The sequence below is a fragment of the Lactuca virosa genome, chromosome 4 (assembly GCF_052849685.1).
Source record: "Lactuca virosa cultivar CGN04683 chromosome 4, Lactuca_virosa_CGN04683_v6, whole genome shotgun sequence".
NCBI lineage: Eukaryota > Viridiplantae > Streptophyta > Magnoliopsida > Asterales > Asteraceae > Lactuca > Lactuca virosa.
In genome coordinates, this window is record NC_136429.1 from 488,018,095 (window position 1) to 488,162,273 (window position 144,179).

The 144,179-nt window shown below is 38.1% G+C and overlaps 5 protein-coding genes, 1 long non-coding RNA gene and 1 pseudogene across 18 annotated transcripts; 4 read left to right on the top strand and 3 right to left on the bottom strand.

Moving 5' to 3' along the window:
- Positions 1-31,598: 31,598 nt before the first annotated feature.
- Positions 31,599-38,774, top strand: LOC145109264 (hyperosmolality-gated Ca2+ permeable channel 2.3-like). Of its 4 annotated transcripts, XR_013708854.1 has the most exons (13): positions 31,599-31,813; positions 32,456-32,812; positions 32,895-33,047; positions 33,137-33,200; positions 33,535-33,744; positions 33,820-34,008; positions 34,832-35,130; positions 35,212-35,488; positions 35,572-35,847; positions 37,156-37,389; positions 38,192-38,366; positions 38,495-38,538; positions 38,628-38,774. XR_013708854.1 is itself a non-coding variant. In XM_079046405.1 (12 exons), exons 2-11 carry the CDS (start codon positions 32,532-32,534, stop codon positions 38,348-38,350), a joined length of 2,142 nt encoding a protein of 713 aa, XP_078902531.1. In that variant the 5' UTR covers positions 31,599-31,813; positions 32,456-32,531; the 3' UTR covers positions 38,351-38,366; positions 38,442-38,461. The 4 variants fall into 4 exon arrangements, 3 of the variants coding, with proteins under 3 accessions (XP_078902531.1, XP_078902530.1, XP_078902532.1); XM_079046405.1 differs by lacking the exons at positions 38,495-38,538; positions 38,628-38,774 and adding an exon at positions 38,442-38,461; XM_079046404.1 differs by lacking the exons at positions 38,495-38,538; positions 38,628-38,774 and having other exon boundaries at positions 38,192-38,427.
- A 1,893-nt stretch (positions 38,775-40,667) lies between these two features.
- On the top strand, positions 40,668-42,010 carry LOC145109265 (ethylene-responsive transcription factor ERN1-like). The gene has a single exon (XM_079046407.1). It carries the CDS (start codon positions 40,760-40,762, stop codon positions 41,759-41,761), a length of 1,002 nt encoding a protein of 333 aa, XP_078902533.1. The 5' UTR covers positions 40,668-40,759; the 3' UTR covers positions 41,762-42,010.
- Positions 42,011-65,548: 23,538 nt separating this feature from the next.
- Positions 65,549-66,742, top strand: LOC145109266 (ethylene-responsive transcription factor ERN1-like; annotated as a pseudogene).
- Positions 66,743-67,446: 704 nt separating this feature from the next.
- LOC145169359 (uncharacterized) lies at positions 67,447-69,475 on the bottom strand. 2 transcript variants are annotated; one of them, XR_013742449.1, is made up of 3 exons: positions 69,043-69,475; positions 68,762-68,964; positions 67,447-67,699 (listed from the first exon to the last, which is right to left on the bottom strand). It is a non-coding gene; the product is annotated as an uncharacterized LOC145169359 (long non-coding RNA). The 2 variants fall into 2 exon arrangements; XR_013742448.1 differs by having other exon boundaries at positions 68,762-69,475.
- Positions 69,476-84,614: 15,139 nt separating this feature from the next.
- LOC145109268 (uncharacterized) lies at positions 84,615-90,347 on the top strand. 8 transcript variants are annotated; one of them, XM_079046417.1, is made up of 10 exons: positions 84,615-85,037; positions 85,881-85,946; positions 86,569-86,902; positions 87,163-87,249; positions 88,361-88,768; positions 88,853-88,988; positions 89,079-89,241; positions 89,319-89,447; positions 89,532-89,849; positions 89,938-90,347. In XM_079046417.1, exons 3-10 carry the CDS (start codon positions 86,659-86,661, stop codon positions 90,061-90,063), a joined length of 1,611 nt encoding a protein of 536 aa, XP_078902543.1. In that variant the 5' UTR covers positions 84,615-85,037; positions 85,881-85,946; positions 86,569-86,658; the 3' UTR covers positions 90,064-90,347. The 8 variants fall into 8 exon arrangements, with proteins under 8 accessions (XP_078902543.1, XP_078902539.1, XP_078902536.1 ...); XM_079046413.1 differs by having other exon boundaries at positions 84,616-85,037; positions 86,552-86,902; positions 87,160-87,249; XM_079046410.1 differs by having other exon boundaries at positions 84,616-85,037; positions 87,160-87,249.
- LOC145109267 (cyclin-dependent kinase C-2 C-like) lies at positions 89,810-93,497 on the bottom strand. Of its 2 annotated transcripts, none has more exons than XM_079046408.1 (8): positions 92,752-93,497; positions 92,280-92,564; positions 91,856-92,173; positions 91,244-91,471; positions 91,053-91,150; positions 90,536-90,977; positions 90,384-90,458; positions 89,810-90,116 (listed from the first exon to the last, which is right to left on the bottom strand). In XM_079046408.1, the coding sequence occupies exons 1-7, from the start codon at positions 93,148-93,150 to the stop codon at positions 90,423-90,425; spliced, it is 1,806 nt and encodes a 601-aa protein (XP_078902534.1). In that variant the 5' UTR covers positions 93,151-93,497; the 3' UTR covers positions 89,810-90,116; positions 90,384-90,422. The 2 variants fall into 2 exon arrangements, with proteins under 2 accessions (XP_078902534.1, XP_078902535.1); XM_079046409.1 differs by having other exon boundaries at positions 92,280-92,580; positions 92,752-92,777.
- A 7,515-nt stretch (positions 93,498-101,012) lies between these two features.
- Positions 101,013-104,200, bottom strand: LOC145109270 (putative WRKY transcription factor 3). The gene is made up of 4 exons (XM_079046418.1): positions 103,472-104,200; positions 102,478-103,061; positions 102,216-102,389; positions 101,013-101,560 (listed from the first exon to the last, which is right to left on the bottom strand). Exons 1-4 carry the CDS (start codon positions 103,904-103,906, stop codon positions 101,308-101,310), a joined length of 1,446 nt encoding a protein of 481 aa, XP_078902544.1. The 5' UTR covers positions 103,907-104,200; the 3' UTR covers positions 101,013-101,307.
- Positions 104,201-144,179: the final 39,979 nt, after the last annotated feature.

The window sequence follows — 144,179 nt, forward strand, 5'->3', positions numbered from 1 at the left end:
GTATACCTGTGATCATTACCTCCGACCGGGTTAGCTAGTTCACTTAGAGAACTTAGCAACATACATCCTGTCTTTCACGTGTCGAACCTAGATAAGTGCCTGTCCGATGAGACACTTGTGATTCCCCTCAACAATATCGATTTAAACGAGAGTCTACACTTCGTGTAGGAATCATTTGAACTCATGGGCCAGAAACTACAAGCGCACGAACCGAACGTCGTATCCGGATAGTGAAGGTTCACTGGGATACCAAACGAGAACTTGAATTCAATTGGGAGCACGAGAATCCAAGGAAATAGAAGTACCCCCATCTCTTTTAGGTCCACGAGTCGTATCATTATTCTTGAATTTCGGGACGAAATTCCATCTAACGGGGGGATGATGTGACAACCCGAAAATTTTTGCCTTGTAACGCCAGTACAATCAACCTTAAGTCAGACTCACTCCTGCTATCATTCAACACTGTTTAGAGTCTGTTTGGGTGTTTTAAGCCTAGTTCATTCAAGGAAGGAGTGTTAGGATATAACTGCTGAAGTTCAAACCATCAAACAAAGCCATAAACTCCATCATGTGGAGTTTACGGCCGTAAACATGGAGTTTACGGCCGTAAACTCAACCATGGCCGTAAACCCCTCCTATATATATGAGAGCACTTCATTCTTCTCATTCTTTTCCTTCCTTGGCTGAAATCTCCCCATTCTCTCTCTCAAGTATCATCGAGACTTCACTCCCGATCTTCATCAAAGGGCCTCCAAAGTGTGAGTACTCTTCCTCTAACTAAGTTGTATGCTAGAAACACTTGATCTACACTTTGAAATCATCCAATTCTCAAGAACAAAAGGAGTTTACGGCCAAGAGCATCTCCCTTGGCCGTAAACCCCAATAAAGGTGCCATTTGAGCCTTAAACTCTTCCTAAGGCTTGGATTTAAGGCTAGAACACTCCCTTGTGCTTTGTAAGACCTTGAATCACCACCAAACTCATCATTAAATAGAGTTTACGGCCAGGAGTTTACACCTTGGCTGTAAACCCTTGTAGTTGTCATGATTTGCACCTTAAACACATCTAGACCTTTACTAACGATTGGAACACTTGAGCCTTTGAAACTCCTTGCCTTTAAGACCCAATAAGACACCATTTGGTGAGTTTACGGCCATAGGGTTTATGGTGTGGCCGTAAACACCTCAACACCCTCCATTAAGTTGGTCTTTCTCATTCTTGTGTAGAGCAATGGTCCCTCAAGATTCCCTAGCCTTCAAACACCCACTTATGGATGTTTGACCATGAGTTTACGGTCGTAAACTCCCTTGGCTGTAAACACATGGCCATAAACACCAAACCATGGCCTTAAACACCTTTTAGATGAATCACATGTGATTCCAACACTTGGTCAAAGTGTTTCCTAGTCCCGGAAGGTGTTTCCTTTCATTTGGTTGCTTCTAGACACTATATTTATGTCAATATATGCCATTATATGTCATTTAGGACTCGTTAAGTCTCGGGACTTCATTCGTGGAACTTCTCATCCTTACGCGCATATTCGTTGAATCACCCACATCAAGTGAGTTCATACCCCTACGTTTTTCCGAGTTTTTTTTTGTTTTCAGGGGGAATACAAGCAAAAGTACAAGGAAACTTGTGCTTAAAATATATATAATTTTGTTTAAGATAATTATATTTCTAGTATGCTTTTAACATGGAAAACAGTTTTTACCAAACGAATAAGAAATCAACTCGTAGAAACAGTTTTCAAAACTAGGGTAACGAACTTGTGAATCATGTCGTAAAATGTATCATTTTATAAAGGATTCCTGCAAATCATAAAAAGGATTTTCCATATTATTACTTGTAAATTTGTTAGTCTAGTTGGAGACACGTCCTTGGTAACACTCACCACAAGAAACAGAGTGTGGGACTAGTACTTGTGACCAGAATCTCTTGTAGGGATAGCGTGACTGTTGTGTATAGATCTATACAGGACTGACTATCCCGCACCTCGCTGCTAGCTACAGTGGGACCGGCATGTCTACGGGTGACAAAGTCATAAAGGATATTGGCTTCAGTACTTGCCATATCAAGTTAATGTATGGTCATGACCCTCACAACATAGATAACAGAGATTTACTTTTGTAATAATGAATCAAGTGAACTAACCTCAAAGTAATAACCGATTTAATTACTGGAGGGTATTAATAATAATATCTTCAGGACTTAGTTCATCACGGTTTTCTTTTATTTAGTTTTTAAAGCTAATGTACCTCTCTGCGTGTAACCAGGGTTTTTAAAAGAAAACTGCTTTTATTAATACGAGTATGGTAGATACTTGCATACCTCATTTTAAAACGAATAATCAACCATCAACCTTTAGGGAAAATATAGGATTTTCCCGGGATAAACCGACTATTCAAAACGGATATGTTTATCATGTAATCAACGGATATTCATATTCATTCCACGACACCTTGGATTGTACGTATCTTGGTACGAATCTGGAAGTCATGGAAGGAATGGGTTTTCAAACAGGCTTTTATTAAGAAAATATAGGATTTTCTTGAGGAACACTTTTCAAAAGGATCAAAGAACATTTTCCACCAAAAAACTAAGCGCTTATGAACTCACCAGCTTTATGCTGATATTGTTTCAAAACTGCTTGTATTCTCAGGGAATTAGTAGACAGGTACTTCCAGGCTTTTGGAGAAGTCGGCGCGTTAGAGTCACGTCTTTCGATTTTACTTTTGTTATGAATAAAACCTTGTATTAAAACAATGTAAACCTTTTTCATATATGTATTCAATGTTTGGTTGTGTTTACTATGCTTGCTATGATACAACTGTTGTGATACTACGCATGACGTCAACCACCCCCGAACGTTTCCGTCGTTCCGGTTTGGGGGTGTGACAAAACACATCATGTTTTACAAAGAACAAAGAACCTGTTTTTCTAAAACCAAACGCTTATGAACTCACCAACTTTAATGTTGACACGCTTTCAAAAACTACTTGTATTCTCAGGACACTAGTAGACAGGTACACGCCCCAGGTTTCTAGAAGACGGAGCATAGTAGCTTCAAGTGTTTGCTTTACTATTTACTTTTGGAGTAAATCATATATGATTCGAATACAATGCAAACATTTTAATATCAATACAATGGTTGTTGTTGCGTTTATTACTATTATTCAATTGCTGTGATATTGTACATGACGTCCTCCACCCTCGAACGTTTCCGTTGTTCCGGTTTGGGGGTGTGACAAACCAAGTCCTCATTTTGAGTCCAGACACACCCGAGAGTGTGCCCGGATCCCTCAAACCAAGGCTCTGATACCAACTTGTAACATCCCAAAATTCAAGACCAAAAATTTCATTTTTATATAATAGAAAAACACTTAACAACTTTGTTCCGAACATTGAAAACGTTTCATTTAAAATAAATATCAGAGTCTAATCCCAAAGATCACATAATGCGGAATAATATGGGTGAATGCGATGCGATCGTCCCGAGCTCCTTTTCTGAAAACTGAAGGTACCTGAAACCAAAACTGTATACCGAAAGCACGAAGCTCAGTGAGCTCCCCAATTACCACACACCATACATATCAACTGGGCTATACATGCATACATACTGTGAGCCATACATATCAATCATATATCAAATAAGGTGCTATGTGCCGCACATAATCTTGTCGTTATGCCACGAGCCGCCACGTGGTATTTCTTGCCAAGCCGGGGGCCACCCCCTAGGTCTTACAGACAAGTGCCAATAGCCGCCTCCTGGTCTTCCGTGCAAGTATCACAAAGACAACTAGCATACATACTACTCTACTTAGCTAATGAGCATACAGTATGCCAGGAGCCACCTCCTGGTCTTTCATGCATATTGCCTAGGGCTAACACCCGGGTCTCCCTATCATACATAATAGCATACTGTGTGCTAGGAGCCACCCCCTGGTCTTTCATACATAATGCCTACGGCTAACCCCCGGGTCTTCCTATCATACATAAACTAAATGGGCCGGCATTGTGGCCGTAGACCCATACACATAGTGAGGAGACTCACCTCGCACTGCTGAAGACTTGCAGATAATCCTCAGGCTGCTAACTGGCAATTCTCGAACTGCTAATTCTTTGGCTCCCCGAGCTATTAATACCAAATAACACTTAGTCCAAAACCAATAATCCTTCTTAGGGTAAAATGACCATTTTAACCCTTCTTCTAATTTGGACCATATCCAAGACCCAATTCGATCTAATCTTTCTAAATCCACTAATGGCCCACTAAAGGCCCACTAATGGGCCTTACCCTAAGCCCAAACATATTCTTGGCCCAAATTATCTGACTTCTGATGGCCCACTACGGCCCAAAGACCCAAAGTCCAAAGCATAGCCCAACCCGAGGCCCAAAACACGCCAAGCCCATATATGTTGAGTATGTGGGGCGTGCTCCTCTGTACGCTAAGTGTACTGGCTGAATGGTGTGTATACTGCGCGTATATGCATTTACGCACAGCGTACTTCACTGTTAAGTAACTTTTCCCGTTAAGTGCTTAATACTCTAGTCCAGAAGCTACAATCACAGATCCTAGTCCTTTTCAACGTCTTAATCCATAAATTCGATTACTTGGTGGCTTGCAACCCACCAAATGAGCCCAAACTTGAAATGTGACAACAAACTTCCATGGAAATGGCTAGATCTCATGCATGGTCACAAATGGACCTTCAAGATTGAAACTTTACTATTTATGGGACTCATATGGCACTAAAGGTGGCAAACCTAGACCTAGAAAACGAGTTGATTCATAAAGATCCATTCTTAGGACCTAAAAGGTCCAAAAACTCCATTAACATAGATCTAAGCATACTTGAGGAAAGTTTCAGGCTTTATATCTCAAGGTGATCTGAAATTGAACCACAATCTTGGATCTACTGCTTCTCCTTTGATCCCCCACCTTGTTATGCTCTTCATTTGCTTGGAAAATGGCTTCACAACTCCAAAATGCTTTCTAATGGCCTCCAAAGCTCCAAGGACACTCAAAGGAGGTTTAGGGTTTCGTGGTGGCTGTCTAAAGATGAGAGGGAGGCTGATATCTAGGGCATAATGTTCTTTATATAGTGACATGCCCTAAAAATTAGGGTTTAGTGACTCTGAGCGTACGTTGGGCATACGCCTCTCCGCACCCGCGACCAAACGACCTTATACGTTGGGCGTATCCAGCCGGACACGTGCATGCATCCCTTGCATGCATGGTACTTACTTGCCAAACATTTCCATTAGGGGTCAATATTGTCAATAACTTCAAAGTGATATAACTTCTTCGTTCTTAGTCCGTTTCCGATGAACTTTATATCCACGAAAAGGTGACGAGTAGCCCTACGCTCCTAGCTACACCCTCAAGCCTAAAACCTTCCAAATAGAACCCGATACCCATAAAAGACAGAATCATCAGATTACGTTTATGCCCTTGTCCTCCGAAGCCACAACCGGACATTTTCAAAACCAGGTGTTACAAAATGGGTAATGATTCGGAACAGGGCGTTACAACTCTCCCCCACTTAAATTAGATTTTTTCCTCGAAATCACCATTTATCATTCCAGCACACCATAGAGCTTGAACAACACAATCACAACCCCTATATATAGCATAACCTTCCCAAAAGCAACCAAACCCAACCCTAGCAGAACTCTTCAGCCCGAAGAAGAACAAATCCTTAAACCCATGCAGAAAGCCACTTCTATCTTTCTAAAACCTGAAATCTCAAATTGGTTTGACTCCCCGATAGACCGCCCACACTGAACCACTACCATGCCAATTCCACATTGAACACCAGACTAAACGAAGCACTTCCAACCGTGATTATCTTGATGCTTCCATTGGGAACAAAATCACTAACCATATACAATTGTAGAACACTTATACTTGACAGAAGGCTCAGATAATCCTTCGAGTAGAAGATTCATCCCTACAACGGTTAGACTCAAACGAGAGTTGCATAACAGGGCCAAATCGATTACTCTTAGATTATTTAATCCCAACTGCAAGTGACTTAGTATTTTCCCGAATAACAAACGACTCCACACACGAATCCCAAATCACTAATATTGCCCGAATCATCGTGTTGTTCCCTAGCTGCTTTCCAAAAGCAGTCGAGACCTCCCTGGTCCCAACTTGTCTGCCAATTATCTGAAACACCATATTCCTGCCCCGGTTGCTGAGTCAAAAGACACACACATAGTCGCCCCACGCGACTTTTGAAAGAAAACCTCCACTGGAAATAATTTCCCAAACCATCTCACCACTAATTCCAGTGCCAAAAGTGAATGCTACACGACCAACTGTAGTCTTATATCATTCCCGGCCTCTAACAACCTACCCTTTCCTGATTCCAAGCATGTTGTGGCCCTCTTACAGCCTTACGAACTGAACCACCTTGGTCTAATCCTTTTGAAGAAACCCATGACCCTACCCCTCGTGGCATCTAACTACCCTCTCAGTAGATTACTTAAAAGCACATCTAGGTATCTCTCCTAGATTACTCCACTACTCAAAGCTCTCTCTAAAAGATTCCTGCTAGATACTCTTACTCAGCACATACTCAAGGCACATAACTGATAGCAAGAACTCCTAGGCTAAGGCATCACAAATCAGACAACTCTAGCTCTATAATATGAAATACCTAGCCTATCCTCTAGCATGCATCACTAATATCTCAATAATAAATCATAACACAAATAAGTAAGGTTATTTTGGGAAATCACCGTTCGGGCTCTGGCTGATTGTACACACTGCTCCAACTCGTTTTCTCTTAAAGCTCTTTCTCATTTTAGAAAAATCATTTCTTTTGAAATTTTTTTTTCGAATCCCCAGTTTGAGTCCAAACACACCCGAAGGTACATCCGAATCCCTCAAACCAAGGCGCTGATACCAACTTGTAACACCGTAAATTTTCAAATAGATTTTTCATTTTGAAAACACATAATTCTCATTATCACATTCCAAAACCACAAGTGTCAAATTGTCAAAACACAATTATCACAAATCGTCTGATAAAAATCCAGGATCCACAAAACATAAACTCCATCTCAAGTGTGTGTACAATCAAGTCGGCGCCTTCCCGCGATCCTGAGAAGTACCTGAAACACATATCACATAACACGGTAAGCACGAAGCTTAGTGAGTTCCCCAAAATACCACACATATCTCATTAGCCTCTCATGGCTATACTCAGATAAGACCCTCCGGTCAATGTGTCTCAGTGGGACCCTCCGGTCCCACAACTCGGGTGGACCCTCCGGTCCTAACTCAGCAAGCTCAGAATAATACACATCATAAATCACATAGACATAATGCAGGATATCACAATACTCAATATAAGCACATAAGACCCTCTGGTCACATAAAGGTTACCACTCTAGTTAATTATAGTGGGAAGACTCACCTCGGATGAACATCTCCTATAGATGCTGCTGCTGCACACCGGCCTCTAACACTAAACCAAAACCCACAATTAACCCAATTAAGATCTAAGACCAAACCTCACTCATTAGGTCTAAAGATAGTCCACTACCCGGCCCACAAATAATTCAAGCTCATTAGGCCCACCAAGGCCCAATACTAAATGGGCTCTCCCAAGGCCCAAATCTTAAACTTAGGTCCAAATGGCAAGCCCAACACAAGGGCCTAATACAATTACATATATTTCTCTGATCAAAAACCCTAGCACAACAAGCCCAAATCCAGGCCCAACACTTAAGGCCCAAAATGGGATTTAGCCCAAAAGTCCACAAATGGATTACGCGGGGCGTACCTCCCATGGTACGCTCAACGTACACACGAATCCAGATTGGGCCATCAGGGACATTTGTTCAGTATGCGGGGCGTACTAGAATTACGTCAGGTGTACGTCCAGTCTTGCTTTTCCCACTCTCTTGGTCATAACCCGTTAAGACCATAGCTATACTCTCATATCTGGACTCCCTAAAGGCTAATACTCCATAAAGTTCGTGACTTTAAGCCTTTGCATGGCTGATAAAGTCCCAAACCCAATTACTCTTACTCTTTCCTCCCAAAAATGCTTATATCTCATGCATGGGGTGTTTTAACGTCCAAGACCTCATTTATATGAATCCTCTCCACTAGAAATTTTAAAAGGACATATATGATGGGTTTTGAGCATTCTAACACTTCCTAAGTGTACATGCAACCCTAATAACCTTGGATCTATGTTTTTCTAATTATCATGTGAAGTTGAATTTCAAGGTTATATTCCTATCTAGCATACATGGGGAACAAATTTTAACTTGCATGAAAGATAGAATAACTTACCTTGTTGTTGCTTATGATCCTTGAAACCTTGTGAGCCTAGCACCCCAAGTGTGATGCCTCAAATGCTTCACACAACACCAAATGCTTTTGGAATGACTTTAGAGAGAATACACACTTCTAAAATCGGCCTAGCCCTCTTGTTTCTTATGTGTCGCCGATTTTGGTGGAGAACATGTTGCTTATATAGTGTGTCACATCTAGGGTTACACCATGTAAACCCTAATGTGGCATGACTCTTCATTTCCATGACCCATGGGTTTGTAACTCCCATGGAGCCTCCATGGAGCATCCTATGGGTGGAACCCAACTTGATAATCCATGGAGCCTCTTAGCCCACTATATAAGATATGGAAGATTTACATAATCTACCCATATATTTAATTAGTTATCTTTTGATCACTTAATTAATTCTAAATTAATTCTTGATCAAACTAATTAAATAATATTATTAATATATTAGAACTTATAATATATTAATAAACCATAAGTGTTATTTCTCTCATTTTAGTTTATCCAATTGCATGGTGCCATGCAACCCAAATGGACCATGCCGGGTCGGGTCAAGTACATACCAGAAATAGTTATGGACTTAGACACCTTATCCAACAGTCTCCCACTTGGATAAGTCTAATAACTATAACTGCAATACTTCAGGAACCGATCGGCAATCGTAGATCTTTCAAGGTCTCTCGGAACTGAGAAGATGATGATACGCCATTTAAGATAAGTGATCATATAATCCTCTGTTCTAGATATCAGCCGGACAAATACATGGAACAATGTCTTACTTATTGTCCAGCAGTTTGTTTCCCGATTTCCGATTTGTTTGACAAAGAACTTAATTGAACACATCAACTTAGTTCTGACCGGGCCCGGTACATAGGTCAAAACAAAATCATCGCGGGGCCCAGATATCAGCTTCTAATCCAAGAAGGAACAGATAAACTTCGACTCATATGTTTGTTCTACCACTCATTGAATTATACACAAAAGCGCGTTTTATAACATCGAGTTACCAATGCGTTAACGTACAATCAATGCATAACCAACTCATAAGTAACAAATCATATCTCTAGGTTTGAAGACTTATATGATATTACCGTCTCACGATCACTCGAGATAAATTCCATGAAGTGATTCCAGTGAGCGTGGGTTGAGTCCAATGCTCAGAACTTATGAGCACTCATGAGTGTTGTAGCCATGTCCAACAACTTAGACCTCTGCAACCAATCATGACAGTCTTGATTCATACCTACTTCCGACATATGACCGACTGTGGAGGTTCGAATAATATGATATACCAAACATAATTATTCTGGAAGTCAAAACATGCAAAAGAAATATAGTAAACGATCGACAAGAGATAGCAACACTTTACTCATAAATAAAACACCTTTTATTCATCATCTAATGTCAATTACACTTTACAAATTTCAAGGTTATCTAACTACTAAATCTAATATCATCCTTCAGCCCTATGCTCCGAGCATGTTGGAGATGCTTAACCCGAGTCAGTCCCTTCGTGAGGGGATCTGCTGGATTCTCATCCGATGATACCCTCTTTGCCACGAGGAGTCCTTCTTCTATTCGATGTCTGATGAAATGGTATTTTCTGTCGATGTGTCTGGATCTCCCGTGATCCCTTGGTTCCTTGGCTAAGGCAACTGCACTTTCACTATCACAGAAAATTTCCATTGGCTCTTTAATAGCTGGTACAACTCCAAGGTCTCCAATAAAGTTCTTCAGCCATATCGCCTCCTTTGCTGCCTCGCTAGCTGCTATATACTCTGATTCGCAAGTTGAATCAGCCACTGTCTCTTGCTTGGAACTCTTCCAAGAAATTGCTCCTCCATTTAAGGTAAAGACCCAGCCTGACTGAGAGCGGAAATTATCCCTATCAGTCTGAAAGCTAGCATCACTATACCCTACAACTCTCAAGTCTTCACTCCCACCGAGGGTAAGGACCCAGTCCTTAGTCCTCCGTAGGTACTTGAGGATATTCTTTACCACAGTCCAGTGTGCCTTGCCAGGGTTCCCCTGATACCTGCTAACCATGCTCAAAGCAAAGGCTACATCAGGTCGAGTACACGTCATAGCATACATGATCGATCCTACAGCCGAAGCATAAGGTATTCGACTCATTTCTGCTATCTCAGCCTCAGTACTAGGGCTTTGTGTCTTACTCAATCTGGCATTACTCTAGATGGGTAACTCTCCTTTCTTGGAGTCCTGCATGCCGAATCTCTTCAACACCTTATCCAAGTAAGTACTCTGACTAAGTCCAATAAGTCTTTTACTCCGGTCTCTTAAGATCCTTATCCCTAGAATATAGGCAGCTTCTCCTAGGTCCTTCATAGAGAAACACTTCCCAAGCTAAGACTTAACTTCCTGCAGAGTTGGGATGTCATTTCCAATGAGTAGTATGTCATCCACATACAATACCAAAAAGCTAACTATACTCCCACTAGCCTTGACATATACACAAGATTCATCTTCACTCCTAGAAAAGCCAAATTCCTTGACTTTCTCATCAAAGCAAAGATTCCATCTGCGAGGTGCTTGCTTTAACCCATAAATGGATTTCTCAAGCTTACACACTCTATTAGGGTACTTTGTGTTGACAAAACCCTCTGGCTGACTCATGTAAACATCCTCAGCCAACTTTCCATTAAGGAAAGCGGTTTTGAAATCCATTTGCCATATTTCATAGTCATGAAATGCGGCTATGGCTAACAGAACCCTAATAGACTTAATCTTGGCCACTGGAGAAAAGGTCTCATCATAATCAACTCCCGGAGTTTGTGAGAAACCCTTTGCAACCAGTCGTGCCTTATAAGTGTGTACATTACCATCCATGTCGGTCTTCTTCTTGAAGATCCATTTGCACCCTAGAGTCTTACGACCTTGTACATTCTCAACCAAGTTCCAAACTTGATTGTCATACATGGACTGTATCTCGCTGTCCATTGCCTCTTTCCACTTGGCTGACTCATGGCCTGCCATGGCTTCCGCATAACTGTTAGGTTCATCCAGACCTATCAGTGTCTCATCACTGATAAGTGTATCACCTTCCGCAGTAATATGGAATCCATAGTAATGCTCAGGTGCATTCCTAACCCTTGTGGAACGCCTCAGAGGTACAGACTTGTCAATTGGCTCAACAGAAGTTTCCTCCTCAAGTTGAGTGCTAGGGTTTGAAGTTCCTTCACCACTTGACTCTTGAATTTCTTCAAGGTCAACTTGCCTCCCACTGTCTCCTTGGCTTATGAACTCTCTCTCTCTCTCGAAAGAAAGCCCTCCTAGCTACAAAGACCACATTCTCACTAGGTCTGTAGAAGAGGTAACCGAAGGATTTCTGTGGGTAGCCGATGAAAATACACCTCTCACTTCGAGGTTCGAGCTTATCATGAGTCTCGCGTCTCACGAAAGCCTCGCAACCCCAAATCTTAATGTGGTCTAGTTTGGGTACTTTACCAGTCCACATCTCATGAGGAGTTTTGGCAACTTTCTTTGTGGGAACTAGATTAAGGATATGGGCGGCAGTCTCTAAGGCATACCCCCAAAATGAGATTGGTAGCGAAGCTCGACTCATCATGGAACGAACCATATCCAACAAGGTTCGATTACACCTCTCAGCTACACCATTCAACTGCGGTGTCCTGGGAGGTGTCAATTGTGAGACAATCCCACATTCCCTAAGATAGTCGAGGAACTCTGAACTAAGATACTCACCACCTCGATCGGATCGAAGCATCTTAATGTTCCTACCCAATTGATTCTCGACTTCCTGTTTAAACTCTTTAAACCTCTCAAAAGTCTCTGACTTATGCTTGATTTAGTAGACATATCCATATCTACTGTAATCATCAGTAAAAGTCAAATAATAACGATTAGCATCCCTTGTGGCATGTTTGAAGGGCCCACACACATCCGTGTGTATAAGATCCAACAAACCTTCACCTCTCTCACAAGAACCTGTGAAGGGTGACTTTGTCATTTTTCCAAGTAAGCATGATTCGCAACTATCATCTGACTTTAGGTCAAATGACTCCAATACTCCATCCTTTTGGAGTTGGCCTATGCGTTTCTTGCTTATATGTCCAAGACGACAATGCCATAATGATGCTTTATCTAAGTTATTATCATTAACAGAATCAATACACAATACATTATTTCCTAAGTTATCAACCACATATACAGTTTCATACACACCATCACAAGGTAATGCTTTAAAATAAAGAACATTATTAAAGAAAGCATTAATCGAACCAACTTCATTATCAAATGAAAATGTGAAACCTTGTTTATACAATGCATGAAAGGAAATAATATTTCTTGCCATTTCTGGCGAATAACAACATTTATTCAAATCTAAACTAAACCCACTACTTAGCGATAAAGTATAAACTCCAATCTTGGTGACAGGTAAAGCTTTCCTATTCCCTATGATTAAGTTTATTCTTCCATGCTCCACATTCTCACTTCTTCTTAGTCCCTGCAAATCAGAACAGATATGAATACCACAACCGGTATCAAGGACCCAAGAGTTAGAATGGGGTGAGTTATTAGATAAGATAGTGTAAATACCTACATGGTTCGGTTTAACTTTCCCATCCTTCACATCTTGCTGGTACTTTGGGCAGTTCCGCTTCCAATGTGACTTTTCATGGCAATAGAAGCATTCAGCCTCTTTAGGGTCAGAAGAAGGAGTGACAAAACCTTTCTTGGTTCCACTTGAAGAAGAGCCATCAAGGGTCCTAGCCTTGGTACCCTTCGAAGAGCTCTTCCTCTTCTTCCCTCTACCTTTCCCGATTGCCAAAACCGGGGCGGAGTTTGGAGTAGGAGTGTTAACAACCGACTTACCCTTAAGACCTGTTTCTGCGGTCTTGAGGAGTCCCTGAAGTTTTCTGAGTGTGACCTCTTCCTTATTCATGTGATATGTCATGCGGAATTGATCATAGCACGATGGTAAGGAGTGAAAAATGATATCTATTGCAAGCTCCTCAGGGAAGTTCACATTAAGCTTCAGCAACCGATCCACATACCTTTGCATTTTCTGCATGTGGCTCGTGACGGATTCCCCGTCCTTCATCATGGTTGTTATGATAGAGCATATGATTTCATACCTCTCTTGTCGTGCACTTTGATGGTATCTTTCCATCAGATCTTGGTGCATTTCAAAATGGTAGAAGTCCTCATAGGACTTTTGGAGTTCCCCTGTCATGGTGGCCAACATGATGCATGCCACTTTTGTAGCATCCCTTTCATGTGCCCGGAAGTCAGCGATCTCCTGGGGAGTTGCAGTGGTCTCATCAATCTCCTTAAGCTCCTTGTCAAGGACATATTCTTTGTCCTCGTAGCGGGTAATCATCCTGATGTTTCTGATCCATTCATTGAAGTTGGATCCATCAAAAGTGACTTTCCCACACAAGTTCATAAGGGTAAAGGAGCCATTAGGATTAGAGCCAGAAGCAGCATTGTTTGAAGACATCTGAAAGAAGAGAACAAGATTAGTTTAGATATTAAGAGAGTCCTTAATAAAACACCCAAATGTAATATTAAGGCTAGAATCCAATCACAATATATTATAACTTAGAAGAGGTATGCCGTAATCCAAGCTATAACATATTTGAAAGGTAGGTGAATGACGATTCACCAATTTCCACCATGAAAAACGAAATATAAATATTAGGTTTTTAATTGGTTCTTAGAAATTCCTAGATTCTTTTGAGATTCAATGAACTTTTCAAAGGCATGTTTCAATCTCGAGTGTGCCCTCCAAGTTTTGTGACTGGGATACCGAGGATCACAAAACGAGGTGTGAAGTAACCATGCAAATCACTTGGTACCCTCAAGGTTTATCACTCAATCGATGTGCCGGTAAACCACACGCTCCACCGATGCTATGGTAAACCTTAAGTCACCCTTTACCTACCTTGTTATGTCCAAGTTAGTGTGCTGGTTAACCACACACGCTCCACCAACGACTTAAACAAAGTGTAAAGTGTAATTTCATGGATTAGCACCTTATTCACATTTTCCTAAAGTAACTAAGATTGGGAATTTAATAAAAGCATTTAGTTACTTTATAATATTCATCATACTTTTAATGAGAAATTATAAGTCCTTGCCTTACCCGTTCGGCTAACGACCCTCCACCGATCAAGGAAGCGGTGGGTGAGAGTGGACACCCATTAAGTTGCCATTTTATAGGCAACAACCTTATACCCCCCTTATAGACTGGCTTCGTGAATGAGGCGTACTAGCGGTAAGACGACTTGTCGTTATACATATATATATTAGTAACTTATAATATTATAAAGTATAAGGGTTGAATTTTAACTTTTAAAATTCTAAGGGTTGGAACTAAAGTTTTAATCAAGACTTTACATGTTCCAAAACTTGAGGGCAAGTTTTGTAAACTTTCAAAACTTTTCATTTCTTATAACTTATGAATTAATTGAGTAATAAAAATGAAGACTCTTCATTTTTATAACTCTTGTGTTCTTTTAATGGCTTTAATAAAAGTGAGACTTTTGGTTTTTCATAACTTGAGGACAAGTTATGGAATCCATTAAAACACATTATGATCATGAATTAAACTACCATGAAGGTTACAAACAATTCCTATGATCATCTAATCTTCATAAGTTCAAGAACATGAATATGAACACTTTCAAGAATCAAAAATTACACTTAAAAAAAAACTTGTAATTTTAATAATTGCCATTGTAAATGGATTAGCATAAACATTACACCATCTAAAACAAGCTTTAAAACATCAAAACAGTTTAGGGTAATGTTTCTAGTCCATTTCCAGCAACAAATGTGCAAACTTTTATACAAGCAGAAAACAGAAAAACGATTTTTTTTTCAAGCTGTTTGCACACACAAAAAAAAACAACAACAAACGAACCATTCTCTGATACCACTGATGGGTTTTGAGCATTCTAACACTTCCTAAGTGTACATGCAACCCTAATAACCTTGGATCTATGTTTGTCTAATTATCATGCAAAGTTGAATTCCAAGGTTATAGCATACATGGGGAACAAATTTTAACTTGCATGAAAGATAGAATAACTTACCTTGTTGTTGCTTATGATCCTTGAAACCTTGTGAGCCTAGCACCCCAAGTGTGATGCCTCAAATGCTTCACACAACACCAAATGCTTTTGGAATGACTTTAGAGAGAATACACACTTCTAAAATCGGCCTAGCCCTCTTGTTTCTTATGTGTCGCCGATTTTGGTGGAGAACATGTTGCTTATATAGTGTGTCACATCTAGGGTTACACCATGTAAACCCTAATGTGGCATGACTCTTCATTTCCATGACCCATGGGATTGTAACTCCCATGGAGCCTCCATGGAGCATCCTATGGGTGGAACCCAACTTGATAATTCATGGAGCCTCTTAGCCCACTATATAAGATATGGAAGATTTACATAATCTACCCATATATTTAATTAGTTATCTTTTGATCACTTAATTAACTCTTGATCAAACTAATTAAATAATATTATTAATATATTAGAACTTATAATATATTAATAAACCATAAGTGTTATTTCTCTCATTTTAGTTTATCCAATTGCATGGTGCCATGCAACCCAAATGGACCATGCCGGGTCGGGTCAAGTACATACCAGAAATAGTTATGGACTTAGACACCTTATCCAACAAGATATTAGGCTCTGGAGTTCAACAACTCATAAAGATTCAATCTTTGGGACCAAAAACCCTAAAATGTACCATAATATGCTCAAATCAAAAAGGATCAGAAAGCTCTAAGCTTTATACCTTTAAATGATGCTCCAACCACAGAAAAGCTCATATCCAAAGCCTGGACTCCAACTCCTTTCTCTTCAATGCTCCTTCTTCACTCCAAGGATACCACAAGAACACTTAGAAGCTCACAAATGGACACTCAAGCTCAAGGGATGGAGATTAGGGTTTTGAGAGGGTTGAAGGCTGGAAATGGTGGCCAGAAATGAGGCCATCATGTTCTTTAAATAAGGACACATCCCTCATTTAGGGTTTCCACTCTGTTCCTAGTACGCCCAGCGTACTAGGTGGCTCCGCTTCAAAATCACGCACATGAGTACGCTAAGCGTACACACACGTACGCCCCACGTACTCAACTGCCACCTTTTCTCAATAAAGGACTAAACTTTCCAAAACTTCAAACTATCACAGCTCCTTCACTATAAGTTTGTTTCCAGTGAACCTCATACTCACAGAAAGGTAGAAAGAAGCCCTACGCTTCTAATAACTCGTCGCAGCCTCAAGGCTTCCTCATGCCCGAGTTGTAGCCCACAAACCCTAAATCACAGACGATCCGAAACAGGATGTTACAATTCTCCCCGACTTGAGTTAGATTTCACCCTCGAAATCGCTCCTTATCATTACTCAGATCCCATCAATTAGCCCGAGAAGCACGACCGATTATTCGAAACATAATCGATCTCGCCAAGACAACCGAAACCACACCGAACCCTCAAACTCGAAGAAGAACGAACCCTTCGCTGCTGCAGAACCACTCTACCTCTCCAAAACTTGGAATCTGTAGTGGTATGTCTCCCTGACTGACCGCCCATTCGGTATATTCCCATGTCATTCGCTCATCGAATAACAGACTCGATAAAACATCTCCAACTGACTACTCATCGCGATTGATGGAACAAGTAGTTAACCATAATTAGCTGCTGCACACTCCTGCCCAGCACATCAGTCGACTCCGATCTAAACCCAAAGAAACGGGGTCATCTCACATCAATGACCAACCTCCGATAATGCTATCAGAACCCATCTGAACAGTGAACCTGAATACTCGGTCCTCAACACTAAATGAAAACCTGCCAATCCACATGGGAATCGAAACTCCACTCTAGGTTCGAAACTCTACTCTAGGTCCGACCTCCCGTCAGACAGAACATTTCACTGTCGACCCCAGGATGATTCAGCTCCGGCCCCACACTCAACGTCCATGCCTGGCCGAACTATCCACTGATAGCCAAAAACATAACTCCAGCTACCTCTCAATGCTAGATACCAAATCATATTGAGTAAGGCTACGGCTCCCCGCAGTTATACAACACTCTCTCACTGACTAATAAGTGATACTGCTCCCTATAGTCCTATGACACTCTCTCATTGCCTCGCGAATGCTACGACTCCCCGCAGTCTTACGATGCTCTCTCTCTCTCTGAATCACGTATGTTACGGCTCCCCGTAATCATACGATACTCTCTCTCTGACCCATGTATGTTACGGCTCCCCGAAATCATACGATACTCCCTCTCTGACTCATGTATGTTACGGCTCCCCGTAATCATACGAATCTCTCTCTGACTTATGTATGTTACGGCTCCCCGTAATCATACGATACTCTCACTCTGACTCATGTATGTTACGGCTCCCCGTAATCATACGATACTCTCTCTTACTCTCCATACGCTCTCTCCATGGTCTCCCCTGACAGTCCTAGGTGATTACTCGCACTCAGATTTGTTCACTCTCTTATCACCTCACATTCTCATCCTCAGGTCGTCACCACACTGAGTCCACTAGCTCATGCTCCGTGGTCCAACCATAGATAGGTACACACACCCACCCAGATTAAGCATCTCTACTCCTGATGACAATTGCCGCAACAAGACACTTTCTCCTGCTACAATTCACATTTGGATAGTCCCGTCCGATGACAATTAGTTGAAGGGTCCCCACTGGAACAATAGCCACTCGGTACTCCACTTGTCATCTCACAAACTCAAGTCTCAAAATAATCCCAAAAGTTTAGGGCGTCATACTCAGATACCCCGGTACACCATCACAGAACCTCACGATGTCTTGTCTCATCCACTGATCTTCCACTCACGGCATCATACTCGAATACCACAATACACCCTCTTAGAATCTCATAATGTCTTACCTCGACCACTGATCTTGCACCCGCACAACTCGCAACCTCGAAATACTCCAACTCACAACTTGAAACACGGAGGAATCGTCAATGACCAAGAACACGTTGATGACAATCCGAAACCCCATCCTCTTCTGCTCAAAACCCATGCGAGAATACTCATACCGATTCTGGATTTGGTTTCCAAACAACTACTGCCCTTCCTGGAGTGCATATAACAGCCCCTACATCGAACTAGAAATTCTCAATAGTCGAAACTGGTCCTCAACGAGCCAACCGCCTCGAACTCAACCACTACAAACTCGAAGGGTTCCTAATCACAATAAGGTCTCTGACCAATGGCTACTCGCTATGGATACACTCATCCTTTCCTGAACACGCATAGCATGCATCATCTCGCTCTGCACCTTGCCTCATCCACCAATAGCGCAAGTCTCATGTGTCCGCACTGTAGATCTCCATAACCAGTTCTCTAACCGCTCTTGAACAGATCGCTGATCCTCTCAATAGAATACCCAGTTCTTCCCCACTTAAGGTTCAAACCATCACCAATTGGCATACCAACAGTCTACTCCATGGACTGTTTCACCAGGTACATCACACTTGACTCTTGGAATCGTATAACGTAGCACTAGATGATCTTCCCGATAGAGACCCAGCAACTCCAAATATCCTGAATCTCAGATGTAATCCTCAGAACCCTCCCAACATGACTGCCTCTAGTCATCCCTAAAATCTCATACCGACACACCGTCGGATACCCCAACTGTACTGAACTAGTCACGAATCTTAATCTGGAAGTAATGCACTATCACACACCGTGTCTCCGACCCCTCGACCAACACTCCATCGCATGGATCATCATAAAAACAGATACCTCACTCTCACAGTCGATATACATTGTGGACAAAGAGGGTCGTCGCCCCAGTATACTCCTCATGATCACCTGAAACTGCTGCTAAAAAGTATGCTTGACTCGACTAAGGCATCTCCTTGTCCTTGTCCATCTCAGTCCCCACTAATAACTCTTTCACGGTATAAGAAATACCTCGCAGCAAACATACCACAATTACTCTGGTGAAAATATCGCAACTATATGTGCTACCCCTCGGGTTACCTCCAAAATCTGGAACTGGAAATTCGTTATCTCATTCGCTCCACACGAGAAGCGGAAATAACGTAATTCTCGTCATAGGATGCGACATCTTCAACCTTCGGTCGATCACTCAACCCAGACCACAATCCTCCTCCGTGTATCACCTCCACTTTTCCTCCAGTCCCGCGACTCCAACTGGGAGCCCATCAGTCAATTCCTCGGGATCTAAACTCAATTCCCTCACAAGGTACACTCTATCGAAGCTCAATCGACATGGCCCTCTGGCCCCATAATTTTCCATATCATTTCTCAATCTGAACACCCATCGTCAGATAACTAGTAAAGATGAAAATACACTCTACTACGAATCATGGTACTCGAACCATGTTAGCTCCCCCTTAACCTGCTATTTAGAACCTCTAGGATTCTCCCTGCTTCGAGTATGGGTCCTCTGCTTTCAGTAGTACGGGCCCATACTACCTGCCCATACTTTCCACACGGATCGTCCCAGATTTCCACACGGATAGTCCCATATTGATCACCAATCCCGTTACACATGGTCGCTCTCCAGTGAATACTCTCCTCTATCAGCGTACTCATCTGACTAAGGTATCTCCCTAGGCTCTTCCTAGGTTCTCACACTTCTCTGCCATCAGCTGCTGAAGAACTCCTTATGATGCCAGCCATCTACGTCCTGAATGTCGTCACATTCACTCAGTAGCCGACTCCCATCATCAAGAGTTCCACAAAGCACGAAGAAAGCAACATTCGAGTATCGAATAACCTCCACCAGCATGTAAAACCACTCTGGCATATAACTCCTCTCGCTCTATCCACAACTCAAAAGGCATCGCCGACCCAGGCAACCCTACCCCTCGTGACATCTAACTACCCTCTCAGTAGATTCCTTAAAAGCACATCTAGGTATCTCTCCTAGATTACTCCACTACTCAAAGCTCTCTCTAAAAGATTCCTGCTAGATACTCTTACTCAGCACATACTCAAGGCACATAACTGATAGCAAGAACTCCTAGGCTAAGGCATCACAAATCAGACAACTCTAGCTCTATAATATGAAATACCTAGCCTATCCTCTAGCATGCATAACTAATATCTCAATAATAAATCATAACACAAATAAGTAAGGTTATTTTGGGAAATCACCGTTCGGGCTCTGGCTGATTGTACACACTGCTCCAACTCGTTTTCTCTTAAAGCTCTTTCTCATTTTAGAAAAATTATTTCTTTTGAAATTTTTTTTCGAATCCCCAGTTTGAGTCCAGACACACCCGAAGGTACATCCGAATCCCTCAAACCAAGACTCTGATACCAACTTGTAACACCGTAAATTTTCAAATAGATTTTTCATTTTGAAAACACATAATTCTCATTATCACATTCCAAAACCACAAGTGTCAAATTGTCAAAACATAATTATCACAAATCGTCTGATAAAAATCCAAGATCCACAAAACATAAACTCCATCTCAAGTGTGTGTACAATCAAGTCGGCACCTTCCCGCGATCTTGAGAAGTACCTGAAACACATATCACATAACACGGTAAGCACGAAGCTTAGTGAGTTCCCCACGAACCCTAAATCACAGACGATCCGAAACAGGATGTTATACCAATCATGGAGTTGCCACACCCTCACCGTTGCACAGGGATCGAGGAATGCTACGAGCCACCCTGCAGTTTTACAACACTCCCACGGTAACTGCCAACTAGTGTATGCTACGGGCCACCCCACAGTCTTACAGCACTCCCAAACTAACTGCTAACTAGTGAATTCTATGGGCCACCCTTCGGTCTTACAACACTTCTATTTTGCCATAGCCACCGCCCATGGTCTTACCGTTCATCTATCAATCCATCCCTACTCAACCAGAGTCGAACATGCACCCGACCAAGCGCCCAAGCTGGATTCGAGTCATGCTTGGAACCCCAACTTGGGTCCATTTAAAAGCCTGCTATCCATTACCGAGAAGGAGCTAAACAAGTGTTGGGAAGTTTCCTGAACTCCCGACTCACACAATCCTCAATCCAGACGGTCACTCGGGCCGCCCTTCCCCCCTACGGGGATGTGAAACTCATCCTAGTTTCACACCTGATTTCGCTCCTTGAAATCTGAACAATTCTCCCCTACTTTGATACGACTAAGCTCTATCAGCACACAAGGTTTGAAGGATTCCCAAACCATCTTACCCCCTTATTATTGAACCACTGATAACCTGCACTTACTAATGCTAGTTTTCCATTACTAACCAATCCAAATACTGCACAACCCTGAAGACCATATGAACACTCCCCGACGTCCCAACAAGACTGATAACCCTAGACGCTTTTAATGATACAACACCCAAATCTTGAAGCCCTCTGAACTCATGCCCAGACCAAAACCTCAGCAATAGACCACTTCCCTTGACACCCCCCAAAGGGCCAACCAAACTCAATTGCTAAAACTACTGAACTCGGATGATAGTGGAGAACTAACCCTCTGAATCCTGACCATAGATCCTCCACACAATACCCCTTGAACCGATCTCGATAAGGAACCAAAATAACAGCCGAACACATTGAAACCCACCCAACATGATGCAACCCCTTCTGACCCACTAATGATTCATGGCATGCAAATGGCATATAACAATTCTTAATGAGACAACTTAATTAATAATAGAGAACTAAACCAAAGATAACGCTTACCCAAATTGATGCAAGATTCCAAACAACATAATTACCGATAACAATCGAAAAGAAAAGAAAAGAGCACATACTTGAAACATCACCCGCTGGAGTCCCGGCCTCCCCTGTCTGACACTGTAATGCCCGACTCCTCTCTGTTGGGGCTCCTGTCCTCCCCTCATGACCATCAGTAATCCTCAAAGTAACCGGAGCAGGTGCACTCACTGCCCCTCCCCTCAACATCGGACAGTCGGCCTTCTTGTGGCCCACTTGGTTGTAGTGAAAACATAACGGACTTGCCCCCTGAGGATAATCCCTACTGACATGACCAACCCTGCCACACTTGTAGCAGCCCCAACCCCTGGAACAACAAACCCCATCGTGCAGTTTGTCGCACGTGCTACACTGACCCCGGCCCTGCTGGCCTCTCAATTGCTGATCTGAAGTCTTGGGTCTCTTCCCAAAAACCACCACTAACTGCACCTGATCTGCCCCCTCTTCCCCAGGTGCTCCAACTCAATATCCCGCTCTCAGGCTCTAGAAATCATATCATTCAGGGTCTTGCACCCTGAAATGCTCACAAATTCCCTGATGTCATCCCACAGCATATCATGATACCTTACCTTCTTCATCTCCTCATCCGCTGCATACTGCGGTACCAATAAGGCCCTCTCCCGGAACTTGGCAGTGATCTCTGCCACAGTCACAGTAGTCTGGCGGAGATCCTGAAACTCTCGCGCCAACTGCTTCACCTCAATCATCGGTGCAAACTCAGCTCGGAACTTGGTCGAAAAATCATCCCATGACATAGCATCAACAACATCATCATCGACCTTACGTCCTACCTCCTCCCACCAATCTCGTGCCCTGTCCTTCAAAAGGCAGGAAGCAAATCTAACCTTCACCTCCTCGGGGCAGAAACTCATCCTGAACACGTTAGACATTTTCGCTAACCATCCCCTACTGGCAATGGGGTCCCTCTCTCCATTGAACGCAGGGGCTCCACACGCATGAAACTCACGGAAAGAAAGAGTGTGAGCTCCAACGATAGCCATAATCTCAGCACAGAACGCGCCCAAGAGCTCATCAAAGATCTCTAAAATCCCCTCCTTGACTGAATCAAAGATCACAGGAGTCTTCTCCAAAATACTGCGAGTAATCTCCGACGAGATGAACTCCCGCATCTGCTCGCTAATCGGCTCAGTACCTGAACCTGAGCCGAAACCAGAACCTGAACCTCCTCCCTGAGTGCTCATCACCAAATTGAAATACAACATGCCAATGATCAGAACATACCCAAGAATCCTCCTCCCATAAGCTTCTTAGATTCTGCAAGACTCTCCCTGATTCAAGTATGGATCATGTGCTTTCAGTAGTACTGGCCAAATACTACCTTCCACACCTATCCATACTTTCCTCAGGAATCATCCCGAATCCTCTAAGTCACCTTCTCAAACTGATGCACCAAAAACTCACTAAACAGCGCCGCTAAACCCACTGAAGCATATCCTAGGCTCTCCTAGGTTCCTGACCTCAACCTACCCTCAGCTACTGAAAGGCTCCCACCAATGTCAACCAACTACCTCATGAACACAGTCACATGCAACATAGATCAAGTAATCCTTCGAGTAAAAGACTCAACCCTAGAGCGGTTGGACTTAAACAAGAGTTGTGCAATAGGGTCAGATCCACCTGAAAGAACCTCTTTCTAAACTTTTGTATTTCTGAAAGACCCAAACTTTCATACTTCACAATATTGTTACTCCAAAACATGCTACATGCATATTTATAAATAATATTTTACATTGATAGTGTGATTACAAAATACTGGATACAAACCGACTAAGTTTTAGTATATTACATAACTACCCAGAATATTAAAATTTTTATACAACATAAACCCAAGTACAAAAGTAATAGTATAAACTATTCTAAATCTTCCAACAGTATATGACTATACTGGATTCTCATTACCTGCAATTGTTAAACACTGAGAGGGGTAAGCGGTGACGCTTAGTGAGTTCAATAATAGATACAATATAACGTTATGCCATATATATACTTTAATATGGCAGAAGCAAAGGGGTACAAGGAACAACAAAGGCATATGTGACATGTGACAAGCTTTCCATATCAATTGATGATTTGATTCAAGGATATACAATCAATGAGATACAATAATTTCAACTTGATAGACATCAATAAGACTTCAGCCCAAGTGGCATAGAAGACATACAATTTCTGATTTAAACATTTTGGTAGATTTCAGGCTTTTAGCCCTATCTAACCTTCTGCCAATGCCATAGGGGTAGAAGTCATTCTCTTGCGAGACATGCTCTACACGGCCAGATGCTACATACCAATACCACTGTGAATCTAAGTCCTTTCACTGATCACATGGCCAAAGGTACAACTTTGCTATCAAAATAACAGAAATAATAACACAAGATGATAACACGAAAAAGCACATAGCACATATAACACTTAACATACAATTGTTCCTATATATTGAACTCACCGTGAAATAATCGGGGGTTAAAATAGTAATTTGGGAAGCACTTCGTTCTAATAAATAGCTTTCTTTGATGAAAACTGGGAGCTTTATTGAAAACCGGGCCTTACGAGGGTTGAGCTTCAAAACCGAAAAAGATAAATTGTTCGGGGTCTTCGGGCACTTCGGAACGTATTTCAGATGTTTGGTATGATCCCGGGGCTTCGGGGAAAGTTGAAATGAAAGAAATATTGATTTAGGGGTGAAAATGGGAAATTTTCTAAAATATATCCGGGAGGGTTCGCACCCTCCTTTATATAGGGTGCGAGTCTGAAGATCGACGGCCGAGAAGGAGACACGCGACAGCAGATGCGAGGCCTGGCGTCGGATGCGAGGCGAGGGCAGGTGGCGGTCTCGGATTGGACCGCACCTTCGGGTGCGAGGTTCGGCGACACGCGTCGGCAGCTGCTTCGGATGACTCATCGGCATCGGACACGGGGCAGGCTCGCATGCGAGGTGACGTGGCCGAACTTTGACCATGTGATTTTTCTCGGATTTCGCATTTTTCTCGATTTTTGTGTCCCTAACTTCTAAAATCCATAACTTTCGCATACGAGCTCCATTTTTAACGTTCTTTATATGCACGCGTACGCGAGAATATACTCTACAACTTTTGTTTAGACTTCGTCGGCTAATTTTGACTTTATTTTTAATATTATTATTTTTAACAGACCGGGACAGGAAAATCCGTTAAAAATTCATAACTTCTTCATCTGATGTCCGTTTTCGTCTGTCTTTTTACCGTTGTACTACTATTGACGAGACCTTCGATTCTCGTTTAGGTTGTGTCGGCTAAAAATCACTCGATCTTTATTTCGAGTTTTTAGCTGTCTACTACTATTCCGAAACTTAGAAAAATCATAACTTCCTCATACGAAGTCAGATTTGGACGTTCTTTTTATGAAAATTCTCGGTTTAACGAATACTACGACTTTCGTTTAGATCACTAAAGCTAAAAAGTAGTTTATCGAAAACTCACTTTTTACGCGAAATAGTGTTTGCCGTTTTGTTGCGGATCTGCGATTGGTCATAACTTCTTCGTTATAACTCGGATTTCGATGAGGTTTTCGCCTAAATGTTTCTAACGAGATTCTTTACAACTTTAAATAATATAATTTTACTTTTTTCAAATTTTATATTTTCGTTAAATTTCACTATGTGACTTTTGATTGGAATCTCATAAGACTTCCAATATTTTCCGAGCGATTCTAAACATAGTTTTACTTCATTTCTAGTAAAAACTATCTGTTAGAACTCAACGCTCAAATTACATAATATTTCATTATATTATTCACTTTTAAAATTACATAACACGATAACTAAACGTGTATGTTACACCACCACTCTGAGATTATTTAACCTGTGCGACATGTGACTCACCATATTCACTCAGTAGTTAATCCACATTGCTAAGAGCCCCACAAAGCACAAAGCAAGCAACATTCATGCAACATAAAATCTAACCAACATACACTAATCAAGCCATTCTATCCACTTATCTGAAATCCAAACTAGCATGCAATTCTAAAACTCATACAATCAGGCATATAAAGGCATCTCTCCTATCATAGAATCCTGAGCAGATCCTTAGCCCTAATCTAGCATGCAATTCTTATAATCATATCATATATCGTAATAAGCATGTATTGGTATTTTGGGAACCACTTACTTGAGCTCGGTTGATTGCACGCATCACACCCCTTTCTTTGATTAAAACCTTTTTAATAAAAAATTTATTTTATGGAAAATTTTCACCACACCCTCAGTTTGAGTCTAGGCATACCCAAGAGTATGCCCGAATCCTTCAAACTAAGGCTTTGATACCAACTTCTAACATCCAAAAAACTAGGGTGAAAGTTTCATTTTTAATATAATCAAAACACTCATTTATCCTTTATTCAAACATTTAGAAGTATTTCAAAATACAAACAATTATCAGAGTTCATTCCCAAAATTACGAGTTGCTGAAAACACGGGTGTATGCGCTGCAATCAAGCCGGACCCTTCCATTTCGATCCGGAAGTACCTGAAACCATGAATCACAAACTGTAAGCACAAAGCTTAGTGAGTTCCCCAAATATAACATACCATACATAACATACAAGCCATACACATCAAGCATACAATAGGAGGTGCTATGTGCCAACCATAGTCTTGCCATTATGCCACGAGCCGTATCATGGTCTTTCCTTGCCAGGACGGGGGCCAAAACCGTGGGTCTTAGACTGCCCCCATAGGGGCCATTTGGACGAGCCGCTTGTCATTTTTCAATTAAAAGAAAATAGAAACTAAAACATTTTTGGTGACCTGGGCCGGAGACACAGCCCAAGTTCACCAAAGCTCGACAATTTTTAATCCCAAACAAACCCACGTGTCCAATAATTATTAGTGGAGCCAAATAAACTTTTCTAAATAAATTTAATTTTGTTAATAACTCTATTTTATTTTGAGTAAAAATCTAAATAAAATATACCAAAATACATGATTGATTTTTCTCTACAAAATGATACCAATATTGATATTTTTTTTTAAATGTTTTTTTAATATAAATTGGATTGGGTTGGATTGCTAATGGGAGTAGAAGATTAGGTTTAGTTGAATTATGAATATAGAAAAGAGAGAAATTTGTTTTTAAATAGATTATTAGGTTGGATTGGGTTGTGAATGAGGATAGTCTTATAGACAAGTGTTAGGAGCCGCCTCCTGGCCTTCCATGCAAACTCAAAAAGACAACTAGCATAAAATCTACAATTACTTATCTAATTAACTGCCAGAGTTCAGACTCTGGTCTAGCATGCAGGTTGCCAAGAGCCACCTCCTGGTCTTTCATACAAATGCCAAGGGGTTACCCCCTGGTCTTTCTATAATACATAAACCAAAATGGGCCGGCATTGATGCCTTCGACCCATAGTACAGTGAGGAGACTCACCTCGACAGCTGAACCCACGAATAAATCTCTGACTGCTGATCTGCTAGAATCCCCGCGATATCAAACAAATAACACCCAATTAACAATTGGGTTCCAAACCAAATCCAAATATCCAAATATGGGGTAAAAATACCATTTACCCCTCACCTAGTTTGGTCCAAGACTAAGGCCCAAACTCCCAATCATAAAGGCCCACAAACCAATAACCATCCAAAGCCCACTTATGGCCCAATTTTCCAAATTGGGCCCAAACCCTTACATGGGCCTTACCCTAAAGCCCATTAACTCTTCCCTAATCCAAAACACTTGTTCTCAGATGGCCCGACAAAGCCCCAAGCAACCCAAGCCCAAAAGATAGCCCAAACCGAAGCCCTAAAATGAAAGGCCCAACAGACCGAGTACGTGGGGCGTACTCAGCATGTACGCGCAGCGTACTCGCTTGGAGGCTTGTACGCTAAGCGTACCTGCTTATACGGCCAACGTACTCACCCTATACCTCAAAAGTCACCAAAAGGTGGAACTAAATCTTGACATACAATGATAAAGGTTGGGACTTTATACCTCAAAGGTCACCAAAAGGTGGAACTAAATCTGGATCTCTAAGCTTCCGTCCAGTGAATGAGTCCACCAAATTCTTCTTCTTTCACTTCAAGGAGCATAAGCCACCAAAATCAAGACTAAGGCTCAAGAACACACAAAGAGGCTATTAGGGTTTGAGATTAGGGTTTTAGGGTAATGTAGGCTGGTAAAGAGGATAGCCCTAGGGGCTTAAGGGCCTTATATAGGGTGCAACACCCCAAAAATAAGGTTTTCATTAACCCCTCGTACGCCCAGCGTACGAGGCCTCGCATCCGCGATCATCTCTCCCCTTAGCACGCTAAGCGTACCATGTGGTACGCCCCGCGTATTAGCTTCTCAGCTAGTACGCTAAGTGTACCCAATAGTACGCCCCACATACTACTCCAAGGACCAAAATGCAAAATCAATTACAAAGGGGGTTCAAAAGGAACATTCTCAAATTCAAGTGTTATAGGTTGTTAGGCTGCAAAAAATCAGATTATTAGTTTAACATGAAAAAACATTGGAATTTGTAACTATATATAATTATAATATAAAAAAAGCATACCACAGACACATTGATTATTCGAAAACATTGAACCCAAGATAATGATCTTTTTCTTCTCCACGACCTCATTCGTGGCAGTTCTGTCGGCATGTGAACATAATACTGTGTTGCCTCTGGGAACGTCTCCAAAATGCATATCTATGGGAAAAAGGGAAGTATGATGCTATTATAGTATAAAAATGAAGTACAACGGTATTATATAGTACAAACGGAAGTACAATGCTATTATGGTATAAAAACGAAAGTATGATAACTATTTAAATACATTAGAAACTAACCTCAAACGGAAGCATAAAACCGACAACGGTATACTTGTGTATTTTCTTCGATTCGGGATTGGCCTGCTTAAATATTTTAAAATTTTCTATTTTCTCAAACATTCCATGCATCAACCCCGAAGTATAGGTCCAAAAATATGTACGCCATGCAAACCTGAAATTTTCAATTTGTTTATTATAATTATTATTGTATTTATACACAACTTTTAATTGTAATACATGTTCCAATCATATATATTATCAGTAAGCTTGTATATTGCCGCAGGAATGCACGTTTTAACGTCTTGTCCGTGGAGACCTTTCAACATAAAAACAAGTTGGATAAGCATTACCGCATCTTCATCCTGAAGTGCCAAATAATTCGGAGACATAATGTACACTTCTAAATCTTTGAGCCGCAAACGTGCATCTGTTATGTCTGGGAACAACCGAGCCCAAAGATTTGAATTTGACCGACCACTTTCGTCATGGAGTAATTCCATATAAGGACTAACTCTTAACCCACTAATCAAAATATACACCGTTTCACCAAAATCCAACTGCACCCCCTGTATCTCAAACATAAACCTCTCCAATTCAAACACTTCTTGAGATCGTACTTCATGCAACATCATCAAATGCACAAGTAAGGGGTCACTGTTAGGGACATGCATTCCTAAGAATCTTCCAAATGGTGAAGCTTCAAATAATGCTCGTTGTGATTGACTTAGCCTCGGAAAATAGTCTTTAATTATCGTACCGACCATCCATTTTAAAGTTAAATCAACTTTTTGTTAGAGATCATCGTGCTACAAAACATATACATTTAATTTAATATAAAACGTTAGTAACTGAAAATAAAAAACAAGGTTTTAAAATTACATTGTAAATTCAGTTAAGGAAATAAATAGCAACGTACTTTCAATTTACATTATAAAATTAAAAAAATACCATATTATACCATTCACATCATATTACAATAAAAATTAAACAGCAACGTACTTTCAAATTAATTGCTATAAAAGGTTCATTTTGAAATTAATTGATATAAAATGGCAGAAAAAAGGGGAAAATTGGAATTTTAGGTCATTCCACGGAGGGTATAGGTAACTCCGCGGAGACCCCTATGCGGAGTGACCTATCCCCTCCGCGGAATGAATCTTCACCATTTCAAATCCATTTCAGTTCCATTTGCGCCTATTTGCAGGTTATGAATTGCATATTCATACCATTTTCATCCAAATCTAAACAATACGAAAAAGGGGAAACATTAATCTAAAGAATGTGAAAACGGATTACCCGGGAGCCGTATCCATCAGCAAAAATGTTGGGGAAATGCCGATCCATCTGCTGTAGCCGAAAAATATCGTCCGAAGGGCGGTTGCTGTCGATGTCGGAAGAAAGGGATGCTGACGAGGGTTGCTGTCGGAAGAAAGGGATGATTATTTATAAATTATGTAGTTTTCCAAACACATTTTACATGAGTACTCAATCAATATGTTTGGAAAACTACATAATTTATAAATAATCATTAAATATTAAATAAATTCTTACATCTATTATTATTATTATTATTATTATTATTATTATTATTATTATTTTTTGCAACAAAAGCAAATCATACAGACGAAAAAGGTTAACAAAATCACAAAAAAACCCAATAATTAATTTTTGATATATTATAGGGACCAATTATGTAATTTAGTCGACCTGGTGTGGCAGTTGGTCACACAAGATTATCAACCACACACTTGTGTTTTCATAAGGACACTGTCTCATTAAAGTCTATTCAATGAGGTAATATAATTACAAAATTATATATAAGTATATTGTTTAAATATATAATAATAGTCAAGTTTCATAAAAGCCTTTGTATCTTAGTTTTCGTTCTTTTCTTTTTAGCTTTCACTATTTAAATATTTTCTTTCTGTTTAAACGTTACTGTTGCGTACATACAACGTTTTTTTTAGATAAAAAACAAATTCTTAATGATTAAACCGGAAAACTATAAATTCTATAAAAATCAATATAGCTTGAAATCTATTGAATTTTCTTTTTAATAATATTATCATTAAAAGTTTGATAAAAAACCAACTTTAACTTGAAAAAAATATTTTCCATTTGTTTTCTTGCAATTCTTTCCGTAAAAAAAAAAAAAAAAAAAAAAAAAAAAAAAAAAAAAAAAAAAAACTCACAACAGCTTTTGTAAGAAAAGGAAACTGTGATTTGGTTTAAATAAAAGCATAAATAACAAGATATAGTAGTTTTTATGAAATTTATAATTTGAAAATACAAATTTTTTTGTCTCTATATATTGATAGGACAAATTAAACGAATAAAAGGGAAAAGGTATTATAAATCAGCTTTACAAATTCTATAAGGCTGATCCCATTCTGATTCATTTTTGGCTAATTTTTATCTCTACCTATTAAATTATTATTTTTTATTGTATTATGAATGATGAATTGATAAATATGTTTATCTCCAAATGATTATACATAAAAGCTATAAAAATATTATATAAAAGTCTTAGAAAAGTATGTTCAATGGTACTCTTTTATACACACTCGATTATTAAAAACCTTAAAAATAAAGTTTAAAAGTACGTAAATCTAGATATTTTAATAGATATCTAAAATGTTAATTAAATTGAATTGGCATTATAAAAGGCGCGGATATCGGGTTACAAACTTATATGTCGATCTTTACTAACGAAATCAGTTTAAGTGGCAAAGGATAATTGACGGCAGTTAACGGCGAACAAACGGAGTATTTCTTAATCTGGCAGCGGCACGTACTCCCATTCCCATTCAAAGTCGGTTAAAATACATTCTGTCGAAGAAGCTTAAACTCCGGTTCAGCTAAAGATTCCTTCTTCGATTTCTCTACCCGTATCTATCGCTGGAAACTTATCATTAATTCAGGTAATAATTTCATGAACTTTCACTTCTTCAATCGTTCTTGCTGTATTAGGATATGCATTTTGTGATCTAATTGCTAAAATTTTGTTTTGAAGTTCCAAGTAGCCGTAGTTACACGTTTGATTGTTTCTATTTCGCGTTTAGATATACAGTTATCATTACTAGCTCAACATTCCTTTTTGATTCCTCTATCCGTAATCCGTATCTATTGCAGTAGAATAATCGTTGATTCTGGTAATAGTCTCATAAACTTGGATGATATTTAGTAGTTTAATCGTCGTTGTTGTATTCGGGTTAACATTTTATGATCTAATTGATGTACTTTCTTCTCAAGTTCTTACTAGCCTCAGTTCTATATGTATATATTTTTTGGATTAGGTATACAGTTATCATTATTTTATTTAATCTATGGTACTTATGGTTTAGGGTTTAAGTTGATTTGTTATTCAGTTTTGGATTTTATGTTTAGGATTATGCATCTTTACAGATAAAAAAGTATACTTGCTTTAGGATTCAGCTTTACTTTAGATTATTAATTGCTCTTATACTTTCAGTGATTGTATTCGTTTGAGTTGACTACTTGATTATTCCTCTTAATGGACTATGATTGATATTTAGAGACTGATTTTTGATGTTTCATGGAAGTTGACTTTTTAGGGACTATTAAGAACCAGAGAAAGCTGGAGTAACTGCAATTTTCACTTTTTCAGCATTCTGAAGGATGATTCTTTCTGCTCTTTTGACTTCTGTTGGCATAAATTTTGGTTTATGTTTAATATACATCACTCTATACTCCATATTGAGGAAGCAACCAGTGAATGCTGAAGTTTATGCACCACGGATAGTTGCTGAAGGAAAGTATGATCAGAGAAGTGATTTTAACTTGGAAAGGTTACTTCCTTCTACCAGTTGGGTGATGAGGGCATGGCATCCCCCTGAAGAAGAACTCCTCATGCGTGCAGGTTTAGATGGTGTTGTCTTTATGCGCATTTTTATCTTCAGGTTACTATTTTTTATTCACAAACAAAGTAGGGTTGTTATATCTTTTAAGTATAAGCTGTCTAATCTTTTTTCTTCATTACAGTTTGAAAATGTTCTGTTTTGCTGGGGTAGTTGGTCTTTGTGTTCTTCTGCCAATTAATTATATGGGAAGTCAGATATTTATTGATTTTTCAGACTTCACAAACAAGTCCTTGGAATCATTCAGTATTTCAAATGTCAATGATGGATCCAAAAGGTGATTTTTACTACTTTACCTTTTTGATTCTTCAACAGTTAACTGTTACATTTAGTTAACTCTGATCACAGTATTTGGAACTTTTGAAGGTTATGGATTCACTTTGGTGCAGTGTATGCCTTCACTGCATTTGTCTGCTATCTTCTTTATGATGTAAGCATTCTTCTGACCAATAGATAATCATGGTTTGTTTGGTTGTATGGAATGGAATAAACAGGGTAATGGAATAAGTCATTACATTCCATGATCATGTTTGGTTGTTCTGTAGGAATGGAATGATTTTTCATATGATTTTTTTTATACATTGTTTAACTCTACAATATACATTATGTAATTATAACTAATAAATTGTTTATTCCATCTAGCAAAACGATCAAATTTCTTTCATTTCAATGGAATGAACAATTCCATTCCATTCCTGATTCCCGCATACCAAACACTACATCAATTTCCTTTCATCCAATGAATTATTTATTATGATGTGCAGGAGTATAATTATATCTCTTTGAAAAGGCTTGCATTCTACTCCTCATCCGAGCCTAAACCCAATGAATTTACAGTATTGGTTAGAGGTATTCCAAAGTCACCTACAGACACCTTAAGTGAAACTGTTGAGAAATTTTTCTCAGAGTTTTATCCTTCAACATATCTATCACACTATATGGTGTTTCACACTTCGAAGATTTGGAAGTTAATTGTAAGTCAACTTTTAAAGCTTTACATGATGCATTTAATTCATCTGATTCCTATTCATGTTGTAATGTCATTCTAGCATGAAGGTGATAAGCTATATAAAAGGATTGCTTATTTGAAGTCCACAAAGCAGAGTTCTCAAAGGTTTGGGCGTGTTGGCTTTTTTTGGCTTTGTAGGCCCAAGGTTGATCTTGTTGAGTATTATGAGAAGAAGTTAGATGATATAGAAGAAAAAACAAGAACGCAACAATCTTTGCTTCATGGAAAGGTAAGCTTATTATATATGTTCCCTCATGTTAAAAGTTAGTATTTTCCTTCTCCTTTGTGCTAGTATTTGAAACCTGTTTTATTGCTAGTATCTGCTTTCTGCTTTATTGCTAGTATCTGCTTTCTGCTTTATTGTTAGTATCTGCTTTCTACTTTATTGCTAGTATCTGCTTTCTGCTTTATTGTTAGTATCTGCTTTTTGCTTTGCTTTAGAGCATCTCCAATGGTTAAGTTATGTTATGACTTAAAAAAAATTGCCAACTCATCATTCCATTAACTTTAACCTCTAATTAAATGATTTTTCCAATGGTTAACCTTTTCCAGTAGTTTTTTTATTTTTTTGAAATTCAACTAATCTATCCTCATCTATCTAAAATGTTCTAAAAAATCTCTTTATTTAATTAGTCAGTTTTTAAACATATATTATATCTAAAATGTCACAAACAAACAAAAATACGAATACAATCATAGTTATAAAAATAAAAAAAAAGGATTGAAAATGTTATGTACTCGATATAAAATTTATATTTCACAAATGAATTGTCACTAATAGAAATAATTACTTAGTAAAGAATTCACAAATAGTTAAAACTAAAATATAATTAAGAATGTAAAATGAAATATTACTAATGAATAAGGGGTTAGATATACCAATCATAAAAGTATATTGACCACTCAATATATAAGCAAATAAGCTATATGTACTCCAATGGTTTTAAGTCTTCAATAAAAAAAGCAAATAGTAATAAGCTACAAAAAATCTAGTATTTGTATGTTTGGCTAAATTTCTAATTGGTTGATAATTTTTTTTTTTCAATTTGTAGGAACTTCCTGCTGCATTTGTATCTTTCAAATCACGAATTGGTGCTGCAGTAGTTTTACAAATCCAACAAGGACAAAAGCCTACAGAGTGGCTTACTGAGCGGGCCCCAGAGCCCCGTGACACATACTGGCCTTTCTTTTCTGCATCTTTCTTAAGCAGATGGATTGGAAATGTGGTTGTGGTTATCGCCTGTGTTGTTCTTACCATTTTGTTCTTCATTCCTGTTCTCATAGTCCAGGGTCTCACAAATTTGAATCAGTTGGAGACTTGGTTCCCTTTTCTCACAAGCATTTTAAACATGTAAATATAATCTACTCATTTCACTATATTATGAAATTACATATCTAACTTATCTATGGTGTTTAACCTGTTTGCATGCAGAACGTTTGTAAGTCAAGTCATCACAGGGTATCTTCCTAGTTTGATACTCAAGACGTTTTTACAGTATGTGCCACCTGTCATGATAATATTATCCTCTATTCAAGGCTATGTTGCAAGAAGTCAAATAGAGAAAAGTGCATGTAATAAAGTGCTCTGGTTTACCATATGGAATGTATTTTTTGCAAATGCTTTATCAGGATCGGTTTTATATCGGGTTAATATCTTTCTTGAACCTAAGGAAATACCAAATATATTAGCTGTTGCTGTTCCAGTACAGGTAAAAAAAAACAACAACAAAAATGTTTTAGCTATTTATTTATTGAAAGAGGTGATACTAATATTTGAACATGTTTATTACAGGCTACATTCTTCATAACATATGTAGTGACATCTGGGTGGACTAATACATCTTCAGAACTTTTACGGTTGATGCCCCTGATTTACAGTTACACAAGAAGAATATTTTCAACTAAAAGTGGTGAAGAATTTGAAGTGCCTTCACTTTCTTACAGCAGTGTGATCCCAAGTATTCTGTTATTTGGACTTTTTGGCATTACATACTTTGTCCTCTCACCCTTGATTCTGCCTTTTCTACTGGTTTACTTCTGTCAGGGATACATAGTTTATCGTCACCAGGTTAGATGGATTCATATATTTTGTTATTACTATCTTTTAATTGTCAGGAAATGAGTAAATTACATTTTTGGTCTACTTTTAGTGAATTACACTTTTGGTCCCTCTAGTTTTTAATCATTTGCAGTAGATGAGTAAATTGTATTTTTGGTCCATGTAGTTTTTAGTTTGAGTTAATTACACTTTTGGTCTCTGTAGCTTTTAGTTATTTGCAGGAAATGAGTAAATTACATTTTTGGTCACTGTAGTTCTTAATTATATGCAGTAGATGAGTAAATTGTATTTTTGGTCCCTGTAGTTTTTAGTTTAATTTAATTACACTTTTGGTCCCTGTAGCTTTTAATTATTTGCAGGAAATGAGTAAATTCATTTTTGGTCCCTGTAGTTTTTAATTATTTGCAGTAGATGAGTAAATTGTATTTTTGGTCCCTATAGTTTTTAGTTTGATTTAATTACACTTTTGGTCCCTGGAGCTTTTAATTTTTTGCAGGAAATGAGTAAATTACATTTTTGGTCCCTGTAGTTTTTCACCTTTGGTCCATGTAGCTTTTAATTATTTGCAGGAAATGAGTAAATTACATTTTTGGTCCTTGTAGTGGTTAATTATTTGCAATAGATGAGTAAATTGTATTTTTGGTCCCTGTATTTTTTAGTTTGAGTTAATTACGCTTTTGCTCCCTGTAGCTTTTAATTGTTTTGCAGGAAATGAGTAAATTACATTTTTGGTCCCTATAATTTTTAACTATTTGCAAGAAATGAATAAATTACATTTTTAGTTCACGTATTTTTGAATTTGAGTGAATTATGCTTTTGGTCCTTGTAGTTTTTAATTTGCTAGAAATGAGTCAATAACTTTTGGCCCCTGTAGTTGGTGATATCTTGCACTTTAGTCCAAGTTTTAAATTTTTACAAGAAGAGTAAGTTATAGTTTTTATCCTTGTGGTTTCCACTATTTTGAAGTCTGCACTTTACGTCCAAGTTTTAAAATTTTTACAAGCAGACTAAATTACAGTTTTGGTCCCTATGGTTCACCAACAAAGACAAGTAATTTTCTAAGAATAATGAAAAAAGTATGCAACCTTTCATGAATATCACACAGACGATCTTGATTCACAAAAGGTCACGCCACATGTCTACTTGCCATTGGGTGTCTTTTTCATTTTTTTAACCAAACTTTATAAACTATAAATTAGACTTCATTTTTTTTACATGTCTAATTACATTAATGTTGAATATGTTGCAGATCGTTTAGACAAATAATAGACACGATACTGATTCTTTTTTTGTTTTTTTTTTTTTTTTTTTTGATAGTTGCTGAATGTTTATTCACCAAAATTTGAGACTGGTGGGGAGTTTTGGCCAATTGTGCACAATTCTACAATCTTTTCATTAGTATTGATGCAATTGATTGTTGTGGGAATATTCGGTCTCAAAAAGCTTCCATTGGCTTCCAGTTTGACTATTCCACTTCCAATCATCACTCTTCTCTTCAACAGCTACTGCAGAAAGCGGTTTCTACCTGTTTTCAAGGGCTATCCTGCTGAGGTATGTCAAAAAAAAAAAAATGAAAAACAAAAACCTTAATATACCTCCACAATAGCAAAGTCTTTTCGCTAGGATTTTTAAGACTTTTTGTGCCACATCAGCTCCAACCTAATAAATTTAAATGATGACTAAATAATAATATATAGTGGAAAAATATAACAATAATATACAGTAAATATTAATAAATTCATATTTATATAATTAACATGAAATTTGTAAGTTAGAAAATTATATATTTCTAAGTGTTACTGTATTTTTAATTTTACATATTTTCATTTTTATAAAATTTAAACATAATGTTTTATATTTTAATGTTAAGCAGTTTCTAATTTTTATATATCTATTTTACATTAAATTATAAAAAAAAATTACTTGTTCGGTCGTAAATTTATATTTTTTATTTTTAAATGTATAAATTTTATTTTCATATGCGATTACATTTTTTTAAGTAACTAATAAAATACAAAAAAAGAAAAACGAAAAACGAATGAAAAAAGTTGGCAATTTTTATTTTCTTATCAACACATTATACTTTAACAAATCTACCAAATTATGGCAGTGAAATTTGCTTTGTATTTAGATGACATTGTCATAACCGATAGATTTTTCAAAGTATAATGCTGTAATAGAAAGAAATGAAATAATAAAATAATAAAAAAAAAAATCAAAGAAAGCACGTTGCTACTTCTGACATGTAACCCTAGTTACATAATTTCCCTTCACTAAGATTCTATGAACATCAACAACCATCCATCATATATCAAATTCTAAATGTGTAGCTAAAATATTACTCGTGCTACAGTTGATGATAAAGAAAGACAGACGTGACGAAAATGCCCCTGGAAAGTCTGATTTCCATGAGAAACTAATCACTGCATATAAAGATCCAGCATTGCAGCCAATCCAATTTTCTAGAAGAACAGACAGCCACAATGCCCCACTTCTTGCTTCTGAATCATGAGTGTGATGATTGAACAGTGTGTAGATTTTGTGCACCTTAATTCATTTGTTTAATAATAATTTATTTCTTTTTGAAAATTCATTTTCAACAGCTTTTGTGATTGCATGAAAATATATATGATCAAGTGAGTTGTACGTTGTGCAGTGAAAGTTATGCCTTACATTGGACTTGTTTCAGATCTTCAAAAGGTAAGTGAAAATTCTCTCATGGACCTAAATCTTGTATATATAAATCTGTCGTTTCACATTATGAATAATCAAATATAACTAAATGGCAGGTACATTTAGGGAGTCGTGCATATTTTCACAATTGGTCCCTGCTTTATTGTAAAGTTTCTGAAATGATCCTTATGTTTCACGAAATTCCATAAATTGTCCCTGTTCCGATAGAGAATTTTTAGAATTGGTCCCTGCATTTCTACAAAATTACAAGAAATGGTCTCTATGTAAGCAAATTTATAGAATTGGAACTGGTGTTTTACAAAATTACAAAAATGGTTCCTCCTTTATAATAACATTAGATAAATAGTCCCTACGTTTCAAAAAAATTACGTAATAGAGAATTTATAAATGGTACATGTGTTTTTAGAAAATTACATAAATGATCCCCGCTTAGCAAAAATTATAGAAATGGTCCCTATGTTTTACAAAATTACATAAATAGTCCCTGTCTCATTGAGATTTTTCAGAGTTGGTCCCTGTGTAAGCAAATTTATAGAATTGGAACCTGTGTTTTACAAAATTACAAAATGGTCCCTCCTTTATAGCAGTCCCTACATTTCACAAAATTACCGACACAGATGGTCCCTTCATAATAGCAAATTTATAAATGGTCTCTGTGTTTTTACAAAACTAACTACATAAATGGTCCCCACTTAGGCAAAATTATAGAAGTGGTCCCTTTGTTCTACAAAATTACATAAATAGTCCATGTCTAATAGCATTTTTTTACAAACAAATTTAGGAGTGCGTGCAAATTTACAGAAATGGGCCTGCTATTTTTTTTTACAAAATTGGTCTTTTTGTTTCTTAAACTCATAGAAATGGTCCCTGCCTAATAGGGAATTTACATAAATAACCCTTGTCTTTCGTAAAGTTATACAAATGGTCCCTGCCTAATAGCGAATCTACATAAATTGTTGATCTATTTCATAAAGGTACAAACACGGTCTCAAAATTTAAAAAATTTACAAAAATGGCCTTACATAATATCAAAATTACAGAAATGGTCCCATGTTTCACAAAATTACATAAATGATCGCTACCTAATTACGAAATAACATAAATGGTTCCTGTGTTTACAAAATTACAGAATTGCTCCATACCTAATAGCAAATTTAAAGACATGGTCCCATGCTTCACAAAAATTACATAAATTAACCTTATGTAAGTGGCATTACATTAATGGTGTGAAAATATATGATTAATAAACCCGCTGCAAAGCACAACAATCCCACTTTTTTGAAGTAATTTCGTAAATGTTAAATAATGAATATGCAGCTGTGTGTGTAGTATTATTACAAGTATTAACTATAGTTATGCTCCGGATAACCACTGTTCTATTGATAGGATGCCACTTGGAGGGATTAGAATGGCCTTTGACTTGTAATTTTCCCAGTTGTTTTCAAAAAAAAAAAAAACAACAAAACGAAACCCCTTCATAATATTATTATCTTAACCCCAATTTAATTATGCCATTAACTTAACCCGTCATTCCACGTGGCAGTCTCCTCAAAGTATAGTCACATCATTTATAAGTTCCATGGTTAAGTGGTTGGATCAACCAATTGGTTTTTTTATTTCATTTTTTTTGTAACATTTAATTTATATTAAACATGGTTCCAAACTATTATTAAAAATGTTTAATTTTATAACCTATTAGCAAATAATTATAACCCAAATTTACCTATTTCATATGAAATAGAATAGATGGAGTAGTATATAGTATAACATATATTACTTTATATATATTCTATGCCAATATGTAGTATTAAAAGTAATGCGGATGTCATCATTAGTTTATACAAACTTCATATTGTCCCCCGGACTTTAAAAACAATCTTAGATTATTTATCAATGCTGACATATCCTACTCAATAATATTCCAATGTGTGATACACACCTACACATATCTCTGCACAGATTACAAGTTGTAATGCACTTTGACTCTACCCAAATAACTGAGGCATCTTTGATGATAAACAATACTAGTCAAAGAGGAAGAAACGTCCAAAAGTTAACTTTTAGACACAAATATTAGAATAAACAATCAGATGTGACCTCTTCAATCTTGTCTAATCTATATATACACATATCTTGATTTAAGAGATCCATATCACTATATCAGTAATCAGTATATCACCAACCACTAACCAATCAAACATCTTTCGAGTCTCTCAAGAGTACAAATATGGCTAGGAAGAGAAAGCAAGAAATCAATCAAGAACAAACCATGGCTTTTGGTGGGCCACAGAAAGCCCGGAAGAAGTTTGTTGGGGTGAGGCAAAGACCATCGGGTAGATGGGTTGCAGAAATAAAAGACACCATACAAAAAATCAGAGTATGGTTAGGGACCTTTGATACAGCCGAGGAAGCGGCTCGAGCCTATGATGAAGCCGCTTGCTTGTTACGTGGATCCAACACCCGAACCAACTTCTGGCCTTCTTCTCAATCCTTCTCCACCACACCCGCACTCCCATCAAAAATCACAAATCTTCTTCTTCATAGGCTCGAAGCCCGAAACAACCCTCGACCACCATCTACTTTGGTGAATCGACATGATGACGTGAAGCAACCGGAGGTGGAGGCAGAGTTCTTAGATACGTATTTTACCGACTTTTTAAACGATGTAAACGGGTGTCTCCCTGTATACGATATGATGGGTAGTGATGTTGGTAGCAACGTGAGCTTTGAATCGTGTATGCCTGTTGATGTGGATTCTTGTGGAGATACAAATGGTGGAGGCGAAAGGGAGGTGGAAGAAGAAGAAGAAGAAGAAGAAGAAGAAGAAGAAGGGGTGGATTTTAGGTTTATTGATGAAATTGGAACGGGTTGCAATTTTTCTCCATTTGATATGGCTCAAGAAATGGTGGCGGAGCAAAGTTATGATGAGGAAGAAGAGCCGATGACGATAAGTGAAGCGATGAAAAGGATGAAATATGAACGTAAGTTTTCGGCTTCTCTTTATGCTTTCCATGGGATTCCAGAGTGTTTACAAAGAAAGGGTGGGCAGGGAGGAGGTGCAAAGGGTAGAGAAAGGTCGAAAATGCATAGAATGGCTCATCAAGTGAATGAAGAAAGTAAAAATGGTGTAGAAGAAATGTGTTTGGTTTCGTCTTCTGATGACTTTATCGATGGAGATTTGTCTCTGTGGAACTTGTTTGATCTTCCTACCATATGTTATGTTAATTAGATCTCGATCTTAAGCTTTGATATGGGTTTTGATACTTGGTGATCATTGGAAGATAAACTTTATTTTTTTCACGATGTTCATATGTTGTGATTTGTGAAGATTGTACACCTTAGAGTTATTGGGAGCAAATATGCACGATGAACCTTGCTTCCTCGTTCTAAGATGTGGTGTTGTAGAATGTAAGATTTGTTAAGAATGCGACTTTGTGTCATTTTTCAAAGGATCAATGGAGTTTTTTTGCCTATTGAATTCAGATCCTAATCATCCTATATAGAGATGTAAAATGGTGACTTGTTGAATCGATTTTACTAGCATGTGTTTTTTTGTTTTGTTTTATTTTATTTTTTATTTTTTTTAACTAATGTTGAATTTGAATAGATAACAACATTATCATTGTAATAACTTATTTTCTTTCCGTAAAAAGATCGCGGAAGTTACACGATTGCGAAAACTATAGAAGTCTAAAGTGTCATATTATGAAACTTCTGGAAATCGTTGGGAGGCAAGGTCAAGAAATTAAATAGCCTTTATAGAGAACCGGTTAAATTTCATGTGTAGGAGGACAAGTAAGGTGATTTAGACGCGTGATGAGGAAATATAAAAAAAATGGTAAACCGAAATATAGAGAAAGAAGTTGGAGCTTCATACAATGTTCGTTTGCCTTGAGAAGGCATATGATCCTATAAAACATCGTTGAGAAGGCATATGATCCTATAAAACATCGCAAATAGAGGGTCCTAAGATCATCAGGGCTATGTGTGGCAGATAAAGGGGCCGAGGAGATATGACAACGCTATACGTGATAAATATTGGAGATTTAGGACCATGTCTGAACCCATATGTTAGGATCGAGACACTTAACACACGACTCTAAACACACACACAGCTCACGAAAAACAAGAACACAAGGATGAACATGAGGGATTTAACGTGGTTCGGTCCTTCTCTGACCTACGTCCACCGGTAACTAGGAATTTACATTTCTTGATGCTAATCTGCACTCTTTCTGTGTTACACTAGATACAAGTTTTACAAATACAGATGAATCTCTTATATAGAGATGGAAACACACATGGTTCCTGGTTTCCTGCCATTTTTGACCAGTTGTGGCTTCACACATGGTTCCTGGTTTCCTGCCATTTTTGACCAACTTTTCTGTGGATTCACACTCAACAACCTCCGTGGATTCACACTCAACAATCTCCCACTTGAAGCCACGGAACAATCTTCACATGTGCTTCAACTGTGCATCTGTATTTCTGTAAAAACTTTTGATCTTGACTCCTTCCTAGTTACCCTGGCCTTCTCTTCAATTTACCTGAAGGCTAGTTGAAGCTTCCGTTAGCTCCAATACATCAGTCATGGCTAAGTCTGCCACTGAACTGTTCTCTGTCTCCATCGGCTCCCACTGAAATGAACTGCCCGATCCTGGAACATCCTGAGAACAAACGACACTCTCCATGTGAAGCAGATAACCTGGAGAGACTTTTACAGATGGAATACTGGTTCTCTTAACCCACTGTGTTCTGGGTATTCTAGCTGAAGCACAGCCCTTGCTCCCACTGCTATGAATGCCCTTGACTGGTTTTTCTGAACCGTTCCAAACACGTTCAACCTGAATCTGACCTGTGACTCTGGGTTTGCCATCTGCAAAGCAAACCTTCTTCTGTCCACGAGACTCTATGAAACCGGATTTTGTTTTTCTTCTGAACTGGGACGGTTACTCCCTCAGACGGTAAACTGACCATATATAATGAACCCCTCTTATGTCCACGAGCTATCACAAGATTTCCTTTGACAACCTTCCACTGCCCATTCCTGAACTTAACCTCGTGTCCCTGTTCATCCAACTGCCCAACAGAAATCAACTGTTTCTTCAGACTTGGAATTACCCGGACATCCTTCAAAGTCAGTCTAATAAATGCCTTGGCCTTCTTATCCAAAGTCTCCCAGTTTGCTTGTGTGATCGCCTCCGGTTTTTCACCTAAAACTGCGTCCAAGTCTTTCTGCACGAGCAAATCTTCAATTTGCATCTTCCACCAACCAAAATCTTTCACATCAAACTTCTCAATCTGAAGCTTACTGCTTTCTGCCATTTTCTGAAAGATTAGGGGCTAAACTGCAATTTTCTGAAAGTTCAGGGGCTAAACTGCAATTTTCTGAAAGTCCAGGGGCTAAACTGCAATTTTTCAAATCTGCTACAGTGTTGCTACAGTGTCTGCTGACATCACTGCTGACGTCGTGCTACAGTCCTGCTACAGTGTCGTCTTCTCCGGCGGACTGCTACAGTGTCTGGTGCTACAGTGTCGTCTTCTCCGGCGAACTGGTTTTCCCGGTCAATATTCCGGCAAACCTTTGACCGGCGATTTGGACGTCTTCCGGTGGTCAAAAAATTCAGAAAAAAATATTTTCGGAATCTTCAGAACGAGACCTTTCCAACGGTATACACCAAAATCGTTTTTGACGAAAAAAAATTTCGACCAAAAAACAGAAAATCACCCTCTGGAGCTAAACCAAAGCTCTGATACCACTTGTTAGGATCGAGACACTTAACACACGACTCTAAACACACACACAGCTCACGAAAAACAAGAACACAAGGATGAACATGAGGGATTTAACGTGGTTCGGTCCTTCTCTGACCTACGTCCACCGGTAACTAGGAATTTACATTTCTTGATGCTAATCTGCACTCTTTCTGTGTTACACTAGATACAAGTTTTACAAATACGGATGAATCTCTTATATAGAGATGGAAACACACATGGTTCCTGGTTTCCTGCCATTTTTGACCAGTTGTGGCTTCACACATGGTTCCTGGTTTCCTGCCATTTTTGACCAACTTTTCTGTGGATTCACACTCAACAACCTCCGTGGATTCACACTCAACACCATATAGGTGTAGATGACACAAAGCTTTGAACGGTGGAAATTGGACTCAATCAAGGATCAACACTTACCCACGGTGGAAATCGGAGTCAATCAATGATCAACACTTACCTATATATCTAACCCTGATTTAGGATTAACGGAGGGGTGCCAAGGTCTACGGTGTGTTTTTTTTTCTCCGATGACATTGTGTTGGTGGAAGAGACGAAGATAAAACTAAATGCTAGGTTAAATATTTGGAGGATGACGTTAGGGAAAAAGTTTATGGACAAGTACAATTAAGATGAAATATTTTTGGTGCAATTTCAACATGAAGTAAAATGATGCATGGTTACAAGTCTGTCTACGAGAGTAGATACCGCCACCAAAGAGTTCAATCGGAGATACCGAGTAACAAAAGGGTCGCTTTGAAACTGAAAAGGAATCTTTAAAAGGCATGACATGTGACTTTGCATACTTGTTAACAAAGAAGGCACATCGGGCGATGATGGAAAATATGGAAATAGGGATGTTCTGTGTTAGATAGGATACCCCATGTATTCATAAATAAGTTGGGAATTGTGTCAATCAATAGAAGATTAAGGGAAGGAAGGTTGTGGTGGTTTGGACATATTGAAATGAGGTATGGACATGTTGAAAGGAGGGAAACAATGAATACATTTAGAAGGGTAGACATTGTTACGTTTGATAGGTCGATGACGAGAGGTCGACCTAGGAGCAAGTGGAAAGATAACTCGAGGTTAAATATGAAGAGATTAACACTTTTTTAGGATATAACACAATACAAAAGGGAAAAGAGATAATCCCTGCGAAGTGCCCTGTCGTGAAATGCCCACATCAGGTGCTGCACGAGCCTCCTCGGTTGTCGGCTTAAATGCCCGGCTCCGAACCACTAGCGCCTCTGCTTTGCCCTGGCGTCCATATGTGATCCTTTGTGTCGCCGGAGCTGCAGCTGCTATTGGTCCTCTTGATGCTAAACCCGAAAAGTTTGCCTTCTTATGGCCCCTCTGATTGCAATGAAAGCAAATCAGATCTGTCATCTGGGCGGTGGTAGTGGTAGCAGTACAATCCCTCCCGAAATGCCCTGTCCTGCCACACTTATAGCACCCCGAACCACCCATCCTTCAGGCTCCTTCATGAGTCTTGTCTCACTTGCCACAGCGGCCCTGGCCCTGTTGGCCTCTCGATCTATAATCAAATCCCTAGGGTTTCTTAACCGAAAACCCAGTCATCTGACCCTGCTCTGCCTTCCTCTTGCCCAGGTGCCCCAAATTAATCTCCCACACACGGGCCCTAGCTACCATGTCATACAATTTCGGGCAGACAGAAAAACTAACAAACTCCCGAATATCTGATCTCAACATATCGTGGTACTAGGTCTTCCGCATCTCCTCATCTGCAGCATATTAGGGTACCAATAGAGCCCTCTCCCGAAACTTAGCGATGATCTCCGTCACGGTCTCAGTCGTCTGTCTCATGTCCAGAAACTCCCTCGCTAGCTATTGCAACTCAACAGTCGGTGTAAACTCTGCTCTGAATCGAGACACAAAATCGGTCCAAGTCATGGCCTCAATGGATGGGGTCCCAAGGTATAGTCGACCTCCTCCCACAAATCTCGGGCTTGCTGCCTCAGACATCCTGCAGCGAACCTCACCTTCGACCCCTTGGGGGAGAAGCTCATCATCTGGTCACACTCAATGTCTGCTATCCAACACCTGACGGTAATTGGGTCCTTCGCCCCAAAGAAATCTGGTGCCCCACATCCCCTGAAATCCTTGAAGGAGAGAGTGCGGGCCCCAGACTGGCTAGCGGCCAGATAGGCCCTGAAAATCTGAAGGCGATCCTCGATTAGACCCAAACATCACCGAAGTCACATCTAGGATGCCTCTAGTAACCTCATATGCAATGAACTCACACAAACCCTCATCAGTTGGTTCGGTGCCCGTTGCAACATACACGTTTTGAAATCGTGTTTTAAGTAAATAATATTATGAAATATTATGTGATATTGAGTATTGAGTTCTAACAGATAGTTTTTACTAGAAATGAAGTAAAACTATGTTTAGAATCACTCATAAATTATTGGAAGTCTTATTGTAACGCCCCGATTCTCAGGTATTGTTTAAATAATATTTATTGGGTGAAGCTCTACTCAACGAGCTGGTTGACCTACTTGTCGAGTAGCAGCGGGGTGGGATCGCATGTTAAGTGACCTACTCGACGAGTCCATATTGGGACTCGGCGAGTAGGAGCTGGCAGATGAAACCCTAAATCTCGGGGTTTGCACCTCTATTTAAAGGAGCCTCAACCTCCTTTGGCCTCTTTGCAGTCTTTGAGAGCCCCTTAAACCCTAATACGCGTGTGTGTGTGTGTGTGCCCATTGTGTGTTTGAAGCTTGAAAAGAGGATCTTTGGAGGGAGAAGGCTTGGAGTAGAAGGATATTGGAGCAAGTAGAGTGTGAGAATCAACACTTATCTCAGTTATCATCTTCTGGAGGTAACCAAATCGCCTTTTTCCTTGTGAATCTCTTCTATTGGTTGAGTTTTAGGGTTTTTGGTGAGATGTTAAGTTGGAAAGATGAGTTATGGGCTAGATCTGAGGTTGTAACTTCAGATCTGGACCCTCCTTGGATTCTAGAAGCATAAAGTTACAGTGTTGGTCATGATTGAGGTCCCTCTTGAGCATGAAGCTCCATTAAGAACTTAAAATAGGCATTTAGAGCCTTTATAGCCATGCATGCACGTAAAGTTTGCAACTTTACGTGATAAGCATGCCCTAGAAGCTTGGATCTGTGATTTGGAGCCGCTGCATGGCTCAAAACAAGTCTGTATGGAAAAGGGACTAAATGGACTCGGCGAGTCGCAGGGTTGACTCAGCGAGTCACATGAAGATGGCCGTGAACTTGACGAGTTGGATGAACAACTCGACGAGTCCGATGAAGATTACCATAAGACTCGACGAGTTGATGAACAACTCGGCGAGTCGGATGATTTTTCCGTAGGATATGTATGCGTGTGTATCCGTCGAGTTGCAAGGAGGGAACTCGACGGGTGGCCTTAAAGTTTGATCGAGAATCGAAGGAACTCGACGAGTCACCCCGATGACTCGGCGAGTTGGAATGTGCTTCAAGGAACTCGGCGAGTAGCCGAGGGTACTCGGCGAGTTGGGGTCAACATGGACTGTTGACCTTGATTGAGGACTTTGACTTTGACCAGGGGTTGACTGGTGGGTTATGGAGTACTTTATAAGGTTAAGGACTTATGAGTATATTGTACTATGATCATAGGTGGTGGAGCATGTGTCAAGTGATACGAGAGTTGGAGTTTATCTTCCGAGTCGGCATCTGCAAGGTGAGTTGTCCTCACTATATCGATAGGGTCTACGGCACCAAGGCCGACCCTTTAGTTGTTATTGTTATGATATGCGACATGTGGATATGATCTGTTAGATCAGAGTTAGGATAGACAGTATGTTATGCTCTTATGATCCGTAGGGATTGATATGTTAGTGACCTGCTAGGTCAGTGCTCTAGTTATGAGAGATTGCTATGTTTGGTGCTCAGTGAGGTAGATATGTTTGATGTTGTATATGTCAGTATATGTTGGTTAGGTGCACATGGTTATTTTCTTGTTGCTTGGAGTTGAGGCGGTCCTGCTTTGTGCTGAAGGCCAACACACTCTATGAGCGGTCCGGGAAGACTGTAGGCCCACGTGGCGGTCTAGTCATGCCGAAGGCTCAGTATAGATTCAGTTGGACTGTAGGCCCGATAGGGCGGTCCAGTCAGGCCGATGGCCCAGTATGCATGTTGATGGATGGATTGATTGATTGATAATTACGGATATGGTATTTCAGTGTGGTATTGGTATTTTGGGGGTAGCTCACTAAGCCCTTGGGCTTACAGTTTTCAGTTGTTTGTTTCAGGTACTTCAGGAGATCGTGGCAAGGCAAAGGCGTGACCGTACCGCTCCTCATCCTTATGATCTGTTTTGGGACACTCTGATGAATAATGTTTTGAAAACAATTTGTAAACAAATACTTTTTGGGTTTTAATTATGATTGGAAAAGTTTAAATTTGGCATGAAATTTATGGATGTTACACTTATGAGATTCCAATTATTAGCCAAATAGTGAAATTTAGTGAAAATATAAAATTTGATATAAGTAAAATTTTATTATTTAAAGTTGTAGATAATCTCGTTAGAAACATGTAGGCGAAAACCTCGTCGAAATCCGAGTTATAACGAAGAAGTTATGACCAATCGAAGATCCGCGACAAAACCGGCACGGTGCCGAATGACGTAAAAAGTGAGTTTTTGATAAACTACTTTTTAGCCTTATTGATCTAAATGAAAGTCGTAGTATTCGTTAAATCGAGAATTTTGATAAAAAGAACGCCAAAATCTGACTTCGTATGAGGAAGTTATGATTTTTCTAAGTTTCAGCTTAGCAGTAGACAGCTAAAAACTCGAATTTTAGATCGAGTGATTTTTAGCCGACACAACCTAAACGAGAATCGAAGGTCTCGTCATTAGCAGTACAACGATAAAAAGTCTGATGAAAATGGACGTCGGATGAAGAAGTTATGAATTTTTAACGGATTACCAGTCCCGGTCTGTTAAAAATAATAATATAAAAAATAAAGTCAAAATTTTCCGACGAAGTCTAAATGAAAGTTGTAGATCATAATTTTCTCTACGTGTGCATGTAAAGAACGTCAAAAACGGAGCACGTATGAGAAAGTTATGGATTTTACAAGATTTGGCACAATTTTCGAGAAAAATCGCATTAATAGTGCCAGCCACGTCACCCTCGCTCTGGGCTGGCCACGTGTCCGAAGCTGCTGCATGGCATGTCCGAGAAGTGACGCGTGTCGCATAGGTGTCCGAAGTCACGTGATCTCGCATGTGCCCCTCGTGCCCGACCCATGTGTAGTCTCCTGATTCGACCGAGGCAGCTGACCCGATCCGAAGCAAGAAGCCGCGTCATCCGACCAATCCGAAGCGCGCACCTGTCCGTCCGAGCCTCGCCCTGCTGCCACCTGGTCCGAGCCTCGCAGCCACCTGCCCTCTTCCCTTTGCTTCGGATCCGGACCTTCGCACTATAAATAGTGCCTGCGAGACCTCCCGGGTAAAGGTCAGAAACTTGCCCTTTTTCACCCTTTTTCCATATTTTCTTACATTCCGACTTCCCCCGAAGCCCTGGTACTAATTCCAAAGCCCGAAACACGCCCCGAGATTCCTGAGAAGCCCGGAAAATTTATCTTTTCGGTTTCGAAGCCCAACCCTCGCAGGGCCCGGTTTTCAACGAAGAAAGTCATATTTAGAACCGAAGTGCTGCCCAAATTACTATTTTAATCCCCGGTTATTTCACGGTGAGTTTAATATATAGGAACAATTGTATGTTATGTGTTATATGTGCTATGTGCTTTTCCATGTTATCATCTCGTGTTATTATTTCTGCTATTTTTATAGCAAGGCTGTACCTCTAACCATGAAGTGTATGACATAGGCATCACTTGGGTATTGGTATGAACCGTTGACCATGAAGTGTATGACATAGGCATCACTTTGGCTTCGGTAGTATGCTAAGATAAGGCTGAAAGCCTAAATATTCTAGCAAAATGATATTCCTGAGTATTTTCTGTGCCATTTGTGCTGAAACTTTATTGATTGTATATCAAGTATGGAAATTGTCATGTCTCATTGATTGATATGGAAAAGCTTTTCGCATTATGTCTTTGTTGTTCCTTGATCCTCTTTGCCTCTGTCATATTGAAGTGTATATATATATATATATAGATATATATATATATATATATATATATATATATATATATATAGCATAACGTTATATTGTATCTATTATTGAACTCACTAAGCGTCACCGCTTACCCCTCTCAATGTTTAACTAATTTGCAGGAGATAAGCTTCCAATATAGTTATATACTGATAGAAGATTTTTGAATAGTTTGAAACTATTGTTTTGATAGAAGATTTTCGAATTGTTTGAAACTATTGTATTTTGCACTCCCATATGTATAAATCTATAGAATCCTAGGAAGTTATGTAATATATAACACTATGAAATAGTGGGTTTGTATCCAGTAGTTTGTAACAGCTTTATCAATATAAAATATTGTTTTATGAATATGCATGTAGCATGTTTCGGAGTAACAATTGCTATATATGAAAGTGTGGGTCTTTCAATCATGGTATCAGAGCAGTGGTTTAAGTGAACTAAATTTCACGGATTGGTATTTTAGACTTAAACTATTGGAAGTTCAATATATGAACTTAATCATTGTAAGTATAGGGATACAAACCATAGGAAATATTTAAGTAAAAGTATTAGGTAAGGATAAACCCTAATATATTCTAAAATACAACGTTACTCCATATTGCAGAACAATGGCTGAACAGGTTAGTAGCCATACCCCTGAGGTTGGTGAAGGTCCTCAACCTGAGGAAGTGAATACTCCAGTATCTCCTTGTGAGGAGCGACTCTTGGGTAGACTTACCGGTGTTATTCGACAGACTCTCGAAGAACACAAAAAGAATGGTGATAAAGGATAAGATAAAGCCACTGGAGAATCTTCAAAAGGGGAGGTGAAGCGTCCCTCGTTCAAAGATTTTAAGGGTAGTGGTGCTACAGAGTTTTTTGGTGTTCTTAATCCCATTGTTGTTCTTACCTGGATCCAGAACACAGAGAAAGTGTTTCGTATCTCTCATGTGGATAATGAAGAAAAGGCTAACTATGCTTCTGCAATGCTCATCGGAGAAGCATTGGTCTGGTGGGAAGCAACATATGAAGCTCTAAACGGGTTTGACCAAGAGAATTTGGCCTGGGAAATGTTCAAAACTCGTTTGTTAGGGAAGTATTGTCCTCTAGATATGAGGAGGGGATTGGAGAAGGAATTCCTCGAGCTTAAACAAGGAGGAATGACTGTGAATGAGTATGAAACTCAGTTCAATCAAAAAGCACGGTTTGCTGTAAAGTATATTCCAACTGAAGATGAGAAAATTCAGTTATTCTTAGAGGGACTACGACACGAAATTCATGATTTCCTTTCCAATCGGGAAGTACTGTCATTCGATAAAGCCGTTGAGTATGCTCGAAGACGTGAGCATGACTTAGAACTACGTGGTGCCACTCTTACTGTTCCGAAGCATCCACGTACTGAAAGGACTGCTCCTGCTTCCCCTATTCCACCAACTCAATCCGTTCGATCTGAACCTAGCAAGAAAGTACAATCTCAGAGTGCTTTTCGTGGCCGCGGCAGGTCACAATCTTTTTCTCTTCAGTCGCCAGCTTGTCGAAATGTGGAAAGAATCATCAGACTAGAGGAAGGATTTGTGGTCTGTTTTGGATGTGGAGAAATAGGCCACAAGAAGCCCGTATGTCCAATGAAAGGTGTTACATGCTTTGCATGTGGTATTACTGGCCACAGGAAGCGTTTCTGCCCTACTCTTACTAGTCAAAGGGCGGGGAGTCAAGCTTCTGTTCAACAACCGGCGAGAAGTCAATCCCCTGTTCAACAATCAAAGGGTACTCCAACTAAAAAGGAGGAGGTGCCAAAAGCTAAGGGCCGTGCATTCCAGATTACCTCAGACGAGGCACGCGAGGACCCGAATGTTGTGACGGGTACATTTCTTGTTAACTCTAGACCTGCTCACATCTTATTTGATTCTGGTGCCTCAGATTCTTTTGTGTCTTATGAATTTGCGCATTCCTTTCAAATTGCTTGCTATGCACTCGCGCAACCATTTCACGTAGATACTGCGGGAAGTATATCATTACTTGCTGATAAAGTCTATAGGGATTTTATTATAGAAATTGAAAGCTATAACTTTTATGCTAACCTAATCCCTATCTCCTTGCCCAACTTTGACATTATTCTCGGCATGGATTGGTTATCAAAGAACCACGCAGAACTCTTGTGCTATGAAAAGATAGTACGTATTCCCATTGAAGGGGAGAATCCTATTTATGTCTATGGTGAACAAGGAACCTTAAAAATAATATCTTTCCTCAAAGCTCGTAAATTCATATCGAAAGGGTGTTCTATCTATCTGGCCTACACAGTCGATGTCTCAAAAGAGGAGAAGAAAACGGTGAATGATGTTCCCATTGCTAAAGAATATCCAAATGTTTTTCTCGAAGAATTGCCTGGACTTCCTCCGGAAAGGCAAGTAGAATTCCGAATTGACCTTGTGCCTGGTGCTGCCCCGATTTCAAAGACTCCTTATCGTCTTGCGCCAACTGAGATGAAATAAATGATGATCCAACTACAGGAACTACTTGACAAAGGTTTCATTCGACCGAGTACCTCTCCCTGGGGTGCTCCGGTACTGTTTGTCAAGAAGAAAGATGGATCGATGCGGATGTGCATTGATTATCGTGAGCTGAATAAGGTGACTATCAAGAACAAGTACCCACTACCTCGCATCGACGATTTGTTCGATCAACTTCAGGGTGTTAGCTATTTCTCAAAGATTGATCTAAGATCTGGCTATCATCAGTTGAAAGTTCACGAGCAGGATGTACCGAAGACTGCTTTTCGTACTCGATATGGGCATTATGAATTCCTTGTTATGTCGTTTGGTTTAACAAATGCTCCTGCTATATTCATGGATATGATGAATCGGGTATGCCGCCCAATGCTCAATAAATCTGTCATCGTATTCATTGACGATATTCTAATCTATTCCAAGTCTGAAGCTGATCATGCCATTCATATTCGTGCGGTATTGGAACTTCTTCGAAATGAGAAACTATATGCTAAATTCTCGAAATGTGAATTTTGGCTTCGCCAAGTTCAATTTCTCGGCCATGTTATTTCTGGTGACGGTGTATCCGTAGATCCTACTAAAATTGAAGTTATTCAAAATTGGGAAGTGCCCCGTAATGCTTCCAAAATTCGTAGTTTCTTGGGTCTCGAGGGATATTACTGGAGATTCATTAAAGACTTTTCTCGTATAGCCGTACCTCTTACCAGTCTTACACGAAAGGAAGTGAAGTTCGAATGGGGTGAAGCCCAAGAAAACGTTTTCTCGACTTTAAAAGATCTTTTGACTCATGCTCCAATCTTATCACTCCCAGAAGGTGATGATGATTTCTCCGTATATAGCGATGCTTCAAGATTGGGACTCGGTTGTGTGTTGATGCAACGTGGTAAAGTGATAGCCTATGCCTCAAGACAACTGAAAGATTATGAAAAGAATTATCCCACTCATGATCTCGAAATCGCTGCAGTGGTATTTGCCCTAAAACTTTGGAGACATTACCTTTTTGGTACAAAATGTCAATTGTATACCGACCATAAGAGTCTCAAGTACATATTCAGTCAGGAAACTTTGAATATGAGACAACAACGAGATATGGAGCTAATCAAAGACTATGACTGTGAAATCATGTATCATCCTGGGAAGGCTAATGTAGTTGCCGATGCATTTAGCAAAAAGGTTTATCGTAATAGTATGTGTTATGCTATTACTCACACTACAGTAAAGTTCACTATTCTAGATGAACTAGAGAAATGGCAAGTAGAGGCCCTAAAGCCAGAAAATGTGAAGAAAGAAGGGATGGTACATTATACCGATGTTTTGCTTGATGATCCAAGAGGATTGAAGGTATTCAAGAATCGGCTATGGATTCCAAAGATTGGTGGATTAAGAAAGAAGATTTTAGATGAAGCCCATAAGTCTAAACTGTCAATACATCCTGGTACAGGTAAAATGTACTATGATGTAAGAGCTGATTATTGGTGGCCTGGATTAAGAGAGACATTGGAAGATATGTACAGGAATGCTTAGTATGCTTACAAGTCAAAGCAGAACACCAAAAGCCTTACGGAACCCCAGAAAGTCTTAGTGTTCCTGTATGGAAATGGGAAGAACTGTCCATGGATTTTATTACCAAATTGCCAAAAACTGCTAGACAGCATGATAGCATTTGGGTAATCGTCGACCGCCTGACTAAAAGCGCTCATTTTCTTGTCATGCGTGAAACGGCTCCAATGGAGAAATACGCACAAGTATACTTGGATGAAATTGTTGCAAGACATGGTGTGCCACTAAAGATCATTTCTGATCGTGATACTCGCTTCACTTCTCACTTTTGGGCGAGTATGCAACGTGAATTGGGATCCCGAGTTGCTCTCAGCACAGCTTATCATCCCCAGACAGATGGTCAGACGGAGAGAACAATCCAGACAGTAGAAGATATGCTTCGTGCATGTGTCTTGGAGTTCGGTGGTAGATGGGATAAATACTTACCTCTTGTCGAATTCTCGTATAATAACAGCTACCACGCTTCAATCAAAATGCCACCATATGAGGCATTATATGGTCGCAAGTGTCGTACTCCATTATGTTGGCGTGACATAGGACAGAAGATCCTTGGAGGCCCTGAAATGATTCAAGACACCACCGACAAGATTCAAATTGTACGAGAAAGAATGAAAGCCGCCCAGGATCGACAAAAGTCCTATACGGAAAAGAGGAGGCGACCAATAGAATTCCAGGTGGGGGATTTCGTAATGTTGAAGGTATCCCCATGGAAAGGTCTTATGCGATTTGGAAAGAAAGGAAAACTAAGTCCTAGATTTGTTGGTCCTTTCAAAATCCTCTAGAGGATTGGTAAACAAGCATACCGCTTGGAATTGCCTGAAGATTTGGCAGGTATTCATGATGTCTTTCATGTGAGTTATCTGCGCAAATGCTTAAGCATGTATGATGAAGCAGTTCCATTATCAGAGGTGAAACTGGATAATAAGTTAACTTATGTAGAAGAGCCTGAAGAGATCGTAAACGAAAGAACGACTAAGCTACGTAATAAAGAAGTAGAGTTGGTGCTTGTCAAGTGGAAACACCATCGAGGCCCGAACTATACTTGGGAGAATAAGAATGAGATAAGAGCGAAATATCCCCATTTATTTTAAAAGATGTAATTTCGGGGACGAAATTCTCAAAAGGAGGAGGTAATTGTAACATAAACGTTTTGAAATCGTGTTTTAAGTAAATAATATTATGAAATATTATGTGATATTGAGTATTGAGTTCTAACAGATAGTTTTTACTAGAAATGAAGTAAAACTATGTTTAGAATCACTCATAAATTATTGGAAGTCTTATGAGATTCCAATTATTAGCCAAATAGTGAAATTTAGCGAAAATATAAAATTTGAAATAAGTACAATTTTATTATTTAAAGTTGTAGATAATCTCGTTAGAAACATGTAGGCGAAAACCTCGTCGAAATCCGAGTTATAACGAAGAAGTTATGACCAATCGAAGATCCGCGACAAAACCGGCACGGTGCTGAATGACGTAAAAAGTGAGTTTTTGATAAACTACTTTTTAGCCTTATTGATCTAAATGAAAGTCATAGTATTCGTTAAACCGAGAATTTTGATAAAAAGAACGCCAAAATCTGACTTCGTATGAGGAAGTTATGATTTTTCTAAGTTTCAGCTTAGCAGTAGACAGCTAAAAACTTGAATTTTAGATCGAGTGATTTTTAGCCGACACAACCTAAACGAGAATCGAAGGTCTTGTCATTAGCAGTACAACGATAATAAGTCTGACGAAAACGGACGTCGGATGAAGAAGTTATGAATTTTTAACGGATTTACCAGTCCCGGTCTGTTAAAAATAATAATATAAAAATAAAGTCAATTTTTTCCGACGAAGTCTAAACGAAAGTTGTAGAGCATAATATTCTCTACGCGTGCATATAAAGAACGTCAAAAACGGAGCACGTATGAGAAAGTTATGGATTTTACAAGATTGGGCACAATTTTCGAGAAAAATCGCATTAATAGTGCCAGCCACGTCACCCTCGCTCTGGGCTGGCCACATGTCCGAAGCTGCTGCGTGGCATGTCCGAGAAGCGATGCGTGTCGCACAGGTGTCCGAAGTCACGTGATCTCGCATGTGCCCCTCATGCCCGACCCACGTGTAGTCTCCTGATTCGACCGAGGCAGCTGACCCGATTCGAAGCAAGAAGCTGCGTCATCCGACCAATCCGAAGCGCGCACCTGTCCGTCCGAGCCTCGCCCTGCTGCCACCTGGTCCGAGCCTCGCAGCCACCTGCCCTCTTCCCTGTGCTTCGGATCCGGACCTTCGCACTATAAATAGTGCCTGCGAGACCTCCCGGGTAAAGGTTAAAAACTTGCCCTTTTTCACCCTTTTTCCATATTTTCTTACATTCTGACTTCCCCCGAAGCCCCGGTACTAATTCCAAAGCCCGAAACACGCCCCGAGATTCCCGAGAAGCCCGAAAAATTTATCTTTTCGGTTTTAAAGCCCAACCCTCGCAGGGCCCGGTTTTCAAGAAAACTCCCGGTTTTCAACGAAGAAAGTCATATTTAGAACCGAAGTGCTGCCCAAATTACTATTTTAACCCCCGGTTATTTCACGGTGAGTTTAATATATAGCAACAATTGTATGTTATGTGTTATTTCACGGTGAGTTTAATATATAGCAACATATAAGACTCTCTTGCCAAATATTCAAGAGATAGTGCGAATTCTTTATCAAGACAAACACTTCACACAATTGGCCTTAGTTGGTCTTTGTTTTATCCAAAACATCACAACTTACCAATTTCAAATGTACAAGAGTAGGACATTTTTTTACTCTTATATTTGACTAGTGTTAATAAACCTTCTTTAAGATGTGTCACTCAAGTTACAATCTTGGAGTTTGACTCTAAGAATTGTAATGGAACGAAGTATGACTCATCTTCTTGATTTAACCATTTCAACAATTCATGACTCATCTTCTTAGCCATAAAAATGCACTAAGATGTCCTTAGGAGACCAATTGTGATATGGTTCTTTAATCATTAAGATGATCACAAAACATGATACTAAACTACTCTCCCATCTTTTCAGATTTGAGAAACTTTTATCTTTCTGCCTAATTTGATTCTTCTTATTCGTTCTGCCATACATCAAAACTTTTCCAAAGTTTTTGAATTATACTTAAACTTGTAAGTATAATCATATTTACTAAACTTTAGTAAATCGTGACGAATAGTCTTATCGATCTTTTGTGGTGGACTTGATCAGTGCACCAGAATGTGTACTTGATCCCTTAGTCCTTCACTTGACTCACATATACATGTGAACAAGGAATTAGTCTTAATTTTCCAAAGATGAAAATTCTCATTCATCATACTATACAACTTGCATGATTTCCAAGTTTCTATCCAACTGAAACCTTGGGTGATGAGAATTTTTCCTTATTTGGTAAATTATGACATACCACAAACGACAGAATCAATTTCATTTTCCAATGTTGCTATTAATAGAATCATATAAGCAACCATTTTTTCACAAATGCCATTGTAAGGATACTTAGAATAAATAAAATCAAAAATTTTCCTTTAATTTTAAAACTTTGCGGAAAAACTTATCCTTACAGTGTAAAAGCATATGAAAAACTTTGTTGTTATCTATTCCTAAGCAATATATCATAACTCCTAAGCAACAGCTCAAAATTCTGATCACCGAACCATGCGATCGAAATCAGAATCAACATATACTTCCTTTAAGTTTCTTCACTTTTCTTTGATTCTTAAAACATCAACATGTGACCCAGTCACATCATGTAATAAGAATCTCAGAATAGAAACTTAACAGAGTTAGATAGTGGACTTTACCTGAAATAGAGTCAAACTTATTGACTTGATCAACCTTATGATCTTTCAGGTAAATAGGCAGCTTCGCAATCAATGCCCCTTCCTTTGGCAATAGACACATATGGACCCTTTGGTAGGACTATCTCAGACTTAGCCATTCTCTTTACCATTTGGTCAACCGAGTTGACTATGGCCGATTCCTTTCCATTAGGAAGAGAAAACTTTTACTGGGTATCCATTGTTATCATTGTCAATGTCCATTGAAGGTTTGGGAAGTTGATCTTCTAATCAAATTTGCTTTACTAGTCCTCAAATCATTTCTGATTCAGCAGCACTAAGCAAATAGATAATATCATTAAGGGTCTTGTCATAGTCTATCTCATAGTAGTCCCAAAGGAACTCACTATGTGACTTAGAAAGTGATGGAACATCCAACTTTCTTAAGACTTTGACACCCAACTCTCCCGGCTTCTCAATATGTGATTTTATCTCCAAGATGTGATCACACATAGACTTTGCTTGCCAATAGGGCTTGAGTGACCTTAAATTTTTTTCAAGAACTTGTGGGTTAGGGAGAATAATTGGAGGAGGTGGAGGAAGTGAAGTTCCAAGAGATTTGGGAAGATCATAGATGTCTGAACTAGACATCTTTTGGGAGATATTCAAGATAGTTGATCTAAAGTCCTTAATATAACACCCAATATGAAATATTAAGGCTAGGACCCAACACAATATTTTATAACTTGGAAGAGGGATGCCGTAATCCAGGCTACAAAATATTTGAAGGTAGGTGAATGACGATTCACCAATTTCCACCATGAAAACGAAATAATTTAATTAGGTTTTACTTGGATTTGAAATTCCTAGATCTTTTGAGATTCATTGAAATTTTCAATGGCATGTTTCAATATCGAGTGTGCCCTTCAGGTTTTGTGACTGGGATGTCGAGGAACACAAAACAAGGTGTGAAGTAACCATGTAAATTACTTGGTACTCTTAAATGTTTATCACTCAACTGATGTGCCGGTTAACCACACACGCTCCACCGGCCTATGATAAACTTTAAGAAACCCTTTGCCTACCTTGTTAAATCAAGCTAGTATGCCGGTTAACCACACGCGCTCCACTAACCGACTTAAGCAAAGTGCAAAGTGTAATTTCATGGGTTAGCACCTTATTCGCATTTTCCTAAGTAACTAAGATTGGGAATTTATAAGTGTTTAGTTACTTAGTATTTATCATTAATACTTTTAATGAAGGGAGAATTATAGTCCTTGCCCTACCCGTTCGGCTAACGACCCTCCACCAGTCAAGGAAGCGGTGGGTGAGAGTGGACACCTATTAAACTGCCATTTTATAGGCAGTAACCTAATACCCCCCTTATAGACCGACTTCGTGAATGAGGTCTACTAACGGTAAGACTGACTTGCTCTTATACATATATATATATATATATATATATATATATATATATATATATATATATTATTAACTTATAATACTATAAAGTATAAGGGTTGAATTTTAACTTTTAAAATTCTAAGGGCTTAACTTGGAATTAAAGTAGTCATAAGGGAAAACTTTACAAATTCCAAAACTTGAGGGCAAGTTTTGAACTATTCAAAAACTTTTCAATTCCATAACTTATGTGTTTAAAGTAGTTTTAATTCAACAAACTCTTCAAGTTCCATAACTTGAGGACAAGTTATGGAATACTTTAAACCATTAAAGAATGTGACTTTTCTTTATTCATAACCTATGGAAATCTTTATGAGTTTTATGAATCTTAAATGTGACTTTTCACATAACTTGAGGACAAGTTACAAAAACACATTTTAGAATCAACTCTTAGATTAATTTGGATTGAAAATAACAATTTCACATAACATTCCTATTAATCTAAGCAACTCATAAGAACAAGATAATTCAATCAAACTTTTTCATGTAATTAGACTAACCATTAAACTAATACAAAACATGAATCTATTGACAATTATCTTTGAATTTGGATTAGCATGAACATTACCACATCAAAAACAGGTTTATAGGCTCAAAAACAGCTTAGGGTAATGTTCCAAATCCATTTCCAGCCAAAAAACTCAAAGATATGCTGTCAGGGGGTCCAACTCGTCGAGTGCATGAACCAACTCAACGAGTTGGATCGTTTTGAACACTTTTAAGGCATGGACTCGTCTAGTCTCCTAATGGACTCGCCGAGTCAGCTGCCCAGATAGCAAAAAAACTTTGATTTTTAAGCAGATTTTGCAAGTATAACAAGAAAACAAGCCTAGGCTCTAATACCACTGTTGGGTTTTGAGCATTCTAACACTCCTAAGTGTACAAGCAACCCTAAATACCTTGGATCTATGTTTTCTCTATTATACATGCAAATATGAATATTCCAAGGTATTACCCTAACTAGCATACAATCTTTGATACTTGGGTAATAAACTAGATAGAAATACATACCTTGTTGATGTAGCTTGACTCCATGAAGCTCGAGAGCCTAGTGCCCCAAGTGTGACACCTCAAATGGTTCACACAACATCATGAACACTTGGAATAACCATGAGAAGAAGACACTCCAAGCTCAAATTGACTAGCCCTCACATATGTATCACTTGTGTCAATTTCTTGAGCTAAAGGGGTCCTTATATAGTGTGCACATTAGGGTTACACCATGTAACCCATGACTTTACTCATTCCTTATGCTCCATGGGTTTTAACCTCCATGGAGTATCCATGGATCACCACATGGGTTAAACCCAACATAAGGAATCATGGATCATAAGCCCACATATATAAGAATGACTGATTTACATAATCAATCCTCATATATTTAATTAGTCTCTTTTTGATCACTAAATTAAGTCCAAATTAATTCTTGATCAATACTAATTAAATAACATGATTTCATATTAATATATTAGAATTTATAATATATTAATATGTCACAAATGTCTTCTCCTCACAAACGGTCTATCCAAATGTTCTGATGCCATGCAACCCAAATGGACCATGCCGAGTCGGGTCAAGTACATACCAATTATAGTTATGGACTTAGACACTAATCCAACACTTAGGGCTTTAGACTCTTTGAGGAACATAATTGATGACTCTAAATGAGCATTGAGTGAGATTTACTTAGAGTATATGATTTACAATAGTTGAAGGGTTATACATGAATAGAATTTTCTAGCTAAAATGCTAGTTGTGACATATTTCAACCCCTTCGGTCTCTTTCAACTGGTACTGGGTATATTTCAACCCCTTCGGTCTCTTTCAAGCGGTATCGAGTCTATTTCACCCCATAGCACTACCACATAATAACATAGCAAAAGAGCCACAGAGATAACAAGCAAATACAGGCATAACAAACAATTATCACGAAGACAATCATCATACTACAAGCATAAACTAGCGGTCGGAATTGGTGTCGTCGACCCACGGATACATTGAAGGAAACTCACCTCAGACTGAAGATATCAAATCACACTCGGGCTGTTGACTCGCGAAATCCTCTCACTAGATCACAAGTATAAAACCCTAATTAGAAATTAGGTCAATAGCCCACCATGAGGGTCCAAACCCTAAATCCTATCTTTGAGGGAAAAAGCTACTTAATCCTTGCCTTATTGGGCCTTACCAACCAAGGCCCACATACAATTAGTCCCAAGGCCCAAAAGATATGCCATGTCAAAAATGGGTCCAAGTCTAAAAGCCCATCACAAGAAAACTCACGGCCCAACAAAGGCCCAAAGTCCGTAAACCCCAAAACGGCCCGAAATAAATCCCAACCCCCCTCCCCCTATGGTGAGTACGCTCAGCATACTTCCAGTATGCCCGACGTACTCACTGCCTTAGCATCCACGAGACTTCTTGAGCGTACGTGCAACGTACGGTGCAGCTGGCCAAAGTCCACCTCCAAGGTCTTAATCTTTTAAGACCTAACGTCCAATTTTCAATCTAAGCTTATTAGAGTGTCTTAATCCATGAAGTTGCAAACTTTATACTTTTGGATGTCTTAAATAGGTCAAATCTTGAACTAACTTCATGAACCCAAATTCAACCCTTTCATGGTTGAACTTAATCCATCATGAAACCATTTTTATGCTCAAGGGACGTTAGAAACACTAGGATCTAACATTATAACCTTCTGGAGTAGCTCATACTCTCAAGAAATACCTGAAGGACCATTTTATGATGAAATAAACCCTAAACTACAAACTAACACATGAAGTCATCAAGGTAGAAACTTTTTTTACCTCCAATAAGCTAGAAATGATGAGAAACCTCTGGATCTACAAGCTCTTTCTAATCCAATGCTTCTTCACAACTCTTCTTCTTTTTCTTTAAGCACCACACACACCCAAAACACACACACACAAGCTCAAACTTTAGGGAAAATGGATTAGGATTTTGAGATATGACTCAAGAGGCAAAGGAGGCTGATAAGGTGATGAACTTGAATGACTTAATGAGCTTAAATAGGGTGTAAACCCTAAAAATTAAGGTTTGCCTCTGGCTTGAGTATGCCCTGCGTACGCATGGGTACGCCCAACGTTCGTAGGGGCCATCCCCGATGCGCGCATGCAAAGGAGTACGTTGTGCGTACCTTGTGTACGCCCATCGTACTTTGGTCTAGTTCTTGATTAATTGAAATAATGGTTAAAGGTTTATATCTGACGATTCGGGCGTTACAATAATAATAATGATGATGATAATAATAATGATGATGATAATAATAATAATAATAATAATAATAATAATAATAATAATAATAATAAAGACAAAAAGAACAACGAAATGACAAAAAAAAAAAATCGAATCAATGAAGGTGCAATAAATAATAATGGGGTACAATACGTAAAATTAAAAATATATAGTTTTTTTTGACTAAAAGTTAATATGATGTTACCCTAATTGCTTTGACTAATGTTAGATGTACAAATAGGTATGAAAGAGTAGGTATAGTAGCACCATATAAAATAACTTCGTAAGTTGAAATATGTTTTTAACATTTAACTTTGAAATTCACTTTTTTATTTTCTTTCGGTTTTTGTTTGTTTTTGTTCATATGTTTATTTTTCGATTTCGTTATTTATGTGTTAGTTATTTATTTGTTTTTCTTCGATTTGGTTTTTCGTTTCTTTCGGTTTCTGTTTATTTTCTTGTTTTCTTTGATTTGATTTTTTGTTTATTTCATTTTTTTTGTTTATTTTTTTTTGTTTTGTTTCCATTTGTGTTTTTTAGATAATAAAGAATAAATTTTAGTCAACATACTTTAAAATATAAACAATTTTTTTTTATGTAAACTACAAATTTCTGGTCTACACTTTCTTCTGCATACGTGGAGAGAAACTGTATACATTTACATATTGAAAAAAAAAAAAAACACCATCTTAAATATTGTCAATCCTATAAGTTTTTGTTTAAAAAAATTAACTAATTTACTATTCTTATGAAATGTTGTATAAAACTCTCTCATCTAAGTTGTTATTTCTTAGCATATGTCATATGTTTATTACGAAAAATAATTCTTCAAAAGAACATTATATAAAATTAATATACTACAAAACACAAAACTAAAATAAGTAGTACTAAATTTAGAGTCAAACTTTAATAAAGCTTTGACGGTTCAAAATAATTAAGGGAGTACATTATTGAATGAAGACGAATAATTGTATAAAACACAAAACTCAAAAAAACCATGTAACTAAAAACGGTGTGTCTAGCCGCACTGCAATTGACCACATTAATTTGAGATGAGAAATAAAGTATAAATATTTTCACTCAAAGTTCACAAAATTCTCTTGAGACAATCTAATTAGGCAATATGTAGTGTCAAAACGTGACAATGTTCATACTTCCTGATGGATAGGCTATATGCTATATAACATATATTACTTCTATTCTTTTGACAGTTTTCTTTTTAAATTTTATATGCCAATTTGTATTATTTAAAGTGATGCAGATGTCAGCATTGGTTGCTACACAAACTTCATATAGACCCCTGACTTTGAAAACACTCTTAAATTATTCATCAATTGTGACATTAACAACAGATTTTTAGGATATTCCCATCTGCGATACGCATATACATATCAGCACAAATTACAATATGTAATGCGGTTTGACTTTCCCTTAATAATTGAGAGGCGTCTCTGAAGATAAACAATGCTAGTCATGCAGAAGTCAATATGAATATTTTGCTCTTAGAATAAGTCAGTAGGAAACGTCCAAACTTTACCTTTTAGACACAAAAATTGAAATAAACAATAGGATGTGACCTCTTCAACTCTTTATTTATCTATATAGACCCTAAGACACATCTTTAGATATGCATATCACTACATCAACACAACCGTGCACCCCATAAAGCAAAGATCTTTAGGTCCATCAAGAGTACAAATCACACTTCATGGTTAGGAGTAAATAGACATGTCTAGATTATTCTAAGTGTTGGATGAGTGTGGATTTCCTCCTTTTTGGTTGCCATTTCACGAGATTATGCTGATACAATACCACTTGGAGGAATAAGAGTGGCCTTTGACTTGTAATTGCCATTTGTTACCATTTAAACATCAAAAACCAAACCCCTAATTTATAATAATATTATTATCATAAACCCAATTAAATTATGCCTTTAAAATTAATAACCCATCCACTTCAATTATGAATAAGTTCCAACAATATGTCTTTGGCCTAGCTAGTAGTACGATGAGATGCCCTCTCCAAAAGATTAGAAGGTTCAAGTATCGTATGAATAATTTATTAGAATATTAATTTACAATTAATATATCATACATGATTCAAAACTAGTATTAAAAATGACTCATATTTTAACAGAACAATTTGGGAGGTCATAGCACTTGAGATCCTTTGGTGTGTGATTTCTAAATCGTTTACCTATTACATGTTAGGCTAAATCTTGTGATGTTGTGCATTTGATCCATAATTAGCAATAAAATCTAACACAAGTTGACCTATTTTTACTTGAACAGGTTGAACTTGTATGCTTAGGATAGGAGCACACCATTAGAAAAAGAGTACTATATACGTGTACAAATTGAATATTTTATGTTTAGGGTAGGTCAGGAAGAAACGTCCAAATGTTAACTTTTAGAAGCAAAAATTATAATAAACAATCAGATGTGACCTCTTCAACTCTTACTCTCATTTTGACAAGATCTTCTCCTGTATTTATATATAAACACATCTTCATTTAGAGGATACATATCAGTATATCAGTATATCACTAATTACCCCAAGAAGTTAAAGATCGATCTTTAAGTCACTCCAGAGAATAAAAGACACTTTTATAGCGGGATATGGCTAGGAAGAGAAAGCTAGCAATTAATCAAGACCAGAGTCCTGAAGGGATCATGGTTTTTAGTGGGCCCCAGAAAGCCCGGAAGAAGTTTGTTGGGGTGAGGCAAAGACCATCGGGTAGATGGGATACGTTGCAGAAATCAAAGACACCATACAAAAAATCAGAGTATGGTTAGGGACCTTTGATACAGCCGAGGAAGCAGCTCGAGCCTATGATGAAGCCGCTTGCTTGTTACGTGGATCCAACACCCGAACCAACTTCTGGCCTTCTTCTCAATCCTTCTCCACCACACCCGCACTCCCATCAAAAATCACGAATCTTCTTCTTCATAGGCTCGAAGCCCGAAACAACACTCAACCACAATCTGCTTTGGTGAATCGACATGATGACGTGAAGCAACCGGAGGTGGAGGCAGAGTTCTTAGATACGTATTTTACCGATTTTTTAAACGATGTAGATGGGTATCTGCCTGTAAACAATATGATGGTTGGTGATGTTTGCAGCAACGTGAGCTTTGAATCGTGTATGCCTGTTGATGTGGATTCTTGTGGAGATACAAATGGTGGAGACGGGAGGGAGGAGGAGGAGGAGGAAGAAGAAGATGAAGGGGTGGATTTTAGGTTTATTGATGAAATTGGATCGGGTTACAATTTTTCACCATTTGAGATGGCTCAAGAAATGGCATTGGAGCAGGTTTATGATGGAGAGGAAGAAGAGCCGATGACGATAAGTGAAGCGATGAAAAGGATGAAATATGAACGTAAGTTTTCGGCTTCTCTTTACGCGTTTCATGGTATTCCCGAGTGTTTACAGCGAAAAGTTGGACCGGGAGGAGGTGTGAAGTGTAAAGAAAAGTCGAAAATGCAAAGAATGGTTCATCAGGAGATTGAAGAACGTAAAAAGGATGCAGTAGAGGAGTGTTTTGTTTCCTCTTTGGATGATGGAGAATTGTCGCTATGGAGCTCGCTTGATCTTCCTAGTATTTGTTATGTCAATTAGAGCTCGATTTAGGCCTTTAATTATATATTTTTTTTATACTTTTGGTGATTCTCTAATGTGGAAAACAAACGAAACAAGACCGAGGTGTATCCATATTCAATACTTTTTGTTCGTCATGTTCATCTGTCGGGAAGAGTATGAATCTTTTGGTGATCGTCCAACATGGGTCGGACTGATTTACCGGTATATATATATATATATATATATATATATATATATATATATATATATATATATATATATATATTGGAAGTATCATGCGAAAATACAAATAATTTACAAAAATACGAGAACCTATAACAATTCGACACCTCATTCTTACATAATATTTATATTTCAAATTCAAATAGAAGGTTGAGGGATATATATGTAATTCACTAAATAAGTATAATGCAACTTCCACAATCGGTTTTCTCAATTATTTTAAACTTAGTATAGTAACCACTTTATTACTACCAACTGTTTTCATAATTGGCTACCTACCGGAAATTTCCCACGAATATCTCACTTAAAAAAGCGAACAAAAAAAGAATATACATCAAAATACTTTGTTGACTTCCAAGTTTCTTATTCAAGTTTTTGATTCATTTATGATATGAGAAGGATAGTATTTTTTTTAAACTTGTCTACAAACAAATAATTGTGTTATAAGATAAATAAATAAACATAAAATATATCAAATGCATAAGAAAGAAATTTAATTAAAAATAATTGAAGTAAAATTTATAACAACTTTATTATATTTTTTTTATTAAGACTACTAAACATGAGTATTTGTCGGAATGGAATTCATAGATATGAATGCAAAAGGCACTTAGTATTGAATATGATAGTGAACTACAAGTTTAATAAATGGAATAATGAATTACATGTTTCCGTATATGGATCGCTAATAACGGCCTACACTCTCCATATAATATCTTGAAAAAGTATAAATTCCAATTAACCGGAAAGAGTGAACCTCAAGCCAAGTGTAATAAAAAGAAGGGTGAAAAACATCTTCACGTAGACTAATAGGCCATCTTCTCCGACATCAAGAAAGTTGGGTCAAGAATCTGCTGACCACCTCAAGACTATCATTGAACATGAAGGAATTCACAGTCTTTTAATTAGGTAAAAACAAATTTAAAAGCAAAAAAATTATAGGAAATAACAATAACTTTCATTTACTCTTTTTCTTATTAACACTTTCAGAAAAACATGCCTAATTATAGTCTTGTAATTTTGATTTCTTTTTCTCATAAAGGCATTTTACTTCAAATATCTACTTAATGATAACCCGTGAACATAATTCAAAAACCATCTCAGTGATGTTTGGCAGACAAGTATCAAGTAAAAGAAAACAAAAAAATATAATGTTGATGGAAATGTTGGTACTTTGAAGTAAAAATAATGCATACATTTTTTCATCACAAAACTAATAAAAAATTAAAGAACTTGCATTTCCAATTCTTTCCATTCTTTCCCCTTTCTTTCTATCCTCTTTTTCCAATCAAATATTTTTTATTTGTCCATCCAAAGCCAAGGCCTACCCACCAATCTCCAAGTAAAATTTTGTAATTATGTTTCAGTTAGAAAATTGTTAAAAGATATTCACAACACATCTGTTAGATTCATGATGGTCAAAGCCTATTTCACAAAAACAAAACACTTAAAACGTGTGACGAAGAAGAGACTGTAAAAATCAAACAAATATGTATTCAATGCAATGAAAGGGTCTATAAAATAAACTACTTAAAATAAAAAAATAATTTATTTTCAAAGTTAATGTAGCAACAACAGTTCTAAATATTAACATAGAAACAAAGTCAGTTTAAGTTTGAAAACTAAAAATAAAATCAAGAAAAGGAACAATTTGCACCACCTAATACATAAATTTTGTTTTATTGTGTAAAATCCGATTGCCTTATCAAGTAGGTGGTGGAGCTTACATTTTAATTTTGAATGGTAGGAAAACAAAGATGAAAAGTACTCAAATTAGCAACAAAAAATGAGGATCGATATCTAAAACAAAAAAAAAAATCAAACAATATGAATAACAAAATAATAAAAAGGTTTGAAGATTAAATTCAAGTTGGAGATAAACACTTTACTGATGTCAAATTAATGTTATGAAGTTCAAGTTGGAAACTTACTTTCTTCCGTATCAAAATAGAAAAGTCAAATGTGCATCCACTTTGGGAAGGGAATAAAAAAGTCAACCTGTACGACAAATCAAAACACAAGAAAATATATTAGAAAAGAAAACTTTCTCTACATAAAAAAGAAATTGATTCCTTGTGAGGAGAAAATGCAACGGGAAGAACATCATTAGCCAATACTTGACCCCCAAATATATCTGCTCAAAAAAGAAAAGTAAAATAATGCTTCATCCACAAGAAAGAAAATTTAACAAGAACAATATCACAAAACATACCCTTGAGCTACAAAGAGTTCAACCTTCAAAAGAAAAAGAAAAATCAGAAACAGAAACAAAAGATAGCAGATTTCACAGGGATATCAATAAAGAATATACAATCTGTCATCCTCAAAAGTCTTCATTCATGAAATCTTCATGTGTAAAACAGCCAGCGGCACCACCTCCTCTAACTGCCCATAGATATTGTGTACACCATTGAAGACCTTCTGTTCTTCTTGTTCTGTATTCACCATCAAGAGGTAAGGCCAGAAGCTCTATAACATTACGTAGGTTTATCTCTTCCTAAGCTTCATCAATTTGTGCTCGTAGATCTGGTGCAAGACTGCTTGTACCTTCTTCCTAAACGAGAGCAGATAAACAAGAACAACATATGAGGTTTCAAGAACTTAAAAATTCATTCTTACTCGATCTGGTGGTTCAAGATGCGATTTTTTTTATAGGAAAACAGAAAAGCAACAAAAGCAATAAAAGGATTTTTTTATTATTAAAAGTATTATCTGTAATAACTTCAGTACCGTCTCCAGCAATTCACAACCCTTAATATAATCTGGATGACACAACGCCATAGTGTCCCTTGAAATTTCAACATAGGACAGTGTCATTGCCAACACAACAGTAACATCTAAAATTTCATAGCCAAAAATTTCATTTTTCTTGCTTGAATGATTTGGGTAGTCTCTCTTTCAGTAAACTTTCACTAATTTGAAGCACCAATTCATCCTCTCCTACTTCTTGTAATAGGCATAGGGCTCCAGGAACCTTGAAAGTTCTAATATCAACTAATATTTAGTCAATGTTGTTCTTTAAATATCATAAACATTACTAGTAAGTTAGATCGTTGGCCGACTTTTCTTTCTCCAACTGTTCTTCATAGCCGATTCTAGTGTAATTCATATAATATTATGCTTTACACTGACGTATAATGTAACACCCAAATTTTTCGAACAGATTTTTCATTTCAAAATCGCATACTTTTCATAACATATTGTATAGAAATCTCGTTTATTCAAAATACAAGCACAACTCCATTAATAATCCAGGATCCTCAAAAATACAACTCTTTCTCTGGTGTGTACAATCAAGCCGGTGCCGTCCCGCGATCCTGAGAAACCTGAAACACATAACACATAACACTGTAAGCACAAAGCTTAGTGAGTTCCCCAAAATACCACATATAACACATATTAGCCACTCGAGGCTATAACTCTGTGGACCCTCTAGTCCTAACTCTGTGGACCCTCTGGTCCTAACTCTGTGAATCTTCCGGTTCTAACTCTGTAAACTCTGGAACATTCACAGCATAAATCACATAGAAATAATGCAGTGCATCACAATCACATAAATAGCATACAAGATACTCTGTCATATAACTCTAATTACCACTCTAGGTAAAGTATAGTGAGAAGACTCACCTCGCATGATGTCGGATACCCTCTCGTGCTCGATAACCCGACCTAGCCTCCTCCTATCAAAACGATAACATCTCAAATAAAAATCATCTCATGTTCTCATCCCTAATAATGGGTAGAAGACCATTATACCCCTCTTTGACCTCTCTTGAATCAGCTTGACCAAAACCCCAAGGTCAACTGAAGTCAACTCTAGTCAACGGTCAAACTTTGACCAGACTCGTCGAATGCACTCGAGTGACTCGGCGAGTCCATGCGTGTCCTCTGAATCCTCAAAAAGCCTCACTCGACTCATCGAGTTAACCTTTCACTCGACGGGTTACCACTGGTCACGAATCGCGGGGCAACCCGACTCGACTCGTCGAGTCCCCATATGGACTCGGCGAGTTCCCTCCATGGCAACACTCAAAAGACCTTCTAAGGTCAGATCTGTTTCTCTAACTTATAGATCTGACCTTCTTACACCCAATAATCACGTAAAGGTTCAATCTTTAAGCTCATGCAACCCTCTTATGCCCTTATATGAAGAAATAGCTCCTAAAATGGCAACCTAGATCCATAACCCCAAAGGGACTGCATAAAGCTGGAAGATTGGGACTCTCTGGACCTCTTAAGGTCCAGATCTAAAGCTTATTCCACATTGGGACCTCATATGCATCATATACTATCTAAGAAAGGGTAAAGAAAACCCTAGATTCAAGGATTTTACACAAAAACAGAAGGAAGGGGCGAAATACTACCTCAAAATGGAGATCCTTGCTTAGATGTCTCAGAATAACAACCTCCTTTGGTCCTTCAAGCTGGATCCCTTCACTTCATTTGAAAAACCACACCAAAATTACTTGATTTCATCACAAGAACTCTTCCTTGGCTCCAATGGCGATTTAGGGTTTCTCACAGGAGATATGAGGCGCACCCAAGGTCATAAGTTCCTTTAAATAGGCTCCAACCCCGGAACTTAGGGTTTTCTCTGCCCAGTACCTACTCGGCGAGTCCATCCTCGGACTCGTCGAGTCCGCTCATTAAATCCACGTGGCAATCTCGACTCGACTCGGCGAGTTGGTCTCTCAACTCGTCGAGTCCCTCCTCAAATCTCAAGATTGACATACACAAACATGTCCCTGGAAATCCGGTTGTTACAATTCTGCCCCACTTGAATTAGATTTCGCCCTCGAAATCGCTCCTCCACCACATATAGATCCAATTCATTAACCAAACAGCACCATCGAAAGGGTCTCATACCACACCACTTTCTTCCTCTTTGGACACCTGAATCCAAATAGGAATTCCTCCCTTGAAAAGGACAGACCCATCTGCCACTATGTTACCCCTTCTGACTCTCAAGAATCTGGAACTCTAGTAGCCTGACACACAGCCAGACCGCCCTCTCCAGATGTCACCACGTTATTCGCTCCTGAATAACAAACCCCGATAGCTCACTGCCCCTCTGATTCTCTAGTGGGAACCGATAAAACAAGTCCATGCCCAAAACTGGCTACCGATCACTCGACCCAGACATGATAAACAATCCAGATCATATGCCAAGGAGTGGAAAGATCACATCACACTAGGGGCTCATCCACTATACTGCAATCACAACCCTTCTGAACAACGAACCCTCAACACCCTGTCCTCAGACACGAACAATGACCATGCTTGTTCAGAAGCGTCCCCCGACATCTGACAAACATAAACCTCAGCTCCCTTCTTAATATCCCTTTCAAGACTGAGCACCAGGTCATCTCCCGACCCAGCAATTGAACCTCAAAGGGTTACCCAGCAATTGAACCTCAAAGGGTTACCCCCAGGCTCCCGAATACTCAACCCAAATAAGGCTACTCAAGCCTAAGAACTCTCCTGCGTCATGCTCTGATCAACAAATAACGCGGCTCCCTGCCGCATCGTGACACCCTCTTACTGACTAGTGGGTACTACGGCTCCCCGCAGTATCACAACACCCTCTCGCTGACTAGTGAGTACTACGGCTCCCCGCAGTATCACAACACCCTCTCGCTGACTAGTGAGTACTACGGCTCCCCGCAGTATCACAACACCCTCTCGTTGACTAGTGAGTACTACAGCTCCCCGCAGTATTACAACACCCTCTCCCTGACTAGTGAGTACTACGGCTCCCCGCAGTATCACAACACCCTCTCGCTGACTAGTGAGTACTACGGCTCCCCGCAATATCACAACACCCTCTCGCTGACTAATGAGTACTACGACTCCCCGCAGCATCACCGCAACCTCTCACTGAATAGTGAGTACTACGGCTCCTCGTAGCATCACCACAACCTCTCTGCACTGACTTATTAAAACTGCAGCTCACCGCAGTCATACCGCACTTACTCTTACCACTTCACAATCTCCTCCTCAGGTTGACACCACACTACGATCATTAACTCGTGCTCTGCGGCCCAGCATAGATAGGTACGCACACACCCATCCAGGCTAAGCATCACTACTTCGGACGACCACCGTCGTGTCAAAACCTTTTTTTCTCGCTGCAATTCACATTCTCAAATAAATCCATTTGATGTCAATTAGGTGAAGGGCCCCCATCGGAACCATAAACACTTGATACACCACTCGTCATCTCAAACTCAAACTCAAAATAATCCGAGATTTTAGGACATTAAACTCGGATACCCCGGAATACCATCACAACGCCTCGCAGTGTCTTAACTCTACCACTGATCTCATACTCATGGCATCATACTTAGATACCGCATTGCTTCCTCGGAACCTCGCAACCGGTCTTTCCCTCGTGTCACTTGTAACCCCGGAATACTCCATCTCCCAATTTAAAACACGGAGAAATTGCCAACGACTCAGAACACGAAGATGACAATCCGAAACTTCCTCCTCTATTGCTCAAAACTCATGCAAGAATACTCTTAACGACCTTGAAGTTGGTTGCCCAAACAACTTCTTCCCTTCCCATACTGTATATAATAGCCCATACTCTGATCCAGAAATTCTCAACCGCCGAACTACCCTCACAAGCCAACCTCCTCGAATTCACCATTTAACCTTGAAGGATTCCTAACCATCATAAGGTCTCCGACCAACGGCCACTTGCCGTAGAGACACTCATCCTTTCTCAAACACGTACCACATGCACTATCTCACTCTGCACCTCTCATTGACCACCAATAACCCTGGTCTCAGGAATCTGTACCGCAGGCCTCTCTATCTAGTTCTCTAACCGCTCTTGAACAAATCTCTTATCTCCTCAAAAAGTACCCGTTCTCCCCCACTCAGGGTTCGAACCATCACCAATTGGTTGGCCAACAATCTAACCCACATACTGTTTTTACCAATAACATCGCACTTACTCTTGGAAGGTGATACGCAATGCTCGATGATCTCCCCGATGGAGGTCAATAAATTCCAAATACCCCGAATCTCCGATGAAATCCTCAGAAACTTCTCATCATGGCTACCTCTAGTCCTTCAGAATCTCGTACCATCCCACTACCGGACATCTCGACTGTCCAGTCGTAGCCCTGACTCTCAGTCTGAAAATAACGAACTATCATATTCCTCATCCTCGACTCTTCAACCAACGTTCCATCACGTGGGTTGTAATAAGAGTGGAGTCCTCATTACCACACTCGATACTCATCATAGACAATAAGAGCCACCGCTCCAATATCCTCTTCTTGATCGTCTGCCGCTGCAGCTAATACATGCCCTACTATGCTCAAATAGGGTGTATCCTTGTCCTTAATCATCTCAGTCCCCGCTGACAACCTGCTCATGCTCTAACATTACCTCTCGGCAGACATACTGCCCAAAATACTCTGATGAAAGATCGTAACCAAAGCTACCCCACAGGGCTCACCCCCAACCTTGGAAACCGAAAATCTCAATACCTCTCCTGTTTCTCACAGGAACAGAAATAACACCGCTCAGGTCATAGAAAATGACATCTCCACCATCGGCTGATTGTTCAACTCATGCCGTAATCCTCCATAACCGCCATTTCTACTTATTCTTGAGTCTTGCGACTCCAATTGGCATCTCACCAACAATCCCTCGGAGCTAACTTAATTTCCCTTTTAAGGGATGCTTCCCTAAAACTCGTTCATCATGGCCCTCTAGCCCCATACTCTTTCACCTCTGATCTCAGTCTAACCAATCACCACGGAATAACTGGTAGAACCAATAACACTAACTGTCACGGGTCATGGTACTCGAACCATGTGGCCACCTCTCGATCTGCTATGAATCATGGTACCGAACCATGTTATCTCTTCTTAATCTGCTACGAATCATGGTACTCGAACCATGACATCACCTCTCGATCTGCTACAAATCATGGTACTCGAACCATGACACCACCTCTCGATTTGCTACAAATCATGGTACACGAACAATGAAATCACCTCTCGATCTGCTGCAAATCATGGTACTCGAACCATGGAATCACCTCTCGATCTGCTACTTAAAACCTCCAGAATGTTCCCTGTATCGAGTATAGGTCCTCTGCTTTCAGTAGTACGGGCTCATACTACCTGCCACATCTACGCATACTTTTTACACGGACCGTCCCCGAGTTCCTAAGGAGCTGCTCAACCTTCTTGATCACCAATCTCGTCACGCGTGTTCGCTCCTCTGCGAAATGCTCTACTCTGTCAGCGTACTCATCTCACTAGGTTCACCCTTTCCTAGGCTCTTCCTAGATTCTCACACTTCTCCGCCATCAGTTGCTGAAGAACTCCTTATGATGCCAACCATCTACCTCCTGAATATCGTCATATTCACTTAGTAGGTGACTCCCATCATCAAGAGTTCCACAAAGCACGAAGCAAGCAACATTCGGGCATCGAATAATCTCTACCAACATGTAAAACCACTCTAGGTTATTACTCACTTGCTCTCCTCACACTCAAAGGATATCACCGAACTCGAGCAACTTCACCCCACGCGGGCGTCTGACTACTCTCTCAGTAGACTCCTCAAATGCTCATCTAGGTATCTCTCCTAGATTACTCCTCTACTCAGATCCCTCTCTAAAAGGACTCCTGTTGGATACTCATACTCAGCACATACTCGAACGCACATCACATATAATAGCAACTCCTAGGCTAAGGCATCACAAATCAGGCCACTCTAGTCCTAAGATATGAAATACCTAGCCTATCTCTAGCATGCATAGCATATCATATAATATTTCATAACACATAATGTAAGGGTATTTTGGGAAATCACCGTTCGGGCGCTGGCTGATCGTACACACTGCTCCGTTCTGATTTTCTCAAAAATTTGATACTCTTTTTAGAAAAATTGTTTCTTTTATGAAAATTTCCTCAAATCCTCAGTTTGAGTTCAGATACGCCCGAAGGTGCATCCGAATCCCTCAAACCAAGGTTCTGATACCAACTTGTAACACCTAAATTTTTCGAACAGATTTTTCATTTCAAAATCGCATACTTTTCATAACATATTGTATAGAAATCTCGTTTATTCAAAATACAAGCACAACTCCATTAATAATCCAGGATCCTAAAAAATACAACTCTTTCTCTGGTGTGTACGATCAAGCTGGTGCCGTCCCGCGATCCTGAGAAACCTGAAACACATAACACATAACACTGTAAGCACAAAGCTTAGTGAGTTCCCCAAAACACCACATATAACACATATTAGCCACTCGAGGCTATAACTCTGTGGACCCTCTGGTCCTAACTCTGTGGACCCTCTGGTCCTAACTCTGTGAACCTTCCGGTTCTAACTCTGTAAACTCTGGAACATTCACAGCATAAATCACATAGAAATAATGCAGTGCATCACAATCACATAAATAGCATACAAGATACTCTGTCATATAACTCTAATTACCACTCTAGGTAAAGTATAGTGAGAAGACTCACCTCGCATGATGCTGGATACCCTCTCGTGCTCGATAACCCGACCTAGCCTCCTCCTATCAAAACGATAACATCTCAAATAAAAATCCTCTCATGTTCTCATCCCTAATAATGGGTAGAAGACCATTCTACCCCTCTCTGACCTCTCTTGAATCAGCTTGACCAAAACCCCAAGGTCAACTGAAGTCAACTCTAGTCAACGGTCAAACTTTGACCAGACTCGTCGAATGCACTCGAGTGACTCGGCGAGTCCATGCGTGTCCTCTGAATCCTCAAAAAGCCTCACTCGACTCGTCGAGTTAACCTTTCACTCGACGGGTTACCACTGGTCACGAATCGCGGGGCAACCCGACTCGACTCGTCGAGTCCCCATATGGACTCGGTGAGTTCCCTCCATGGCAACACTCAAAAGACCTTCTAAGGTCAGATCTGTTTCTCTAACTTATAGATCTGACCTTCTTACACCCAATAATCACGTAAAGGTTCAATCTTTAAGCTCATGCAACCCTCTTATGCCCTTATATGAAGAAATAGCTCCTAAAATGGCAACCTAGATCCATAACCCCAAAGGGACTGCATAAAGCTGGAAGATTGGGACTCTCTGGACCTCTTAAGGTCCAGATCTAAAGCTTATTCCACATTGGGACCTCATATGCATCATATACTATCTATGAAAGGGTAAAGAAAACCCTAGATTCAAGGATTTTACACAAAAACAGAAGGAAGGGGTGAAATACTACCTCAAAATGGAGATCCTTGCTTAGATGTCTCAAAATAACAACCTCCTTTGGTCCTTCAAGCTAGATCCCTTCACTTCATTTGAAAAACCACACCAAAATTACTTGATTTCATCACATGAACTCTTCCTTGGCTCCAATGGCGATTTAGGGTTTCTCACAGGAGATATGAGGCGCACCCAAGGTCATAAGTTCCTTTAAATAGGCTCCAACCCTGGAACTTAGGGTTTTCTCTGCCCAGTACCTACTCGGCGAGTCCATCCTCGGACTCGTCGAGTCCGCTCATTAAATCCACGCGGCAATCTCGACTCGACTCGGCGAGTTGGTCTCTCAACTCGTCGAGTCCCTCCTCAAATCTCAAGATTGACATACACAAACATGTCCTTGGAAATCCGATTGTTACATATAATACTAAAAGAGGGATTTCACAAGCTGCTTGAAGAACATGCTTCCGAGTAATTAATGCGTCGTCATTATATTCATACTGATGTGGTTTCAAAGACCTAGCTTCATAACATCTTCTAATTCTGTCTCCGAGGAAGTGAGACTCCGCGTTGAGCATTCAGTAGAAGTCGATGGGAATACATATGTGGCGGTAGAGAGCATGAGAGGGTAGTGGAGATTAGATCATTAGGGTCGGCATTATTGGTCTGACCCCGATTCCTTAAAGCGATGCTTATCCTTACAATCTTTCCGAAGGTGGTAACATAAAGAGAGAGGTGCATTCCGACGATAGATAGAGGCGGATGAGGGCAACGGGGGCTGGCGGTTCTTTCCATGAGTAATGGGTTATAACCGCCTAAAATGACTCCGATTATTTAATTACCAAACTATCCTTCCCTGTCAATTTAAAAGAGTATAAATTATGAAAAAATAATTAAACTCTTAATTACATTTGTCAATTCCTGAATGGTTCTCATCTTTTCGCAAATTACTTGTATTTTTGCATGAACCTACTTATATATATATATATATATATATATATATATATATATATATATATATATATATATATATATATATATATATTGTATTTAAAGTAATTATTGTGTTATTGTATGCAGAAATGTGGGTCAATCAAATTTAAATAAAAAATTAAATAAGTAAATAAGTAAATAAGGGTATTTTAGTAATTTGTTTAGTAAGTTCCAAAAATAATCCCTATAATCATGGTATTGACTTTTAACCTAAATAAATAAGCGTGTCTTCGTCAATCTCCCACCCGGTAAAGCCCTAGCATCCTAGAGGGTATCGACGCTTTCAGATCGTGTTCTGAAACCCCCGTCCACGAGTTCTAATCGGAAGGGTGCTCAACTTGTTCAAAGGCATCATAAGCTTTTTTAGATTCACCAGTTCATACCCGATGTTGGCGGGGAGATACAAAATTCGTGAGTCCTGCATTTGAATCTGGGAGGGAAGAACAAAAATTAAATTAGGTTATTTAATTACCTGTATTTACAAAGTCCATCACGAAGTAAGCTTGTTCCTCGATACATTTAGGATCTACAACTTCTTTAGCGATCTGATGGGATCTGGTAGTGTTTCAAATAGATTAGCAGAAACATCAAGTGCCTCGAGATTCGTGAGTCCTGCAACTGAATCTGGGATGGCCTGTTTCAATACAAAAAAGTTAATTAGGGAAAAATCGAGAAAGCAGAAAGAGATATCTGTGATTTGATTCCTTTAGATCGATCTGAAGATGATTGAAAGAAGATGACGGAGGAAAGAGATGGTCTTGATCGTGATAGTCACAGTAAACGTCCCAAAGTTCATTCCCTTGCACTTTGAGACCCTCTTTCTTTTTCTTTATTAAAAAATATATGTTTTTAGTTGATCAATATGCTACTCAATCACCATTTGGTTCTGCCAATTCTGAGCTTTGGGCATATTAGAATTTTCTTTTTACAATTTCACAAAAAGAAAATCGCATCTAGTCCTTAGTGTTCAAAAAATACACATGTAAATCTTAGGGACTAGATGATATTTAATATTGAAAGAAGTTGCAATCTGTAAGTTTTATTTTATCATTGTTATTCCTTTTCTTTTGGTTTTCACAAGATAACTATAGGCTACTTTTTTCACTGATCGTCCACGAGTTCTAATCGGAAATTCGGAGTTGCAGCCTTTATTTTCACTGTTATTGTTGTTATTTTTTTGCTGCATATCTCTTATCAGTTTTTTCGAACAATAGAAGCCAATAGCCTACAAGTGGTGTTTTTAACACCCTCATCAACTCCAACAATGTAAGAACGTTTGATGCTTCTCAAATAATTTATGAATTTTGTTAATCTTAAGCCAAATGTAATTATGAGTTCTATCAATTAGGTATTAGATATTGAACCTTAATATCAATTTGTTTTGAATTATGTGTTTGTGTTATTCATCTTTTTTTTTAATAAAGAGAATACCAAATTACTAATTTTGATAATATTCGCTTATAGTATTCTATTAGAAAATAATGTTTTTTATGATAATCATGAACATATTCTGTTAGAATGCTCGAATTAATATAATTATTGGTAATGAATTCCAATTCTATCAAAATGGAATCACGAATTCCAATTATGTTGGAATGGAATATGCATATTTTCTCATTAATTTATTCATTGGATTAGTTTCCACAGAAGCTGATGTTTGAACAACGGACCACGAAATTTGAACGACGCCTCTTAGCAACATTATTCTTTTAGAATGTATTAGTGTCTTTGGTAGATTTTGATGTTTTTTTTTTCAGATTTGAAAGTTTTTTAGTTTTATTCTTTAACAATAAATGTAATTCTTAGCAATTGTTACATGTATTCTATAAGAATTAATGTAATTTTTGTTTTAATTCTTCAATTGATGGTTCGAGAATTTTGTTATTCTACAAGAAAATTTTAAAGTCATGATCAAAAAATATGTTCAAGAATATTTTTATTATTTTATGGTTCAAGAATATTTTTATTTTTGAACATACTCAAACATATTTTGTCAGAATGTCCGAATTAAAAACCTTATAATTCGTAAAATCAGATTTTTAAAATTAATAGAATCTATGATCCCTTAAAATATGCAAATTTCCTTTATTAAATCTATATTAATTGACTAAAATACCCTTCTAGTTAAATTAGATAGTATTTTTCAATTATATTTAATTCAATAATATGTATTAATCACTTTCTTAAAATAAGTAAAATGATTGGCCCACATTTATGCATACAATAACAAAATAATATATATATATATATATATATATATATATATATATATATATATATATTCAGGTTCATTTGAGACCATGCTAATTTTGTAAGACCGTATCAAATCTAAAAATAATTTTAAAATGCAAAATAAAAGAAAAAAATCCGAAAATTCTTTTTTTAATTATTATTTTCGTCACTTTAATTACCTAAAAAAAATAAAAAAGTTAACCGTTTTTTTTTTTTTGAAAAATACGTGAAAATATTCTAATTAAATATTACACTGTAAATATTATAATGTAGTTTTTAAAATGTTAAAATATTCTACTAGATTTTTCAGATATATATAATATTCTACTAGAATATGTAAAAAAAATGTTTTTTTTAATGTTTTTTGGTATTTATATTTGGAAAATATAAATGACGAAAATAATATTTGAAATTTTTTTTTTCGAAAATTTTCAATTAAAAATTTTAATATATATATATATATATATATATATATATATATATATATATATACAACAGCCACAAAAAGATACAATTTCATGACTTTTGAAAAGCCAAAAGCCACAAAAATATATTGTCACACCCCAAAACCGGAACGGCGGAATCATTCGGGGGTGGAGGACGTCATGTACAATATCACAACAATGCATAGTAGTAAACAAACAACAACATCATCCATTGCATTAATAATATAATTTCATACAAGTGTGTTCTCTGAAGTTTATAAGACACCAAAAATGTAAATAAAAAATAAGAGATGAGTCTTGAACGAGCTCCATCTTCTCAAAACCTGGCATCGGTACCTGTTTACTGATGACCTGAGAATACAAGTTATTTTGAAAGAGTTGATCAGCTTTAAAGCTGGTGAGTTCATAAGTATTTTAGTGTCATTGTTTGTATGAAAGTGTTTGTATGTACTTGATGTATAAGTTTGTAAATGTTTGTAAATGTTTGTATCTCCTAGAAAATCCTATATTTTCTACTAAACGTAGCCTTCTACCAAGGCATCAAATGAAATATATGTTTGTTTCTTGTAAAAGTGTGTATTTTCCCAAATATGACTATCATTAACCAAAAATATAGCTTTCACATTACTGTTCATTATGTGAAGGTCACAAAGTGAATGCAATGGGGAAATAATAAAGTACTGTAGTGTTGTATTAAGTAACTACTGTTGTACTAATTACCTTAAACCAATTGTTATTTAAAGTAACATGTGATATGCCTGTACCATACTACCGACTAAAAACACGACGATAAAAGATGTCGGAAGAAATGACATTTGGCACCCGTAGACTTGCAAGTCCCACTGTAGCGAACAGCAAGGTGTAGGATAGTCAATCCAGTATAGATCTATACACAAATTCAACGCTCTCCTTATAGGAGACTCTGGATACAAAACGAGCCATGACAGGTGATGTCATGCCCCGTTACGTGGCTCACATAACTGTTGTAATGTTCTTGTATATGTATTGTGTGTACTAACTGTATTGTATGTTCTCTCTCTCTGTCTAGTATGTATGTATGTTCTCTCTGTTTCTCATAATTGTATGTTCTATCTATATGTTATTGTTTGTTTCTCATCATAGTATTCTCTATCTGTATGTTATTGACTCATGTATGAACTGACTCATTGTATGTCTCATTGTTCTTGTATTAGTATTAGTAACTTCCTAAACTATACCTATTATAGTTTACTAGCAATGTTGTTTGTATAAATGAACATGATTGTATACCTTTGCTACCTAAAGGTATCGAATTGAATGAAGGAACTTTTATATCTATATACATATACATAATATATAACTAAGATTCAAACGACCTTCGGACAAATAACCAATACCCTAAGTCCACAACCAAACAAGGAACAGGAAGCAAGGCGAGCTATCAGTCCTAAGTCCTTTCAATCCTACTTATATAACTATATCTATATAGGTATGCATTTGACAAAATATAAGTTTAATAAAAGTATTTAACATGTAAAAGAGTTTGCAAAACAGATTGAAGTAGTTTGATTGATAACATAGTTTGAAAAGTAAGAAAATTCATATGTTCGATAGTTATTAATCACATGTGATTAATATAATAACTATAATAGTTCAACTTGTATTCCCCCCCCCCCTGTAAAAGTATTTAAAATCATTTAAAAGGTTGATTAAGGGGTATGAACTCACCTGTAGTGAGTGGTTTGGAAGAACGGATGGTATAGGATGCTAAGTGTCAAGTGAAGACTTGAGCACACACACGGATCCTATTTAACATATAATGACACATATATGAATACAATTAGTGTTTATTCAACTAATCAGGAAAAAAATAACACCTTAAGGACTAGGAAATCCTTAAATGGTAGTGTTATAATCACTTAGGATTGCATAAGAGGGTTGTAAAGCCACTTAAGGGAGTTTTCGGTCCAAGTGATATGTTTCTTGGAGTTTTCGGTTCTTGTGGTTTTCGGTCCATATGGTTTTCGGTCCAAATGGTTTTGACCGAAAACCCATGGTCTTTGATGCATAAGGTGATTTCCAAGGGCTTTTAACAATCAATTAAGTGTTCTAGACTCAATACTAAGTATTAGGAAAGACTTAAAGTCATTTTGCACCCTTTATAAGGGTTTTCGGTCTAAGGAGATGCACTAGACCGAAAACACCTTTTGTTCTTGGATAAAAGACGATTTCAAGGCCCTAAATCAAGTATCCTTACTAGATAACAAGTATAGGAGATAGATACTTACAATATGGAAGCAAAGAAGGGTGTTTTCGGCCCAAAACACTAATGTGTGTTCTTGGTGTTCTTGGTGAAATGAAGAACACTTGAAGATCTAAGAAAATGGAATGATTTCATGGATGAAATCATGTAAGATCACTAGATATTGGAAGAGATCAACTAAACAAGGAAGGAAACACTTACAATCTTGAAGATCTTGACCAAAATTCGAATGATACTTGAGAGAGAATTGTTCTTGACTTGGAAATGGGAAAAAAATGACTAAAAATGACTAAGTGTCATTTATATACCCTTTAGGGTTTTCGGCCCTAACACTATTTTGGGCCGAAAACTCCCAACTCTTGGAGTTTTGTGACTTAAATGTTGCACAATATCTTAAAGTATACTTCCTCTAATTTGTTCTCTCAAGAAAATAAATATCAAAAATACCCAACCGGACATTAAACCGAGCTAAAAATTAGCAGAAAAGAATTTGACTTTTAATTGAAGTGCTAGACGGTAGAGTTTGTTCAAATGGAAATTTCGGGCTGTCACAGATATAATTTCATGACTTTTGAAAAGCCTTCTTTTTCTTCTTGACAAAAAGTTATTTTTAAAAGTTCTTTTTTAATTCTCAAACATCTTTTGAATCTTTTAACTTTTTCAAAAAGCTAAAAATCAAAAAGTTATTTTAAAAGCAATCTCAAATAGGGATGAGCAAAAGGACCGAACCGGCCGGAACGGCCTGAACCGGACCCGACCCGGAAACCGGCTTCGGCCAAAATCAAGAACCGAACCGGCCCGGCGGTTCTACCGGTTCCCGGTTCCTACCGGTTCTTGTCGTGTCTTCAAATGCTGGAACCGGTCCTCGAAAAATAGCATCATACGGTTCCGGTTCCAAAAATCCATAAAAATAACGTCCCGGTCCCGGCCAGACCGGTTCCATCGGGTTCCGGTTACGGTGCCGGTTCCGGTTCCGGCCGGTTCCCGGTCCATATGCTCATCCCTAATCTCAAATATCCTCTTAATACAACACTTCTAGAAAGGTGTTCATTCAACAAGTATTACCATGCATAATTATAGTTTGGGAGCATCTTCAATTTATTTTATGATTTTGTTTTTAAATAGAAACTTACTCCAAAAGCTATAAGAGTCGTGAAAATGCTTGCATTATACAATTTTCGTGAATTGAAACGTTATGATAATAATTTATTTTCTCGTTTTCAAGGCAATATGTTATCCATTTGACAATATCCTATAACAATCGTGTCTTTGATTGATGCAACACAGCTTAAGTATCAAATGTGGGTGTGATGATTTTAATTTATTTGTTTATTAATGGATGAATTCAAAGTGTAATTTATCTATAACAAATCATACGGATAAAATACAAAATTTAAGCGAAAAAACCAATAAAATCGATAGAAAATTACTCACACTCGATTTTAAACGTATACTTGACAAATCGTTTTTAATCAAAAAAATAAATTACTAATGACACTATCATTTTTGTTATTATAGGTAACAAAAATTATAATTTACAAAAATTTGAAATAAAAAATAATAATAATATATTACTATTTATTAGAATTCACCTTGAAAAAATCTAATAAATCCCTCCATTCCAATAATGTCAGCCTCTTTTGGACTCATAAGCAACGAATGTGCACAAAATGAAGCACAATTGTGTGAAAATGTGGGAAGCGAAGAAAATGGAGGGCGAGGGTGTTCTTCTTCCTCCCAATCCCATCGTAATCTTAGGAAAAAACAGGGGTTTGAAATCGAAAGACTCTCTGAGACACATACACACAATGCTTCTCGGAGATTATCTTTATAAATTCAAAATTTCTGAAACTTGGCATTGGTTTGAGAAACAACGAGAATCAATAGATCGATTTGGTTGTGATTGTTGAACCCGGATCCGACAACAGTCGGACCCACCTTCTGCTTTCCCCCTCCCCTCTCCTCCCATGGTGGCTTCCTTCAATTCGTCAGAGTGATCGAGCGAGAGAGTGAGAGAGAGAAAGATAGGAGATTGTAAATTCATTAGCCTCTTGATAGTTTCATTAATTACAGGTCTCTCTCTCTTCTTTCTCTCTCTATACGTATTCATTGTTTGTAATGTTAGATGCATTATTTTCCCAATTCTCTCTCTACGAGTATAATTTATTGTCTGTATTGTTCGATATATCTCATTATGTAATAAAAAGAAGTTTTTAAATCCAAATTATATGCATTATCTTCCCCAATTTTTTGTTTTCATGCTTCTTTTTTATTTGATAAATTTAGCCATTTTTTTTTTGTTTTTATGGGAAAATTCATTTGAAAGGGTATTTATTTCTTCTTTTTGTTCCCATTTTGGTGAATTTTGCATGATTCCAAATTTTCAAATTATGTTATCTGTTGCATTGACATAAATTATTGTACTTTTGGGAATATCTATTTGTATGTCTATACGTATGAGATATTTGTGGCTTGAATTTTATTTTATGTATTTTGGGTTTCATGAGGTTGGCAATTAATTCTCGTGAATTGCAATAATTATTTCTTTCTCATTTTTTTTGAGTTTTGTCATTATATATTATGCCAATAAAAACATGAACAACGATAAAACACAAAAGAACAATGTACTTTATATAAATGAAAGATTTCGGGCAAAAAATTGTCAAGGAGAATGGTTATTTTTGCATTTATACTCTCACAACGCGTTGAAAATCATCCATTCTTGCAAACTATATATAGTTTTGTTTTTTTTTCTAAAGAATAATCATTAGTTAGGGACCATTTGGTTTATTTTACTCATCACGCTTTCATCTTATCATACATTTTAGTTATTTGATTTCCATTGAAGAGGTTCATTTATGTCAAAAAGTTCTTTCAGCATTGGAAATTTGAACTATCTGATTGATGTTATCGCAGAATTCTTGTGTTAGGAATCCTGATATCGGCTTTTGTTGGAATATTTTTGCAGCTTGCTAAGGTAAGGTATGTTTTTTTATATCCAATGGATTTTACATAAAGTAATACCAATGTTGTAGAAATTGATATTTCAAAACCACCATATTTTTCATAATGTACTAAAAAAGTTTCCTCTATGGCCCCTTTTGTTACTCAAGACTCGATAAATTTTGTAGGGGATATTTTCAATGGTATGAATGAGGACATTAATGTCTTTTGCACCATATAAGAGATCTAACAGTAAATAGGTCCCAATTTATTTTTGTACCAAAAATTTGCATGTTCTACGGACATCAATCTAGTTCTTAATCACAGTCCAATGCACACCAAAAGTGTACTAAAGCCAACAATCTTGCGTCATGTCTAGTTATATACTACGTACTTGGAAGTGGGTCCCACCCATATATTACTAAAAATATCTTTAAAAAATTCCTCTTTTACTAAAACCTCCCATCTTTGGTGCCCACTTATGCCGAAAAAAATCCAAAATCTTAGAATTTTATACTTTCATGTTTTTTTTTGTAATTAAACGGACCTCATTTAATTTCCGTCATGGATCCGCCACTGAGTCTATGTAACAAGTGGGGCCTACCTCCTACCTATGTCAATGTTAATATTCTAGCAACTATCAGCTTTTAACTCGTATCAGTTTTGGGATCAACTTTTGGGGGACCCGGAGACGTTTCTTGATGCTTTTGAGGGATCAAAGGATTGCAATTGTTTTATAAATACGTAAAAAATGGGTAGTTGTGCTTCGAGCCCCGTGAAAACAATCAAACCGAGGAGATCACGGCGTCATCGAAGTAGAAAGACACGTAAGCACGACAAAACAAAGAAGAAGGGAGAGACTGATTCCATTTCGGTTCCGATTGGTGGTGATGGTGATACTGATAATGTTGATAGGATGTCGGTTTCTCGGGACTCAGTGTCATCCTTTCGTACTTCTATACCGAGTCATACCGAATCACACACCAATGCTAATGGTAAGGGTACAATCTTCTTTTCTTTTTAACTTGTGCAAGAAATAGCAATGTACTTTTATTTATTTATGTATTATAACATTAACATCCCACTTTAATTTTTTTTTAATTAAAGCGTTCTACTTTTAGTTTTTTATTAAGGCGTTATACTACCGATTGTACTATTTCGTAATAACAAGTGAAAGTGGGATGTTATAATAAATAAATTAATGAAACTATGTTTTTATTTCTAGTTTTTTTATTAAAGCTTCTTTTTACAGTAGACGACCCATTTTTTGATACAATTAGCAGCATTGATGGTGATGGTGATGGTGCGGTATCTGAGGATGATTTTGCTAGCGTGCATGGAGGTAATTACTTCACTTCATATAAATAATTTATTCAACCATTCTATCTGTTCTTAGAAAAATGGAAAAAAAGAAATTAAAGGTCAAAAAGGTTGGGTTGATCAGCCGATATTTTTACTTTTTTTTTTTGTGATAATGATTTGGTTTTAAATAAAACTTTAGAAATGATTATGTCATGGATAACTTACAACCTAAGTAAATGGGTTCCCTGATTATTTTGCAAGGGTAGAGGGAGAGGGCTCACCCTTTAGACGATGTATATTGTATACCCTCTGCTGGCCAACTCCTAATTGTAACCCCTAAGACTTGAACACTGCATGTCATCTCATATGAGATGTCAGTGTCTTACCCATGAATTTTATTTGTTTGCGAGATATGTAACACAAATTGATCCATTTTCACATAAAGGGATTGAAATAGTCCCCTCGAGTTTGCAAGAATGATCAATTTTGGACATATCATGAAAATGTAAAGGCAACAAAAAGACCATCGTTCTTTGGCAATATTTGTCGAAAGCCAAAAGATTGCCTTTTTGGCAATAAAAAAGTCGAAAAGATAGTATTTTTGGCAACAAAAAGTGGAAAAGATGGTTTTCTTGACAATAAAATGCTGAAAATATGGTGTTTTGGTAAAAAAGAGCCAGAAAATGATCTTTTTGGAATTAAAAAGTCAAAAAGATTGTGTTTTTGGCTTTTAAAAGTCGAAAAGATGGTCTTTTGGCATTGAAAAATTAAAAACATTGGGCGTGTTTGGTATGGAGCTTTTGGAAGCGTTTGGGAGCTTCTAACTTTTAGCTTTTGCCAAACACTCGTATAACAAATAAAAGCTACAGCTACCCGCTACATGCTACCCTGCTACCCGCTTCCAGCTACTTTTGCCAAACACGCCCGGTCTTTTTGGCGACAAAAGCCGAAAAAGATGGTTTTCTTGACAATAAAAAGGCCGAAAACATGGTCTCATTGGCAAAAAGATGATTTTTTGGGCCATAAAATAAGAAAAAGATAGTGTTTATGGCAACAAGAAGCCAAAAAAGATGGTTCAAAAAGTCAATAATAATTGATTGATTTCACAAATGTCATACTGATTCCCAGTTTGCTTGATTGTTTGAACTAAGACGATGATGGTGATGGTGATGATGATGAACCAAACGGGGAAGGGGATGAAGATTATTTCCAAGTAGACGATGAGATTATGACAAAGAAGACATTGAAGCAAGATAAGTGCTCGACAGATTTAGAAGATGCATACTCATCATACTACTCAGTAGGGAATCATGGTGATTCAAGCCCTACAAACAAATTCGGACGTAGTTATAGCAGCTATAATGGTTGTGATAAAGATGATAAAACCCAATCCCATATCTTGATGATGTCTGGTAGTGGACCCCACCTGTTCCCTTCTGCTAGTTTCCATGATCAAATCACCAACACTCATAATTCCGTCTCACAAAATCATACCACAAAACCCACCGTTATAAAGCTTGCTGTAAAACGAGCCACCGATGGAGACGACCAAACCCACCGTATGTCTACAACACTTTGTACTTTCCTTCATTTATTTTCACATTTAGCCCTTCAACTTTATGGGTTGTTTCAATAAAATCCAGGTGCTACAGAGAAGTTCTTTTATCGTCCCCGAGCTGGATTCTTGATTCCGTGTTGTACAGATGAAAAACCGCTTGCAGGATGTTGGTCGGCTATTGACCCCTCAAATATTACTCTCAGAGGCGAAAATTATTTCAAGTATGTAATTTTTCAAACTTTTTAATTAATGATTTAATTCATTATTTCATCACATTTTATTATTTTAACCTAAATATAAATGGAACGCAGAGATAAATCGAAAAAAGCTGCTCCAAGTTATAGCCCTTACATTCCATTTGGTGTCGATCTTTTTGTATCCCCGAAAAAAATCAACCACATTGCCAAACACCTCGAGCTTCCTTCCTTACAAGGCGATGGCAATTTGCCCCCCCTCCTAATTGTCAATATTCAGGTTTCCCTTTTTTTTTTTTTTTTTTAAAGTACTCGAAATGTACATATTATGTTAATAATATGTTGTTACATATGTAGTTGCCTAGTTATCCTGCTCAGATGTTCCATAGTGACAGTGATGGCGAGGGGTTGAATCTTGTTTTGTATTTCAAGCTTTCTGAAACCTACGAGAAAGATATCCCTCCCCAGCTTCAGGACAGCATTAAGGTAATTTAAAATTTAAAATTTTAAATATAAATATATTTTAAGTTTAAGTTTGAGATAATAATAGTTGGATACGTACGTTTAAAGAGTTTAGTGGATGATGAAATGGAAAAGATTCGGGGTTTCACAAAAGAAACAACAGTGCCTTTCAGAGATCGATTGAAGATCATGGTGGGTGTGGTGAACCCGGATGACCTTGTCTCAAGTAGCACTGAGAGGAAACTTTTGCACTCTTACAATGAAAAACCCGTTCTCTCACGCCCTCAACACAACTTCTTTAAGGGATCAAATTACTTTGAAATTGACCTTGATATTCATCGATTTAGTTACATAGCAAGAAAAGGATTGGATGCATTTCGTGAACGTCTAAAACACGGGATTATGAATCTCGGCTTAACAATTCAGGTAATCTAATCATGAATTGTTGATGTATTTTCAAACTATTACAACTTTTTCCCTCCCTAATATTTTTCTTGTTAAAAAAAACATACAGGCTCAAAAACCAGAAGAATTACCGGAGAAAATTCTTTGCTGTTTGAGATTAAACAAGATTGACTTTGTCAATCAAGGTCAAATACCCACATTAGTCGCAGATGATCACAATTCCAATTCCTCTTGAAATCATTCGTCCTTCTTTTCTTGGTAAAATGTTCCTGCCCACTGTAAGTACAGCTGCAATCCCAGTAAAAAAATAAAAAAAAAAAGGTGAATTTTTGCTTAAACCGAGTTAGAAAAGTAACAAAAAGTAAAAAAATTTCATTGTTTCTTCAATGTCAATTTTGAGTGGTTAAACGATACGGGTCATTGTAATGTAAGTTGTTGTACATATTGATGTATCGATTGTTATTGGTTTTGTAAATACAGGATCATTTTCATTTTATAAACTATATTGTTTTAGTTTCATTTCAAATTGTTTTATTTTTGTATTCTTGTATTTACCTCCATCAAAATATGAACGTTTGACTTTCTTGAACCTGGTCAATCATTATCAGATTCGTTCGTGGGAACCGAAGCCTGTCACAAAATAAAAATAGGAATAAATCATTATTAAATCATAAAAGTTAAAAGTTAACAACACAACTTTAACTTACATTTGGTAAATTGTGAGATATATCAAAAGAACCACTGCAAACCCTTCGGTTTCTAAAACCCCTGCTGCTCCTACATTCTCCATCGGCTGAAGAAGAATATATCACACACACCGCCATTGCGCCTCCACGTTGGGTGGTGCCGCCAGTCGCCGGATGTTTCTGTTTCTGATTCTGCTTCTGCCGCCGTGTTGCCCACACGAAACCACCGTTTGAAGGTGTGGGTTGTGTCGGGATGATGTCAGATTCACCGGACCTTTCTGTATTTTGTGAATACTCCGATACCGTGTCACGGAATCCACCATTGATGCCATTGTTTCTATCTGGATTCACCTTTGTAGGACCCACTTTACGGAAACTAGTTTGCTCTTGGCTACTTGTTCGCACCATTCTTGGATTTCTTGAAGCTGCTCCAGATGCCCTAAGCATGCCACCTGGCTTCTTTCTGACAGTTTTCAATTCATCAACGTTATTTTACCAAATTGCCACCGAAAACAGCTGAAAAGTGAAACCTACTAACCTACATGCTTCCTTACGGACTTTTGCATCGATTTCTTTGTTCGGGGGATACTTCGGCAAGCTAGCGAGATCACACGCAAAGGGTTTCGTTTTGAAATACTGTTTTAATTAAGATCAAAAAAATGAGAAACTTCTTCAAGTCTTGATTTTGGTCATTGAATTGATTCCGTAAGCTGCGAAAGTGAAACATACCTCGGATTCTAGGGCAGATTTAGCTGTCCCCCGTCTGTGAGGCTCTACGGAAAGTAAAGTCTCGATAAGGTCAATCGCAGTTTTCGGGACTTCTTTACATCTTTCCCGAAGGGTACTTTCGTAATTACGATGAGGTTTAAACATCGTTGCAAAAGGAAGCTTCGACTTGTTCCAATACCCATCAGGAGGAGTCCCACACAGCTTGAATATTTTGTGCAATTGTTCCACCTAAAATAAAACATCGTGTAACAATAACAATGAATCCCCAATATTTAAATGAAAGAAACCAAAACTATATATAAGAAGGAATTCCCTATTAAAAAAAAGGGCAAATAGATCTGTGCCCCCGCCTCATCCATATACTGGGACTGATATTAATAAGACAAAAACTGTAATTTTTCTGTCAATCAGAATAAATTATAGTTTATGTACTTGACCTAGGTTATACTATCCGTGCCCCCTGACCCCATCCATATACAAGGACCGGGTCACGTACTGATTTTAATAAGACAAAAACTGTAATTTTTTTCGGTTACATAGACTGATGTCAATAGGATAAAAACTGCAATTTTTTTTGTCAGACAGTATTAGATTATAGATTTTGTATTCGACCTCGGTTCGTGCCTTGAGGATCGGTTTGCGAAGAAAAAGTTCAACAAAAACACACCCGATGCTCCAAAGATCAACACACGTCCCATATTTTGTGCACCCTAAAAGAAGTTCGGGAGGCCGATACCACAAAGTCACAACATGACTAGTCATTGATTGGGTACTCCTTTGACAATAAAAATTCGCAAGACCAAAATCCGCAATCTTCAAAATCCCTTCATTATTCACCAAAATATTCGCGGTTTTTATATCTCGATGTAGTACTCCAAGTGAGTGGCAATGCTCGATTCCGTTCAATAGTTGTTTCATATAGCATTTAATCTGCGCACCAAAAATAACATCATATGGTTTGTGGATCGGAATCGGAATCAGAATGTATCGATGGAATTGGAATTGGAAATTGGAATGGAATTACGTGTTACAAAACCTGGGAATCACTGAACTTGATGTCGGGACATGATAGAAGACCGGAAAGATCGTGTTCCATGTATTCAAAGACGAAGTATATGTTACGTGATAATCGGGATGTGATTATCCCTTGGAGTTTTATGATGTTAGGGTGGTCGAGCTTACGGAGGATTGTGATCTCTCGAGCCATGAACTTGATACTCTCTGGAAGTAAAATGTCAAATCGCACCTTCTTCAATGCAACCATTTTGCCACTCTCGATGTGACGTGCTCTATAGACACAACTGTATGTACCTTGTCCAATCTGAATGGAAACAAATCTGGTTGACATAATCATATTTGAAGAAGAAGATACAAAGGATTTAAGTAGTATAATGAAGTCATGGTTTGATTTCAAGATATTGTTCAAGTGAATCTTTATACCTTGTAACCTAGAAGATAGTAATGGAAGAAATATTGGGATTATGTTACTGAATTGTAGTATCGTGTACCTTTTCGAATCTTTGGAAGCTATCGGATTTTAAAGGGAGCCAACCGTGAATGGCTTCACCGGCGACGGCACTAAGCCAAGAGGGCCATCCAGCGGCGCCGGCGATGTGTTCTGCTTCAGTTAATCTTCCAAAATTGAAATTAATCGAATCGGAATTTGAAGTTTCGGATAATGGATCATTAATAACAACGTGATTGTCCTTGTTCTTACTGATCTTATCATGGTATCGTCTACGTGTTCCCTTGTTGATCTTCGTCGATGGCTCAATTGGATGATCGCGATTATGATCATGATCGTGATTCTTCGAAGACGAAGAACCCAAAAAATGTGTGGAAAAATGTGAATCGTGTAAGGGAGAACTGAAAGACCTAACCACATTTTTGGAACCGATGCAACCCATTGCAATTCACACGAAATCCATCAAAGGAATTGATACATTTAGGGGAAATAGGGCGGAGAAATTGGGGAAGAATTGAGAGAGAAACCCTAAAAAACAAAAAACAAAACCCTGATGATTGACACTGTCATCCAATTCCTGAAACAGTGATTTTAGCATCTGGCGAGATATGCGGAGAGAAGATGAATTTAAATTGAGAGAGGGGGAAGAAGAAGAAAAGGAAAGTAAAAGAGAGCGACATTTGTGGGTCCATGTTGATTGATTACTTCATTTTGGTGTGCTCTGAAACAGAAGAGTCTTAGAGAGAGAGAGAGAGACCGAAAAGGTGGTTGAACAGTGAGAATCGACCAACCGCTAAGTTCAACAAACAGCTTTACTTGAAATTGTAGCACGCCCTTCTGGGTTTGGTCACGGATCTTTTTTTTTTTAAATGTCTATAAGAAATGTAGAAAAAAAAAACCGGTACATGCAGCAAACTATAGTTTTTATACTGGTATGACTATTAAAGTTTATTTTATTAAAAAATTCATTTCTAATAAATAAATAGCTTTAATCTAAAACCGTTATGTGTCATGTTCTTTACCTGCCACGTTTATGCTAATAAACTTCTTCCAAAATTCAAAATCTAAATACCACAATACGATTTGATTTCATAATCAGGTCCTAAAATTCAGTAAATCAGTTCTAATGTTACAAATTTACATGCACTTTAATATAGATAATTATTGTTAATAAGACTTTGTTAATTTTTCTTTTATAATTTCTATTTTTTTATAATATATCTTTATTTTAAAAAGAATTTTTTTTTTAATTTTCTTACAATCAAAGTTATGTTATTTTTTTTTGTTTATAATTTATTTTATTTTTTGTCCATACAATAATTATAAAAATAACAACGGTGGTTTTCACGAGTTATAACCTAGTATATAATATATAATTAATATTATCGGCATTCTTTGCTCTCCTTGGCCTTTAGTGAGATCGCAACCAGACCACTATTTATCTCTCATCATCTTGGATTGTATCATGTAAGATAACACTTCTCATTACAATATTGATTTTAGTGTTAAAGGTGTACACATTTTATCATTAAATTCTTTTTAAATATTTTATCATTAAATTTTTCTATACATATTTTATTATTAGAGGGTGTTTGGTTAAGTTTATGAAAAATCATAGAGTAAATTATACAAATGATCCCTATAGTTTAGGGTATTTTGCGTGTTTGGTCCCTAACTTATTTTTTTAACTCAGAAGATCTTTACTGTTTGTTTTTGTTATGCATTTGGTCCCTGTCTTACCTAAAAGACTATTTTGCCCTTGATTTTTTAATTTATTTAAATAAACACACCCCAACCCCACCTCTCACATTACCTTACCTTACCTACCCCACCATTTTTCCCTATTTAAATAATAGTCTTTTTAGGTAAGACTGCGACCAAGCGCGTAACAAAAACAAACAATAGGGACTTTTCGAGTTAAAAAAATAAGTTATAGACCAAACACGCAAATTATCCGAAACCATAGGGACCATTCGTGTAGTTTACTCAAAATCATAAATACTTTTCAACTTATAGCTTATTGCTTATAAGTTGATAAGTTAGAGGTGTTTTACTTATGGATTTTGACTTATTACTGGTATGGCACCGGTATAAGTTATTTCTATGCAAACATCCGTTTTAGCTTATACCGGTGTGGAACCGTTAATAAGCTAAAAAAAAGTTAAATAAGCTAACCAAACACCCCCTGAGGTATGTATAATTTAATATAAATACGTATTTTTACTTATAGATGAAGTGTTTTTGTATGACAGATTTTTTTTGTCGGAATACACATTATTTGTCAAAAGGTTTTATATTTCCAATCCAAATAACCTACCTCATTGGTCTAGTATATTATACGGCAATTTATTGATTGAATATTCATCACTTCTGCAAATCTAATTGAAAGAACCCCTTTCTATACTTTCATATTTCTGAAAGACCCAAACTTTCATACTTGACAATATAGTTACTCCATAACATGCTACATGCATATTCATAAAATAATATTTTTACATTGATAAAGTCATTACAAAAGATTGGATACAAACCGACTATGTTTTAAGATTTTACATGACTACGCAGGATATTGTAAATCTATACAAACCTAAACCAAAATACAAAAAAATAATATTACAACTATTCTAAGTCTTCCAACTATAATGGGTGCTTATTGCCTGCATTATGTTAAAATATTGGCAGGGGTAAGCGATAACGCTTAGTGAGTTCAATAATAGATACAATATAACGTTATGCCATATATATACCAATATGGCAGAAGCAAATAGGAGCAAGGAACAACAAAGGCATAATGTGATAAGTTTTTCCCTAACAATTATTGATTTGATTCAAAGATATACAATCATTGAGACATAACAATTTCCATACTTGATAAACATCAATAACGCTTCGGCCCAAATGGCACTGAAGACAAACAATTTCTGATTAACATTAAGGTAGATTTCAGGTTTTCACGCCCTGTCTAACCTTCTGCCAATGCCATAGAATAGAGTCATTCACTTACTAGGGGACATGCTCTACATGGCCAGAGGCTACATACCAGTACCACTGTGAATCTGAGTTCTTAAACTGATCACATGGTCAAAGGTATAGCTTTGCTATCATAAATAGCAGAAATAAAAATAACACGGGAAAATACTCAGGAATATTATTCTACCAAAGCCAAAGTGATGCCTATGTCATACACTTCATGGTCAACGGTTCATACCAATACCCAAGTGATGCCTATGTCATACACTTCAAGTCAGAGGTACAACCTTGCTATAAAAATAGCGGATATAACAACTCGAGAGGATAACATGGAAAAGCACATAGCACATATAACACATAACATACAATTGTTTCTACATATTAAACTCACCGTGAATTAACCGGGGGTCAAAATAATAATTTGGGCAGCACTTCAGCTCTAAATATGACTTTCGTCGTTGAAAACCGGGAGTTTTCTTGAAAACCGGGCTCTGCGAAGGTAGAGCTTCGAAACCGAAAAGATAAATTTTTCGGGCTTCTCGGGAATCTCGGGGCGCGTTTCAGGCTTTGGAATTAATCTCGGGGCTTCGGGGAAAGCCAAAATACCAAAAATATTGAGAAAGGGTGAAAATTTGGCAATTTCTCCATTTTCCTCGGCAAGGCTCGCATGCTTTGTATTTATAGGGCGAGGGTCGGCCGATCAGAAGGGAGGAGTCAGCAGCAGCGACACGCGGCAGCAGCAGAGCGAAGCAGGTGGCAGGCTGCGAGGCCTCGCTTCGGACGGGTGTGCGAGGCGCGTCGGAAGGCTACTGGTCACGAAGTTGGTCGAATCCGGAAGCGACACGCGGGTACTGTTCATGCGAGGATGAGTCATGGATCGGACACGAGGATTGAGCCGTTGCTCGGACGAATCAGAAGGCGACGCGTCAGCAGCTGGGTCTTCGGCTCGGACACGTGGTGCGATGACTCACCGAAATCAGCCTTATCCTTGCGAGATTTCTCGAAAATTGTGCCCCGACCTTCTAACATCCGTAACTTTTGCATACGGGCTCCGTTTTTGACGTTCTTTATATGCACGCGTAGAGAAAATTATGCTCTACAACTTTCGTTTAGACTTCGTCGGAAAATTTTGACTTTATTTTTATATTATTATTTTTAACAGACCGGGACTGGTAAATCCGTTAAAAATTCATAACTTCTTCATCTGACGTCCGTTTTTGTCAGACTTTTTAGCGTTGTACTGCTAATGGCGAGACCTTCGATTCTCGTTTAGTTTGTGTCGGCTAAAAATCACTCGATCTAAAATTCGAGTTTTTAGCTGTCTACTGTTAAGCTGAAACTTGTAAAAGCTGAAACTTGTAAAAATCATAACTTCCTCATACGAAGTCAGATTTTGGCGTTCTTTTTATCGAACTTCTCGGTTTAACGAATACTATGGCTGTCATTTAGATCACTAAGGCTAAAAAGTAGCTTATCAAAAACTCACTTTTTACGTCATTTGGCACCGTGCCGGTTTTATCGCGGATCTTCGATTGGTCATAACTTCTTCGTTATAACTCGGATTTCGACGAGTTTTCGCCTACGTGTTTCTAACGAGATTATCTACAACTTTCAATAATAAAATTTTACTTATTTCAAATTTTATATTTTCGCTAAATTTCACTATTTGACTTTTAATTGGAATCTCATAAGACTTCCAATAATTTGTGAGTGATTCTAAACATAGTTTTACTTCATTTCTAGTAAAAACTATCTGTTAGAACTCAACACTCAATTTCACATAATATTTCATAATATTATTAACTTTTCAAATTACATAACACGATTTCAAAACGTGTATGTTACACTAATAAATCAGTATCATAGTGCTTTGAGGTATAGGAAAGCCATATACTTTTTTTTGATACAAAAGGGGTATTCGTTCTTTATAATTAGGCTTGGGATTTTCCAAAATACATGGTTGTATACAAAATACTCATCAGCCCTGCTCTTCATCCAAAAACACATTTAGTTCTTTGAGGACTTTAATCAGCACTTGGTGTGCTTCATGAAACTCTACATTTATATAAAACTAATTTGTATAGGGATTCCACATACCAAACAAATCTAAAACATAACAATTTATAATGAGCGAACAAAAAAATTGAACTTCCCTTTAATCACAAGACCGAATTTCAATGAAGCCATAGAATTTGCACACTTTACTTCCAAACTATGCTATTTTCTTGATCAGAATCACTTGCGAAATGGCAATCATTGTCATCAACTGCTTTGTTTCACCCATTTGAGAAAACCAGCCAAGAACCTCACTTGTGAATCCCTATATAATTATTATTTTTGTTAAGTACTTTGATCTTAATACTAATTTTCCAAAATGGTTCATATTATGAGAAAGATTGTACCTATAATAACGAAAAAGATACTAAGAGATACTTTGGTCGATTTCAATCGATAAACTAAATAAGATAAATCAACATAACTTTCAAAAAGATAATTTGATAATTTTGATAACGAGGATCTCAAACTCAGTTTGAAAAAGCAAAAAGACCAAGTAATGAAAAAAGTTGTAAGTATAATCTCGATTAAAAAAATGGTAGTGTCTACAATACTTAGAATTTTAAAACTTAATTTTCAAACCTGATAAAGTGTGTTGTTCCGTCTCAACCTTATGTGACCAAGATGAAACAACAGATGGAGCAAAGTTTGGCGCACCTGACAAGTTCAAATACCTTTTTTGGTTCGAAGAAAGAGAGTGTTTTAGCGTTAAAGATTTGTTTCATTGTGAACATTATAATCACTAGTGGACCTCTTGGGGGTCTTCGATGTCCTTGGTTTTTCCAAATTTGGGTTTTCTAGATAAATGGTGTGTAACTCTCGAATATTTTTTGTTTAACTGAATATTGTTGATTCTTGTTATGTATTAGTGATTTCCTTTTATTTAAGGAATTATTATACAATAGGTGTGAGACTCGTGTATTATACGGATTTATTAAAAAAATGTTGAATATAAAGTTATAAGCATCAAGTATTTTTTTTAAACTAATATTTTTACATAAATATTACGGATATAATGAATAAAGCAAGTTTTTCAACATATATACTAATAAATAAAAGCTTATGAAAACTATTTCCGTTGTTTATAATTGTATTCCATAACATTTTTGTTTTGAAGAAGTTATTGTATAAGTGAAAATTGTGATGTGTAAATATTAAATTATGGAAGAATTGATTATTGCCTAATTTGTGGTTGTACAACGGGTTTTTTTTTGTATGGTTATTGAAATTTAATTTAATGATTCTACATAACATAAATAAACCCGCATAAATATGGAATTTACTTTTAAATTTAAGAAAACTAAAAGCACAATAAAACGCCAAGTGGAAAAGAAAAAACCAAAAAATCCTACAAAATGACATGTATCAAACTAAAAGAGAACATGACATTTGGCGAAAAAACATTTCCATTTATTATGATAGATGATAGATTATCAAATCACTTGAAATTATGGATTGGTTGGAACTTGAGTTTGACCTTGTTTTATCAATTCTTGGAAAATTTTACCAATTAAGAAGAATGTTTATTAGTCTTTACTCTTTTTTTTGGAACCGGCAAATATCATTAAAAAAACCACATACCTAGCAAGATGCTAATAGGGGCAAAAGAGTACAAGAAAAAGGGAAAGAAATTACATGCAGATAAAAGGATTGACACACCATTCAATCCATTGAAAATTACAATGCTCTCTCCTATATTTAATCCATAAAACACAGTTGATTTCACCAAATCAGCTACTTTAGCAGGAGAAGTTCTTGTTTTTTTGAAAACCCAGGCACACCTTGCTTTCCAAATAAGTTACGTCGTCCCGTAACAGATACTAATTAGGTTTTTTCTTTTCTTTGCACATGTTCCCCATTGTGCTGTAAACTTCAACAATTCCTCAATGGATTCGAAATGTGCATTGGGAAGGTCACACCAGCGGAACACCCAATCCCAGACCTTTGCGGCCATTGGGCATCGTAAGATCACATGGGTTGTATCCTCATCTTCAGCCTCGCAATAGGTACATAAGGGAGATGCAAGTTGAATACCCCGTTTGAGAAGAGCGCATGCAGTTGGAATTCGATCTAGGTTTGCCCTCCACATAAAGCAAATCACCTTCAGTGGGATCTCATGGATCCATTTTAATGGAGTCACCAGCAATAGCATGTTCCACCGGTCAATTTTGATTCTAAGTACATCAACATGGAAGATCCCATCACTAGATATTGTACACACCCACTTATCTCTGTCGGGCACAGCTTGGAAGTCACGAAATCTGGTAGCGAACGTGTTAATCTCACTAATCTTGTAAGAAGATGGAATCAACAAGAAAAAAGAAAAGTAAAAGCAATTAATAAAAACTTCCATACAACAAAATTAGTTGGAATCTTTACAATTACTTTTTAGAAGGATCTTACTTAAGAATAAATATTTGAATCTATTGTCAAAGAACATATTAAAGATGGTAGAACATTTGTAATAGTATGTCCAAATAGATTAATATTTTATAAATCAAAAACGGTTAGATAGATCTACAAACACATTTTTGTTATATTTTCAAGTTTAATAACTAAGATCATCCACAATATGAGCTTTTATCAAGTTTTTTTTTAATCCAAAAATCTCTTTAAATTTAAAAATATAAAAATATATATATAAAAAAAACTATTAGATGATCTTATCTAAATCAAAACTTGTTCAAGCAAATTTTCAGGCTCTGCTACTAGCTTTTTCAAGATTGTGGTGGGTATCATATGTTTGGACCAATCAATCGTAAATAGACAACATATATAAAATAAATTATAAAATAATAATAATAAGTAAAAACAATTAGTTGGTCTCATAAATAAACAAGTTGAAAAAAATTCTCATATGCTCTTTTTGGGCTCTGCTACTAGCTTCGTTTTAGATTTTTTTTTCATTAAAAAAACTCCCCTGTAGATGCTCTAATATGTTGCATATGATCACATTAAGTCAAAAACTAACGTTGTTATAATAATAATATCATGGTTCTCTCACTCAAACAATAAGTGACTGTATAACATCAACATTGCATATATTAATTACATCACTCCCAACCTGTCCCTCTCTTGTACAACCATTTGACTTGTCTCATTTTACGTAACTTTTTCAATTTTATCTATTTGACTCGATAAGAATGAAATATAACATTGTTCAACCCACCATACGCATATGTATTAAACGTGCTACATCTATTATAATCAACATCGTTGCTCATTCTATGCAAGTTTGAACAAAAAAAAAAAAAAAAAAAACCTACAAAATAAAATCGATTAAACATTATAAACCCTTAAAAATATAAAATAAAAAAGCTTTTCGTGTACAACAAATTGGGCGAATATCGTGCATACAAGGCACACAATCAACTCCCTACAAACAACATAATCATTTGTACATCATATGTATCTTCAATAACCAATCAAATACACAAACTACAAAACAAGACTGAAGACAGAATCCCATTTAAAATGTACTACTATAGTATTCTTCTGTTATAATATGAACCATAAGTAACAACCCCTATTTGATATTTCATTACAAGTTTTATAAAAAAACGATAGTTTAAGTTTACGCAGTGATTTTCTCTTCTTTCATCTGTAAAAGAACGGGTCTTTCATTGTTTCCAAATTTGGTTTCTTTACGTTGTGATGATGATTTTACATTTGTACCCTTGTCAGTGTTGTAGGCTCGATGCCTAGATACAGGTATATCATGATTATGTTTGCCTTCGTATGTTGTCACCACTGATTTTGGGTCTGATGGGGCCCGCTCTACATGCTTTCTCACATTGCATCCTGCATACGTGCATTTATAATAACTCCTGCAACATTTAAAAAAAAAAAATCATTTGACAAATTTGAATCAATTTTTTTAGTTTTCCATTCCCATTTTTTACTTGTAATGTTATACTATAGATTGAATTGATATTTAGTTTGGTGATAATTGTCTAATACTAATATAGTTTATAAAAGTTAGGAGTATTTTGTTAGGTAGTTCCTTTTCCATTAAGTAAATAAAGAAAACACTTATTAGATTAAGGTGTTGTTTTGTTTTTTCGAAGCGAAAATGCATTAAGTTTGCGGACCAGCAACCCTCTGTAGCAGAAGAGGTGGACCAAACGGCTACAGCATGTAATAAAAAGTCTGTTTGTTTTTTAACGTCTGCAGATTGCTGCAATAAGTTAAAGTAATGTGTGAATAGGTTTGACGCAGATGGTCTAGCGCTGCGCCACGCAGCACACGTGCAACAATTTTTAAGTTAGAAGTCTTCTGAAAAACAAACAGTTGCGAATGGCCAAGTGTTGCGCGGCACAACAATAAGCGGTCAGAAGTGGTTTTTTAGAAAAAACAAACAACACCTTAGATTAAGTCATGTACCCATTAAGTTCATTAAGTCAAAACAAAACACCAAATGAAAAACCAAATCTAGTCATTTTTCACATAAATTTAAATCATGAGAATTAAAATTAGTTATACCTTGGATTAGTATTCCCTTTGACCACTTTCTGACCATATTTTCTCCACTTAAATCCATCATCTAAAAGATCAACTTCACTTCTTGTTTGTACCACTATTTTCGGTTCTGCCACCATCTTATTATGAGAAAAATTCGATTCCACGGGCGCAGCCACAGGCCCCACTTCCGTGTTCCTGCGCTCCAACAACATATACACATCACCAAATGTTCCCAAAAAGAAACATATACATATGAGTCAAAACATATATAATAATTATATACCTTCTTTTTGGATTAGGTTCATCATCCGACTCATCGATTCTAATCAACTCATTTGACCGAGGAATATCACGGGCAGCAGCCTCAACTACCCGTGTCTCAAATTGATAATTATTCGGTTTGCTGACATCAGCGCTTTCTTTACCTCTCTTATTCACCAATGGTGGGTCATGATTGTGTTGACCTTTATACACAATGTCACTTATATGCCCATCAAATGACTGCCCGACTTTTTTCTTCACCGGGCAGTTTGCATGTGTGCATTTGTAGTAGCTTCGTGGATGCTCGCTTGCTTTCACCTGTTTCTGCCCGTATTTTCTCCAATTGTACCCGTCATTGGTGTCGGTAGGTGCGGTGATGACGTGGCGGGGTTCGCTGATGTCAGATTGGGAAAACGACATGTCATCGGGTGACCCGATTTGGGAATCTGAGAGGTCTGACTTTGTGTTGACTATTTGTGGTTCTTCATGTGATTGTGATGATTTGTTTTGGTTTTCGGGTTGGATTTGATTGAAATAAGATTGGGATAATGCGGCTTGTGCTGTCACGTGAGCTAATGCTTGTTGGTGAGACATTCCGAATGGACTCTACACAAGAAATAGCAACTTACTTTTATCCATTTGTTTTTTTATAGCATTTATCTACTACTCTAATTATCAAAAATTGTCAAACATATAAAGTATAAACACTAAGGAATTTCATTTTCAACGCTTATTGTGATGCTCAATTTAGTCAAAAAAAGTTGAGATTTAAGTCGGACTTGAAGTTGAAATTTGAAAATCTGTTCATTTTACATTAAAAGTCAAAAGTTACCTTTTTTGTTGGAGAAAAGTGACGTAGATATCAATCAGACAGGATGTATCATACGATTTAACGATTAGGCGTATAATCATTGGGTTTTCTACTTTTCTATTCAAATTACAAGATCGAATACCCAGAAAAGGTTTTAATTAACGATCATTGATAAACAGTTAACGTTTCATATAAGAAGCAGTACCTGAAGAGGTGAGAAGAACCCTGGAGAGTTCAGTAATCCAGAAGGGCTAAACGTAGATGGGAACATGAACCCAGATGGGGATTGGGCAATTACTAAATCCATGGGTCGATTTTGCTTGAATCCCCCTTGTTTCTTTTCTGAATCAGGTTGTTTCGAGGAAGAAAAATCGTCAAACATAGAAGTAGGTGGGATTTGAGAAGCAGGGGACGCCATGGCGCCGGCGAGAAGCTGAGAAAACGAGCGGCAATCGATGTCAGTGTTATGATCGGAGAAGAAATTCGAGATGAGGGTCATCGGTCCAGGGCTGAACCCTGGTCCAGGTCCGCCGGTGAATAGGGTTTCGAACGAAGTTTGTGGTGGAAGCGCAATCATTGGAGGAACTCGCCGTGGTTGTTGTGGTGGTGCTGCTGCTGACCCTCCGTTTGTCTCCGCCATGACTCTCTTTCTACTATACAGCCTGTATGAACTTACAGATTGCTGGATGGTGGTGGTGGTGGTGGTGATTGTGGTTCTGGTTGTAGCCGCCGCATTCAGTTTTCACTTTCTCACGCGGTTTCTCTCTCTAAATTCAGCCATGATTCCGATCTAAAAACTGCTGCAAATGATTTTGGGGGTTTAATTGCGAATTATTACGTATCTACTTGCTCCAATCGAGTTTTAAATTCCGTATACGAACAGCAGTTTACAGAGGGCAGAGGGTGTCTGTGTGTCGCGCATCTCGATCTTATCCTCTTATGGTGGGAAATACAATAATAATAAATCGAGATAACTACATAAATAGCCCTCCAATATTTCTCTATATCCACTTTCAGCCCCTTTAAATAATTTCTTTTAAACCTTTTGAATTCTGATTCAACTATCCCAAAAAATTCAATAATCATATTTTAATATCCAAAAACCTTCATATTGTAGTACCCAAAAGACTATTAAGTTTAAAAGCCAAAAGATTTAATCAGAAGTAAAGCAATTAAAAGAAAATTTTAGATTTGTTTAAGTTTGTTTACTGAAAAAGTTCATAAAATATTACATAGATAGGACCCACAAATTCCTTTTATAAGTTTTATCGTTTAACAATAAATTAAATGATTATTTAAATATAAACAGTTAAGCACATCTAACTTTTTGAAAACGATGATGAAATAAAGAAAAGAGGATTCCATCACCTAACTATTTCGATTCTCACAAAATAGCCATCTTCATATTTCAATAAAATAAATCATATATAACCCATCAAACATTTTATAAAATGGTTGAAACCGGAAAAACCAAACAAAACTAACCTGTAGTTGTTAGTTGAAAGTTGATAACTGGAAATTGTATTTTTTATTTTTTGAGAAATTAGATATCCGTATATTTTTTGTGTCTAATATCTTCCTATCTATTTTAGATGGTGATAAGGGCCATTTTATTTAATTTAAATTTGAATGAGATGTTAAATTTATATATTTGTCATCATCTATTAAGTAGAAAGAAAATTATGAATAAAAAGTAGGAGGATATTTAATTTCATTTCTTTTTTATATTGGTGTTTAATTAAATGAGTTGAATGAATTAGAAAAGATGAATATTAGTGCTATTGGTTGGAAAAGATAAAATAATAATAATAATAATAAAACCTATAAAAATAATATGAGAACTAGATTAAGTGAATTGGAATGGATTAATACCCTCCGCCTTAGACATACAATCTGGATTCATGTGGCGGCTTTCAAATGTTTAAATAAAAAAAATATTATTTCTTTTTGCCTCATGTTTGATGTGCCCATTTTATCACAAAGTGGCTTTTTTACTTTGGTCCCAAAGTGATATTTTTTTTTCTTTCAAAAAGCTATACATGGCAAGTGATAAGTCACTGAATCCAACTCATTCTAAAGATCTTAAAACTGAAAAGCATGTCAAAATTGGTTTTTAGTGAGTCTAATACTATTTCAATTTGCAAACAAAACCAAACCCGCATAATCCGCCGACGTTAATTCTTCAATTATGTATGACAGCATGTCAATTGGCAAAAATAAATTTATGTATTAAACGTAATGGTAGGTTTAAGGGCCACCTGTTTAATTCATTTAAAAGAAGTTAGCTGTAGAAATAAAAAAATGTTACTATTTAAAAAGGAACTCATCTTTTAGTCCTGCATAATATTAATATCTATTCCTTTTTTTGTTTTTCTTCAATAGATTTTAGTTGTATGTTCGAGTGTTTGTTTGTTTTTTTAGTGTTGGTATTATTTTCGTTCAGTAGTTCATTTAAAAAGTATTTGTATTTATGTTTAATTCGTATGTACAAGAATCAAACACTAATAGATTGATTATAGAATATCCTTAGACAAATACCATAAAAGGGGGCAACAACATAAGAGCACAATCTCGTGTTTACTCGTAGGACCATCTCATATTTACTCCGAAGGACCACCCCAAGAGTTGTTTGGCTTTGTATTATAAAGGTGAAATAAACATGTACTTCATTATACTTTTTTAATTATATATTCAAATAAAATGTCTCATGGTCGTATTTTTTGTTTTTATAATTCAACAACAATAATCAAACTCAATTCCACAACAAAATGAGGGATAAAGAAATGAAATATAAAAGTCTTACCTCCATTAGAAGATAGAGATATATTTGCATAGTAAAATATTGAAAATAACCTACAAACTATTTTATTTGTTCAAGCTTTAGTCATTGAACTTATTTTTATTTAGTTTTATGTAATTAACTTTCCAAAATTATCTTCTTTTAGTCTTTTTAATCGAATATCCTAAGTAATATCATTTAAACTTTAGAGAGAATGTAATAAATGACCAATGAACTATTTCATTATCCACTTTTAGTCACCTAACTTACTTTTGTCCGTTTTTAGGTAAAGAACTTTCCAAAATCGTCACTTTTAGTCCATATAAACGGCTATAGCCTTAATAGGCTTACATGGCCGTTTTTATAGTGATTTGTATTACACTATTACAACTCAATTAAAGTGTTAGAACCTCATGTTTCTTGACGGCAAAGCACCAATCTAATTCGATTTCCCTGAAAGACTGATTGGATTTTTTTTAAGGGATTAAAATGCCAAATCGGATTTGTAAAAGTCATGCCATCTTAATTTTAACAAAATCATGGAAAAATGCAGCATAAGCAAGTTAAGGGCTATAGATGGTTAAATGGCTAAATAAGACGATTTTGAGAAGTTCTATGTATCTAGGGACGTTTTGTTCGATGAATTGTGAAGTGTTACCAAACTTAGAAACTCTTAAAGATTAGATTTGAATCATCTAGTGTCAATCTTAAACCATTATTGAAGATGGTGATGTTGAAGTCCAAGTTCAATAACCATGGTAGAGAGGCAGGGTCCCAATGGTGATAATGTTGAGGTATCAAGTATTAAGTGTTCTAATGGCTCACAATAATGAAAGAATAAGTACACAAAAGAAGAGGTATCAACATTAATGAAAAATCATACTTGGGAACCGGTTCCAAAGCTAAAGATGTCAAGCCCATCTCATGTAAATGGGTTTATAAGGTGAAGAGAAAGGGAGATAGATCAACAGAAAGGTCTAAATCCCATCTTGTAGCTCATGGTTTCTCGTAACAGTATGTGATTGACTACGAAGACACATGTGTTTCTTTCTCTATCTGCAAACAAATGATGGAACGTGTGACAAATCGATGTCAACAACACTTTCTTGTATGGAGACCTATATCATGTAATCCACGTGTTGCAACCAATGGGATTGAAAGTAAGACACACCCAAATTATGAATGCAAACTGAGAAAAAAAAACGCTTTATAGACTAAAACAGTCTACAAGGGCGTGGTTCAAGGAAATCACAAAATTTATTGAGCATAATAGGTTTTCAATGGTCATTATAGATGTACGTTTGTTTGTAAAGACAAGTGATGACACACTGGTCGTTGTCCTAGTGTACGTGGAAAATCTAATTATTACTAGTGGCCATGTTGACGTGATCATGTAGTTAAAAAAATATATGCATTCGATTCCACATGAAGAATGTTGGGAAATTGAAGCACTTTCTTGGGTTGGAAAGTGGATTTTTATAGTGGAGTTGTCGTTTTACATCAACCAGATACACCACTGATTTTCTAAAAGGATTCAGAATGCTCGAATATAAGCCTACTGTGACGTCCATGTACACTGTTAAAACGATATCGCGGGCATCTTAAACAAATAAAATATCACTGCTCAAATGCACTAAAGAATAACACATGGAAGTAGGATCGAATCCACATGGACACAACCTAAAAGTCAATGCCTCATTGCGTAAGTCACATACTAGTCAAAAATGGAAAATATAAAAAGGGGGATTTTTGTTTATTAATTAAAACTAAAATAGCAGTGAAATAAAATAAATAAAATTCAGTAATAAAAAGAAAATTCAGTTCTGCTGCGACTTTCGTAATCATGCAATCAACATAAACCTGGTTATTTAAAATGTGTTTTATCTAAGCTGGTACTGAAAACTACTAACAAGCTCTAGTAAGTTCCCTTTTACCTAGTTAGTTAACCAAAAACAAACTCTTTAGTTAATCCTAACTTTTTACTAACCTAATTAAACAAGCTCTTAATCAAGTTGGAAAAGCAGCATTATGATCTGTGTAACACCCGGACCAGATGCACATTATCATTAATATTGTGAAGTTAAAAGTTTCAAAATTTTCCCTGCTCACGACATGAAGAATGCATTCTCATGTCGTGAGGAGCGATTCGGACTCGTGCTTCATTTTAGGGCTCACAACGTGAGTTATCTACTGCTCACGACGTGAGGGCGGCTGATGACCAAAAACCCTAAGTTTTCGGTATTTAAGGGAATGAGAGGGCTAGGGTTTCTCACCCTCAACCACTCTCACTCTCTAAACCTCCAGAAACCCTAATCTTACTCCTCCCTAAAATCCTTTGTCATTTGTGTGTATTTCTAGCTTGAAGAAGAAGAAAATAAGAAGAAGGAAGTGCTCTAGTGGTGGTGTGGGCAAAGAATGTGACAACCATCAAATTTCGGTCAAGTCAAAGTCAAACAAAGTCAACTAGTCAAACCGGTCAACTCCATTAACCCTTGTATGATAGGGTTTACGTTATGTAATCACTGTACAATTCGCTATTTTAATGAGAAAACATCATTTGGAAAGTTCATGTGTTTGATTTTCCTTAGCCTTAACAGTGCTAAACAATGAACCAAAGCGATAAAACACTATTGCACAATCATCGGGATTGTGTAGGACACTAAATCATGGCTTAACGGGGTCTATGGACCTTGCGTTGCGAAGCCGGACACTCAAAAAGATCACAAACGAAACCTCTCTCAATCTCATTCAAACCCTACTCAAGATTACTTGACGCTAATAGGATCAAAACCCATACACTACGATATAAATTGACGTTAATAGCAACATAGTATAGTACAACGTTATAACTATAATCAAATTAAATTATGATACCATATTAAAATCAAATCAAAGTATAATGCTCTAATTAAATTAAAAGAATCAAACTTGAATGCTATAATTAAACATCAAATCAAAGTAGATTGTTATAATCAAATCATAACCTATCTTTTATAAAACTCCATTTTTATAAACTTTACATTAAATTTTATAAAACTCTATTTTTATAAACTTTACTTTAAATTTTATAAAACTCTTATATTAATTATGTAAAAGATGCTTGTGTTAGTGGGAAATTATGAAGACCACCAAAAGCAAAAAGATTATTCCCATGGTCTCCCACTCACACCTCTCATCCACTTTCCTTTCATTTTTCTCCCAACATATTATTCTCTTCACCACTTAAACCTTCTCTATTCTTTCTCTCACTCTCAATCTTGAAATTTCCTCCAAGAATACTCATATTCCATCCAAAAACAATCTATTATACTCAAATCTTTATCCCTCTTGAAGCATTCATCAAGGTATGTTGTTAAAAGTTTCAAATTCATACAAGAAACAAATTAAATCCACCAAAATATCTAAAACTCATTTTTTTCATAAACCTGATTTTTCTCAGAATACCATCAATAAAATAAGAAGTTCTGGAAATTTTCAGAAAATAACTTATTTTTATTGAATTATCATAATTATTTCAATAAAGTAGGGCAATAATTCACATAAAATACTTGTTGCATTCAATAAATTCTGAGAAAATTCTGGGATGACATGTATACTGACTAAGCATGATATATGAAGTCTCATGCATTTATATTACTGTTTACTATTATTTATGATTTTATTGATTAATTAATAATGAAATATATACAAAATACTTCCCATAGTCACAAATATTTGAAACTTATACACTGAGCTCTACATCATGTTATAAAACTATGGTTAATTTTACAGATTTTTTGAGAATCATTTACTATTTTTCCCGAATTTTGTGTTGTTTAATCATTAAAATATTAAATAAATACTAAAACAGTTCAGAAAAATATACAAATTTTACAGTAATTCATATTGTATGAAATAATGATTTCCTAATAATTTCATAATTTTTCAATACTGTTTACTATTTAAAACTATTTTCCTAAGTATTTAAGCATGTAAAAAATGCATTTTAATGATTATTTCATATAAATAATTGTTAAAATCTGTAAATAATTATAATTGGGCAAGTTATTATTTTAATAAGAAATTATTAAAATTTGGCCTAAATTGAAAATATAAATTAATTATGCAAAGTAATTAATTCAATTTAAAATTCATTTAACAAATGAATACCTTAATATTATAATCAAAATGAATTATTGTTAATTCATCTAATATAAGAATACGTGTCTAATTATTTGTATTAATACTTCATTCTTGTTTAGCAGTTCCTAAACCAAAACTATTAATTATATTAGGTTCTACGCCATTTTGACCCGAATCGTCTATCGTACGACACACGCATTTCGTTTTGGGACTAAAGTGAGTAATCTACCCCATACTTTATAATTTTCAATACTTTTGGGGTGTATCATGTGGTTCTAATATTTTCCAACTTCATTTTATTGTTTTATCACAATTGAGACATTGTTGGGACATTTATATGTGAATCATTAATTGTATAACTATTGTTTGTTTACGCTACATGTACTTGTAGTGCATTATCATTTTTAGTCTAATCTCCATGACTATGCCCGTATTCTTGAGGTACGTTATGGACAATAATAGCGCTATTGGGTTGACCACCCCGCCTTGGGACGCTAAGGTGATTGATCGCACGTGGTTGAGTGTGTATGATGATTAGATGCTCCATCATATATATATATATATATATATATATATATATATATATACATATGTATATATAGGGTGAGGACTTATTGTTGTTGTTATCATTTGTTAATCAATTTTTGATTTATAAACCGTTATCTCAAATACAATTGTTTGCCGACTTCAAAAGAAAACAAATTTCCAATTATAAAGGTTTCAACTTCACAATTTTCTCTACCAAAATTAGATTACTCACCAACTCTCGTAGTTGACCTGTTTTTACCCATGATGCAGATTTGAAGAATGAAGTTGATGAAAAATAGGTTGTGCCTTAGAAATCCACAAGACTATTTAAATTTGATGTAATAAATGTTGTTCATATTTGGATTTGTATTTGTATGTTGTGGATCTTGTTTGCATACTTAGTACTTAATTGAATCTAATCATATTATAACATAGTTGTCATGAGACTTTGAACAATATATCACGCCTCGATTGATTCCGACAAGGATCGGGGTGTGACAAAGAATCATCATCATCATCGTCTTTTCCTGGTTTTGGATCCTTGTAAGTATCAAAGGCTCCAACTTTATTGCTTATCATGGATAGATCTTGAGTTTTGTCCATCTTATTGATGTTATTGCATGCTTGAATGGAGTAAATCCATAAAGTTGGCAACTTTATGGATTCTAAGAGTCCCTAGAGCATTATATTGTTCAGCTCTGGAAATTGGTATGGATTTGAGGCATGCATGAAAGAATGAAGCTCATTCCTTCCCTGTTTGACCTATAAATGGATGATCATGTTTGGTGCATGCATGACCATAAAGGAAACATTTTTATGGACCTTAGGGGTCCCCTTTAGCTTCTGGATGAAGTGGACTCGAAAACTTAATGGAATAAGGACTTAAAATGGTGACCCTTAGCCATTGACAGCGCTCACGACGTGAGATGTAAGATCTCACGACGTGAGATTCGGAGCATCCCCGTCTTCTGTTAGAACCCTTGGAGATCACGACGTGAGAGTGGGTGCTCACGTCGTGATGCCTGTTTAGGTGGTTTCTTTGACTGAGTTGACTAGTTAGGTCGAGTCGAGTGGGAATCGAATCGGGCTCGCTGTCACGACGTGACCAATGCCTGGTCACAGCGTGAGGTGGGTTGACTTCGACCGAGTTTGACCGAGTTTGACTTAAGGATATTTTGGGTATTTCGGATTATGTTGAGATTTGGGTCATTCTGATGATTAGGTGTGACAACCATCAAATTTCGGTCAAGTCAAAGTCAAACAAAGTCAACTAGTCAAACCGGTCAACTCCATTAACCCTTGTATGATAGGGTTTATGTTATGTAATCACTGTACAATTCGCTATTTTAATGAGAAAACATCATTTGGAAAGTTCATGTGTTTGATTTTCCTTAGCCTTAACAGTGCTAAACAATGAACCAAAGCGATAAAACACTATTGCACAATCATCGGGATTGTGTAGGACACTAAATCATGGCTTAACGGGGTCTATGGACCTTGCGTTGCGAAGCCGGACACTCAAAAAGATCACAAACGAAACCTCTCTCAATCTCATTCAAACCCTACTCAAGATTACTTGACGCTAATAGGATCAAAACCCATACACTACGATATAAATTGACGTTAATAGCAACATAGTATAGTACAACGTTATAACTATAATCAAATTAAATTATGATACCATATTAAAATCAAATCAAAGTATAATGCTCTAATTAAATTAAAAGAATCAAACTTGAATGCTATAATTAAACTTCAAATCAAAGTAGATTGTTATAATCAAATCATAACCTATCTTTTATAAAACTCCATTTTTATAAAATTTAAAAATGTACATATATGTATTCCTTAGAGCTCATAGGAAATTCAAAGTAATCCACTCTAGTTGGGTAGGATCATAGTAATGGACGCGTAGTAACTGGAAGGGGGAGGTGCCAGTAGCCCGAAAGTCCTGACTAGGTAAGCATTCGTATACATCCCAATCAACCGAGGGACCAGTTTGCTTATCTGGGGACCAAAGGCGAGAGTTCCCAAACCTATAGGCCAAAGCGCGTCATTCACATTACTTTTGAGCCATCAAAATACCCGACCTTATCAAACGTATCCGAAAGGATACACTCCAAAATGGCCAACTCATTGGACTATTAAGTTCCCTAATGGGCCTAGAAGTGGGAAATAAATGTGAAAACTTAGTTTTGTGGGGGCCCACGCAAGTGCTACATGTTTCACATTTAGTAACCATGGAAAGCCCAAAAGGTGCCCAACACTCCTAACCATGGCCCAACAAGTGTTTTACAATTATTTTACCCAACAATGTCTAAAAAAAAAACTTTATTTCCCTAATCAATTTACAAATTTCTTATTGTAAGTTGAACTGAGTCAATTTAAAAGGAGTTTATTGTTTTGGGATGATAGAGTATTCTATGTGTGCTTTTATACTCCTTGTTTTATCCTTGGTATTACCACTATGAATATTTTATAACGTAGTTAGCGAGTTCCATCATTACGAATGTTTCAACAAATTTTGACGAAATTTGCATTATAAGTCCTACTAGTTCTTTTATAGTCGATTGGCGTAAACTAGTCGTATATCATTAAGATTGCAAGGGCATTTTGGATGGGTGACCCCGCCTTAAGCCCATAACCAAACAAGGAACAGGGAATGAGGCGGAATCACACATTCTAAGTCCATAGAATCTTAATGATATATGACCATAATGTTTACACTAGCCCTCATAGATTCCAGGGGAGTAGTATTATTGGGCTACAAGTAGGAATTGTAGTTCAAAAAATAAAATAGTTATAAGCCTGCTATCTTCAAACTTGGGCTTTGGCCCCTCCCGATTCCTAATCAGAATGGTCCAATACTCTTGCCCGATCCAAGTCGAGAGTTGATTCATGTGGCTTGAGCTTAGGCTTGGGTCTTAGAGAAAGAGGCAATGCGTCAGGCTGGCTTCACAGAGCTGCAGAAACTCTTCTCTCTCGACAGTGGATAGATAACATGCCTCGGCTCTTCAGGCCCACATTGCCTACTGGGCCAACTCAAATGAACATCCACTTTGTTACCCCACTTGGGTTATAGGCAAGTGTTACCAAGCCCGGTATCAAGAAATCAAAATCGATTCATCCCTATTTGCCCAATTCGCTGCCTATTTATGCGTTACTACTGTCTTACTGAGTTTCTTTTTAATTTGGCTGTCATTTGTGATTTGGCGATTTTCCAATTTGATTTATAAGTTATGAACTTATAGATTTGGTTATTGTTAAATGAGTTATTGGTTATTGTTCAAATTTTGATTTTGATTTTTTTTTTGTTAATTTCAGTTTATAATATTTTCGGCCCCCCTCCCCCAAGTTAATTGTTCAAGCTCCGCTACTGATAGATTCACTGGTAAAAACCCTGAGTTTTTACATAGATGATAAGACTTATTTGGGTTTTGCCGTGTTCCCAAGATTCATGGTTTATAGACTTGAATAGATGCTAGTTTTAGTAATAAAAAGAAATTTAGAATTTAAATGTCGATGTTAGATGCTTGTACTGATATTTAAGGGGTTAAAAAAAATAAAGTTTTATTAGTTACCTATAGCGACACTCAAGTCATAATTTGCATGTGTGAAGACTTGGAGTACTTTCTAATGAAAAGTGTGCTACTGGGGAAATTCGAAACTGGTACGTAGCTTCAAAGTCAAGAATATGTAGTAGGCATGTGATGCATTAAATGCATGAGGCACAAAAGTCCTAATTTGCAGCAACATATACGTATATGTGTGTGAATTGAAGAAGAAGGTTACGGCTCAAAGACCATTCATTTCCTCTTTATTTTTTATTTATTACTCCTCCCACTTACCTTATATAAATCATCACAGAAGAAGGTAACAGCTCAAAGACCATTCATTTCCTCTTTATTTGTTATTTATTACTTCTCCCACTTCCCTTATATAAATCATCACAGAATAAGGTTACGGCTCAAATACCATTCATTTCCTCTTTATTTGTTATTCGTTACTTCTCTCACTTCCCTTATATAAATCAGCACATTCTTACCGCGACTCTTTAACTTCTCCCTCACAAATGGATCCGCCTGTAGATCATCAAAACCCTATAGATGACCTCGATCGATTTCAGTACTTTGATCATCAGGATCTGTTCAGGTATATATAAATGTCACTCATTACACCATCTTTCGCACAGAAAAGTGATTTTGTTTATATTGATCAAAACATGGTTTGATTTTTGCAGTGGTGACCTGCTCAACCATCAGGATTTCGAGTTGTCGGAAAAATCGCATGAAGTGCTCGATCAGAATGTTTCCACAGTACTTAACAAAGATCAAAACATCATTTCATCAAGAGGTGTGTTGTTAAAAGTTTCATATTCATACAAGAAACAAATTAAATCCACCAAAATATCTAAAACTCATTTTATGCATAAACCTGATTTTTCTCAGAATCCCATCAATAAAATAAGAAGTTCTGGAAATTTTCAGAAAATAACTTATTTTTATTGAATTACTATAATTATTGCAATAAAGTAGGGCAATAATTCACATAAAATACTTTTTGCATTCAATAAATTCTGAGAAAATTCTGGGATGACATGTATACTGATTAAACATGATATGAAGTTTCATGCATTTATATTACTTTTTACTATTAATTATGATTTTATTGATTAATTAATAATGAAATATATAAAAAATACTTCCCATAGTCATAAATATCTGAAAATTATACACTGAGCTCTACATCATGTTATACAACTATGGTTAATTTTACAGATTTTTTGAGAATCATTTACTATTTTTCCCGAATTTTGTGTTGTTTAATCATTAAAATATTAAATAAATACTAAAACAGTTCAGAAAAATATACAAATTTTACAGTAATTCATATTGTATGAAATAATGATTTCCTAATAATTTCATAATTTTTCAATACTGTGTACTATTTAAAACCATTTTCCTAAGTATTTAAGCATGTAAAAATGCATTTTAATGATTATTTCATATAAATAATTGTTAAAATCTATAAATAATTATAATTGGGCAAGTTATTATTTTAATAAGAAATTATTAAAATTTGGCCTAAATTGAAAATATAAATTAATTATGCAAAGTAATTAATTTAAAATTCATTTAACAATTGAATACCTTAATATTATAATCAAAATGAATTATTGTTAATTCATCTAATATAAGAATATGTGTCTAATTATTTGTATTAATACTCCATTCTCGTTTAGCAGTTCCTAAACCAAAACTATTAATTATATTAGGTTCTACGTCATTTTGACCCGAACCGTCTATCGTACGACACACGCATTTCGTTTTGGGACTAAAGTGAGTAATCTACCCAATACTTTATAATTTTCAATACTTTTGGGGTGTATCATGTGGTTCTAATATATTCCAACTTCATTTTATTGTTTTATCACAATTGAGACATTGTTGGGACATTTATACGTGAGTCATTAATTGTATAACTATTGTTTGTTTACGCTACATGTACTTGTAGTGCATTATCATTTTTAGTCTAATCTCCATGACTATGCCCGTATTCTTGAGGTACGTTATGGACAATAATAGCGCTATTGGGTTGACCACCCCGCCTTGGGACGCTAAGGTGATTGATCGCACGTGGTTGAGTGTGTATGATGATTAGATGCTCCATCATATATATATATATATATATATATATATACATATGTATATATAGGGTGAGGACTTATTGTTGTTGTTATCATTTGTTAATCAATTTTTGATTTATAAACCGTTATCTCAAATACAATTGTTTGCCGACTTCAAAAGAAAACAAATTTCCAATTATAAAGGTTTCAACTTCACAATTTTCTCTACTAAAATTAGATTACTCACCAACTCTCGTAGTTGACCTGTTTTTACCCATGATGCAGATTTGAAGAATGAAGTTGATGAAAAATAGGTTGTGCCTTAGAAATCCACAAGACTATTTAAATTTGATGTAATAAATGTTGTTCATATTTGGATTTGTATTTGTATGTTGTGGATCTTGTTTGCATACTTAGTACTTAATTGAATCTAATCATAATATAACATAGTTGTCATGAGACTTTGAACAATATATCACGCCTCGATTGATTCCGACAAGGATCGGGGTGTGACATTAGGTGTCGGTTTGAGCTGAGATTCGGAGTCGGGACCTCATCAGCTAGTGTTCAGTTTCTGAGGTGAGTTTTCCTCACTGTACTTGCGGGTCAAAGGCACCAAGGCCGACCCTTTGGATTTGGTATCCTATTATGTGATAATATGTTCTCGTGTTGTAGTGATCTGTTCGATCGGTATCCTGGTATATAGGATGATGCTATGCTTAGTGTGACATCCCCAATTTCACGGCCAGAAAAGACCGATTTGTTTATGCTTTGTTTTATAAATCAGAGTAATCATTTAAAGAAAACGGTTGAGGAATTTGTTCCCAAAACAATATATGATAATAACTTATCAAAACATTTCTCAAAGAGAATGTATTTTTATTTAATAATAAAACCTCGGGATGTCATGTTCCGATACAGACCAAAAGCATAAACAATATAAAATAGACCTTACAACAGTTATTTATAACTACTGATCTATAATCCAAAATCTCTCGTCAAGTCCACCAACTATTACTCTTGTGCCATTACCTGTAATGCAAAGAAAACTGAGTGGGTCAGGCTTGGGAGCCTGGTGAGCATATAGGGTTTTCAACCCACAATAATATAATTATTATATTTAATCATCAAACAATCAACCCAATTACCCATCCCCATTATCTTCTTTATTTCTTAAGGTTTTACCATAATAATCAACTATCCTTCATTCATTCATTCCTAAGGATTTACCTAAGGAATTGGCATGAAGTCCATTGCTGCCAAAGTTTATCTATCAGGTACTAAATCCATAGTTACCAACATTTATCTCTCAGGTACTAAATCCATAGCTATCAGGCGCTAACTCCATAGTCACCAAGGTTTACTTAATAGTAGGCGCTAACTCCATAGTCACCAAGGTTTATACAATAGGCGCTAACTCCATAGTCACCAAGGTTTACTTAACAGTAGGCGCTAACTCCATAGTCACCAAGGTTTACTTAACAGTAGGCGCTAACTCCATAGTCACCAAGGTTTATACAATAGGCGCTAACTCCATAGTCACCAAGGTTTACTTAACAGTAGGCGCTAACTCCATAGTCACCAAGGTTTACTTAACAGTAGGAGCTAACTCCATAGTCACCAAGGTTTATACAATAGGCGCTAACTCCATAGTCACCAAGGTTTACTTAACAGTAGGCGCTAACTCCATAGTCACTAAGGTTTATACAATAGGCGCTAACTCCATAGTCGCCAAGGTTTATCTATACGGTACTAAATCCATAGCTACCAAGGTTCTTTGTTAGGCACTAAGACAATAGCTGCCAGGGTTCTTTGTTAGGCACTAAGACAATAGCTGCCAAGGTTCTTTATTAGGCACTAAGACAATAGCTGCCAAGGTTCACTCATACCATCTTTCATCACACACCAACTATATCATCTACCCATGTTCTACCCAACATATTTGTAGATATAAATACATATACAGTTTAACTCATTTAAAAACTATATAAAGCATCCATACCACACTCATCTCAAATAAACAACGATATATAAACACATAGCACGTATTTCATAGCAAATACTTCATATTTATGTGTTAGAAGAAAGTAACTACACACTCACACAAAACATATACTTAATACATTCAAACAATACTTGTATTAAAATCGTGTTTGTGAAAGGGACTATACACTCACTTGATCAGAAGATGATCGGGCAGCACTACGGCCTGTAGAAGTAGTATCCTTCGGTGAAATTGTGATCTCTTCACACACCGGACTTCTCGCGGGCAGAGCTTCGGCTCGGAAACTCTTTTCTTCTCGGGATCTTCGGGCTTCGGGACTTGCTTCAGGTCTCGGGGTTGATATCGGGGCTTCGAGGGTACTTCTTTGCACGTAAATCGATGTAATATGGGTGAGAGAAGGGTGAATTAGCAACCTTGGCCGGCTGCCCCTTCAAATCTATTTATAGGGCAAAATTTTCATTTTCCACGGCTTGGACAGTGTTTCCACGTCGTGGGCTTGAACGTCATTGCATGCTTCATCGTCCACTTGCTCTGTCAGGCTCCAGAAGGCGTCAGAAGCCATGCCACGTTGTGACCACTGTTTCCACGTCGTGGTCTCTGACAGTTTTGGGGTTTCGCGCCTGAACTTTAGAAATTCATAACTTTCGCATACGAACTCCGTTTTCGACGTTCTTTATATCGACGCGTAGGTAAAAAAAAGATCTACAACTTTCATTTAGACTTTGTAGGCTAATTTTGAATTTATTTTTAATATATTAATAATATACTATTTTTAGTAGGTCGGGACAGGAAAACTCCGTTAGAAATTCATAACTCCTTCATCTGACGTCCGTTTTCGACTGTCTTTTCACCGTTGGACTACTATCGATGAGATCTTCGATTCTCGTTTAGATTGTTTCTGCTAAATATCGCTCGATCTCATATTCGAACTTCGGGCTGTACACTGCTAAGCCGAAACTTCGAAAAATCATAACTTCCTCATACGAAGTCAGATTTGGACGTTCTTTTTATGCACACTCTCGGTTTAACGTATTCTACGACTTTAATTTAGATTTCTAAGGCCAAATATTGCTGTAACATAAATTCACTATTTACGTCTCGCTGTGTCGTACCGGTTCTGTCGCGAAACTTCGACAGGTCATAACTTCTTCGTTATAACTCGGATTTCGGCGTTCTTTATATGTACGGAATCCTTGTAACATATACTACAACTTAGTTAAGATTATTCATCCTAAATAATCTTCTATCAAAAAGTCATTTTTGACGCTTATCGTCTCTAAATTGACTAACCCGGATCTACGGGCGTTACACTTAATGATCTGTAGATCTGCATGTCTGTCTGTAGACCGTTTATATGTTTATTTGTTATATGTGCACATATTTGGTTGGTAACATAGAAGTCTTCATGCATCGTTCATCTCTACGGTGGGTCTTCATATATTTGGTTCACAAAAGATAAGATCAATCTCCGGTAGTCATCTTCTCTACGGTATCACCAGTAATCCAGGTCTGCGGTTCCTTAGCTAAAGAGGGTCACTTTTTGTTTCAAAAATTTCCCCCAAAGTGACCTCTTAGCTATTTTCTTCACTTGTGCAACTTAAGGAATCAGATGATAATCCACCAAAACTTTCTTACTTCAAAAATCCACTGGATTCTTCGTGAAATCTCAAACTTGACTTCATCAGTAGTGTGCTTTGATATTTTCACTGAATCCAGAGTGACATCCAGTTGCCTCTTGTTCAGTCGATGGATTGCGGTTACCAGAATGAAGTACTTGGGACCATATTGAGCTTTCTTATACACAACCCCTAGCTTAGGGAAGCTTGTTGCACCAAGTGACATGTATTGGAATCCTTCAGTGAAGTTTGGCACAGGCTCAAAGTCAGGAAAATCGAACTTCTTGGCAAGGGTTGGATGTATTTCAGCACCAATCTTTCCAAAATCGCATACCAAATCCTTGAGGAATTCACAAGCTCTTTCATAAGAAACCTTCATCTTTTGATATTTTTTAGCTTTGAGGTGAAACACCCGAGCTATCAAAAATATTTCTTCGGGGTTCATGTTCGGAAAATCCGCTTGGGTTCTGATGTATTCACTTCCTCTTCTGGTCAGGGTATATTGGTAAAATTTAGTTTTCATGAATTTTCTCACTTTGTTGTTCTTTAACCCGTCTAGTCTATCATTGGACCGGATTTTCTCAAACTTAGAACCATGCCTAACATGAAAGACGTTTCAAGCGTTCAAACTCCATGGAGAGTCTCTTATCATTTGGAAGGCTGAGATCAAATGGTTGGAAGACCGGAAAAAACTTGGAGTCTCTTATGCTATGCTACTGAAAACTACTAACAAGCTCTAGTAAGTTCCATTTTACCTATTTAATTAACCAAAACAAGCTCTTCAGTTAATCCTAACTTTTTACTAACCTAATTAAACAAGCTCTTAATCAAGTCAGAAAAAGCAGTGTGATGATATGTGAAAATTTTCCAGCAATATTCAATACTTCTCAAAAGCTCAGAAGCGTAAAAATATGATATTTCTGTTTATAACAGAGTCAAATCCCAACAAGGAACCGATCTGTTACTTGTTACTTGTTACCGGTTGATTAGAACAATTACAGATTCCATTAATTGATTAACTAGATTGATTTAATCATAAATTAGGTGATCAGACTAAAAAGAACTAAAATCAAACATTCATTAAGCTCAAAACTGGAATATCTAAATAGAATCACACCATGAAAACCAAGCCTAATGATTGATTACATAAAAAGTACTAGTCTATACATAACTGAAATTTTGGGTTTAGCCAGACATAGCTAAAATCTGATCTAGAACAATAAAAAGAGACTTTAAACTACTAAATCTTACTAAACTAATTGAATGTGATGATCCATAACCTTCAGATCTTCAAAAAGCAATGAAAAAGTGCAGAAATCGCCTTCGAAATTCGTTTTTCTTCATCTGGGAACGTCTAGTGTTTAAAGAGAACAGATAGGAGGTAATTATACGCAAACTAGTAACGTCAGGAACGAAAAGTAGAAAAACAAAATAATGGTTTTGCAAAAATACGATCATGTTTTTGCTTCGAAGCCTCCAAAATTCCCGGTTAATGAAGTACGTTGCTAAATCTAAGAAAAATTGAAAAACACGATCGTGTTCATGTGAAGCACCCCATTTTCGTCTTACAGTATAAATGACCAGTTACGTAAATAGAAGTATTTGATAGATCACTATTTAGGATGAATAATCTTGACGAAAGTCATAGTAATCGTAAAAGCAAAAACATGCATATAGTGAACGTCCAAATCTGACTTCGTATAAGGAAGTTGTATTTTTCAAAGTTTCAACACAACAATGTGCGACATAAAATCCGAATCTGAGATCGGTTGATTGTTAGGAAAAGTAATCTAAACGAGAGTTGAAGATCTCTTCATTACCTATCTGTCGATATAAAGACAGTCGAGAACGGATATCGTATGAGAGAGTTATGAGTTTTATACGGGCTTTAAAAGTCTAAGCCTATAAAAATATAACTTTAAAAATAAAGTGAGAACTAGCCAACAGAGTCTAAATGAAAGTTATAGATCTCGTCGATAGTTACGCGTGGATATAAAGAACGTCAAAGATGGAGCTCGTATGAAGAAGATACCAATTTTTGAAGATTCTCGTCGACGCCACGCGCGCATAGGCACGACGCGCGCTTCTAGAAGCCAGCCACGTCGAACCAGTCTGAGCATGCCACATGTTGTGAGGAGGGAGGCTGACTAGAGCTAGGGCGTGATGCGGTCCTGGTCTGGGCGTGGCACACCTTTCTCGATTTTTGGCTATAAATAGTCGGTTCCAACCTCATTCACCTCCACACCATTTCTCAACTCCCTCTCAACTTCTTTCCGATTTTTGAGGTCTTTCTTTGGGATTTCAAAATATTTTATCTTAGAGAAGCTCTAGGTATCTAGGCTCGACTAGTAGGATCTCTCGATTCGAAGTTCTACCAATACAATTTTCGGGCTTTTGTCAGGAAAACTTTGTAAGTTAAGCCACACTTATGTCGCTTTAAGTGTAATTTATATTTATATTCATAGTTGTTGTTATGAATGTATAAATAAGATTTATCAGTAATTCCATTTACAATGTTGATTGACCTACTTACAGGGGAGGTGTCTAGAATGGTCACGTTGGCTTGGTTGTTGGATTTTAGAAATGCTATATGTCGAAATGGTCCTGCCTCCCAACTGTCCTTCCTGACTGATCCTTATTTGATAGAACTCTCGGTATTCATTGGAATTGGTGAAAGATCTAGCCTTCATTACCAGATTGTCATAAGGATTAATAAATTATGGAAGTATAGGTTAGTACTTGTTAGGCGGGTTGCTCGCCAGTTGGATCGCCCAGATGGTTGTAAATCATCGGATTAATTATCCTTGTGAGGTTTCTCACTATATTGTATAGTCCAATATGTATCCTCTATATATTTGGATATAGTTGCTATGTATGTAACATCCCAAGTTCGGAAGCAAGAAGTTGAAGGGTGCAAAGTGTAAATTTAGGAAGGGGACTCGACGAGTAGGTCCGCTTACTCGCTGAGTCGGAGCGGGATTCTATCGCGGATTAAGTGGCCGACTCGCCGAGTTGGCGGCTTGGACTTGACGAGTTGGTGCTGGAATGAGAAAACCCTAATCCCGAGGGTTACACCCTATTTAAAGGACATTATGTCCTCCTCCCAGCCTCCTAATCCCCCCCCCCAGAGAGTTCCAGAAAACCCTAATTTCGTGTGAGACTTCATTGTTGAGGAGATTGGAGCTTGGAAGAGGAATTTGGTGGAAGGAGCTTGAGAAATTAGAGGCTAGCATCAAGGGGCTTGTGTAGATCTGGGATCTACATCAGTTTGGGCACATCTCAGAGGTAAGGAGCCATTATCTTAAGCTATTTCCTTCTTGGGTTCATCCTTGGTGGTTGATTTGGAGTTCCTTAGCTTGTTTGAGATCTATTACGGGTTTGGAGTTTAGATCTGAGGTTGCTACTCCAAATCTAAGCTTGTGATGGTCCTTAATGCCATAAAGCTCCTGTCTAAGAGTTATTGGTGAAGCCTCTTTGTCATAATCCCTAGCCCTAGAGTGTTTTGGGCTTATATCTCCTTGGTTTCACGTAAAGTTTGCAACTTTATGTGAGGGTTAGGCTGTAGAAGAGTGGATATATGGATTGGAGCCCCTGCATGGCTCGAAAAGCCTCTGTATGGATTGAGAACTGAAGAGACTCGGCGAGTCACATGGGTGTACTCGACGAGTTGTATGAACATGTGCATGGACTCGGCGAGTTGGACGAACAACTCGGCGAGTCTGATGAAGATTGCCTTGCACTCGGCGAGTCTGTTCTTGGACTCGGAGAGTCTGGACGCAGAACCCAATCTCTTGTGGTTAAAGCTTTGGATTAGTGAGTCGGTTGGCGACTCAGTGAGTTGGACAGGATAGGATTCCGAGATCATTGAACTCGACGAGTCTTGGTGCGACTCGGCGAGTTGAGTCGTGTTATGGGAGTTTTCTGAGTATGAGGACTCGACGAGTCGACGGGTTGACTCGGCGAGTAGAGTCAACCAGGAAGGTTGACTTTGACTGAGGACTTTGACTTTGACCAAGAGTTGACCAGTTTGATTTCCAAGGGTATTTTGGTAATTTTTGGTATTTATGGAATTGGTTCCTTGGTAGTGTGCTGTGGTGAAGTTCGTATCGGTGGTCGGAGCAGCTTGGTGGTACCTCTTCAGTCGGCAATTGCAGGTGAGTTATCCTCACTATATCGACAGGGTCTACGGCACCAAGGCCAGCCCTTTATCGGATGGAAATCCGGGTATTGTTGTTATGTTATTGCCTTGCTAGATCTGCATCCTGGTATTTAGGATGATGTTATGTTAGTGATACCCGACATATAGGGTAATGTTATGTTAGTGACCTGGTTAAGGTCGGTACCCGGTATATAGGGTAATGCTATGCTAGTGATCGGTTAGGTCGGAATTCTGGTTAGGATGTTGATATGTTATGTGATCTGTTAGACTGATAGTCTGGTTAAGGATTTGTTATGTGATTAATTGTTTTATGTGCACATGGTTGTTTGACGGGGGTTGGGTTGAGGCGGGTCCTGCTTTGTGCTGTAGGCCAACATACCCAGGGCGGACTGGATATTCCGAAGGCCCAGCGAGCGGTCCGGATAGGCTGAAGGCCCCAAGAGGGCGGACCAGACGTGCCGAGGCTTGGAGAGTGGACCAGGCCGACTGAAGGCCCGGTGTGGGCGGACCAGTCATACTGTAGACTCAGAGAGTGGACTAGGTGGATTGAAGGCCCGGTGCGGGCGGACCAATCACACTGTAGACTCGATGTACATGGCTAGACTCGGAGGGTGGACCAAGTGGACTGAAGGCCCGGTGCGGGCGGGCCAGTCACACAGTAGACCCGATGCGCATGGTTGTTCTGTATTGTGATATGATATGAGTATGGTTATATGTTGTCACACCCCAAAACCGGAACGGCGGAATCGTTCGGGGGTGGAGGACGTCATGTACAGTATCACAATAATGAATAGTAGTAAACAAGCAACAACATCATCCATTGCATTAATAATATAATTTTAATACAAGTGTTATCTGTCAAGTTTAATAGACACCAAAATATAAATCAAAATGAAAGATGAGTCTTGAACGAGCTCCATCTTCTCTAAGCCCTGCATCGGTACCTGTCTACTGGTGACCTGAGAATACAAGTTATTTTGAAAGCGAGTATCAGCTTTAAAGCTGGTGAGATCATAAGTATTTTAGTGTCTGTATTTGTATGAAAGTGCTTGTAAGTATGTGATGTGTAAGTTTGTAAAAGTTTGTGAATGTTTGTAAAAGGTTTGAATCTTCTAGAAAACCCTATGTTTCCTACTAAAAGTAGCCTTCTACCAAGGCATCAAGTAACTGTGTGTGTGTCTCTTGTAAGAGTGTGTATTTTCCAAAATCTGACTATCATTAACCAAAAATATAGTTTTTGGATTATAGTTCATTGTGTGAAGATCACAAAGTGAATGCAATGGGGAAATAAAATAGTATTGTAGTATTGTTTTAAGTAACTACTGCTGTACTAACTACCTTAAACCATTTGTCATTTAAAGTATTTATGTGATCGGCCTGTACCATACTACCGACTAGTAACACGACGATGTAAGACGTCGGAAGGAATGACGTTTGGCACCCGTAGACTTGCAAGTCCCACTGTAGCGAGCAACAAGGTGTAGGATAGTCAATCCAGTATAGATCTATACACAAACTCAACGCTCTCCATTTAAGGAGATTCTTGATACAAAACGAGCCATGACAGGTAATTCCATGCCCCGTTACGTGGCTCACATAACTGTAATAGTATTCTTGTATATGTACTGTATGTACTAGCTGTATTGTATGTTCTCTCTCTGTCTAGTATGTATGTATGTTCTCTCTGTTTTGCACAATAGTGTGTTCCCTAGTATAATGTATAGTATGTACTAGCTGCATTGTAATGTATAGTGTGTACTAGCTGCATTGTAATGTATAGTGTGTACTAGCTGTATTGTAATGTATAGTGTGTACTAGCTGTATTGTGTGTTCTTTCTCTGTCTAGTATGTATGTATGAACTGACTCCTTGTATGTTTCATTGTTCTAGTAATAGTATTAGTAACTTCCTAAACTACGCCTATTGTAGTTTACTAGTAGTATGGTTTGTATGTATGAACATGTTGTATACCTTTGCTACCCAAAGGTATTGAATAGAAAGAAGGAACTTTTATATCTACATACATATACATAATATATAACTTGGATTCAAACTACCTTCGGACAAATAACCGATACCCTAAGTCCACAACCAAACGAGGAACAGGAGGTAGAGTGAGCTATCAGTCCTAAGTACTTTCAATCCTACTTATATAACTATATCTATATAGATACACAAATATCAGAATATAAGTTTAAAAGAGTTTAATAAAAGTATTTGACATGTAAAAGAGTTTAGTAAAAGTATTTGACAAGTAACAGAGTTTTGTAAAAACAGTTTGAAAAGTAAGAAATCCACTTGTTTGGTAGTTATTAATCACATGTGATTGATATAATAACTATAATAGATTAACTTGTATTCCCCCCATAAAAGCATTTAAAAACATTTAAAAGGTTAATTGAGGGGTATGAACTCACCTGTAGTGAGTGGTTTGGATGAACGGATGGTATAGGATGCTAAGTGTCAAGTGAAGACTTGAACACACACAAGGATCCTAGTTAACATATAATAACACATGTATGTATCCAATTAGTCATTTAACAACTAATTAAACAAGTTAAGACACCTTAAGACATGTAAAACACTTGATTTAAGTGCTATAAGTACTAAGGATTGCATCTAAGGGTTGTAGGGCCTTGTATTTGAGTTTAGGGTCCAAGGGTAAACTCTTTTGGAGTTTACGGTTTTGGGACCAACTCCCTTGGAGTTTACGGTCGTAAACCCATGAGTTTACGACCGTAAACTCATGGTACTTCTACCATTTTGTGTTTTGAAGTCCTAAAAGTCATAATGAAGCATCCTAACTTCAAGTCTAAGCCTTAGGAAGTGATTGGGGCACCATTTCACCCCTTTGTAGAGTTTACGGCCCATGGACCATTTCTCCATGAGTTTGCGGCCGTAAACTCTAATGGTTATTGGTCTTTTTGATGTTTTAAGTCTTATACACTTCAAGGATGTGATCTAGACTAGTATCCAAGGCTTGGTAAGGGACTAGGGCACACAATGGCCCATTCATTAGGGTTTACGGTCCAAGAACATGTTTGGACCGTAAACACCTTTGATCTTGTGTTCCTTTGTGTTTTATAGATGATTAAGAAGTGTAACAAGCCTTATAACAAGCCAAGGTAAGATTACTTACTATGTAGAAGCTTGAAAGGGTGTTAAAAGTCCAAGAACACTAGTGTGTGTTCTTGGTGTTCTTGGTGAAAATAAGAACACTTGAAGATCTACACAAATGGAATGATTTCACGGATGGAATCATGTAAGATCACTAGATTAAGTAAGATATCAACTAATTAGGGCAAGAAACACCTACAAAGTTGAAGATCAAGAAGGAAAATCAGATGATACTTGAGAGGATTTGAGTTCTAGTTCTTGAAAAGGTGAAAAAGTGTTAAAAATGGCTAAGTGCCATATTTATATCCCTTGGGGTTTACGGCCGTAAACACCATGTTTAGGCCGTAAACTCCAAACTCTTGGAGTTTTGAGAATTTATTGTTGCACAATAAACCCTAGAGTATCCTCTCTCCTGTTATCTCTTGAAGTACTAAGCTTTAAAACTCTCAAACTGACTCCAAAAAGCTTAACAGTTAGCAGAAACAGTTCTGACTTCTATTGAAGTGAATGGTTGTACATAATAGAAATTTCGGGTTGTCACATATGTGGTTGGTATTTTGGGGGTAACTCACTAAGCTTTCGGGCTTACAGTTCCAGTGTTTTGTTTCAGGTACTTCAGGAGACCGTGGCAAGGCGAAGGTGTGATCGTACCGCTCCTCATGTTTTATGATTTATGTAATATGGTTCTGGGGGATACTCTGATGTTTTAACTATTTTGAAAACGAGATGTATGAACTTAATGGTTTTTGGATGAATTAAAATGTTTTAAATTGGCTCAATTTTTATGGGTGTTACAAGTTGGTATCAGAGCCTTGGTTTGAGTGAATTGGAGGAAAATTCGTGTGAATCCAGTCTCAAATCAAGGAGGGATTTTCAAAATGGTTTTCAAAAGGTTTTCGAAATAAGTAAAGGAGGATGCAGAGGGTACGATCAGCCAGAGCCAGTAAGTAGACCCCAAAATACCATACAAGTTATTTGATTATGTGATATGTTAGAACAACATGCTATACTAGGCTAGGGAATTTCAGGAATTGCATGATAGAATTGCCTGATTATGTGATGCCTACTAGCCTAGGGTTTTCCTTATATGAGATATTCAGCTTTCCTCTAGGAGTGAGGATTGAGCATTCGTCGTGTGTGTATATAGTTAGAGTGTTGTGGTGATACTTGAGACAAATATGGGTAGGTGTGGAAGGTAGTATGGGCCCGTACTACTGAAAGCACAGGACCCATACACTTATCAAGGAAGTCACAACTCTCTAGGGTATCGGTTATGAGATAGTTCCCCGGGTGGATATGTGTTGTGTCTAAGGGTCTTGTTGGTGTATTGCCGTATGGCGATTACGAGACGTTTCGGGGCAGGATCCGGTTCGGGATCAGGATCGGGAGAGGGTGGTCAGGATGGGTCAGTACCACCCGAGGTCATTGGTCAGATGAGTACGGATGAGTTGGATGCTAGGATTTGGGAGATCCTGCATGATGAGGTTGCTGTTATGTTCCGGGCTGAGTTGCCGGAGATGTTTGGGTCGATCAAGACCGCCATGGTTGAGTACTTTGATGAGCGCTATGCAGCTCTTGCGGAGACGGCTGCCGCGACAGCCTCAACGGCTGTAGCAGCGGCAGGGGAGGAACCGGTCGAGGTTTTCAGTATCGGGACTTCGATAATACGAAGCCCCCTACTTTCGATGGAGTCCAGGATCCGATCGTTGCTATGAGATGGTTGTCAGACATGGAGGGTTGTTTCTTCACGTGTTCATGCCCTGCTGATCAGAGGGTGAGGTGTGCTCTGAACCTTTTGAGGCTCGGGGCGAAGGATTGGTGGAGGTTGACTACGGGATCTTATTCTGATGCACAACGGGCTGTGGTTACTTGGGATCAGTTCCGGGAGATGTTCAATGCTCGTTATGTTCCGCAGGTGGAGAGAGAGAGAGGTTGGCTCGGGAGTTCCTGGAGCTGAAGCAGGATTCAGAGTCGGTGACGAAGATCACCAGGATGTTTACTGAGAGGGCGATGTTTTGCCCGGAGTTTGCTTCGGAGCAGGCTCAGATGTCCCGATATATGAGTATGCTCAAGAGGGATATCCGACAGTTTGTGTCCACACAAAGATGTGATACCTTGTTTGAGTTGCAGAAGGCCGCCAGGCGGCGCGAGTTGGAGATTGAGTTGCAGTTGCGAGAGCAGAGGCAGGCCCCGGTGCAGTCGCAGCCGGCGCCGAAACGGTCCAAAACCGTTGACTCTAAGGTTGGAGGTCAGAGCAGCCACACTTGTGAGAAGTGTGGGAAGGGTCATGTCGGAGTTTGTAGGTCCGGTGGTACGTGTCGCAAGTGTGGGAAAGAGGGGCATTATGCGAGGGATTGTCGTCAGTCGGCTCCGGTGCAGGATATGAGGGTTTGTTATCATTGCCATCAAGTTGGACACTTGAGGGTCAACTGTCCACAGCTTGTTGCAAGACCGGTGCAGGCTCCAGCACCGGCCACATTGAGGATTACAGGTGGAGGTCAGGGAGGAGCGGAACCTCCGAGGGCTCAGGGACGCGCATTCCAGCTTACAGCAGAGGAGGTCAGAGCAGAGCCAGATGCAGCTGCGGGTATGTTTCCATCTTGTTATCTTGTTATTTGTGTGGTATTGTAAATCTGTCTGCTTTGTTCCGCATGTTTTGTAGTATGATTGAGGATCTTAGTAGTTAGGAGTTGTAGTTGGTTAGCGTTCAGGAGGATTCTTGGTCGAAGGATAAGGTTTATGATCTCGTTGCTAGGAATAGCAACTGCGATGCGAGAAGTGTTCAGTTGAGATTCGAACTTCCTTGGAGTTCGGGATGTGCGATGACGGGAAAGTGTACTGTGGAGGTTGCTCACTCCGGAGAGAATTGGTTCCTGGTGAAGGGGGAACTTTATCAAGTAAGGTCGATCGAGTTATGCCGGTTTGTCAGCGGAAGTTAGTAGTTGGTACACTAAGTGGGAGAGAATTAGAAAATTCTCTGGTGAAAACAGCAAGTATTCAGGGTTGGTTAGCTGTTTAGATTTATCAGTGTTGTTAGCCGAGAGTGTAGCATGATTGGAGCAAGTGATAGACAAGTGGGGCAGGGAACAGACCATGGTTTCAGGTAAGGTAGTTGGTCGATGTGAGGCCTGGGTTTCGGCCATGGAAAGGATTCCGGGAACGGAACTGGAGTTCGGAACCCCAAGAGGGCTAGAACAGACCGCATGGGAGAGATTCCCGGGAAGAATGGTTCAGGGTGACGTACGACAGTTTTGAGCGGTTCGGATAGACTGAAGGCCGGAAGGCGTACCAGTCAGGCCGAAGGCTCGGGGAACGGTTCAGACAGGCTGAAGGCCCAGGAGGGCGGTCCAGACATGCTGAAGGTTCTGAGAGTGGTCCAGATAGGCTGAAGGCCTCGTAAGGCGGTCCAGTCATGATGAAGACTCTGTATGTGTTAGTGGATTTGTATGCGGAGAATGAGTGAATATGTCGCCATGCAATAGTAATCGATATGGTTTGGCCCCAAGTATTGATCATGATGATGGAGTTGGCTGGAGGCCGTGCGTGGGCCTTGTTAGTTATGTAATCGGATTCGGAGTATATGGGAGTTCGAGAATGGCAGTTGCTCTACACGGATAGTGTAGAGTGGAGTTTAGCTCAGTGACACTTATAGGTGCGGCAAGGGTTGTTGAGTAGACTTCCTGGAAAGGGAAGGTATGTAGCTCCGGAAGGAGTTTGGGTCCTCTGAAAGGAAGGCAGTGGAGTAATTGGATGATCGAAAGTGCTTGGTAGTAAGCACTGGGATTGTACCAGATATATGGAAGCACATACGGGTTGGATGCCCGTTGAGGTTGTGGCAATGTTGGATGATGCGCATGCATGTTTTCAGTATCCTTGGAAGAGGAGGAGGAAAGTAGTTCCAGATTGGAGATTGGGACAGAGAAAGGTGAGACAACAGGTTAATAGACTCGGGAGTAGTCTGGACCAGTGCTGAGGACTGTATAAGGATATTACAGTCGAAGGTCAAGGACCTAGAGATCGTGATAGGGAGGTGTGAGTGGGTTCCACTCCGTTGTGTCGAACCGAAGGGTTCGAGGGTGACGCAAGGACAAGGTCCTTAGTTCCGAGTATGGTTGTAGTCTTGAGTTATGTATGTGGAGGTATTTCAATATGGAGTATTCCATCATGAGGATTCGTTCCAGGTTGCAAGTTATCAGGGTTATCGCCAATCTTGGGCGAAGGAAGATGGATTAGTGTCTTGGCGGAGCTCAGTGGGTGTTGTGGTATCCAGTTTTCGCAGGTGGCAAATGAATGCGTAAGACGGAAGTAAGTAGTGTCTTCAGGTGGCACTTAGTTGATGAGTGTTGTCATCAGAGAAAAGAAGCCGGTGGCCGGCTTAGAGCAGTTGATCAGGACCCTACAAGGGAAGAGATGGATTTTAGGGATTCGATAACTGTGTTTGAAGGAATCTGGGTTGGTTCGAGATCAGTGGATGCATTGTGGGAGTATCATCCGGAAGTTTGTGTTGCCGTAGGCTTCGAGGACGAAGCCTAATTTAAGTGGGGGAGAATTGTAACATCCCAAGTTCAGAAGCAAGAAGTTGAAGGGTGCAAAGTGTAAATTTAGGAAGGGGACTCGACGAGTAGGTCCGCTTACTCGCCGAGTCGGAGTGGGATTCTATCGCGGATTAAGTGGCAGACTCGCCGATTCGGCGGCTTGGACTCGACGAGTTGGTGCTGGAATGAGAAAACCCTAATCCCGAGGGTTGCACCCTCTTTAAAGGACATTATGTCCTCCTCCCAGCCTCCTAATCCCCCAGAGAGTTCCAGAAAACCCTAATTTCGTGTGAGACTTCATTGTTGAGGAGATTGGAGCTTGAAAGAGGAATTTGGTGGAAGGAACTTGAGAAATTAGAGGCTAGCATCAAGGGGCTTGTGTAGATTTGGGATCTACATCAGTTTGGGCACATCTTAGAGGTAAGGAGCCATTATCTTAAGCTATTTCCTTCTTGGGTTCATCCTTGGTGGTTGATTTGGAGTTCCTTATCTTGTTTGAGATCTATTTCGGGTTTGGAGTTTAGATCTGAGGTTGCTACTCCAGATCTAAGCTTGTGATGGTCCTTAATGCCATAAAGCTCCTGTCTAAGAGTTATTGGTGAAGCCTATTTGTCATAAACCCTAGCCCTAGAGTGTTTTGGGCTTATATCTCCTTGGTTTCACGTAAAGTTTGCAACTTTATGTGAGGGTTAGGCTGTAGAAGAGTGGATCTATGGATTGGAGCCCCTGCATGGCTCGAAAAGCCTCTGTATGGATTGAGAACTGAAGAGACTCGGCGAGTCACATGGGTGTACTCGACGAGTTGTATGAACATGTGCATGGACTCGGCGAGTTGGACGAATAACTCGGCGAGTCTGATGAAGATTGTCTTGGACTCGGCGAGTCTGGTCGCAGAAACCAATCTCTTGTGGTTAAAGCTTTAGATTAGTGAGTCGGTTGGCGACTCAGTGAGTTGGACATGATGGGATTCCGAGATCGTTTGTCACACCCCAAAACCAAGAACGGCGGAAACGTTCTGGGGTGGAGGACGTCATGTACAGTATCACAACAATGCATAATAGTAAAGACAAGCAACAACATCCATTGCATTAATATAATAATTGTAATACAAGCGTGTTCTATATAGTTGTAAGACACCAAAAGTATAATCAAAATAAAAGATGAGTCTTGTATGTGCTCCATCTTCTCAAAAGCTTCATCTGAACCTGTCTACTGATGACCTGAGAATACAACTTACTTTGAAAGAGTTTATCAGCATAAAGCTGGTGAGTTCATAAGTATTTAGTGTCATTGCTTGTATAAAAATGTTAGTAACAATGTTAATTTAGTAATTGATTTCAAATGTTTTGTAAATAGTATACTCCCTGGAAAACCTTATATTTTCCAGTAAGAAGGTAGTCTTCCACCAAGACCCGATTGTTTGGATAATTGTTCTTTTGTAAAATGTAAGAGTTTTTCCCCAGTGAAGCTATGTGACAACCCGAAATTTACTCCGTCACTATAACCCGTTTCCGTTAATAAAAGTTAGTTCTATTAAAATTTTCCGTTAACTTTTATTTATTAAAATAATTCATTTTGAGTTATAAAAATAAATAATATATAATGACGGAATAAAAACAACTAAGTCGGGTTACGGTTAGTTTACCCGGTAAAAACATTTAGCTCCGTTCAAACGACAGTGTATGGTGGGTTCCTACTAGGCAGCCATATATAAAGGAGGAGTGCCCACCTTTAGAGCCTTTTCCCACCTTGGAGCTTTCTCTCTCTACTTTCGCTCTCTAAAAATCGGGTTTGGCTCAAGAACACCACTTTCAAGCCTCCAAAAATCAAAGGTAATCTTCCTAACTCGATTTTCTAGCTTAGTATTCATGCTATTTCGAGTTGGATCATCCAAATACCCCAACATGCATGTGTTTACGGTTTGGGGAGCCTCCCAAAACCGTAAACTCCTATAAGAGGGTTTTGAAGCCCCAAAACACGTCCAAACCTCTTCTAATGCTTAGATCCTTACATGCATGGAGTTAGAACCACAAGATCATGAGTATTTGGCCATGAACATGAGTTTACGGTTCTTGAATGTTCAAAAACCGTAAACACCCCTTCAAGGGTTTTGATGCCCCAAACCCTCTTCAATGCTTGACTAATGGCCTTGAAACTTGCTTGGATGATCTTAGAACCCTAAAACATGTCCAAAGAAGTGTAAACATGAGTTTACGGTTTGGGAACGTCTCCCAAAACCGTAAACACCTTCCAAGGGTGTTTTAATGCTCCAAACACTTTGCATGGCTTGTATTTGAGTCTAGAACTTGCATGCATGGACAAAGAAACCCAAGATGGTGACTTTTTGGCCATAAACTTGAGTTTACGGTTCTTGAACATTCGAAAACCATAAACCCAAAAACCGTAAACACCTCAAATGGTGTTTTGATGCCCCTAAACCCTTCCTTAGCTTGTTTGATGAACTAAAAACTAGTGTAAATGAGCTTAGGACCTTGAAACATGAAATGGTTGAAGTGGTCAAGGGTTTACGGCCGTAAACCCTAGAGTTTACGACCGTAAACTCCTAGAGTTTACGACCGTAAACTCCCAAGGAGTGGTCCAAGGACCGTAAACTCCAAGGGAGTACCCAATTGAACCCTAATCACTTCCCAAGCCCTTGAATTGATTCTAGGAACCTTCCTTGTGATACATGAGACCTTTAGACACACAAACTCACCATTTCCATGAGTTTACGGCCGTAAACTCATGGGGGAAATGGTCTCCCAACCGTAAACACACTTAAGTGTGGCCAAGTGAAGTGTAAGCTCCATAGTGAGTCCATACACTCCTTAGACGCCACCTTTAGCACTCCTAACACTTGAAACAAAGTGTTTTCATACATTAAAGTGCCTTTACTCACTTAATTAGTGATTACACAACTAATTAGATACTTTATACATCACTACATGTTACATAGGATCCGTGTGTGTGTTCAAGTCCTCACTTGACACCTAGCATCCTACTCGGCGTTTCCATCCACTTCACTCACTACAGGTGAGTTCATACCCCTAAATGAACATTTTTAAATGTTTTTAACTGTTTTATGGGGGGGAATACAAGTTGAACCAAATAAGTTATAGTAACAATCGCATGTGAATTATAACTTGCAACCAAAAGGATTTTCTACACTATTAACTGTTTTTACCACCAAAAAGGGATTTTCTATATTTTCAACTATATTGCCAATTAAACTGTTTTCAAAGGCTTACCAAATTCATTTTCGTGTTAAATCACTATAAAACTATTTTCCGAAATTCGTTTAAACTAATTTTTATTCTCAAACCATATCTACACCAATATATTTATATAAGTAAGACTTGAAGGACTTAGGACTAATAACTCACCCTACTTCCTGTTCTTGTTTGATTGTGGGCTTAGGGTATTTTGTTATTAGTCCGACTCTCGTTGAATTCTTAGTTATATATCGCATATATTTGTGTCAGATATAAAAGTTTTCATATCAGTTCAATGCCTTTGGATATGAAAGACATGCAACCAACAATACTATTTAACTATAATAGGTATAGTTAAGGGATACTACTCAATGCTACTATTGCCATGACAACTACCAGAGTCAGTTCAGTTGTGAGTCAATATATGCTATGTACTATACAAGAGAACACTATATACTATACAAGGAGAACACTATATACTATACAAGAGAACACTATATACTATACAAGGAGAACACTATGTACTATACAAAGAGAACACTACATACTATACAAGAGAACTTACTAAAATAGAATGTGACATACTATTTCTCGATACGACACATCTTTGTGCTATCACCGCGTAACCAGAGTCTCCTGGAGGGAGAGCGGGCATTATGTGTATAGATCTATACGGGACAGACACTCCCACATCCCGACTGCTAGCTACAGTCCGAGCCGTCTAGGCCCAGGGGTGACAAAATGTCACATTTACATATGACTCGGAGGGTCAAAGGGATTCGATCGTCAATCAGCATGGTTACGTATGAGTTCACATTCAAACCTTTAATTAATACTTTAAGAATTAAAGGCAACAGACTCCCTGATGAGTATTGTACATTTAATACTACCTAGAGTCTGCATTTCATTACATATGGCCGACAGTGATACTGTTGGGGTAAAACATTTTTCTCATTACTATACATGGATAGAGTCAAACTATATTTTCAAACTAATAACTACTGGGAAAACTTGTACATTATCAAAGGAACAAACAAAACATTGGGTCTTGGTGGAGACTACTTTTTTTCTGGAAAACATAGGGTTTTCTAGGGCTCATACTATTTTCAAACACCGAAACTTTCGTTTACAATGTATAATTGTGAACATTTTTATACAGGAAATGACACTAAATATTTATGAACTCACCAGCTTTTTGCTGATAAACGTTTGCAAAATAACTTGTATTCTCAGGTCATCAGTAGACAGGTACGGATGCAGCTTTTGAGAAGACGGAGCACATATAAGACTCCACTTTATTTTGATTGTATTTTTGTGTCTAACATTTGTACTAAACACGTTTGTATTATAATTATTATCTTAATGCAATGGATGTTGTTGCTTGTCTTTACTATTATGCTTTGTTATGATACTATACATGACGTCCTCCACCCCAGAACGTATTCCGCCGTTCTCGGTTTTGGGGTGTGACAGATTGGTATCAACCCATAAAAGATATACAAACTATAAACACATCGGGACTAAAACACTCTGAACAAGAATATATACTTTTAAATAATAAAATATTTAACTAAGTATATATATACATTCATTCATACAAAGGGTCAGTATCATACTAGAACAGAACAAAAGTATTAAGATTGTTGAACAGCACAGTTAGGCTTAGAGACATATGGCCAAAACTAGGCGGATGTAGCCTGATCAACTACATTTTCCTAGGAGTGGCTAGCATGTGCCTAAGAATGGTTGTGGTGTTGCAACAAGTCTAAAACTTACCAATACTACTACAAGAACAACAGAACAAGAATACTATAGGAGTATTCTGCATTCTAGTTACAACATATGTGAGAACTAAAAGGGTCGTTACTAGTAGGGCAATAGTTGCTAAGTGGATACACCACAGTTACATGTGACTAAGGCGTTATAGACTTAGAATCTGTGACCTTTGCTTCACTTCCTGTTCTTGTTTGATTGTGGGCTTAGAGTTAGGGTCACTTATTCGAAGGTCTATTCTGCTTCGATTACATGTAATTGGTATGCACTATGCAAATATTGGGTCGACTAAATAACGATCATCTTATAAGCATCCTAGATTAGCACGCCTATCAACTTTTCTTTCCCTATTCTCGCGTAGATGGCATAACCGCATCCCGAGCGGAAGTCATGAAACTCTGAGCACGTCAGAGGACGCATGAGCGACATCTTCAGGGAGTTGTGCGCCAACTAGCTGATCTTAGGGTTTGCCCCAAAGGATCCCCGTTGCCAGTAAAAGATGCCAACTCATCCCTCTCTTTGATTAAGGAATAGCTTTCTTTTCTATAGTCAATAGAGTACATGCCTGTAAACATTTCTAACTTTGGAAGTACTCTAGCTAGACTACTAAACTGCCAGCGTTTTCCTTGATGGTTTGATGTAAGACCTCCTGCTAGGTCATTTCCTTTCCCGAACTCATTATACATCAGTAATGCCAGTAATATTGGCAGTATCTAATCGATGGGGAAGTTGTACTTTTGGGTGTCCCTAACCTAGCAGTACATTTCCCGTTGTTTGTTAGACTATAGAGAGTTAGTCCAAGAGACACTCTTATCATGTTTACAAATCGATTCTTACTATTGTCATCGTTTTTGTAACCTTTCAGTGCAAGATGCCGCCTCGCAAGCGTCCAACCAGGAGAACTCCTGCAACTCAAGCTCCACCACCACTACCTACACCGCCGGTTCCTCCGCAGTTCGACCCAGTGTTGTTCCAAACAGCCGTGACTGCAGCCGTGACCACCGCTCTGGCGCAAGTCAATTCTGGTGGTGCCAGTGGAGGTGGACTGGGCACTAACTCTAGCCAGGGTGAAACCCACCCCCGTGCTCGGGAATGTACCTACAAAGATTTCATCAGTTGCAAGCCTACCTACTTCAACGGGACCGGGGGAATCCTTGCCCTAACCCAATGGTTCGAAAGAACCGAAGCAGTATTCGAAATGTGCTCCTGCCCCGAAGGGAGCAAGATAAAGTTTGCTACTTGTACCCTTACCCAAAGGTCCCTAAAATGGTGGAATGGCCATGTCAAAGCCCTCTCCCTGGTAGCAGCTAACGCCATGGGTTGGGATACACTGAAAGACCTAATGATGACAGAGTACTGCCCAAAGGGAGAAATTCAGAAATTGGAGGAGGAACTCTGGAATCTCAAAATGCAGGGTTCCGATATAGTAGCTTACACAACCCGGTACTGTGAGCTGGTAGCCCTATGCCCTAACATGATCCCCTCGGAAGCCAAGAAGATTGAGCGATACATCGGGGGCCTAGTGCCTCCGTATCGTGGGAACGTTCTATCATCAAGACCAACGACCTTTGAAAGTGCCAAGGAGTTGGCCCAAATGCTTATCGATCATGAAGTTCCCCGTGCTCCATCAACAAATACAACCATCACTACTGCCCCAACTCACGCCTCCGACAACAAGAGAAAGCGGAGGGATCAAAAGAAGGGTAAATCAGTCAAATCCTCTTCTAGTAACCAGCAAATAGTGGCTGTCCATGCTGCCACTACTCCTACTGCCCCTGTGCCCACCAAAACATATGCGGGGAATCTACCCAAGTGCGAAAAGTGCGCCTTCCATCATAACGGCCCCTGCCGTGAAATGCACTGCACCAATTGCGACCGGAAGGGCCACACCATCCGATTCTGCAGAGCACCTCCCAAACCTATTTCCCAAATTCCCAATTCGGGAGCAAGCCAGGCCTGCTATGGCTGTGGCGAAGTCGGACATTTCAAAAGAAATTGTCCAAAGGCTGGCAACGCGGGAGGAGCAGGTAGACTACTTGCTATTGGCCATAATGAGGCTGTAGCAGACCCCACCGTAGTCACGGGTACGTTCCTTCTTGATAACTCTTATGCTTGTATTCTATTCGATAGTGGGGTAGAAAGAAGTTTCATAAATCAAAACTTTAAACACTTACTCAAACAATCACCGTAATCACTGAAAGAAACCTTCGTCGTAGAAATGGCTAACGGCAAGACGGAAAGTTCTAACGAAATCTACATAGGTTGTACCCTCACGCTAGATAATCATTCGTTTCCTATCAATCTCATACCAGTAGCGATCAAGAGCTTTGATGTCATCATAGGCATGGACTGGTTGAGTCTCCATCATACCGACATCCTGTGTTTCGACAAAGCCATCCGTTTGAACTTGCCCAACAATGAAACATTGATGATCTACGGAGACAAACCCAGTAAGAGCCTTCGCATCATCTCGAGCATTCAAGCTCAGAAATACTTGCGCAAGGAATATCGCGCATTCCTTGCACACGTTGTCGACACGAGCCGGAAAACGAAAGAACTCAAAGATTTCCCTGTCGTGTGCGACTTCCCTGACATCTTTCCAGAGGAACTGTCAGGCTTACCTCCCAAACGTCAAGTCGAGTTCAGGATCGATTTAATTCCAGGAGCTACCCCCGTAGCTAAATCGCCCTATCGTCTAGCGCCTGCGGAGATACAAGAACTATCCGGCCAACTTAAAGAACTGCTCAGCAAGGGCTTTATAAGACCAAGCTTCTCACCCTGGGGAGCACCAGTCTTGTTCGTAAAGAAGAAATACGGATCGTTCCGCATGTGCATCGACTATAGAGAACTCAGCAAGCTGACAATCAAAAACCGTTATCCCCTTCCTCGTATAGACGATTTATTTGATCAGCTGCAAGGGGCGAGTTACTTTTCCAAAATTGATCTAAGGTCCGGGTATCACCAGTTGCGAGTGCTCGAGGAGGATGTTCCGAAGACAGCCTTTCGGACTCGTTACGGGCACTACGAGTTCGTAGTGATGCCGTTCGGACTAACCAATGCGCCCGCAGTCTTTATGGACTTGATGAATAGAGTATGCCGTCCTTACTTGGATCAGTTCGTCATCGTCTTCATTGATGATATACTTATCTACTCTAGAAGTGAGGAAGAGCATAGCGATCATCTGCGACAGGTCCTGGAAACTCTACGATCGGAGAAGCTTTACGCAAAGTTCTCAAAGTGCGAATTTTGGATCCGAAGAGTCGAATTCTTAGGATACGTGGTTAGCAAAGAAGGGATCCACGTGGACCCATCCAAGATTAAAGCTATTGAGAACTGGTCAGCACCGAAGACGCCTACAGAAATTCGCCAATTTCTAGGCCTCGCTGGCTACTACCGAAGATTCATTCAGAATTTCTCTCGGATTGCGAAGCCTCTTACGGCATTGACCCAGAAAGGCGTGGCCTTTGACTGGGAAGAAAAGCAAGAGAAGGCATTCCAAACCCTGAAACGAGCCTTGTGCACCGCACCGATACTGTCCCTCCCCGAAGGGACAGAAGACTTTGTAGTATATTGCGATGCATCCAATCAGGGGCTCGGCTGTGTTCTGATGCAACGAGGTAAGGTCATCGCCTACGCCTCAAGACAGCTGAAGACACACGAAGTCAACTACACCACGCACGACCTCGAGCTAGGAGCGGTCGTGTTCGCCCTAAAGATATGGATACACTATCTGTATGGTACAAAGAGCACCATCTATACCGACCACAAAAGCCTCCAGCACATCTTCAACCAGAAGGAACTCAACATGAGACAACGACGGTGGGTCGAGCTACTCAATGACTACGAATGTGAAATTCGTTACCACCCGGGTAAAGCCAATGTAGTAGCAGACGCCCTAAGTCGGAAGGAATATTCTGGGCGAAGAGTCAAGTCCCTAACCATGACTATCCATTCGCATCTACCCACACAAATTAAGGGAGCACAGCTTGAAGCTTTGAAACCGGAAAATGTGGCGGGAGAGTCCCTGCGAGGAATGGATAAGAATCTGGTAGTCAAGAATGATGGAGCTTACTACCTCCTGGACCGGATCTGGACACCGCGACACGGTGGCTTCAGAGACTTGGTCATGAAAGAAGTGCACAACACTCGATATTCCATTCACCCAGGTTCAGATAAGATGTACCTGGATCTCAAGAAATCGTACTGGTGGCCTAACATGAAAGCGGAAATCGCTACCTTCGTGAATAAGTGCCTTACTTACGCTAAGGTCAAGGTCGAATACCAGAAACCCTCGGGTCTTCTCTAACAGCCAGAGATACCTGAATGGAAGTGGGAGAGAATTGATATGGATTTCATTACCAAATTGCCCAAATCTCCGAGTGGGTACGACACCATTTGGGTAATTGTCGACCGGCTAACCAAATCCGCCCACTTCCTTCCTATCAAGGAAAATTTCAAAATGGAGAAACTTACGCGAATTTACATCCAAGAGGTAGTCCGACTGCACGGTGTACCTGTGTCCATTATTTCCGATCGGGATAGCAGGTTCACCTCGAGGTTCTGGCAGTCACTACAGAAGGCTCTTGGAACTAAGCTGGATATGAGCACAGCATACCATCCTCAAACCGATGGACAGAGTGAGAGAACTATTCAAACCTTGGAGGATATGCTGCGAGCCTGTGTAATCGACTTTGCTAAGGCGTGGGATACCCACTTACCCCTAGTCGAGTTTTCCTACAACAATAGTTATCACACAAGCATCAAAGCTGCCCCATTCAAAGCCCTCTACGGTCGGAAGTGCAGGTCCCCTCTGTGCTGGGCCGAGGTAGGCGACGCTCAATTAGCCAAGGGACGAGTTCCTGACAGCACTCTCACCGGTCCAGAAATCATCCGCGAAACCACCGAAAAGATCGTACAAATCCGAGAACGACTTAAAGCCTCAAGAGACCGACAGAAAAGCTACGCAGACAAACGAAGGAAACCCTTGGAATTCCAGGTGGGAGACCGAGTCCTTTTGAAAGTCTCACCCTGGAAAGGCTTGACACGCTTCGGAAAGCGCGGAAAGCTGAATCCAAGATACATAGGGCCTTTTGAGATTCTCGCTAGAATCGGCCCCGTAGCTTACAAACTCAATCTACCCCGCGAACTTAGTAATGTGCATCCTACCTTCCACGTCTCGAACTTGAAAAAGTGTCTATCCGATGAGACTCTCATTATTCCACTCGAGGAAATCGAAATCAATGAGAGCCTCAACTTCGTGGAAGAACCTGTGGAGATCATGGACCGAGAGGTCAAACGAACGAAGCAAAGCCGCATCCCGATTGTGAAGGTTCGTTGGAACGCCAAACGAGGACCAGAGTTCACTTGGGAGCGCGAGGATCAAATGAAACTTAATTATCCTCAACTTTTTGCTTAGTTGTGTTGTAATAACGTAACTACTTGAATTCTGAATTTCGGGACGAAATTCCCTCTAACGGGGGGATGATGTGACAACCCGAAATTTACTCCGTCACTATAACCCGTTTCCGTTAATAAAAGTTAGTTCTATTAAAATTTTCCGTTAACTTTTATTTATTAAAATAATTCATTTTGAGTTATAAAAATAAATAATATATAATGACGGAATAAAAACAACTAAGTCGGGTTACGGTTAGTTTACCCGGTAAAAACATTTAGCTCCGTTCAAACGACAGTGTATGGTGGGTTCCTACTAGGCAGCCATATATAAAGGAGGAGTGCCCACCTTTAGAGCCTTTTCCCACCTTGGAGCTTTCTCTCTCTACTTTCTCTCTCTAAAAATCGGGTTTGGCTCAAGAACACCACTTTCAAGCCTCCAAAAATCAAAGGTAATCTTCCTAACTCGATTTTCTAGCTTAGTATTCATGCTATTTCGAGTTGGATCATCCAAATACCCCAACATGCATGTGTTTACGGTTTGGGGAGCCTCCCAAAACCGTAAACTCCTATAAGAGGGTTTTGAAGCCCCAAAACACGTCCAAACCTCTTCTAATGCTTAGATCCTTACATGCATGGAGTTAGAACCACAAGATCATGAGTTTTTGGCCATGAACATGAGTTTACGGTTCTTGAATGTTCAAAAACCGTAAACACCCCTTCAAGGGTTTTGATGCCCCAAACCCTCTTCAATGCTTGACTAATGGCCTTGAAACTTGCTTGGATGATCTTAGAACCCTAAAACATGTCCAAAGAAGTGTAAACATGAGTTTACGGTTTGGGAACGTCTCCCAAAACCGTAAACACCTTCCAAGGGTGTTTTAATGCTCCAAACACTTTGCATGGCTTGTATTTGAGTCTAGAACTTGCATGCATGGACAAAGAAACCCAAGATGGTGACTTTTTGGCCATAAACTTGAGTTTACGGTTCTTGAACATTCGAAAACCGTAAACCCAAAAACCGTAAACACCTCAAATGGTGTTTTGATGCCCCTAAACCCTTCCTTAGCTTGTTTGATGAACTAAAAACTAGTGTAAATGAGCTTAGGACCTTGAAACATGAAATGGTTGAAGTGGTCAAGGGTTTACGGCCGTAAACCCTAGAGTTTACGACCGTAAACTCCTAGAGTTTACGATCGTAAACTCCCAAGGAGTGGTCCAAGGACCGTAAACTCCAAGGGAGTATCCAATTGAACCCTAATCACTTCCCAAGCCCTTGAATTGATCCTAGGAACCTTCCTTGTGATACATGAGACCTTTAGACACACAAACTCACCATTTCCATGAGTTTACGGCCGTAAACTCATGGGGGAAATGGTCTCCCAACCGTAAACACACTTAAGTGTGGCCAAGTGAAGTGTAAGCTCCATAGTGAGGCCATACACTCCTTAGACGCCACCTTTAGCACTCCTAACACTTGAAACAAAGTGTTTTCATACATTAAAGTGCCTTTACTCACTTAATTAGTGATTACACAACTAATTAGATACTTTATACATCACTACATGTTACATAGGACCCGTGTGTGTGTTCAAGTCCTCACTTGACACCTAGCATCCTACTCGGCGTTTCCATCCACTTCACTCACTACAGGTGAGTTCATACCCCTAAATGAACCTTTTTAAATGTTTTTAACTGTTTTATAGGGGGGAATACAAGTTGAACCAAATAAGTTATAGTAACAATCGCATGTGAATTATAACTTGCAACCAAAAGGATTTTCTACACTATTAACTGTTTTTACCACCAAAAAGGGATTTTCTATATTTTCAACTATATTGCCAATTAAACTGTTTTCAAAGGCTTACCAAATTCATTTTCGTGTTAAATCACTATAAAACTATTTTCCGAAATTCGTTTAAACTAATTTTTATTCTCAAACCATATCTACACCAATATATTTATATAAGTAAGACTTGAAGGACTTAGGACTAATAACTCACCCTATTTCCTGTTCTTGTTTGATTGTGGGCTTAGGGTATTTTGTT

Bases quoted from the DNA above. Each gene is read 5' to 3' on its own strand.
- LOC145109267 (XM_079046408.1), bottom strand. From the start codon at position 93,150: ATGGGTTGCATCGGTTCCAAAAATGTGGTTAGGTCTTTCAGTTCTCCC. The intron at 91,151-91,243 runs GTATGTTTCACT...TAATTAAAACAG, and splicing joins AATCTGCCCTAGAATCCGAG to TATTTCAAAACGAAACCCTT. The intron at 90,459-90,535 runs GTAAGTTAAAGT...ATTTTGTGACAG, and splicing joins TATCTCACAATTTACCAAAT to GCTTCGGTTCCCACGAACGA.
- LOC145109265 (XM_079046407.1), top strand. From the start codon at position 40,760: ATGGCTAGGAAGAGAAAGCAAGAAATCAATCAAGAACAAACCATGGCT.
- LOC145109268 (XM_079046413.1), top strand. From the start codon at position 86,659: ATGGGTAGTTGTGCTTCGAGCCCCGTGAAAACAATCAAACCGAGGAGA. The intron at 88,769-88,852 runs GTATGTCTACAA...AATAAAATCCAG, and splicing joins TGGAGACGACCAAACCCACC to GTGCTACAGAGAAGTTCTTT. The intron at 89,242-89,318 runs GTTTCCCTTTTT...TTACATATGTAG, and splicing joins TCCTAATTGTCAATATTCAG to TTGCCTAGTTATCCTGCTCA.
- LOC145109270 (XM_079046418.1), bottom strand. From the start codon at position 103,906: ATGGCGGAGACAAACGGAGGGTCAGCAGCAGCACCACCACAACAACCA. The intron at 103,062-103,471 runs GTACTGCTTCTT...TTTCTTGTGTAG, and splicing joins GGTTCTTCTCACCTCTTCAG to AGTCCATTCGGAATGTCTCA. The intron at 101,561-102,215 runs GTATAACTAATT...TAAATGTTGCAG, and splicing joins AAAGGGAATACTAATCCAAG to GAGTTATTATAAATGCACGT.
- LOC145109264 (XM_079046405.1), top strand. From the start codon at position 32,532: ATGATTCTTTCTGCTCTTTTGACTTCTGTTGGCATAAATTTTGGTTTA. The intron at 34,009-34,831 runs GTAAGCTTATTA...TTCAATTTGTAG, and splicing joins AATCTTTGCTTCATGGAAAG to GAACTTCCTGCTGCATTTGT. The intron at 35,131-35,211 runs GTAAATATAATC...GTTTGCATGCAG, and splicing joins CTCACAAGCATTTTAAACAT to AACGTTTGTAAGTCAAGTCA.